General features: G+C 43.8%; 3 protein-coding genes across 6 annotated transcripts in view; 2 read left to right on the forward strand and 1 right to left on the reverse strand.

The window, feature by feature from the left end:
• The first annotated feature begins 30,595 nt into the window (after nt 1-30,595).
• RREB1 (ras responsive element binding protein 1) lies at nt 30,596-95,019 on the forward strand. Its single transcript, XM_009956100.2, has 9 exons — nt 30,596-30,739; nt 35,363-35,452; nt 36,794-36,957; nt 55,423-55,567; nt 56,710-56,849; nt 70,904-71,093; nt 72,880-75,622; nt 90,182-90,928; nt 94,045-95,019. Exons 1-9 carry the CDS (start codon nt 30,626-30,628, stop codon nt 94,563-94,565), a joined length of 4,854 nt encoding a protein of 1,617 aa, XP_009954402.2. The 5' UTR covers nt 30,596-30,625; the 3' UTR covers nt 94,566-95,019.
• A 15,045-nt stretch (nt 95,020-110,064) lies between these two features.
• Nucleotides 110,065-121,559, reverse strand: SSR1 (signal sequence receptor subunit 1). 4 transcript variants are annotated; one of them, XM_086469055.1, is made up of 9 exons: nt 121,484-121,559; nt 119,268-119,380; nt 117,656-117,743; nt 117,237-117,499; nt 116,312-116,388; nt 114,542-114,620; nt 113,491-113,584; nt 112,904-112,918; nt 110,065-110,851 (listed from the first exon to the last, which is right to left on the reverse strand). In XM_086469055.1, exons 1-9 carry the CDS (start codon nt 121,557-121,559, stop codon nt 110,784-110,786), a joined length of 873 nt encoding a protein of 290 aa, XP_086325181.1. In that variant the 3' UTR covers nt 110,065-110,783. The 4 variants fall into 4 exon arrangements, with proteins under 4 accessions (XP_086325181.1, XP_086325179.1, XP_086325182.1 ...); XM_086469053.1 differs by lacking the exon at nt 112,904-112,918; XM_086469056.1 differs by lacking the exon at nt 112,904-112,918 and having other exon boundaries at nt 117,237-117,293; nt 117,645-117,743.
• Nucleotides 121,560-137,218: 15,659 nt separating this feature from the next.
• Nucleotides 137,219-142,462, forward strand: part of RIOK1 (RIO kinase 1) — a 16,724-nt gene continuing 11,480 nt past the window's right edge. The window contains exons 1-5 of the mRNA XM_086469091.1: nt 137,219-137,334; nt 138,443-138,647; nt 139,830-139,920; nt 141,059-141,128; nt 141,832-141,874. Coding sequence (XP_086325217.1) covers nt 137,264-137,334; nt 138,443-138,647; nt 139,830-139,920; nt 141,059-141,128; nt 141,832-141,874 — 480 coding nt within the window. The 5' untranslated portion in view covers nt 137,219-137,263. The remainder of the gene's footprint in view (nt 137,335-138,442; nt 138,648-139,829; nt 139,921-141,058; nt 141,129-141,831; nt 141,875-142,462) is intronic.

Below are 142,462 nucleotides of genomic sequence, written 5' to 3' on the forward strand. Positions count from 1 at the left end.
TATAGCGTGTGATTCGGGGGTTTTTTTGTTTGATTACTGAGCTCAGTAGAACGGAGCAGGTGACTGGTATTCATTAATAAACCATGCTTCTTAATTGCCATTGAGGAGTACTTTTGCGTCGACCTGTGTGGGTGTCTCGTATTTTAGGGACAAGCAGGATTCGCCTCCAGTGATGCAGATGCCATGGGTGTTTGGGGCAGGCAGCGGTGCCCAGCATTTCAGCTGCAGGAGCCAGAGCTCCCTAGGCCAAGGGCATACTGTACAGCACACTCCGATCCTGCAGCAAGACTTGGGCACCCATAGACCTGTCTGGACTCTCTGGTGCAGGGTGCTGACCAGATGAGCCATCTAGATGGGCTACACATAAGCTGGTGGCCACAAGCCGAGCATCCCCAGTGTGAGGTGGCAGGGGGCCTGGGGAGGTGGCCTAGTGCACACCGAAGTCCCTGCTCTGCCTGGCTTAAAAGCCTGGATTGTTTCAGTCTTGCAGCTTTCATGTAGGGTCTTACATTCAAAGCACTAATGACTTCCTCGTTGGGACCCAGACTCTTTAAATTTTTATTAAAGGGATTGTCTGTGCTGATGTTTAGCTAGCACCAGATGTTGGCTTTTAGTTACCAGTGTGGAGGTGGCATAGCTAATAAAGGCAAGGGTAAGAAATTTGTGAGAAACTGCTTGTCAGATGCGGCTTTATGTACTGCGGCCTGCACGATATCTGTTGCTTCTTCATAGGCCAGCATTCTACAAGAAAGCTTTTTTCTTTCCTTTGTCTTCTTTTTCTTCTATACTCTTGACTGGCCAAGTGTTTTCCAAGAGCATGTCTTTTTCAGGTGTCCTTGCTTTTTGTTAGAGGCTAGCTAATGCAGGAAGAGTGCAAAGGTAACTCATTGGCAGATCTGGGAGTTTTTCCCTTATATTTTGGTATTTTTTCTGTACATAGCTTTCCTGTAGATCATACTTCTCCCCCTCAACCTTTTTCAGCCATACCCTCCCTCAGAAAATGTCAGCAAGCAATTGTTTCCTTTGCAGAGCTGCAAGCCCCTAGACAGAGGCTTTTCCAGTTTTATGAATGCACCGTTTGTTGCTGAGGGCACAACTGTTCGATATAACTGGCTGCATCCCACTCTGCTTGGGACCAGCATGCACTACAGCCAGGCTGTGCATAAACCAGATTTTTGTATTAAATGGCACCATTTTGTCCACAGCAGCAGTGTGTCTGTCTTTTGTGTGTGCCTGTGTGAGACTTGCAGTTTTCAGATGCAAAATATATAAAGAACAGCAGTTTTGCAGAAATACATGTTACTCAGTGAGCATACCGTGCTATTTTAAGGTTTATTTTTCTTAGGGAGTTCCTGATGAGTGATATTTCTTCATTATTTTGGGTAGGCAGGCTGAGGCAAAAGCACATTTTAAAATATTTTATAAAATGGATTCATGGTATAACATTACAGATGTAGTTGTTTTATTTGGGACATACACAGTTATAACTTAACTGAAAATACATGCAATGCTTTGAAAGTATATGCACTCATTTAAGTTTTATTGTATGTCACCAACCCACTGTATCCCCCCCTGCCTTTTCTTGTTAAGTGCCACAGGGCTGGAGACTGTATAGATGTAACCACTTAAAGATGTGCTGTGCTTTACATTTCTAACTGTGTCTAGCAAACATCATCTGATGTCAAACCTGCTGCTCTTTCTTGCTGCCTGCCCCACTTATGCGCCTTCTAAGGTCAGCACAATTCACTGGTTTCAGCCAAAACGGTGTGCACAGCTCTGGGCTGCTGCGCTGGGACGGGACGTGTTGGGGGTGGCTGGAGGGGCTGAGTGGCCATCAAATGCGGTGACTCCTATCCTAGATGAGATGCAGTATTTAATATCTCCCAGCACAGCTTTCTACAGTGGACACACACCTGCGACACCTGCTTTGCACTTAAAATAATGCAACACCATCCTTTTGGCAGACTGGGAGGTGCATGAGCAGGGGGTGGAGGTGCAGTTGGGGGTTAGTGGGTACCGTGCTGTTTGCATGCCATTTCTCTGTTGTTTCCTCCTTGGCCCTGAAAAACAGCTTTTGGAAGGTGCCGTCCCCATTCTCAGTTACATGAGTGCAGGCTGTAACACAGGGAGGTTGTATGAGGCTCTGGTCCCAGCCGCTGAATCACAGTTTAGGCTTTTAGTCCACACTACCTATCTCATTCGTCTCGATGCCGGGAGTTTCTCCTCGGAAGTTGAGTGGGCTTTTTTCCCCATCTCTCCTCTCCTCTCTCATACCTGCTGAGTCTCCCCCAGCAAATAAGAACACCTCTAAAGCAACCCCACCAGCTTAGAAATTGCCCACTTGTGCTTCAGTAAATATACTTCCCGTGCTCCATCATCATTGTGTTCAAGAAATGGGGAAAACTGGAAACACCTATAATTTTCCCTCTGTAAAGGAGGCAGTACTGAGTGGAGAAGATGAGGATTCCCCACCTCAGCCTCCTTTGGGTACCCGAACAAGTCTGAGCATCGGGCAGGCTTGCCTGAAATGTAATAATCCATCCACCAAAAAGAAATAATTTTTAAAAGTACAGCTTTGCAGCCTTTCTGTGGAAGTTTCTACACCGCCCCCCTGCCCCGCCCCGCTTCACTCTTTCACATACTCACTGCCCACATAATGTTACTCGCGGGATGAGGGTGGGAGGGGGAAGCTTGTTCTCTTTCATGTGACTGCAGCACAGTTAATAATTGTACCAGACTTTAGGCACTTGCGTGACTGAAGGGATCGATCGGATATGTAACCAGACAGAAGTTTTTCAGGCACATCTTCATGCCTCGGCATCCCAGCAGATTCAGAGAAAGAGCCAGATCTGCTTTCTCTGTGATTGCTCGTTTGTTATGAGCTAGCTAGCATATAGTGCACAGAGACAAAGGCTGCCTGGGCCTGAAAAGCCCCCAAAGAAAAGCAGTATAGTAAATACATCTGTAGAACGGTGTTCAAGTTACAGACTGCATGCGTCTCACACGCTCTCCCTCATTCTGTCTGCCCCCGCCCCCCCTTGCTGCCTTAAAAAGGGGATGGCGAAGTAGTTTGATAAAACGCATCAAGTGCTAAACTGTTGATATGATTTAAAAAAAAAAAAAAGAGAAGTCTTTGCTCAAGCATATGTTTCCAACACTTTAATCTTTTATGAACTGCATACTTGCTGTGGGAGTGGAAGGGGATGTTGCAGGCTTACTTTCAGTGTACTTAGAAATCTTTCCCACAGCATGAAAACTCCCCAGAAAACATGTGAAACAACGGGCTGGAAACCAGGAAGTTTCTGATGCCTAGCACTCATTGCTCTGAGGGATTTGCTGTGCTCTGGAGGTCATGTAATAATCTTTCTTCTTTGTTGGCTTCTCTAAGTTTATTTTACACATGACAGAGGGGTATGCACGTGTTGCTGAGGTTTTAGGGGTCCTCATTTCTGTAGCATGTTTTTGCCCTTGGTTCTTTTGTTACTGCACTCCCATGATTAATGTCTGCTACTTTAAAATGGCTACTGAACCACCACCAAATTCTTGTCACTGGTTACCAACTGCTTAACCCCTGTCAAAAACCACCCAGCACAGCTTTGAGTTGATGCTTTTGTTGTTTAGCAGGTACGTTTCTGATCTTTGGGCTGTCCGTTAACCCTGTGAATACTATACACAGGGAAGACATAAATCTGCTGTGGTGATGTACATCCTGATGCTGTGATCGCTGCTGCTGCCCCGCATCGCAATATGGTTAGATTTGCGTGGCACGCAGTCTTCTGGCTGTGTGGTTTTGAGGGCTTTTTTTTTGCTTTGTTTTCCCACCCCCCTTACCACTTTGTATAGTTTTTCGGCTTTTTTGAGGAGCTGCAGTAGTTGCTAGTGTAGTAAAGCAGCAACGAAGGCAGGAAGTCTGGTACTTGAGGACTGGTGGTCCTGGTGAGTTGCTAAGGAAGATCCAGTTCCCTACAGTAAAGAAATTGTGTGTCCAGTTTCAGTCCGTGATTGACTCGCGTTTTGTTTTCTGGCATCTCCTTTCCTATGTGTGCCTATGTTTGTGCTGAAGGGCGATGAAGCGTGAAAGGAGTTGGAGAAGGGGCTGCAGCTTGGGTCTGGTTGCCAAAAAAAATCTCCCAACAACCTGGACCAAAAGGAGAGTTAACTGGAACATACCACAAAACAGGTTAGGCAGGACGCTGAAGCCAGATATGAACCTTCTCCCGTGCTTTAAGGCATCTTCAGTACACCCTCCTCCCTCTTACCCTTTCAGGATTCCTCCCCCCCCCCGTTATGAAATAGTCCTGTGCTGACTGGGTTTGAGCATGGGGCAGGCGGATGGTTGCAGCGCTTGCTTGCCTGCTGCCAGCTGTTTCTTAAGAAATAGAGGTTGCACTTGTCCATGCCTGTCATCCCATCGCAGAGGCAGCGCTCGGCACGGCATGCGCCTGTGTGTGTGCCTTCGTGCCCTCGGCAGGGTTGCCTTGCGAACAGTCCCAGCTGGAAAGTAGCGGGGGAGGAAGAGCAGCAAGGAGACAGGGAATGCTGGCGGGTGGAGCTTGGAGGGCTGATCCTCCACATAGTTAATCATTACTTGCAGCATAACCTGTTCCTGTTTTCTAGAGGTTTCACTGGCACCCGCAACCAGAAGCATATGAGGAATATGTGACAAACTGCTTTCCGAGCAAGATGGTTTGCCTTGGAGCAGCAAGCCTAGCATCTAATACAAGACATCATTTCTTCTGTAACATGTTTATGCCTAATCGTTCAGTAAACATACCATATATAGTCCGGTTCATGCTTGCTATAACACCCTGCTGCAAGGCGACTTTGCTGGTACCGCACAGATTCCTTAGCTCCTGGTAACCAGCTGACAAATAGGATGTTGCCATATGTAACGTAAATATTCCACACAACTGGGGGTTTTTACACTCCTGCTCATAGTGCATAAAGCACATGTTTCTGATCATGACAGTCTTAAGTCTGGCACTTTGAAAAAATGGAGAGGATTATACAAAACAAGGTGGCTTATCAAAGGATGAACTGGGTCCTACTTGTGTGTTTTTGTTGCAGAATAAAGATTCCACTCTTTCTGTAAACATGAAAGCTCCTATTTGTGAACCAATGTTTCAGGGACTTTTTTTTTTCTTTCTTTTTTTCCTCTCTCCATTTCAAATGCCTGTTGCCTCCTAGGTGATGGGTCTCAAGCTGGAGCTATGATTCACTGAGAACTTTCTCTTTTCATTCTAGCATCTTTCATATCATTTCTCCCCTTCCTCTTTCTCCTCTTTTGTTTATCCCATGCTAGCAGGGTACTAAGCATGGCACAGGACCTGAAGAGCAGCACTGTGGCTGGATTCACAGCTTTCTTAATCAGCTGTTACATATTGTTTGCCTTCAGCTCCCCCCCCCCCCCCCTTGTGAAATGACTTCAGTAACACTCTGACACTTTCTCTGCTAGCAAAAGTGGTTCAGGAAAAGGGGATGAAGCCTGCCTACCTAGAGCGGGGTTGGATATTTGTGCCTTTGTGTGCCTTCTACTTCTTGCCCCATTCCTTGATGTATGAGAAGACCGTGCTGTAGTGTGGACCCCAGATAACCTTGCACAGAGCTTTCTGGGTGTCTGCTTGGTGATGGCTTTTAGTGCCTGTGTCCAGCAGTTTAGCAACTGGCAATGTATCTGTACCACCGAGACAGTTGCTTAATCAGAGAAGGTGCTGGTTAGATGCAGATCCATACAGGTGAATTTTCCTCTAGTGACTTGCTGCTTATTTAGGCAACGTTTCCAGAAGGGGAGACTTTGCAGGGGGGGAATGTTTGGGTGTTACATAAATGGACAGGACATGTATTTCTCTGGCTTGTCTCTCATTGGCCTCATCAGAGTGAATTATGTCTGACTGCTTGGCAGTTAATTGGACCATCCTTCCCATTTCCTAAGCTGATAAGCCCCTCACTGTCTGCCTCAATCAAGCTTCTTTGTTTGAGAAGTTACTAATGCTGCAGAAGAACAGAATAACTTCTTTCCTATGTACTGTAACCAAGTGACTGCTCTGATCGATAACTCTGAAGATTCACCGTATTTCTTCAGCAAAATCCTTTCACGAGGATTACTTGTGCCATAACAGTAGCAGTTGACAGGCACTGAAAAGAAGGTATAGCAGGTGTATCTAATACATGCATGGTCCCTTTTTGAAAGAATTGCATTCGTGTTTAAGTTATCCTGTGAGCAGCTTTATTCTGGCAGATCCTAGTAGCCATGCAGAGTACCACGGGTGTCTGTAGTTGTCTGTCCATCAGATTGGTTCTCAGAAATGACTCCCTTTTACCACAGAGCCTTCAGACTGGGACTGTCTGCCTAGCTTAAAGTGGGTGTTGCCAGAAGGTGAGTAATAAATGGTGATGAATCGTCTCTGAGCTATAGATGAGTTCGTATGAAAAAGCACTTGGCTAAAGGCTGTGCTTCAGCAAGCTCATCAAAGTTAACCATGCAGGAGACAGTAGCGTAGCATCCCAAAGGCCTGATTCTTCCGTCTCTTGACCAGTTTTGTTTTGGCTTCTGTGGATTTACTACATCTGATTGGTGGAGAAATATGGGTCCCTTTTTCTCCAATGTTAAATGGTATCTGTATTACAGATTGCAAATGGGCCAAGTGATAGAGAGTTGTGTGCACTAAAAGTAAACACCCTTTTGTTAGATTGCTCAGTAATCTTTTTAATGCGAAGGTGTGGTTATGAACCTTGCAGGTATGCATCCTTGTGTTTGTACCATTGAGTCTATGATACGAATGCATAGAAAAGATGCAAAGATACCAGTTCCTGTGTTAATTTTATCTTGAAGTTGAAAAGTACTTTTATTCTGCAAGAGACCACTTGTCCTTTGCTGTCAAATAAATAGTAGTAGAAAACCTAAAGCCATAGTGATTTTAAAAATAGTTTCCGTTCTGAGTTTACATGCTGATTTGAGCAACGCATTGTGTCTGCTTGATTATACAGTTATTTCTAAAACCTTTTGAAAAGTAGGATTTGTCACAGAAATCTTCCTTCTCCCCTCATCTGGCAGCTTTCAGGGCCCTAAGCACACAAAGCGAGTGTTGGAGGATTTGCCACTTGCAAAAAATTGTAAGGACTCGGCTTTTTTGTTCTTAAAAAGCTTTCCAAAATGGGGTTTGTCTTGACTTAGGCATAGAGGATGTAAAGTATGCAAAGGAAATAAATGTGCATCACATTGTGAGCTTGTATTTGTAGGTACACTCCGACCTCGGGAGGTGACGACCGGTTTATTTTTTGTTGTGCCTCTGAGTTGGTGTTGTTGAGCCCCAGGATGTCAGTAGCGTCGTGGTAGGAGCTCAGGTAAGGTGAACATGGGGCCTGGTCAGTGGGGAAAGATCTGGAAGAAAGGCTAAGGGAGGCAACCACCAGCAATGGCTGGATCGCCATCCCTTCCTCCCAACAGCTTGTCAGCAGTCATCAGACCCCAGACAGCTAGCCGATGGCCTCTTGTGCTGTGCCTTTTACTAGCGTTTTTATTGCCTGACATCCAAGGTGATGGGCAGAGAATTTGTATTTGAATTTTAAAGTTTCTAGAAGAGTATTTGTGCGCTGTATCTTGTCTGAACCTTGCCCAAGCTGGTTCAAGACCAGCCACTGATTTCAAAGGCCTTGCCATTTCCTGTGGGATCAGCAAGCTTCAGCCTTTCTGAGTGGAGGTGATTAGGAAAGAGGAGGAGGAGGAGGTGTCCGTGTCTTAAAAAAGAAAAGGAAAAACTGGAAAACAAGCAACTACTCACTATGAAGTTCTTGGAAAGAACGTAGACGTAGACGTAGCAGTTAATGTGAATTGCGCTCTGCATGCATGGTAGCACCCTTAAGTGGCTTACGGGGGAGCAACGTGGTAGAATGCAGTGGACTGTTAGCAACTGTGAATGGAGAGAAAGCAGGAGACAGTCTGGCTTTCCTGAAAGAGCTAGGAGAACATCAGAGATGGAGAAGTTTAGGAAGTGTTAAGCCTCAAAATTAGGGCAACTTGAAAATGAATTAACTGCTGGGCCTGTAGTGATCTGTGTGTTCATGTAAGTATAGAACCTTAAGCACAGAAGGGTTTGGGGTGAGTCTGGAAAGGGTCCATGTTTAAGGAATGTAGTTCTTCTGGCTTCAGAGATAGCTTTTTGTGTAGACAGCATGGAAAACGATTACAAAAACAAGTATTGCAAGACACTTAATGAGATGGGAAACTGGCAGTGCTAAGGCTGTGGCTTTTGGGCTCAAGCGATTGTGAGAGAATAGCAGGTTTTTTCTCCTTTCTTTTCCAAGCAAACACTTTCTGACTTGTGAACAACCACGAGTGGAGTTTATCCTATGGGTGTAAAAGTCGGCAGTCCCAAAAATACATTGAAAATCTCTCGTGGATTCTGGGATGTGGGGCTGTGACAGCAACTGGAGTCCAGGGAAGAAAAGGTACTTCTATTGTTTGCTGGCAGTGCCACCAATGTAGTCTGAGACTTCATCTGCTGAGATGTCAAACTGTCCACTTTCACCATTTTCGAGTGAGGGTGACTGGGACTGACCAGACCAGTTTTTAGGGAGCTTAGTCAGCTTCCTAATTTCCAAGTACACTGAGAGTCATCAAGGGACAGGAATGGTGAGAGAATGTCAGTAAGTTCCTCTGCGTGAAAGAAGCTGGGCTGCCAGGAGGATTTTCAATTGGAGATCACCAGGCAGCTTTATTACAGGCCCTGTCTTCTCTTGCATGTGACTCTACCACACTTTGACCATTTGTGCTGAAACGGTACATGTTGGGTGTCTAGCTTCAGGCCACATTTGTGTTGGTTGAAAGAAAAATAAGTAATAAAAAAAACTAATAAAAAAAAGATACTTCAGCCATTTCTAAGAATGCAGCTAAGGGAGAAGTAACTTCAGGTTTTGAATTCTTTTTCATGTCCTCTCTTTTCTTACTGGAAAGAAGAAAAAAACGTGACAAACCTAGAATCCCTAAAAAAGGGGGAGAAAGCCTGACCTGTACGTCTAGTCCTCAAAGCTGTAATGCGGGGGCATTGAGATTTGGGAAGGGCAAGGCGGGTGGGAAATTGCAGTTACAGCTATCAATTGAATAAGCTAGCTATTGGTTATCATAGCTGATAATCGTCAGCAATGATGATTTATCCAGTGCGTCCTGTTCTTAACATCTGTTGCAATGCAGATGGTAAAAAGGACTGTGCGTGACCCAGTGAAAGCCAAGCATCCTTGTGCCTCTCTCAGTCCAGACCGGAGTAAGTCGGTTCAGCTCTGTGGATGCTGAAGTTGGCAACCTGGGCCCAGTTAGCAATTTAGCAGTCTTGTATAAGTCTGTATTTGTCTGCTCTTTCATGTGCAAGAAAGGCATGGGGAATGCACAACCATTTCTTTTGCGCTGTGATGTACAGGTATAGGTATAGAATTTCTGGTTGAGGGGTTTGTCAGTGTAAGATGAAAATGTTGTGCTTATGAGTGTGCTTTACTTTGTAGGCACTTCTTTCCATATGGAGTAAGGGTAGCTTGAAAGTTGTCTGACAGGATTTGCACACCTTGCCAAACACCACTGGTCTCCTAAATAAAAACGAAGGACCAGGGGTTCATAAATACCTGTACATGTGATGTAAACAAACTTCCTCATGCAGGGGCCATATAGCCCACCCTTGCAGACCACAGCTGGCACTGGGACCTTTGTAGCTTCTGTTGAAGCTAATGGGTCTTGGCCATGTTAGTATCAATTCATTAGCAACACTGAGGCCTTGGTTTGTAATGAGCCCTGAAGTGTAATTTGCAGTAGCCTGCTGACTATCTTACTAAGCTGCTGTGGGTGCAAGAGGGAAACAGACTGAGGCTGGAGTAATATTTACCTTCGCTTCCAGTCAGGAGGAGTATCTAGAGCAAAAAGGAATGTGCCACACCTAGGATCTCCGGAGGTGGCTTTTCTGGGAACTTCAGCCACAGAGAATGAGGCACCCCTGATGCTGTGTACGCAGGGCAAAGGCAGTTGCTGTCTTTAAAAATATGCATATGAAAATGGAACTGGAAGTTACTGCAAAGCTGCGTTTGCAGGTATCATAGCAAGGAAATTTTTAGAAACCAGGCCTGAATGGTTTTAGAACAGTATCTCAGGATACTCCCTAACATTTCTCATTTGCTTTGCTGAAGTGTTAAAAGACCCATTTTCCATAGTTATGGCTAGCAATTAATCAATTACTTCAGGATTTTGTTTTGTTTTGATTATATACAGTGTATATGTATAATAAATATTTTAATGTGCATTTAAAAACTGCATCTTTGCTTGATTATGGAAAGGAAGACCATGAAAAGAGTATTTTAAGTTCTTTGACAAGACACTTGAGGTCATTTATTCATGTTAAGCACCCAGGAGCAAAATTGAATAGCTCCGTCCTCTTCTGTTTCAAGGAACTCCTCAAAGTGAAAGAAAAATCCCCCATTTTTTTATTGTTTTCCAAGAGAGAAAAAACCTGAATTTCAAAATGGGTTAAACAGTTTAGCGATTCATGTTCCATTTCTTACGAACTGCCCCCTGAGCGCAACCACTCTTCCCCTCTGCTCTTGCCCACAGAATTACCATGCAACTAATTTTAGAGCTGGGATTACACATTTGTTTTAAAAAACGCTGCAGTCTCCGTCTCTGGTAATCCACCAGGTGGAAGCAGATGTGTAGAATATCTGTAGATATATTTGTGAATCTGAGTTTGAGCAGAGGGGGTTTCTGAGAGGGCAGTGTATGTGCAAGGGCAAGGGAACCCTTGGCAGTGTAATACCATCAGTAAAACAAAAATTTGCAGTTAACCACTGGCTGGATTCGTTGGTGGTTTTTGTTCGTGTGGTGGGCCGGGTGACATTGTATTAGCCAATTCTTCTGATGGATGGTTAGAGATCGGTTGCCTGGCTGTTCTGCATCACAATAAGGAGAAGGCTATTGGGGAGGGGATGGGGAGAATAAGATAGGAAGTGGTTTCTTAGAGATGGGTGCTCTTCTTGTGCTAACAGAAGTTTTGGTCTATTAGCCTTGAGAGTGCTTTTCTGACCTACGAGCTCATTTGTAGCTTACTGATGTCTTCCTTTCTGCCTGCCTTCCCGTTAACCACCTGGCATCCCTGTACCTCTCTGCTATTGCAAAGAACAGCAGAGGAGTTGCAAGCAAGCAACTTTGAAGTTTGGGGGATATGCCTTTTGGATTCAGTCCTCACAGTGATTTTGTTTTGAGTGCATCTTCATCTGGAAATATAGTAAAAGTGTTAAAATTTTTATTGTTTGGTTGAGGGATGGGTGGTAGGTCAGGAGTCCACATGGTGTCAAACAGGTAGCTTGAGGTAGCTCCAAGTGACCTCCTGAAAGCATCCCTCCGGCCTGTGAATGCTCGTGGTCTCCTAAAGGCAGTCATTTGGAAAGGGGCTGTGCTATCCAGATTTGCACTGCCTGCTCTGCTTCATTTAACAGAAATGCCATGGCCGTGTACTGCTGCAAGTTTCTGTTCTGTCCTACAGGTTTTGTTGTTTCTCCATTGACCTGTTGCACTAAAAATCATGTCACTGCCTGACAAACTGTACTCCTACTAACTTAAGCTTTACTTATAGAGTAAAGCCTGGACAGTAAGACATGTTGAATATACATTGGCTTAAATAATTTCGTTACTGACTTGTACTCTTTGAGTTTTAACTTAATTCTGAGCATGTTACAGAAACAATGAAATTGCCTGAAAGTGAAGAGTTCCTTTCCAGCTCTACCAGTGATGATATTTGCATTTTAAATCCAGAGTTGCAAAACTTAGTCCTCTGATTGTACTTGGTGCATGTTAGGACAAAAATAAAATGGAGGAAGAGCTGAAAGAAATCGTTTGCATCACTTGAGGCCCAGTGGGAGCTTAGGGTCAGGATCACTCTGAGAATTAATCAGTTCACTAGAGAATATGATAATACAAGGAAATGATGGTATTGCAATAAGGTTTTCTTTTTTTTTTTTTTTTTTTTTTTTTGGTTAGTAGCAGAAACTTTAAAAAGAGAGCGAGAGAAAGGCTGGGAGCAGAAGTGGCCTGAAGGGGAAATGACCAAGACCAGCTTAGAAATGCAGAGAATGGTGTTTCAGGAGTGCTGCTTCACTGCATCTTTGTTTGAAACTCCTTTTTGTCTTGCGGAGGGGAGAGAGAGAGATCACAGCCCTGTGAAATCTGACTTCTTAACATTGTTTTGAATAAAGTGAAATAGTTGTGGGCCTTCTGCTTTTCTTGCGGATTGAGATTTTAAACAGGGAACGCTGGGCCTGCGGAAAAGCGGCGTGTGGCCTTTCTTGTCATTTTCAACAAGCCAAAACATTGCAGAAGTCTGCCCAGGCAAACTTTTGGTCCTGCTGTGCCCCAGTGCAATAATTATAATGCAGAAACAGCTGATGGGTCACGTCTCCAGCCCTGCACAGCGTTATGACTTGCTACCTACATTCCATGTTTAGCTTTGAGCGATCAGATGGTGTAAGCAACGTGAGCTAGCAGCGCCTGGGGACATGTAGCCCGGCAACATGTCCTTTCCCTCTGCAGCTTTGATTTCTTTTCTCCACTTCTGTCCCATCCTGTCTCCTTAAGGTGATGCATTTTACAATAAATACCGCTCTCCAGAGGGGATCAGCTGCCTGTGTGGCAGCATGTGTGCCATTCACACTGTGCTGTATGTTAAGTCCAAAGGCCCAAGGTTTGTAAATATTGTTTCTAAAGTACCTGAGGACTTCAGGTGAGCTGCTTGCCCTACTTACTGGGGACTCTGGAGCTGTGGTTGGTACATGTGGTGGCACATGGTGGCAGACTGTTTCAGCATTGTTGCTGATGTGACTTAATGAAGCATGAGTTGTATTGGAGGGGGTAAATTTTGTCTTTGTGCATGGGAGTCATTTGCAAATGCTTACAAACAAACAAGTTGAAAATTATGATAATTCAGCCATGTAAAGACTGAAGGAGGCGGGGAAGGAGGGAGGATATTTTGGACTTGCGTTTGGTTTGTGCTTTGCACTGTGCAAAAGGTACACCCAGTCCTTGATCTAGGAAAAACTAGATAGGTAAGCAAAAAGTTACTAACTCACTGCGTGGGACTCCCCTTGCTCTCTTGTTCGCCTCTTCCAGGGATGCCGTGGGAGAGGCGCGGTGCAGATGTTTTAGTTGTGGTAGTTTATTTTATTGTGAACTTATTTTCACTGGCTTTAACTGGAGAACTGAACTTCAGGTAGAATTTTAAATGATAGCAGTGTTCTTCATGGCAGAGGGGTTGCAAGCAAGCTCTGAGCTGGAGAGAAGGGAGCAAGGGGGAGTGGGAGGAGGGAGTCTGGAGATGGAGCTGGCTGTGGGTTCATTCCACTACATCTTTTCACCTTTCCCTGGTACTGCTGCACCACGGGAGTAGAGTTACCGACAACATTCTTACTCAGGTCTCTCATCCCTCACTCAAATAGAGGTGTAATTTGAGGATGTTTCAGTTCCCCTGTGTGAAGACTGTTGATGAAACTGTATGTGCATACGTTTTTAAGTGAAAAACAAAACAAAACAAAAGCCCCAAACAAATGCAAATCCCAAGCCAGATCAGTTCTGTGGTCCTGGATCACTGTGTGGTTGTTCAAATGCTAGGACTGACACGAGGACGGAGGGAGAACGTGTGGCCGGAGCTGCAGGGTGAAGTGAGGACTGGCAGTCTGTCCTTCTGAGTGACAGCTGTGGCTTACATCAGGTTAAATCAGTCTGTACGCTGCAGGCTGAGGCGAAGCAGAATGGATTAAAACCAGGTTTTTGCTTCTAGCCTTGAGTTTCCTCACAGCTGCAATTCTGTGTCAGCTTGTGGGGGTACGCGTATTTCTGCATCTCAGCTGCTGAGGAATATGAGAGACATCTTTTTACAGGACAGTTCTCACAGTCAGTATTCGCTGAAGTTTCCCTTATTTGAGCTGCTGTGTCCACAACTTTCACAAATAGATTTTGAGTCTGGATTTTTATCTTCTTCTCCATCTGTATCAGCTGTTATCGGCCACAAACAGGTTAACAGGGAGCCTGCTGGGCTGCTTTATGGTGGCCGCCAGGCACTGCCTTTGGGCTGATGCAGATCATTTCTATTGGCCAAGGTTATCTCCCTGCTGACCTTGTAGCCAGAACTCAGCCTCTCGGTGGCATGGTAATTGTGAAAAGGAGGGCTTCAGAAAGAATTTGTGAAGGCTGGAATATCCTTTCTGGTTTTGTAAAAGCCGTGTTTTATTTTCATCGCTGCTCTGAATGAGGGAAGAAAGAGCCTTGATGTTAAGTTTGCAGATTTAGAGAAGGTTGTGTTTGACGATTCTTTTCTACTAAAATCCACTGTGGAGGCTTCCCAAATTTAGCGTGGCAAGAGGCTGCTGTACCACAACTTGGTTTAAAAGCCCGTTTTTGCTACTGTACTTTCTTGGTTGTTTGCTCACTGAGCATTGATGGCTTGCTGTATGTGGTGCAAGGCATCTGATTTCTTCCTAGCTGTAGCCTTTCATACCAGAATGTCTTTTCCCTTGGTTGCAATTGGTTCGGTTTACTGGGCTAAATATGTTTGCTGCTTTTGGGATGAAGAGGGACTTCTGTTAGCTGTGTAACAGAATGAGACACAGGGATTAATGGGGGGAATGGGGAGAGAGGGAGGAGTTGGGTGGGTTTTCTGGTCTTTTTTTCTAGAGGCATTAGGCTCCTCCCATAGCAAGGGAGAGCATAGTACATCGAACCTAAAGACCTTTAAAGTACATGCTGAAATGGATGCTGGGAAGATACAGTACAGTGCTTGGGCACAACTCCAGGGCTCCCAAGGCAAGTAATATTTAAACAAGCTGAACAGCCCCTTTAGGCAAGCAGCAGGAAATCCAGAGCTGAGCTTTGTGTTGTTGCGTGGTCAGCAGAAGATAAAAGCTCAGGCTGTGCAGCTGGGGTTCCCTCCTATCACTGGATGGCAAACTGTTGAGTAAAGATAAAAGGACAGAAAAGAACAGGGGGTCGTCTTACTGAAAAGCATTCCTTCATATTTTAAGCCGTCAAAGTACTTTGAGATACATCGGGCCTGATGTAAGTCAGAAACAGCGCCATCGGCAGCTCTGGTGTGTGTTGGAGCTTTTACATCAGTTGGCAGGCGAAAGGTGAATTCGCCCCTCTGCTTTACTAGAGATAAATGTTTAACGTGAGGGAGACTGTGATACACATAGGTGCCTCACTGCGAGCCTTACAGTGGGCAGGACCTTCACAGAACTCTTTTAGGAGCAGCACGTGTAATGGTGGGGCTCCTGCTGACTGGAGGTTTCCTTCTGAAATGCACAGCCTTTCTAGGTCCCACTTTCTGCAGCTGGTCCTTGGTTAGGGACTATTTTAACAATGAGGAAGAGAATTTAAATGAATGAGATTGCTAGTTCAAGTCATCTAATCATTATTTACTGTGTTCCTCCCCTCCTTCCCTCCCTTTTTCCTGCATCACAGCACTGGTGTCTTGGGAAAGAAAATGCTTCAGAGCATTTGTTACCAATTTAGCAGCAAGTACGTGCTCAAATTTGGGATTTCTGAGATCTGTGTGTGCCATATGTAGGCAAAATGTAATATTTGCTGGTTCCAGTAGAAGGGAACAAACACAAATTTGCTGTTCTTTGGGTAGTGTTTCTTTAATCTAGTGAGACTTACATTTGTGCAGCCTTTTTGTTTTGGTAAGACGGTTAACTGTCCTCCCTAGGGTGCCTAATTGCTTATCATGAACTAATCAGTCCCCTGGGTATAGGAAGGGATGCAACACTGCCAAGATAGAGCCTGTGACTTCCCCCAGAGGTGTGATAACCCTCCCAATTACCCCACCCTTCAGGGAGCTTGCTCACTGCTATTTTAAAGACCTTGTTACTTCAAAAATTATCCATGTTTAGAGATTTTAGGAAGTTTCAAAGAAGTGTATTTGCTGAGGAGCATTTGAAATTGTCAGCTTTCATGTTTTTTATGTCAAAGCTGTATTGAATAACGTTTCAAGTTTGTGAAATACAGAATTGCTGCTGCCACTTCTGTTTATGAAAGTGCCTACCTCCGTAGCCTCCACAGCATGCCAGACCCTAACAGATGAGGAAGGGGCCAGTTTCTGTCTTCAGCTGTCAGTAAGTAGGGATGGCAAAAATTTCTAGCTTTGGAAACCCCGTTTGAAGTTTAGATGAAGGAATGAGTGAAACAATCTGGTGGTGACTCTTCTAATTTTTGGTAGAATGATAGTTGCACATTACTGTGTGTGAAATGCGTGGGTAGATTTAGAAAAGTTTTTCACCTTACAGTGAAAAATAATTTATTTAGCTGGTGGTTTTGCTTGCTTTCTCCTTTTAGTTTCTTGTTTTAATTCATTCAAATAGACGCTTGTCTGCTATACAGGCGAGACAGCTACCGATTTCTTGAATTCTTCTCTTGTATCCCTTTATTGAAAGGTTGACTCCATAAGGCGGATAAAACTTGCTACAAAACAATAATGTCTGAACTGGAAGTGGGAAATAGCTCCTGCTATTTAGTATCTGAGTGAAAGTGTATGAGTTCTGGTGTTGAGGTTTTCTTTGTCCTTCACTTTTGCTCTGAATGAACATAATTTTTGTATGAAGTTTGGAGGATGGGATCTGTCAATCGGGCAGAAATACAGTTTGTTCCTTTCAAGAGTTGTAACCTAATCAAGGAACGATATCAGATTATTTTTTTGTTTTGTGGCTCTTTTAAACACTTTAGGTCTTGTTCGTCTGTGGTGGTAGAGCACATTCTAGGTGACCTCAGCAAGATCAATGTAAATATATATATTGCCATAGTATGTACTGGCTTGAAACTGTAAAGCAAGGTGATTTCATTTTTAGAATTAAAAGAAAGTGGCTGTGTGGGTGTGTATGTATATACAACTGAGAAAATGTTCACGTGGAAACCACTCCTGAAAAGACGCATGAATTTCAATATCATGGGTCTGATTATGATATTTCAATGTCGCTTCGCTATGTGTGCATACATGAAAGTGATTAGTCAAGGTTCCACTGGCAAACTCTTACTGTCCTACTGCAGAAATTGGGGTGGGTGTGAGTGGGTGCACAAGCCACTTGATCGATTTTTTTGTCGTTGTCGTTCATTTTTCTCTATGGTAAACACTTGCAACTACTATTTTAGCCAGAATTGGGTTGAACCTATGTATAATTCATACTAGTTTGTTTCAGGCTAACATTTTGGTATGTTACATGTCAATGGGAGTCAGCAGAAGGAAACGAGTTCTCCTTTTCATATGTGAATTGTGGGAAGAATTGCCTGTATCATCTGTTTGATGGCAATGTGTGAAGCTCTAGTGGTGGAATTGTTTTTTAAGAAGAGGAGGGTGGATTTGGACTAGCAACAGACGTTTTTGGCTGGAGGAATAGCAACTTAAAACTTCACTTACTGAAGAAACTTGTTCACAATTTTGTCTGTTTTGTTTTGTTTTGTTTTCCCCAGCGTTCCTGAAATAAACTTCCTGCAATTCTTTTCAGTGTGCAGGTGTCCAGACTCCCCTTTACTCATGGTCGCCTGTGCAGCCCGTCAGGCGACTGAAGGCTGTACCTAAAATTCTGCTGGCAGTGCAACACACTGCAATGGTCTTGATATAGTTACGGTGGACACCTTGTACAGCTACAGGCTGTAGCAACCCCTCCTAGTCCGAACAACTGAGTGTTGCGTTCCAGGAGTCTACACGTGTGGAGGACTGCCTGGAATAGAAAAAGGAAAGCTGCAGAGATTGTAAGCTGCTGCTTGACCCGTGTGGCTGTTGTGCCGAGGAGCATCAAAACTTTGCTGGATGGATCCGACAGCTCGTTGCAGAGTAGAGGGTCAGTCTCGCTCATTATTTGCAGTTATTAACCTTAGTGGATTTGAGGTTTTTTTGTTTGCTTTGTTTTTATATTTTTGTCTTCATGCATAAGAGGATTGTGGCCTTGCAACCAGAATGCTCATGTTCAGGAAACTTAAGGCTGTTCCTACTGAAGGGCTTTGAAGATCAGCAGGCATTTCCTCCAGGGTTTACAGCATTGTTGGAGGAGCCAGTCGCTGCAGAAGTCTTCAGGCCTATCCACCCGACTTTGGTCATTCCTTACCTCACCAGCACGTGGATTATGCTGTTTGCAGACTGTCTAAGCTCCACGATGACCTCCGTGGATTCCTCATGAGCTTTTACAAGGCCAGGCCTGTGTACTTTGTAAAATCCTTTAGAAATGCCTGCTAGGCTTTTAAAGTCCCAGAGCAAAGGCTGTGCTGCAAGGAACTTGGAAGGTCAGCAGCTGGATGTGGTTGTGGATGAAGGGGGATGTGTGTGTGTGTGTATGCAGTTCTTGTTTTGAAAATACATCTTTTTTTCAAGTCGGATAGAGATATGTCGTTTCTCAGAAGGCTTCTTGGACTCATCTGATAAAGGTGACGGACTTTTGAATTACATAAGAGATTGTTGAACTGGATCCCTGTGCCGTTTTTTTGCATGCATATTGCAGTCTATGAAAATTAACAGATGCTGTTTCATTTTGTCAGTGTGCAGGAAGCACCTCCCACAGATTAGTTTCACTATTTTGTACTTCAAAATAGAAAGAAAACTTGTACTGAAGAATACTGTTGGCAAGTAGCACTGCTGTTTAAAATTTTCCTAGTGGCTTTCCTGTGAGGATCTGAACTTGGAGAGGCTTGCCAGCACCATCTACTGCTGCAATTAATTTACCTAACTAAATCAAGAAAGAAATTTTGTATTTCAGAATTTAGAGTTCTGCAAACAACCCAGCAGGCTGCCTGCCCAGCTGGTATAAGCCGGTGGGTGTGCTCACAGGGCTGTGGCAACTTGTTCATCAGTGAAGGGAGAGAGACACTTATTCTCAAGGCTGGGTTCTCTCTTCACCTGGAGGGAGGAAGTGATAAACTTTAGTTTGAGTGTTCTGTGGTACTCTTGACATCTGTGGCAAATACATAGCTAGAATAATCCCAGGTAAAATTAAACAGCTAGCTTGTATCTTTTAGCTCTGGTTCAAAATAACAGGAGAAAGGCAAACGACAGTTATCTGTGCTTAATAACATTGCATGGAGATGATGGAGATGATGTGTACCTGTTCCTGGTCCTTAGCAGGACCAGGAGGTGGTTGCCTCGAGACCTGTTTGTGCCTCATATGGTGTAGGGAAGGGGTTGGCTTTGGCTTGCAGGTCTGCAGAGGGTCTGCCTGGTGTGGAGATACAAGCTAGAAAGGAGTGCTACAGGTTGTCTTACTCATGAAAAAGCTGTGTAGCTGCTTTGGGTATTGCAGTCAGAGGCTGACATTACAAATGCCTCCTAGGGTGGATGGGAGAGTGAGGGTTGTACAGCATGCTTCTGAATCCCTTTGCTCCAGCACATCTCTCTTTCCTCCTCTGGCATGTGATTTCCCCTCTTAAAATTTCAAGCTAAAACTCTCTAATTAAAAAATCTATATCAGGGAGTATGTGCGTTTCTGAACATTTTAAATTGTCTTGATTATAGATTTTTCTTTGTTGTTTGAAGAGTGTGATGGGGGAATAGTTCCTGTGCTGACTAGAAACAGAAGACGGGAAGATAATGATGTTAACAAGGTGGGGGAGAAAAGGAGGTGTTTGTTTAGAAAAAGCCTAGTCACTAAAGCCTGTGGAGCAGGGGAACCCTGCTGATAACACAGATGAAATAGTCTGCCTCTTCCTCTGCCTCTTCCCTAACTTTAGAGGAGTGGAGCTTTGTAATTAATGGCTGCCATGTGGCAGCTGTCTCCCAGCTTTGTGAGCCTGGCAGTAGTTAATCCTGTCAGCAAGTCGTGCTCCTTGGAAAAGAGCAGCAAGAAGAGCTGCAAACTCTTGAATCATTCTCTGCAAAATATTTACATGTTGAATCTCTTTCTGCTTAAAATGAGTTTGGTAATTTGGTGGAGGTTCTCATCTTCAAGTAGCATTAAAGTGCAGTTGTGTTGGTTTTTAAGTAAAATGTTAGAAACGTGCTGAGATGTTGTGATTCTTTTCCCTCTTTAAAAAAGAATAAAACCATTTTAGTTTTGGCAGGTATATGTTCCAGGGTACAAAATGTGCTGTGTAAAGAAGGGACGCTCTGTGTTGCTATCCCTGTGTGTTAAGAAATTGCAGGTTGAGCATCTGAGATCGTGATTATCCTTCAAAGCTTGAGGCTTTATAAAATTAATCTGTTCAATTTGCCTTTTGTTTTTTGCTGAGCATGTAATGTCCTTCCTCCACAACCTGGAAAACAAGAACTTTGACTTAAAAAAAAAGAGTTTGAGATTTTTGTGCAGTAATCTAACACCGTCAGATTTTTACAGGGCTCATGATAAAATCATGATGGTTGACAGTGCTACCACCAGGAAATGAGTTTTAATCCATGTAATTTCTACTCTTTCTTTTCTCATGTTGTGCATCATTTTACTGCATTATCTTGTGAGGTGTGTAGTGCTTTGGCGTGCTACCTGGTATGGTGCTCCAAGCAGAGTGTGCTGGCATCTCCTGAAGACAATGCAGTCATGCTGCAAAGGATGTATTGGGGGCTCTGCTGTAGGTGCACTGATGCACTCCTCCTTGGGCTCCTGTGCAAGGAAATTTGCTAGCATGTGAAGCGCCACGTGGGACATAGCTACTCTGAAAGGAAAGAGTCTTTTCCTAGTTTAGCTGACCCTATTTCCAGAACAGTTTTTGTAAAGTTGCCTGTGCATTCAGGCCCTCTGGGAAGCTCTCTTTAAATCCATCGTGGAGGAAGAGGATCACCACCAGGGAGCCGCACAAGAAGCAGGGCACTAGCACAGGAGATCTTCTGTATCTTCCTTGGCGTGATTCATCCTGCCTCTCTAATCCTTGCCGAACCTGTCCTGCTGTGCACACACAGCTCTGGCTATGTGTGAAGAGCAAGTGTAAAGGAGTGAAACATTTGCTTGTTTCTCCCTCCACAGATTTGCTTTAAACCTTTGTCTCGAGTCCCGGGTCTGAAGCTGCCCTTGGCTGAGCTGCTTGCTGGCCATGAGGGCGAGGGACAGGCACGGGGATGCGGACAGGCATGGGGACAGGCCCTCCCTCCCTGACAGCTGCAGGCGCCAATTGCCAGCGAGCAGCCTGGCCGCATGGTTTCGTGGCTTTTCTTCCTCTTGTTGTTACTGTTCCTTCTTGTTTCCGTGATGCTGTGCGGAGGAACAACCGAATAAATTGTCTCGTCTTGGGGTAGGTGCCTGGGCATCTGCATGGCCAGTTGGTATGGCACAGGAGCCCGTGTTTATTCAGTGACACCGAGGGCTATTGATGGCAAGCTAGGGCTGTGCTGCTGCTGCACAGATGCTTGCTCTTGGCCCACCTTAAAAGGACAAGATATCCTGTGGTTTAGACTGGCCATATATTGTCAGGGATGTCAGCATCTCCGTCACAGCTACCCGGCCAAGCCCAGTGTCCCGCTTCACCCGCCCCACGTCCCTGCAGCCTCTCCTCAGTTGGAGCCGAGGGGCACTGTAATTCGGACTGTTTGGAGGGGAGGTCGCTTTTCTTCTCCATTGCTCAGGAATGTTTTCCATCTGGCTCTCCCAAGTGCAATCTGTCTAGCCACGTAGGTGATGGAACATCAACCTATAGCTTCCTCCCCCTTAGGGTTTTAAGTTAACTGGGTTTGGCAGGGCAAAGCAAAAATGAAAAAAACCCCAAACCCGCAGAGCTACATTTTAGATTGTTTCCTCATTTTGCATCCCTCGTCCCCTCTCACTTGTCTGAGGTGGCAGCATCAGCAGATGAGGTTTTGTGTCCTGGGGCTGTCACTGGGGCTCCCCTCGGGCAGGTGTGCCTCCCCTTCCTCTGCCTGTTGGGCAGGGAGACACGTGCGATGGGGGTGCCCGCTGGTCCTTGCTTCAGCTTCCCTCTGCCCCTCCACTCTCTTGCCTTGTCCTGGGCTCCTTCAGGGCCGTGTGGGCAGTGGTGATTTTGGCAGGCAGCATGATGCCACTCACTTGATCTGTTCTCACCTTTGCAAGACACCTCCATCCCACCTGCCGAGGGGAGAGCCTTCAGGGCCTGCTCCCTTCGGTCCCTGGCTCTGCTCTGGGCTCCCACTGTCCACTGTGCTGCATCCCAAGGCCATCCCCTTGCCAGGTGGGATGTGAGCCAGCCCTGGCCCAAGGGAGAGACGTGGCGGCTGGTTTGGGGAAGGCCGAGCGGTGTAGGGAGAGACCCAGAACTGTGGCCCAAGGAGTACTGCCCCACTGCGGCCGATGCCAGCCCCAGGGGGGTTGCGAAGGGACTTTCTCGGGTCGCCACTTCATCTAAGGCAAATAAACTGGAGCCAAAGCCAAGAAACACATTGACTTCCTGGAACTCTGCGAGCCGTCCTCACAGCTGTCCCCGCTCCCTGAACACATGCAAAGCAGAGCTTATAAGGACAGACAGTATTGCTTTTGTGTCCCTCCTCAGCCAGCAGGGAGGCCGCAGGGGAGGCGTTGTGCCGGGTAAGGCCTAAGGCCTAGTCTTGTCCTGTGTTTCCCCTGTTGCCGTGGTTCCCAGTCGCTGGGGGAGCCGGCGTCCCAACGGCTGCGTCCCAACGGCTGCACTGCACCAGCAGGCAAGGGTGAGGATGGCGGGGTCTTTGCAGTTGTCTGAACGGGAAGGAGTGGAGTGGTGTCTGCTTACAGCCAGTTGTTTTACTCTGCTGTGGCCCTGACTTTATTTTTTTTCGTGTTCATGGCTCCAGCTTTGTTACACTGTTACGCTTTTTGCTTGAACAAGCTCTCGAAGCTGACTGCAGTTCAGTGACAAAGGCTTCCTGGAGGGCCAGGTGCTCACCCACAAGCTGATACAAATAGGGAGGATGAGGAACAGCTCATAGATACTTCTTCGGTCGGGGGTAGAGGAGGGCTAAAGCGTTAGAAAAATCTCAAAATTCATCAGTAGCTGTTGAACCTAAATGAAGCCGCGGGTTATTGCAGCTCTTGTGATGCTGTGCATTTGATGTGGCGCTGCCATCCCCAAGAATGGCAGGGCTGGTCAGGAGCTCAGTGCAGGCTCGGAGATCTTGGTGCAGGCTTGGATAAAACCCTATGAGGTGCCTGCCGAGCATGCTGGTGGAGACCTGAGCTTTCCTCTTGGGAGCCTGGTGGCCATTGGGTTTTGCTTTCGCTCTTGATGCTGAAGCAGCATGTGCCTCGGTTCTCCTTTCTAGCCTAGCAAGACCGCAGGCTCCTGTGTGAGGGCTATTCGCACAGCACACAGCGCTTGTGAAAGGAGCAAATGTTGGTACCCTGTTCCAGTTAGCAAATTGAGCACAGGGCCAAGAAGATAGGTATGAATGCATTTTGTATTAAGGCTGCCTGATGTCTCTGTGCATTGCTGTAAACCAGTTGGACCATATAGGATAATTTCATCCAGGAAACCCCTGCTTTGCCAGTATGGCATCTCACTGTTACACTAGTATAGCTTCCTTGTTTTCAGTGTAATACATCAATATAATACCAGAGTATCATGATGATTCAGAGTTGTTGTTCACTTAAGGCATTAAGTAAGTTCAAATCCTGATATGCTTTATGAAGAGATGCTTTTGATCATTAAGCCAGTCGTGAAGACCATTAGTGGTCCATAAGTCATCAGAAAGTGATTTTCAAAACCTACGTAAAAACTAAATGCACGCATGTATCCCATTGTGCACGCAAGGAAATAAAACAGGAGGAGTAAATAATTTTGAATATTTAAAATTTAGCCTGTTAGGTGTTGTAGCAACAGTATACAAAATAATCTGGAAATCCAGGGATCGTCTCATTCTTGTTGGGTGCTTCTTCCCTGCCCTGCCACCAAAACAGAAGGTGGTCCCTAGCTCAGTTTTAAGGCATGGCCATGAGCATGTGCTTCACTTGTTTATTCTGTGTTTGGGTGTATCTGTCTGTGTACATGTTAGGTAAGAAAAGGCATATGGATGTTGTGGATTTGTAGGGTTATTTTAAGAAGCAAAGTATTATATGTGCGCTAACATAGGCAAAACAACTGTATCACTGATAGCTTAGAGTTCACAGCAGGATGAGTGGTCTGTCTTTCAGTGCTCAGAGAGTGCCCTTTAAGAAGTGTTGCTCCTTTTGGTTGTCTTTGAGGGTTTGGTTTGGTTGGTTTTGTTTTTCCCTAGAGGAAAATGTTAGTTACAGGTACAAGTTCAAAACCGTTGGGGTAACTTTCTTAGTTTTTACTGGATGCTAGGTGAAAGAACGACCACCAGATACTCCCATGCCACTGTCTTTCTTTACATGCTTGTCTTCCTTTCCCCATAGGCTGCTCTGTACTGGTGCTCCAGCAGTGGTGACAGTGAGGTGACGCTGCCAGTATAATTCTCTACCGCTGGGGTGCCGAGTCAGCACCAACACTTCAGTAGCAAGGGCAGAGTTGGTATTAAAAAGGTCAGTCGGGAAAACTTTTTTCATTTGGTTTTCCTTTGCCGTGAGGCAGTGCTTTGAATAGTGTAACCCTTTTTTCTTCCCACACGATGCCTATTCACCCTCTTTCCTTCCTGACAGCTTTGATGCAAAAATCGCGTTCAAAATGTAGTGCAGGGATGGTGTGCATCTCTTGGGGTGGGAGAGACCATTTGTGCTTGGGAGTGTCACCATGTGCTCTGGAAGTTCTGGGCATAAAATCTGCTCCTCTGTGTAGAAGCTTAGTAGGAGATCAGTACATCAGAAACAGTTTGGAGCACGGTGTAGCAATTCTTAGGTATTATAATCTCAAGGATAAATGGTAAACTTTGTTTATTCAAACGCGATATCCCTCTTTGAAGTTCTGTTCTCATCTAAATTTGTATACTAGAAGGTCTGGCCTTCATTTAAATGATCCTTGGGGTTTTTCCTACCACTTAGAAAAAAAACAGTGGGAATAAGCTAATAGCGTTGCTAAGATGAAAATGATGAAGAAGGCTCAGGATTCCTGTTTGGGCCTCACGGGAAAAAGTGGTTTGAAATGCATGCGTGGGGGGGTGCACATTCCTAAAACTATCATTTGTTTCCCCTTTTTCTCTCCCCGCCCCTCCCCACGTTCTGTACTACGCACTACGACATGTTTAATGAAACCAATAAAAGTATTTGGCTGAGAGTGTTAATCTTTCCCTGGCCCAATTAGTGCATGGCTTCTACTTTAACGTTAATGTGGATTTTTTTCGGAAGGCAGAACAATGAGCAGCTTTGTGCTACACACCAGGTTTTCCCCCTCCTTGCATGTATTGTGTGTTTCTTCCTATCTATTCCAAAGGGAGAGCTCATGTGCAAAGACAGTGGAGCAAACTGGAGCAGAGACTTGTACCAGCTCCCAGGGGCCGGGACACGCCGCTCCATGCTTGTGTAGCTGCCTCTCAACAGCAAGTCAAGTGACTGTGACTCTGAAGACTCATAATTTCTTCTCCTTTCTTCTTCCTTCCCCTGTGGCCCATGTTCTCCTTTTTGCTTCATCTGCGATGCTCTTCACCAGAAGGAGAAGCAGCTGTAACTGCTGAGAGTGGTCTTAAACCAAGAAAATTAAATACAAATAAATGCACATAAGCAAAGGGGGGGGGGAAGTAACTGTTGATGGGCTCAGCTTTAACATACAGTGGAGTCACACTTTATCCCAAAGGAGGAAATAGGTCTAGCAAGTGTCTTCCTGTACAGACTGCATGGGAAGCAACAAGGCTTTTTTTCTTTTTTTTTAGCTCTCTGCTTTCTCAGTGACTCTCCCATTAGCTGGTTATGTGGGGCATCAGGGGTGGGCCTCTGTCAGAAGCAGGAGCTAGAGGCCCCTCAGGTTTTTCTGGGGGACTGAGGTTGCCTCAGTCATGGTTTCAGCAGCATCATCAAGTGGAAGGCACACGTTCCCACAGAAGAACCAGGCCTATTGCTGTGACCGTGCAAAGAGGGCTACTGCGTTGTTTTGTTTGGTTCCCTCCCCCGCCATGTGTTAGAGCTCTCACTTGGTCGCTTGCTCTCTGCTTTTCTTCCTTTTCACAGAGGATGAGACTGTGACACTGGGGGCGTTCTTCAAAGTAGAAGATGACTTGAATGCTTGTGACCACTTCCCTGTTTCCTAGAGGCTTTGGTCTGATGTTGAACGCGACCTGAGGCTGCACTGTTTGCCAGCCTATTTCCCCTTTGTCCTCTTTCCTGGAGGTCTTTGTTTTCTTTTGGGGAGAAGGAGGAAAAAGGCTTCATCATCATGACCTCCAAGCAGGGGCATTTGGTGTGAGCTGAGGAGGCTTGCAGCACTGAAGGAAGCCTAGCATAGGGTATCCGTGCTGGTTGCTGCCTGTCTGATTCCCTGAGTTTCATAGGTGCTGTGGACAAAAAAACCACTTCCCCATCCTCAGTGGTGCATTTATTTAAACAAACAAACAAAAAAGTTGCAAACCCCCCCCCCCCCCCCAAACCCCAACCCACTGCAAGAGAAACCTCTCCGTATGTTCCTGCCTAAAGGCGCTCTGCCACGGGTTTTCCCACAGGAAGGAGTGATTTGGCCCAGTATTCTTATTGTTTCTATATCCTATTGCAAATAGAAAGTTATGCTTCTGAAATCAGTGTGTGCTGCTCGTGCAGTTGTCTTTGTTTCAGTGGTGCATTTTTGCTTCATGCAAGAGAGTGGAAAATAAACATGTAAATAAAAGCATGCAACAATAATACCTGTTTTTGCAGAAATTAAGTTGCGATCTTTGAAGTGCTTCCAAAATAGGAAATTTTTGGTACAAGGAAGACAGTTTTAAAAACAAGGTCTGTGACTATACATCTTTGTTTGTGCTAGCAAGAAGGTATTTAAATTCAGAAATAAAATAGCTGTTGGTTCATAGAAATTGTGAAAGGCTGTAATAGCATAATACATAGTTTTCCTCCTGAAAGAAGAACAGAGAGCAAGCTGGCAGGTGTTTCAGAACCAGGGGGTAGGCTTGTTAATGTGGGCATGTATGCCTGCCTCTTCTCTTTGTGATGAACATTTCACATTTTCACTATTGCTGAAAGCAGCACTAGGAATGCTGAGTCTTGTTCTCTGGGAAGCTCCTCAGCAATCTCAAAGTTACCTTGGCCAACATAGGAGTTTTCACAGTTACACAATAGATTGATGTTTTCCAGGATGAATCAGTGGTGACATTAATGTCCTAGGTATTGACTGAAAAAGGAATTAATAGGTCTACTTTGGAAGGGATAGTTGTTCTGTTTGGTTGGGTTTTGTTTAGGTTGTTTTTTTTTTTTTACTAAAGCACTGAATTGCATTGTTTTAACAGAAGTCTGTCCTAATGGTTTAAACTGGTCCTTATTTTTGGTGGTACTAAACAGAGATAGCAAACAACTTTTAGAAGATTTAGGCTGTCTCGAAAATAACTCTTTTGAGCTTATTCCATTCAAAATTAAGTCAGTTACCACATAAGTGGTTAAAAAAAGATCGAGACAGAAAAAAAAAAAGACTGTTGCTCTTGAATGAGATGGACCTTTTTTAAAAGCAAACAGATTAACAGCAAAGTTACAACAGCCAAGGACAAACAAAATAAAGACAAACAAATAAACAGATCCCATAATTACTGGAGAACATACAGAAGGATGGGTGTTTGGCCTCACCTTGAAGCAAGAAATCCCTGTGTTGCAGGGACCACTAGTGTTTTCTTAGCAGAAAAGAACAAAAATTACTAGGGAAGAGTTACCTTGAGTTGTTCAGGATACCATAAAAGTAGTCATTTTGTCTGTCTTTGAAGACACAAATTGAAAACGGTGTTTGTTAAGAAGTTGGTGTTACCCAGAGCCTTAGACATGGGGCTTACTGAGGTCCTAGGTTTTGTCTCTAGACTGCACTGGCTCGCTATGTCAAATCATCTGTGTGCCACTCCGAAGAGGGTCGGCGGTTAAACGTAGGAAGCTTCAATCTGCTGCTTTGTCTGGCATTCCGTGAAATGAGGAACTGCTTGACACAAGCTGGGCCCTTTCTCTTTGTCTGCCTTTTTTTGTGTACTCTAAAATGACAGTAGTTGGGATAACATAGTCATGTATTGTTTGCAAATGCTGTTTAAACAGCATTTGAGGATGTGTTACTTGATTGATTTGCATGTCATCCTTGAGAATTTCTTTTTAGAAGGAAGAGCTAGTGACAGTTTGAGGCTGATGGTCTCTGCTTTCTGAAAAAAGGAAAACCTATATTGTTTGCTGGATGCGATTTGGAAATCTGAGATGATGAAATGTCCACAGTGTGTTTTCATTTCCATAATGAAATAACTATTTTGCTTGTAAGATGTGTTTTGCCATTAAAAATGTATCAGTTTTGCATATTACAAATAACCTTTTCCAGAAGCTATCGCTATGGGTGCTGCGGGCAGAGAGCTCCTCTCTTTCTCATGCGTCAATCATTCCCTGTCACCTCTAAAAATTATGTTTAACTGCCCTGTCATTCTCCAGCCAGAACAGGCATCCTTCCTGAAACCCCAATGATAGCATGATAAGTTTGTGGTTTCAGAAAGCAGCGTGGAGAAATTCTGTCAGCACATATGATGGTTGCTTATGTCTTCAGCTCATCTGGAAACCTTGGGCAGTGGGTGTGAGGAATGTGCCAAGTGGTCCCAGAAACCTCAGTAGTCATTTCACCACTGCTAGAAGGAAGAAAAAGGTCACCATGAATTCGTGTATTGAAGTAAATGGTAATCCTCCAAGAAGAGAAGAGGGGAGGAGTGCATGTGTGAAACTGAATTACTTAAATTATCTAGCTGCAGAGTACTCTTCCAGCTTCTTAATCAAATGTCACAACCATCAGTGATATGCTAGCTTGCTCTCTTCTTCTCTCCCTCCTGCTTGTTTTGCTGGCTGAATATTGGGGACCAAGCTGGTAAGGGTCTTTGCCCAGGTTTTGCCACTGGCAGAGGCAGCAGCTTCTCCCACCCCAGTGCTCAGTCACATGTGGGAGTGGGTGCTTGGCTGTGCTGGCACTGTTGGTGTGCTTCTGTCGTCAGACCTACGTACCAGTCAGGGAAACCCTCAAACTAAAGGGCTGTAGTCTTGTTTTGCTAAAATGGCTTCCAGAAAAACTTAGTTTCATTCTCTTTTTTCCCTTCTCCCTCATGTAGTGCTAGAGGGTGCTGCTGAAGAAGAGGCTGAAGAGCCAGACGCTACTATACATACAACACTAAGTGAGGAGACCAGCAACCAAGAAGAGAGCCACAGTCAATCAGGGGATAAAAATGAAGGTAACTGGTTTGACTAGTTCTGTGTGACTCTGTAAATCAGGACATTGATTAAAGCTTGTAGAAACATTTCTTACCCATCCATACCCCTTATCTATGAGAAGAAACACTGGTGCATACATTTCTTTGCCCATCCCTAACCTTTATCTGTCTGAAAAGTATAAAATATATTGAGCAGAAGCATGGGCACATAAATTCTTGACTACCACTGCAGGCTTCCAAACTAAGACTTTCTTGGCTTCCAGAAACTTGGCACCACATTACTTAGCCTCAAAAAACCACCTGTTTATAATGCTCAAACTTATCTTCCAAAGGCAACATTATGCAGAGATCAAATGTTCGCAGACTTGTTCCTCCTTGTTCATCCTCACATCCTCTTGTGTTACAGTGACTTTCTCATAACACACATTAAGATTCTGTGCTCTCCACCAGAGGTGACAGAGCAATAGACTTGCACAGTGTTCGTGTTTGTTTGGGAGACTTCTTTTGGGGGAAAGGAGTGTTTAGTTTGGAAGTATTTTCCTTTTCAGATTCGTAAAGAGGAAAGTGGAAGGCCTTACCTGTGTGTTTGACATGGTATGTTGAGAAACCAGAGATGGGATTTTAGGTGTGTTTTGAATTTGGTATCTGAGACAGGAGCATTCCTGCTACGTGCAGAATGTGTTGGAGAGTCTGAATCTGAATAGCTTGAGCTGTGGCATTAGTCGTGGATGTAACACATGCACCATGGACTAATATGGCTTGATAGTCCAAAAAGAAAAAAAATGACATATATGCCAGCTGTGGCAGTAAAGAGGCACTTGAGGGGGGCATTTGGTTTTTTTGGGGTTTTGTTTTGGTTGGATTTTTGCTAATTTAGCTTATTTCATGTACAAAGCTGGCTTAAGCTATGCTAGAAAGAGAACCCTACTCTGTGTTACTAATGCCTTAATTGTGCAGTTCTGCTCAAAACACGTGCTTGCTTGAATGATTGTGCTTGCCAGAGCGTGCATTCATCAGTACTGCTCTACTAGTTCATGGTGATCACAAGGTACCATGAATACCATTTTACAGCAAGAGAGTTTAAGGTAAATCATTCTATAAGCCCCATACTGAATGAACGTTGAAAAAGAGGATAACGTGAACGTCCTATGAGAAGAAGTGTACACCTTATCCTATGTATTCCAATGTGAGAAACTTTTCCTGTTACAAGAACTCCAGTTACTGTGGGCTGTTGCCTGTGCTCTGTGATGATCCAGCAGAGTGTGATGCAAGTTACGGGCAGCTGAAAATACTGTGGCATTTGATTTTTTTTTTTTTTTTTTTAGATGGCCTAGCAACTCCTATGTGTGTTTCTGTTTTTAATTCCAGAGAAGCAGCTGGAAAGCTTAAACAGCTACAAGGTATCACCAAGTTCACCAAACAGTTTGGACGGAGCAGACTTGTCCTCCATTGATGCCATGATGTCAGCAGTGATGAATGTGGGGAAGATTGCTGAAAATGGCGGGAACTCTCAAAACGTCAAATCCCCCTCGAAGTCTCCTGCACCAAATCGGATTGGCAGGAGGAACCAGGTATGTAAACTCAAATGCAGGGAGGGCAAAGGGGAGACAAGCAGCTTCCTGGAAAGTGGTAAGACATGATTAAGTTTCTTTGATTGTTTTGCCTTTTTTTCCCTCAGCGGTATTTCTTGCCTCTGCCATTGCTCGTCTGTGTGTGTCTTCTGGTGGCTCTCTAGAACATGACTTTGAAAAACTGGGAATCAAAGGGGTCCACGTGCTTGGATTCACATGTAAAACCTTTGAGCACGAGCTCCAATGTCATGCAGTGGTGAGCTGGTCTAGCAGATCTTGCTAGCAGCGGCAAAGCCACCTAGGAATTGCTGTTTCTTCCCCACTGCATCCTTTCTCCAGGCTCATGAATTTGCCTAATCTGTTGGGGGACCAGTTCATTTCATGAAACTAAGGGAAAAGAAATAGCTCAGAGAGGAACAGCGTGGTGTAGCAGGGGGCTTGGTTCGGCCATGTGTGGGATCCCTTATGAGGTATGCAGCTGTCTCTGGGGAAGATCCAAGTGATTTAAGGTTAAAGGTGGCACTAGAATGAAACATCCATCAGGACGCTCAGCTCGCATGTGTGTAGTGTAAGGTGCCCTTACTTCATTGTTAATAAAAAACATTGCAGAATGCTTTGTACAAATCTTTCAGAGCAAATATATGTAGCTTTTATCAGTTTTTTTCCATTTACCAGTTGATGGCACCAGTTGATAGCAATATTGATCTAAACAAATGAAAGGAGACAGTCGTATCAGTTAAAGCTATGATTATTTATATCCATGTTTTTCTCCTGCTGGGACAGGCCCTACCAATGAAGGTGCTGCAGAACATCACGAAATACCCCAAATCCCTGTGTCTGTTTGACTTTAGAACTTGCGGTGAAGCACAGGGAATTTGTAAATTAATCAAGATGTAACAGGGACTGGAAAGGTTGAGAGGCATGACTCATGATGTTCCTATAGTAGTTTATTAATAGGTTGCCGAGTAGCAGCCCAGTTGACAGACGTATGACTTGTCTTGGATTTTTTTGCTTGAAAGAAGTTAAAAGCCATTAATTGTAAATGAACATTCTTAAATGAAGAGTCTGGGCAGTATATGGGCAACTGTGTTGGGGGGATTGTATTGTCTAGCACCTGGCTTTAGGGTTTATTTGCAATGTTCCCACTTAGGGGCTGCCTTGGCTCCTTGATTTCATCATGTGAGGTGAGGCACTGGAGTTCACACTGGTCTCAGTGGCAGTGCTGTTACACAGCTGTCCACTGGTACACCATGTGGTTTGGCTTCAGGGAAGTTTATTAGCGTTAGTGACCTTTATTCCACCTGATATTTCGGTGGGCATCGAATCAAAGGAAGCTTGGGAGTAAATGTGACAGGATTAAGAGGGATTCTTACAGCATAAAGATAAACAAATACATTGAAAAAACATAGTAAAGAGCCTATTTGGTTTTAGGCCGAAAGATCGTTATCACCAGAGGGGCAAATGGCTACATTACTGAGAAAATAGAAGTGAGATGTGAAATATTAAGTGGGTATCAGTCTGATTAACAACCTCTAATACAGTGAATTTCCACATTCAGTCTGGCAGAATGAAAGCACTGAATTGTTTCAGTGTATAAAAGTGCACAGATCTCAGATTCTGGTCAGAATGTGCCCCTTATTATAATTTCAAGGGTAATAACAGTTAGCTAGTTTTCTGGGTCTGACTGCTGTTTCCCAGGAGTTGGCAGCAAAACATTTTGCTCTGAACCTTTGTCCCAAAGTGTGCGGTTCTCTTTATAATACTGACTTTATCTTGGCTCTAATGTACCCATATTCTAATAAACATGTTCTCACATCACCCTGCATCCGTTTTTAACTTCTCATTTGCTTTGCTCTTGAAGAAAATAAGAAGAGTGAGAAAGGTGTTTCTTTGAGCTGGAAAAAATCAAATAGACCTAATGCACAACTCAGAAAGCATTTGCCATCAGTTGAACACAGAGCAGTGCTGCCAGGTGGACTGCTAGAGAGCAGCTAACAAATAAGCTGCCAGGTTTATCTTTCAGTTCAGGAAGTGTGCTTTCACCAGCCTGGCTTTGGTGGAGTAGCTGAGTGCTATGTTTTAAATTTGTGAGTTGGGGTGCTTTATGGTAGGGATGATAATGTTTTTTCGTCTGGATTGGGTCAGTCAACAGGATTCCTGTTGTAGCTACCCTGGATTTGCTTGAGCTGTGTTACGGTATGCAGCATGTACTCTGTATGACCACTGGAGAAAGTTTGGGTTTTAGTTAATAATAAACCCCAGATTCAATACTAATCAGCTCTGGCTGAGCTATAGTGTGTTTCTGATCTTTGCTTCAAGGTGAACCAGTAATTACTCTATCTTCTGTTAATTTGCTGATTCGAAGGGCAGGCAGTCTGGAAAGCAGGCTTTGAAACAATCAAATGCATCATGTGGAACTGCAGCACTCGTTTAAAGGGGAGGGGGCGAAAAAAAAAGTAGCAGGTTGATAATTTCACAGAAATGCCCTGGGGATTAAACAGCATCTAAACTGTCAGCACAGCTGCAGGGATTTTCCTCACGGCACAGTGTGTTTGTTCTCTGTCTTGAGCCAACTTTAGCAGGGTTGCAGTATAATTGGAGCTGAACATTGCTCCACAGACAGGTTGCATGTAGTAAAATTAAAGTTATATAAGTAGGATGGAATGAGCGTGTGCGAATTATATGCTTGTATTTAAACAATGGAGGGGGGGGCACTGGGTTAATGTATTTTAATTTTCTTGGGATGTTCAGACTTCAAAACAGCATCCTTTCTTGCTTACTTTCTAATATTTTGAGGGTAATAGTACATTAAGCCTTGGCCTGTGTGTGTGGCCTGCAGTGATTATCTTTAGGACGTAGAGCCCCAAAATACAGTTAGAAGAAGATGTACAAGAGAAACAGTAGGGAGGAGTGGGAGAACCTAATCATTGCAGTCCCGATCCTTTTAGAAGTGAAGTCACAAGTTTTGTTTACTTCAGGCAAAATGTGAAAATAGCTCTTCATCCATGTCCACAGGTCACTGAAGTTGATAGAAAATTATCATGGCCCTGTTTTTGAAAACACAGTGTTAGATTTTGATAGGACACTCTGTAGAATGGTTCCCCAAATCTATGTAGGAGGGGATATTGCATTACTGAAACTTAAAAAAACCTTTCTGTAACACTGTGTCAGCGTTTTCCCTCCTAACATACCAGAGACTTTGTCACAGAGACTTGGGTTAGTCATTCTCGGTGTTCTCCACAAATGCTTGTGTCTGACAATCTGGAAGTAGTTGCCTCTTGAGTTGATGACTTTTGAGGTGGCGATGGGGGAAGAGATTTGTGTGGAGACAGAAAATGCACAGATACACTCATACTCATCAACTCCCTCCCAACTACAGAGCTACTGAGGGCAGTTTTTCTTTTTTGCTTGTTTTCGTGGTTTTACTAATGATACTTAAAATAGCCAGCAAAGAGGTTTGGTGGAACGTATCCTTTTGGCATAAATATTATACTTCCCCACCAGTCGTGTAGAGATGCTTTTTGTACTCTCTTGTCACCAGAAGTGTAGGTAAGAGGCTGTGGATCTGTCTAGTTGGTGAAGATTTGCATCATTCTACAGAAAATTGAGGATTGATTTTCAGTGCCAGACCATCTTCCTTTTAATATGCAGGCCTTGGTGCAGAAGCTGCACCTGAGCTTCTCAGTGAGGTTGTGAAAATACCCTTTATGTCATGCAGTAGCCATCCTTGCGGATAATGCGGGCAAACGCCTTTGGTTCCTGCAAGAGTGCCATTTCATCCTTGGCTGAAAGAATGGTGGCTTTGCTCAGTGTCTCAAGGGCATACTTAAATCAGGCTGAGCTCTCCAGTCAGCTTCATTGTTTGTACTTGTGGTTTGACCATGGTTACTCCTGATTCTCACCTGGGTGGAGAATAACTGGGTTCATAATGTATTCTTTTTGAGTCACGTACACTCCTGCTTTGTCACCTCTTTCTTGCTATGATCTCATCAGATCTTGCAAGCTTGAGAAGGGTTGGGCCTGGCCAGTGTGCCTGGATGGGATGCTTCCAGGAGAAACACAGGATGCTAAGGGAAATGGTGCGGGTGATTCAGTAAATGCCACTCTTCCTTCTGACTCAGCCACGGAGCAGAACATACAGCCCCTAGAACAGGGCACCGAGCTAGTGCCTTGCCATCGAGATGGGGTGGAAAACCTGAGGTCCCAGCGACTTGTGCTTATTAAAGATCTTTTGGGAAGATTAGTGGTGTTTGCCCACATATGCTGGCAATGTTCCAGGAATTACTTTCTGCTCACCTAAATTCCTCCTGGCAGTTTGAGCTGGTCACAATAATTGCCTTCACTTCCTGTCCTAAACTGATACTACTGAGTATCTGTGTTCTGTTAAAACAGCTGCTGCACTTCTGCGATAGTTGAAATGGCCCCTATTTATAAATTCAGAAGTTTCTGAAACTTCCCTGAGGGATTTGTCAGGATTATAAATGTATATGTGCAAGTTGTTCTGTTAGCAGTGGCCTTTTGTGCTTAGGAGGGATTATATTTTTTCCATCCCCAGCAGTAATAGCTTTCAAGTTCTTTTATATTGATATTCCTTCTGATTGTTTTGTTTTGTTTTGTTCATAGGAAACAAAAGAAGAGAAGTCTTCCTATACCTGTCCTCTGTGTGAAAAGATTTGCACTACACAGCACCAGCTAACTATGCACATTCGTCAGGTATGCAGAGTACCGGCTCCTCATTTCTTGCTTTTACTAAGAGTGTCTGGTTTGCCAGGATGTGTTTTGCAGTGGCGAGAAACAATTCCATGTGCAAACCAGAAATGCTGTCGTTATAACTTTATTCAATTGTTTTACTTTTTTTTTTAGCCTTTCCCTTGTATTTTCTTAAAAAAACCCCACCCCACAAACGCAACCCCGAGGTGGGTAATTTTCCTCCCTTCCTTCCCCAACACGCCCCCTGCAGTGGCTCGAACAAGGATGTATGTCCTGTTCTGCATAGCTTAAGGTATCCCAAGGATCTGTAAAACCACTTCCATCGTGAGGCATAGGTCCTGTTTTGTTATCCTGTTTGAGAACAGATCTCTTTACTGGTCATGCAAATTAAGAAGCAGGAAGACACATTTTTTTAAATCATCTCAGTGTAGAAGAGCCTCTCACTCCTTCACAGGGTATAGCAATTTTGGGAGGCAGAATTAAAACCACACTTTTAAATGGACAATGCACTTTTTTGTCAGCTACAGGCCTCTTCTTGCTCCTCTTGAAATACATGCATGTTTTATAAGGAGGTTTGGCCTTTTCTGTGTCAGAAGGTTCTGCTTTGGATGCTAGGGTTGTGGTTCGCCACTGTGAGTCCACTAGATACTTATTACTTCAGTTTTCCCTCCTGTACTGTAGCTGTTACTTAATTTTTTTTTTCCCCTTACTCTTCTGGCGGGGTTTTTTTTTTTGGTATGTGAAGAAATCTTCACATGTCTGAATGCAAGTAAGAAAGAGTGGTACATACAGCGCAGTAGCTAGTGGCCATATTTTGGCCTTGTAATGCTTTCTTATGGCAGTAGAAGTCTGCATGTGCCCTCAGAAGCAGTTTACTTCTGTTTTCTTACTACACAGTCAGTTCAAAATTAATGTCTTTAAAGAGTATTTGTTTTTAAGTGTCTTTCTTCCACGATGAAGTTTGTAGTTACATCCTCTTTGTGTTTCCCCCCTTACCATTCATCCAACCCCAAACCACTGCACAGCTTAAAGTATCCCAAGGTACCATTTGTCACTTTCTGTCCTCTTCTGCTGCACACCCAGTAGAAATGCTGCATGTGGCAGGCACTGCAGGCTGTATGAAACAGCTACTTGTGCTGGTGCATTAAGTAGTTAAAAACGAAGGGTGGGGGTAGAGTTAAGGGGGAGGGCTGGGGAGGAGAAGTATGTACAGGGCACACCTTAATATAAGGTGTTGTGCTGAGTGGCTCTTTAAAGCTGCTTTTAAGATGTTACAGTTCTTGCTGATATTTTACTGACACTTGAGAAGGGGCATTCAATGAAAAAAATCGTTGCTTTCTCTAGCATAACACTGACACTGGAGGGACAGACCATTCCTGCAGCATCTGTGGAAAGTCTCTGAGCTCAGCGAGCTCCCTTGATCGCCACATGCTGGTGCACTCAGGTGAAAGGCCTTATAAATGTTCAGTATGTGGACAGTCCTTCACCACCAATGGAAACATGCACAGGTGAGTGCTGATCGTGACCCAGGAGTTTGGAAAGGATTACAGGATAGGGGGCTGTTTTGTGTCCTTGGAAGGACTTGCAAGCTGACTAAAGGCACTTACTTGGGCAGAAAATGTGGATTATCTGTGGTCTACAAATATGGCATGATAGACAAACTCACTACAACTACTAGGATGCTTAAGTTGTAGAAGGAAGTCAGAACTGCGAAAGGTCATCCAGCTCTCTTCACATATTATCAAGAGTTGTTACTGATATCCAGAAGTATTGGGGTTTTTTGTTTTATTATTATTAGTAGTAATAGTATTTTGACAAATGAGGTGGATTTTTCTCAGAGGACAAAAATACATAGACAAGTACAGGAGCTTCAGAGTCAGGGGTGCAAGTGGTTGTATTGGAGCATCTGTGGTGGTGCTGGATGTTATATAGTTAAGTATCCGAGTGCTGCTGTGAAGATGTCTCTTTGGAATAATTGATCTTGTTTAAATACATAACACCAGTACTTCCTTGTACTGTAGACAACTAACTGCATTGTAGATCTGGGATAGCCCAAGTTGCCAAATGTAGTTCCTGCTACATGTAGTTCATACCTTTGTAGGGTTGTCGCAATAGGTACAGTTGTCAACTGGGGAAATAAAATGTTAAATCACATGGATGTTCCTTCCCCTCTCTCATCCCCCGATTCAGTATTCATTTATTTGCATGGGTGGAACACCTCAGAGCTGATTAAGACTTTGTGAATTCCCACATAGCTTTAGTCCCCATATCAAAGAGTTCACAACCTACAAAGAAACTGCAAGACGGGTGGGGGAAAGGAATATAGCTTATAAGCAAAATGACAAGAGCGATGGTTACAGACTGGTTCCGTGTGGGAGGGAAGAGATCTTGTTTCCTTGATTATTACCAGTCGTTTTCCATACAGTGTGCTTTGGGTGGAATGAAAGGGGTGATTTTGGTGACAAAGGAAAGATAACATAATGCCGCACAAAGGAAGCAATAGCTGCTTGCAGCTTTACCTTTTCTGTATCATATTGTCCAGGTTAAACAGTTATGTGAAAACAGAGGAGAAACAGGAGGGAATGCAGTTTTCTGATTCCATGTTTATTTAACTTAACTTGATTGGAACTGGGGAGAGTTGGAGAGAGAGACATAAAATGAGAAGGGAAAGACACAAAGACATTCAGAGGAGATACTGGCTTTGGGCATTGAATAAATCACACGTGTGACTCATCTGACCAGTGGTGTTGCGAGCCACATGTTTGCCAGACTGGGTTATTACTCTGTCTGCCGTGAGGAAGGCAGGGCAGCTGCTGAGTTGCAGCTGATGCCACTGTCAGCATCCAAGGGTGAATTCCAGTGCTGGGAGTCTGGGGTGTTCAGACACTTGTGTCCAGGTCCTCAGCCCGGGCTGCTTGCTGAAGGACTGCTTGCAGGCTATGTTCGGCTTTTTACTTGCTAGACGTCTCCTTGTCCTCTCCCAGGAGCAGGAAAGGGAGGCTTTCCCTGGACTTGACTCCAGGCCTGTCAGAGGCTGTTGCAGTCACCTTTGCTTGTGCATGTTTCCCTGTACAGCAACTCTTACCATGCCTTAGTAGCAAATTTGCTGGAATTGCCAGGCTCCAGTGACTTGCCCAAAAGAAGTACAGATCAGAACCTTCTGATGAGAAAATTGTTTGGTTTTAAATTTTTCTTTTAATGAGATGTTGCTTGAAGTTGACCAGGATGGACTGCATTAAGAAAGACCTAAGTTTACGCAAGGAAAATCTTCCTGTTAAAAATTCTTCCCATCTGATAGGTTCCTGTCTGCTCTGTAAAACTCTTCTTGTGTAGGCCTGCACCGCAGCAGCTGGGTGGGACAGGCAGAAACCTGTCACTGAGCTTGGTGGCACTGCAACAAGTGACCCCAGACCCATGACAGGCAAATTCCTGAGCGCACTGGAATGGGCTAGTTTTGCTAAAGGAAGGTTGTGGTTGGCAGGACTGTGCCACCAATTTTTTGCAGTAAGTAAACTCTTCTTGTTGCTGTAACAGACTGTAATAGTGAATCCTGTTGCTGCAGTGGAAAGCATGAATGTGCAAGTAGTCAGATGAGGATAAATGCAAAGTGTTTTATTTATTAAATTTGTTATCTGGTGCTATGACACACTCACAAGGAAGAGGTTTGTTTTGCCCACCGAGTACCTCCTTCCAAAACAGGTATTTCTAGTCTAAGAAAGTGTGAAGTAAATTCTTTCATAGGCATCTCAACCTTAGCTGTAGCATGAGGTCCAATGGCCTGCCAGTGCTGAATGTCGCTCGCATCAAAACTGCTTCTGCCTCAGGATCCCGGAGCAAGGACCTGCTGGCCAGGTCTGTGCAGGCCTTGCTTGTGGTGGTACCGTGTCTGTTCTTCCATGCCAGCTGCATGATAATACAAATCCATCTTCCTCTGTTTTTGCACAGTTCTTTAATTTTTTTTGCTTTTTTTTGTGGTACAGTATCTAAGTAGTGACAGATACATGCCCAAAACAGCAAAGAATGAGATTTCTTATGTGCCCCTAGTAGCCAGCATGGTGGTATCCCTGGAGCATCGCACAGAGTGGGGGATCAGAGAGAGAAGTTGTAGGCTTAACAGAAGGTTATGAATGTGCTGTTAAAGAATCAACATAGTGTGTGAAGGTCCTGCAGGAACCTCCCCAAGTATTACTGCATCTGCATCAAAAATGCTTGGTGCATGAGAGAGAGAAGTTAGTCTAGCAGTATCTGAGCAGGGGAAAAAAATGTATAGGCACATACTACATACATCCTCTCCTCTTTCTCCCCCTCTGCCTTGTTCTGGCTCTTATTTAACTGTATTTTTTTAATCCAGACTTTAAAAAGACCTTTTGGAGGAAAAAGTCTAACGAAATGGTTTTGTCAAGGGGAATACTGTGCCATAGGAGTGCTTATTACCGTTCCAGCAGAGGATGAAATTTCTGATCCATTTTGCCACCTCGGAGCAGCCAGGTCCTTAGACATTCAGCTGAGCTGAGGAGGGAAGGAGTTTTGGTTGCTTTTTTGGGTTAGAAAATACCAACGTTGTTACACTTTCAAGTGCCCATCTTCTCCATAGAAAGTAATTTTTTGTCTCCCTCACTTTATTAAGTGAAGGGAGGAAAAGACCCTCGAGAGCTCTTATTTGCTGTTCTTTTGCATGTGGGCAAAACTTTTTGCAATAGCCAGACTTTTTGTGGAGTGGAAACACTCTTTTCTGCTCATCTCTTCTCTGGGTAAGTCTAGCTGTGCTGCCTCTACTCTTTACCTGTTAAATTGATGCTGCCCTTCCTGACTCCCACAATAAGTGCAACACTTCATTTGTAAATGAGTCATAGCCTCTCACATAAAGTCCAGTTTCTTTTTTGTTGTGCTCCTTGGCTCCTTGTCAGCAAGTCAGGTTGAATGGGCACAGCAGACAGGGGTGGAGGGGCAAGCTTCTCTTGCGCAGCACCATTCAGAAAAAGAGGTTAAAACCTGCATCCTTTTCTGACCAGGGTGACTCTTGGCCAGGATTTTCAACAGGGAACCATGAGCCTGGGGCATCTCGGAAAACTCTCTTACAGCTGCCAGACTGTTCAGGGGTGGCCTGAGCCCCCTGTGGGGACAGTTGCTGTTGCAGAGACCAAAGGTCTCTGGAGAGTGCTCTTTGTCCAACATGAAAAGCTGATTTTCTCATTCTTCCGAGTGTGCCGTCAAGCTAACTAACTGCCTCTTTATCAGTACTGCTCCTAGTGTTAGGGGAGGGTTGTTGCAATCTGGTATGATAACTGGGAGATCTGTCAGTGTCTGGTATGAGGAACAGGAATTGCTCTGGAGGAGGTGAGTTGGAGATGATGCTGAGTTTCTTACAGAGATTTCTTTTTTACTAGTGCTGGAAAGAGCAAGTCTTCTTGAAGATAGCATCAGGGACTGATTTGGGGGTTTGGGAGGTTGTTTTCTTAGGGTTTTTTAGGAATTTGGAGGAAAGACTTGGATCACAGTTATTCTGAGTTCAAAACTCCTGTAGCTGGAATGCTACTGCGATGATCAGTACATAAGAAAATCTGAGATCTAGGACATGCTAATCCTCATACTTCTACACTAGAGACACAGATACTGTGGCTTTCTCATGGTCACAGTAAATTAAAGTTGAACGTTCTCAGATCTCCAGCAGGAGCATAAACTATATGGAAGGAGTGTGTGTGTATACAGAGTTTTCTGTAGCTCTGAAAGAGCTGGGGGTTTCCAAAGTAGTGTCTCTAATCAATAGATTGCAATTACTAAAGGCTTTCCAAAGGCTTTCCATCTGTACTGTCACAGTAGCTCCCTAGGGAGTTTATCTACAAATAGTGCCAACTCTGAGGCGCCCTTTTGGGTCTCGAGTCTGCCACCAAGTAAGAGGAGGCAAGCCTGTTATTCCATCTCCACTGCTGCATCTCCCCAAAATGCAGACAGAGGAGTTAGGCTGCTACTGTGGGTTTTAGTGGTGGTGGTTGTTTGTAGGGTTTATTGAGGGACTTGAGGTAGAGAAGAGACTTTGCTTGACTTACTGTGTTGCATTCCAGTAGAACATGCATCCAGCTTCAGGGGGAAGGGTGATGCCTCCACTTGCTCCAAAAGGTTTTCCTTTGGGGGTAAGAGAGTTTACCAACAGTTCCTTTTCCATTTCTGTGACTGAGGATGGTCTGTGCCTATCACTTTAAAATCACATTTTCCTCCTTACCAAAGGCAGGCTCTTCGCACAACTTGAAAATGTTAATAGGATATAAATGCCGGAAGGGAGGTGAGAAATGACCTTCCTGCCAGTTTCCAGTGGGTAGCTATTAGAGACTCTGTGGCAAGTCTGAAAAGGCTAAAGGATTAATACATGTATTTCAGCCACAGCTTCCCCACTTTGGTAAATGAAGCTGCAGTGTCCATGGCTGATGTTTGCCAGGCTGTCCGTATTAGTGCGGTACTGCAGGCTATGGTTTCATGTGAAACCAAAACGTCACAGCTATCTACCTTCTTTCTCTCCTTCCACTCCTTACTCCATACATAGCAAACTTCTTCATAATGGCTTTTTATGTGCATCCTTCTTAGGTACTTGTATGCTGTTTATGCAGCATCTCAGGAGCAGGTCTCAAAGTTTGGGGAATTTTTTTTTTTGGCACATGCAAAACACCACATGCAACAACCACATGCAGGAGTCTTTGAAACTCAAATTGGAAGATCTGGATCGCAGAAGCTATGCTTTGAAGCATGCTTACAAAGGGTCCTATCAAAGAAGGTATTTCTTCTTTTAATTAAGAAGGCATTTTCATTCTCAATCTTATTTTCAGTGCTAGATAATTTTCTCAAACTTCTCTTTTTAATGCGCTGCAGAGAGACAAATAGCTGTTTCTGTTACTAGGGTATGGTACTATTCTGATGTTCAAATTCAGTCTTTTTTAAACAACACTTTGTGTGTGTATGTATGTTGCTGAATGAATATTTTGAGAAAAATCAAAAACACGCGTGCTGGAGGGTAACCTATGAGTTGTGATGTTTTAGCTGGCCATCTTCACTGGCAAATGAAGAGCATACGCTTGGTGAAGATTGTAACATGCTGGTTGGAAGATGAGTGTTGGATCCTGATAAAGGCACAGGGGTTGAGATGCATATGCTTTAATGATTTCCCTGCTGTCTCTAACAGGGATCTGTGTTTCTTGGGCAGGCATGTGTACAGGCTGCCTGCGACTTTGCAAATATCCGATAGGCAGAGTGTCCTCAAGATCTGGCTGAATCCATCTTCTCCCTGCATTCCACCTGCAAATTACTCCCATGTTATTTATGGCATTGGCCTGCTTCCAGTATGTTGTGTGTGCTTTGTGCAGTGCAGTGCAATAACAATGCCCAGCCTCTCAGTACAAATAGGATCTCTGCAGTCTAGCGTGTGCAGTCTGGCATTTGCTTAAGATGGGAGTTTTTGGAGGCAGAGCATAGCCAAATCTGATGGTGAGCTTTTTTTTTTCCAGAAGAGGAGAGGAACTGCCTCATTATAACATGGTTTGGTTTCTGGTGGTTTGCAAAGATGGCCAAGTGGAAATGTGGTGTTAAACGTTGAGTAGCTCTGAAAAAATGAACATACAAGATCTTGAAGCTAAAAAAAAAGTAGCCAAGGAACTTGTCACTCTGAATATGATTGACACTTCATGCATGTGAAAAGGCCCTCTTATATTGTCTTGCACAATAGAAATGTCTCTGGTCATCTCCTAAGGAGCTTTTATTTCAATGTAGTAATTGGTAGGCAGTGCTCTTAAATATGAAGAAACAGGCTGTATTACAGGCTTTCAAATCCATTCCTTATACATGGGGGATGATTTAACCACTGTCAGCATGCTAGTGAAAGATAAGCTTCAGCAAATGCAAGTGCCCTAATTCTTGAGCAGGGATAATGAACACAAAGGACTAATTTCTGCTTCTAGTAATTGATGACCGTAGTTGTAGGAGACAGGTGAGATGCGATAGCTGTTTTGGTTTTCTTTGGAATTAAAAAATTTTTCTTACATTTTCACTAATAACATTTTGTAAATAAGATTGGGCAAACAGGTGGAGGGAAGTTTTTTGGTCTCTCTCCTGCCAGCAGATAAATCCAGAGTAAATGTTTGGTATTCTGGTGGGATCCCTGTGTTTTGGAGAAGATTAAAAAAGAAAGAAAGAAAGAAAGAAAAGAAAGAAGAGATCAGACATTTTCAACAACAGTATAGCAGTAAGAATCTGTTTCTCTGTGTCTTTGATGAGAATTAGAAGACTGCAGTATTTTTAGTGGTCCCAGGCAGAAACTTCAGTCTGTCTCACTGTTGCTGAGTAGATTGGTCATCTTTTGTAAAGACTTTATATAAACTTCTATTTAATTCACATGATGCATAAATAGGGTGCTCCAAAAAACCCCTCCCTAGCTATCTTCAGTAGTAAGAGACTCTGAAGGAGCTCTTGTGCCACAGTACCTCTGTGGGCCGTCAGAGCTGAAGGGAGATGCCATGATATCAGATGTGTTTCATGCTGCTTGTAGCCTTGGACAGTATCCCCCTTCAGTTATCATTAAAGAGCAGCAAAGGAAGTTAACACAAAAACACGAATGCCGAGATCTGATTAGAATCAAGTGAAGCAAGGAAGTGCAGAGTTAAGATTTATATGCAGACCTTAATTAGCTCCATTGTTCTTGAGAACTGAAGTGTACACAGTGAGGAACATTATACTTGCATCTCCAAAGCTCTTCAGTACCTAAACTTAAGAAAAAACTTCAGTGTGCTTTTCAGTCCTAGATTTTGTGTGTCTTGCCTTTAAGTAGTAGCTAAGTCTGATCTTGTGCATTGTAAGGTTGTGGATTTTTATGTTTTGGTTTTCTGCAAGAGAAGGGGACACACTGCTTTCATTAAGTTTAGGTTTCTGGTGCAACTGGTGCCAAGGGGAAGGTGGTCTGATGTAGCAGAGAAATACCACCCTCCTCATGGGCAATAACATAAATCTCTGTATAACAGAGCATATTGAGCGTAGCTTAGTGCTGCTTTGTCGCCCGTGTCACAGTTCAAATGAGCACAAGCCACTTGACAGATTAGGCTCTAGTCACAGAGCACATGGCAGCGCGAGACCTTGATCTTTCCGCATAAATACCCTTTCAGGAACATCACCTCCTCTGAAGGTCTAGTATTCTCAGGGATGTTACCTCCCCTTCTCACCTTGAAGAGCTAAAAAATAAATACAAGCCTTAACTTAGCAAGCACTAGAAAATCCAGGCGATCTTTGTGGGAAGTTGAGGTGCTTTTAGTCCTTTGTCATAAGCCTGAAATTAACACGATTCTTGCAGAGATGTTAGCTCTCAAGGTTAACAAGTAACATATTTTGTTGGCATTTCGGTTGGTGGTTTGTCTTCTAGCTTGTACTTCGGTTGGGTGATTCAGTGTAGAAAATGCTGGTGGTGAGAAAGTTTGCTGGGAAAGTTTCTATGTTAAGGTAATCTTTGCTCAGCCTGTTGTGCGTGCATGTCAGAAATACTTGCATCGCTTCTGTAATGAATGTGTGTTCACTCTGTTCCTTCTGTTGTCTGAAAAGACTCCTGGGCCAAGTACTGATGAGAATGAGGAAAAAGTCTATCTTGAACTGCAGTTGTGGTTGCTGTCGTTCCACCTTTAATGTATGTCTTCCAGCTTTACCTTTTCTCCCCCCAGTATCTAACCTGCTCAACCTGTTCTAGTTCAGCATGCTGGAACCAGCAAACTGCAGAAAGTACCCCCTCTCAGGGTCAGCAGGTTTTTTTCCTCCCCTCTTTTAAAAATAGGCTATTTGTTAACAATAGATTGTCAGCATTTGGGGAGACTTCTCTAGCTGTAAAAAAAAAAAAAAAAAACGGTGAGGGGAATCTTGGCATTTGGGCTTAGCCAAGGCCTTTCACTCAGGTTTTTGAGCCATGATGCTCACCTACATGATACAGACGGCTTAGGCAAAGACACAGTCTATAAAGTAGTAGTGCCATTATACAACTGGTAAATAGCACACAATATGCAAACGCTGCTTTCTGTTTCTTGAAGGCATCTACAGATATGCTGAGTTTTTCAGGCTGCTTTCTTAGCTGAAGTTTTCTAAACACTCTCAACGATTTTTTTGGTACATCCTTGGAATCAGCTCTCCAGTGCTTCACGTGGAAAGATGTACATCTCCTCTGTTTTACGACAACTTCTGTGTGGCTCATTTTTGACATCAAGCCACCTCAATGTGTAGTCTTTCTTGACAGTTTCAAACTGAGGGTTTGAAAGAGATTAAGGCAATCCATACTGCTCATGGACTGCACCGAAATTATTTTCTCTTGCGAGCGAAAGTTCCCAAACTCCTGTAAAGTAGCACAAGTCATGCAGGGACTTCTGTTACCAGCTACTGTGCTTGACTAAACAGACACGTAACAAGACGTGAAGCCTTTTCGTAGTGCTTCTCAGCTCAGCGGGGGAATGCTGTGAGATCACTGCTGGTGAGGAAGGAGGACCACATGTTCAGGAACAGGAGAGGAAATGGGCTGAGCACGTGAAACCTCTTTTGCTAGGATGCCGTCCTCAGCACTAGGAAAAGTTTGCACAACCTTGTGTGTGTCCAGTGATAACCTCTTACTTCCTTGCCCCTCGAGTTACTTGGTGACTGCTGATATCGGAGTGATGCAGAGACCCTGCTTTAACGGAGATGTGCTTCTCTTATCTTGTGCAGCTTCCTTGCTTGCTTGCATGCGTTCGTGTGTGTGTGTGTGTGTGTGCTAGGGGGAGGTACTCGGCTCCATCTGCCCAGCGTCCCCAGCATTGCTGTGGCTGTCTATTTTTTCCTCCTTGAGCTGTGTGACGCAGCGAGTTGTTCTGTGCTGGGTGCCATCAGGATTGCTCAACAGTGGAGTGTGAGAAGGAAGCAACTAAGCAACTGCATGAGGGCTTTGCCTGGTTCTGAGAAGTAGTTGGGGCTTATGTTTGCTTGGTTGGTAAAGGGGTGCGGTTTTGGGGGTGAGACAGGACATACCCGTACCTTGTTTGCTCTCAAGGATAAAAGTTTTCCCCCTTCTGGCATCCTTTCTCGAATTCTCTGGAATTCCCTGATGCTAAAATTTGATGTTGGAAACATGAAGTTTCCTGAAAGATCAGCAATGAAGTAATTGACTATGGTTATATACCATGGTAACTAAAGGATGTGCCTAAAACCTACAAATTTCCAAAAAGATGAAAGAAAACAGCAGTTCACAATGTCCCAGGCCAGGTTTTTGGTACACTTTTGAAAATCTTATTCCTGCTTAATTTTATTGTTATTCGTAAACTTTTGTCTCCATGCTTAAGGCAGTACAGGGGCCTCAGAAGGATCTCGTTTAATACTATTCCTTATGAAAGAGTTTGTTACGGCTTGGAAGCCTCCTTGCAGTATTTGGCACAGTTAATTTAGGTCTGCTCTGAATTGAATGCAGGCTGAATGCAGGCAGTTTGGTGAAGTGATACTGGGAAGCTCACGCTGCATTTCCCTCCTCTTCTGCTCTCCCTTATGCAAGGGTTGATGCGAACTGCAAATGAATGCTTTCTTCTGCTATCCTTTGGGAAGCTTCTTGCTTTGGAGGCATGGTTTGAATCACTTCCCTGTCACAGCATCATAAGGCAAATATTTGTCTCCCTTTTTTCCTTTGAGGTGTTCTGACAACGCGGCTGGTTGGGAACAGGAGTAACTTTGAGCCAAGCTGGGAATGCAGTTGTATCAATCTCAGCCTGTTTGAACTTGCTGATTCTGTGTAGCAAGTAGTTGCTTAAATGAGAATACAGCGTAATTATTCAGAAATGGTACCCCCCACCTTTGGATTTGTAGATCAGTATCTTTCCTCTCACTCGTGCTTACAACTTGCCTTTATTCACAGCAAAGCAAAATTTCACTCTTGGATAAAAATACAAAATGCTTTGTGTGCATGTGTGTGTATCATATATCCTCAGGTATCATGTACTGGCAGCTGCATGGCACTGGTTAACTTTGCAGACTGTCCTGGTAGCACTGAAAAGGGATTTCTAATCCGGCATTCGAACGTAATCACGGGTGGCTTTTGCAGCCTTAGTGCACCCAGCTAGTCTTGGTGGATCTAAATAACCATGCTCATATTGTCCTAATGATGCTATCTGCTGCCCTGCTGTAAGGCTATTTTTGCTTTGCTAGGAGGACCTCGTTGTGCAGGGAGATAGACCATGCTGCAGCCCGCACTGAACTTGAGGGGGACGCTTACGGCACGTCTGTGCAGAGCTTTGGGCTGCAGCAATTGCCAGGGGGATGCTGAGGGGTCTGGTACCACATGCTGCCACATGCTGCTATGCAGTGAGGCTCGCTGGGGCCCTGTTAGCCCTGACAGACAGAGCTAACGAGCCATGCCGCTTCACCGGCAAGATTGCAGCGCCTGGGTGCCGTGGGGAGCACTATCTGGAGGATCTCCTGCTGTGCCTGGTTGCAGACATGCAGCTAAAATGAATCAGTGCTTCCAGTCTGATCTTCCTGGGACCCCTTCACCCCACTCTGCTCTTTCACTGCATCTGTTGCAATGGCTTTCTTACTAGCATAGCCATGTCGATTTCTTGCAGTTCAGCTTAATTTTGTTTATCCCGTGCTAGTGTTCAACACTGGTTACCACTAGAATATTTGGTGGTACTTGAAATTTGTTTTGAGATTGCTCCGCAGTTGTAAGAGGGCATTTCCCAAATGATTGGGGTTTTCGTATTCGAATGTCTCTCAGCTTGCTATGTGTGAAGCGTGCATGTGTGTCTGGGGGCTTTTTAGGTCATTTTTGAGGTTTTTTGAGGCTACATATAGCAAACAAGCCAAGAAGAGAAGACAAACAGAAATAGTCCAAGTACAGATTATGTCTGATTTGCAAAATTACCTGCACCTTTCTGGTTCTTGTGATTACACTGGCAAGGGCTGAGTGGGTTGCTCTCCTAAGTGGGTAAAGTTGATAATTAGCACTGGAAACATATTGTCAATACAGATTTTCTACATGTTTTAACAAACAAACAACTGACTAAACTCTAACCGAAGGGTATAATGTTACTGCACTTTTGTTATAGGACTTAAATTCCAGTCATATTCACAAGACTCTTAAGGAGGGGGTTAACAGCAGTATATTAAGTAATTGCTCCTAAAAATGCTGCTGCTTCACTTTGTTTGTTTAGGATTTACTTCCCATGCATGTCAAATGGCAGAAGCTTTGAAGAGGAGTTCCCTGTATTTTCCTACATTTCTAGACAATTTGGGCTGAAGTAACATTTGTTAAGCAGAATGAAACAAAACCAGTGACTAAGATGATGTGACATAGAAATCCTTAAAAAGACATGTTATCAGTGTCATTTTGAAGGCTGTCTTCTACTTTGTGAGCCATCTTTCATTCCATGGGGCCTGAAGAATGTCATGGTCCAAATTTCAACCTGTCTTGAACAAGTCCTGCACTCGTGTTGGTTCTGATATCGTGGCACAAATTTGAAGCTTAGATAAAGCAGACTTTTTTTTTTTTTTTTTTTCCCAACAGAGATGTTTGGTCATGTTTCTTTACTGTAAATTATTGAAATCACGGTGGGGGGGTGTGTGTTATTCCTCGGAGATTATTTACTGTTACTTGAAGGTAGCAATGTAAGAGAAAGATCTCGGGGAAGAAAACAGTAGAAGAGGTAAAGCAGTTGTATCAGCTAAATTGTACTTAGGGCATCTGAGCAGCTCAGTCCTTCCCAGACTAGCTTGGTCAACTTGTAACTCTTTATGTTGGAGGAGAAAAAAAAGATATATTTTAAATAAGGTGAAGGATGGAAAGCACTGATTTTTATTCTTAGTCTCAGAATGGTTGGATGTGCGCCTCCCTTGTCTTTAAATAAGTATCAGATGTATGAGGATTACCCCCTTGATTTTGATATCAAACTGCTTGGAAATCATGAGGGAGATGAGGAACAGCCATGTGCAATACCATAGAGTTCAGGGTACATCTAGTGGTAAAGTGGAGAAACTTAGAATAACGTGGGATATGAAGCCAGAACCTGAACTTGATAATGTCAAATGATCTCTCTGGGCTGATAATGCCTGGATTCATTGGCCTCCCCACTGCGTTTCCACAGGCGTGGAGACGTGAGGGAGGAGGAGGGTGTTTATACATGCACTGGATCCTGCACTCAAAAATTAATCTTGATTTAGATGCTGGGACTTTCCCAACCAGGCCTCAGTGAAATTGCTTGCTGCTCCCCCTCTGGACATGCTGCTCCTTCTAATCAGACCTACCTGGCATAAACCTCTCTTGACTGAAAGCCAGAAATGCTTGTGCTGCCATAGTTATAAGGGAGAGGCTTAACCCTGGACCCTGCTCAGAGGCTGCAGATACACCCTTTTGTTCCACGCCTTCCTTTTGCCTGGGCCTCCAAGCCAAGCAGGCCCTTTCTCTTAGGGGTGTGGAGCACATCCGCAGCCGTGGAAACACAAGGTGCAGCTATGGTGTGGTTGTTCTCCCCAGAGTTAAGAGGTGAGGGATTCCCATGCGTGCTGAGGGATGCTTCCTCCCTGAGAGCCAAAGTGGCGCTGATCAGGTTATCTGCATGCAAAGCAGGAGCTCCTGGTTTTGTTCATAATTCAGTGGGACCCGAAGCTGGGAGCAGCTGCATCTTGTAGTTGCCTCTTTCAGGATGCTTTGACTCCTCGTTCTAGCCTTGAGCCAGCCAGTCAAAACCTGCCCACGTTCCGTTTTTGGCATTGAAGCTGTAAGCTGCCCTGTTTTGAGACCTCCAGAAAGCTTATATGATCAACATGCAAATCCTATCGGCATTAAGAAAATACAGCAGCCCTTTTTGGAGATGCAGCTAAGACTGGGATGTGACCGGCTGGAGCTGCATGTCACTTCATTAGGACATGTACACCTTTCCCCGCCCCCCATGAGTCACCTCCCTCAGGCACTGATCCAACAGCAGGGGGGGGGGGGGGGGGCGCGCGGGGAAAGGAGTAAGGCTCTTGAGTTCTGCATTTGTTTATTATTACAAAAGTCTCTTCTTCAGTGAAAAGTAGCAAAGTATTCACTTGATGCTGTTCTGGTGGAATAGCCACCCTTCTGAAATCATGCTCTGCGTTACAGTGTGGGGCTGAAAACCTTTACTTCCAAGTTGTTTAAAAAAAGAAAAAGAAAAAAAAAAAGGAAAGAAGCTGGGGAATTCCTGTGCAGTATCATTTTAGTCATCCTGTTCACGTGACCCTTAGGGGGAGAGGAAAGTTGTGGCAGAAGAGGGGAAGCGGAAGGTGATTCTCACAGGAGGATGGAATGAAAGGCAGTCAGGCACTTGAAATGCGATTTTGTCAAGAGGGCTGACTGGCACCCAGTCGTAGGACAGCTGGATCCTCCTGGTTCACCTGTGAAATTCCTTGTGTGAAGGGGAGGGAAGAGATTACAAGAAGAGCTTTTTCACGTACAGCTGTGCTGCGAAAAGCATAGTGTGTAGCAAGTTACCTGCATTTTTTGCATAGCAGTTCTTAAATGTTAAAGAGTTTAGTTCAGAGATGGATCAGACCTTGTTTGGAAAAGACTTAATTTCCTCTTTCCGTTTCAGGATTATTCTTTGCACATTCTTCCAGCTCTCTGCTCTGATTTTAAATACAGTTCCACCACTTTCTCTGAGAGGTTAATCAAGATTAGCTAGCATGTAGTGCAAGGGAGTCCTCCCTAGTATTAAGCTCAAATTTTTATCTCCTTCCTTTCATCCTGTGTATCATGGTTGCATTTTAGCATTCCACCCTCAGAGGTGTCCAAGTGTGTGTGTACTTGCATGCGTGCTGTGGAGACTAATAGCCACAGTATGAAGTGCAGGTTTTAGGGCTCTGTACCTTCCCAAGCTTGTCTGCTGTTCTTGGGTTGCTCTGTAGGATGGCTCAGAGCCACAATTAATTGATTTAAATTAGAAAAAAGCGCCAAGTTTCATCCACTGTGGCTCTGGCTTTCATCTGAGCTACAGTAGTGGTCACCAAGAGCTGCTGGCACATGCTACTCTAAGTGTGGCTGAATATGAGCATTTCTGTGCGTGTCCTTATTTTGCGCTTCTTTTTTCTGCACTACATTCGCACTTACAGTGTTGAGTCCTTATCTTTATTTTTTTGGAACTGATGAATGTCATATCATTTTCCTTTATCATTGTAAGATGCTGAAAGCTAGGCTGACTTATGAGCCTGGCTTTCGTATTCAAAGTGTGCCAGTGTTGTCAGGCCAAAATGTGTTGTTAGTCACAATGGGAAAATAACTTATAAGCACAGCTTTGTTCCTGTTCTACTTGTATCTTGGCAGGCTAAACAGTGAGGTCGAGCATTTTCAGCATTACATGTAAGATCTAATCAAGTCAAACTCTTCTAAAGGAGGATAAGGCAACACAAATACTTCCCCCCCCTCCCAATTATAGTCAGGAAACTTTTTAAGTAACAGAACTCTTGTGAAGGGAGTGTTTTAACTTTAAAAGAAAGGTTGTGGATGTGACTTGGCATCTGCTGCAGTTCAGCCCAAGTTGGGTGATAAATGTTTTCTCGAGGCAGAATAACATCCATGTTGCAAAGTAAAAGAGAGAGATGAAGATTGTGTCTATCCTTTGTACTGCTCTGCTTTATCTTCCCGCTTATCTTGGGCTGTAGCTCTAGTAATCTTTTTCCTCCCCACCCTTTACTTGATGTAGTGAAACTTGATTAACCTGCCAAAGGAACAAACCTGCTGGCCTGTAATGTGGACAGGTTACGACTCAACTTGAGAACTCTGGAACCTGCTGCTTTGATTTCAGATTTTTCTTTTTTCCTTAATGTTCACATGCAGAGAGCTATCACAGCACCCATGATATTTGACCTACACGTAAGAGTCAAAGGTGCAGTCAGGGTGTCTTCCTGTTTATAGCTCAATAGCTTGGGCTGCTTCCTTTCAAATATACAAAACTAAAACATGAAGGGATTGCCACATTCCTTGCTGTGGGTATGGATTCTTCTCTTGCTTTTAGGGCATGACAAAAGCATGCATGTTACAGGAAGGAGAACTGCAAGTTGGGGGCAGCCAATGACTGACACCAGACGTAGCAAAGCCCTGTTGCTGTGGTGCTACACCCATGTTAGCAAGCCCTGCCTTAGTAGCCTACGTGATACTGCAAACACGGCTGAACTGCTTTGAGGACTTGCTGGAGCCAGTGTGTTTGCATGTATTAGGTCATGCCAGGCAGATGTACCAGGTTGAATTGGCACCAACCTGGAGGTCTCAACAGTTTCTCCTGTTAGTACGCTGTGGATGTGTCATCGCAGCTCTCTCAAGTGGGAGCAGCTCCATTGAAACAGGCAGAGTTCAACAGGTGGACAAACAGCAGGAGGAAAGAACTTAGCCTTAAGGAAGCTGTTTTGCATAGGTAGCTGCTAAACAGGAGCATACTTTTACAGCAAACTGCATACTTGTTATTGGCAGAAAAGAGACTTTAAAAGAAAATGGGAACAAAAAGTCCCACGTTTAATGCATAGCGGGTTCTTTTGTTGTTTGTTTTCTGGGTGAATGTGATTTAGCTTGACTACTTTTCCTTTCTATCTGAAAAGTAACTGGCCAAGTAATATTAGCTATGCACCAGGCAAGCTGCCAGAAGGGTAAGCATGCAGGCCGTGTGTGTGCATCTGGGGTGGGGGGACAGACAGGCACATGCAAAAGCCTCCGTCTCATTTGCAAGAGCTCAATGAAACTGGAAAGCGGTCTTTACCAAAAAGAAAAAAAAAAAAGGTCAACAAACCACCTTCCAGGTTTGACTTTACCTGTGCGATTGGATACTATTGATGCTTTTTGAGTTTTATCCTCAATCATTGTGGACAGAAACCCTTTGAACAAATTAACTGGTTTCTTCTCCCTTGTTCTTGCATGAATACAGACAACGCTCCTCACACTGTTGATTTATCACCCATAAGAAGCTCAATGAGGCAGTACAGTACCTGTAGATGCCTTCCCTTCAGATTTTGTGAGACCAGGTAGCACTGGATTCATGCAGATAACATCAGTTAGCTTTGGTGCCTGTGGTGGCAGGGCTGCCAGAGGGCTGAGGCAGAGGAGTGCACTGCACTCAGGAGGCTGTGTCAGGGCTCCGACTTCTCCATGGGTCCTGTCAAACCTGCAGAGAACCAAACTCTCAGAGCTTCAGCCGTCCTTCTGCTCCCAGTTGGGCAACTGGTGGGGAGAGGAGTCAGACAAATTTCAGCAATGTGGTGCTGTGCCCAGCGTGCTGGGCACATCTGCACATGGATGTCTCCTCCTTGAACCTCCCATTTTGTGACTGGCAGGTGTCAGCAATGTCCATCCACCATTTCTGTGTGACTGGTGAGGGTCACTGGGGAGCCAGAGAAGCCACATTTTTCCTCATGTGGACCTGGTCCTCTGAGCAGCCACAGTCTTGCCAGGTGTTGAAAGCAGTCAGTAGCTGAACAGCCATTTTAATCTTGCATCAGTTCTGGTACGTGTGGTTCGTTTGGCTTGAGGCTGTTCCTGCCTAATGCCCTCAGAAGCTTTGCTGTAGTTTGAGATGGTAATTTAGATGCCTTTTTTTTTTTTTTGTAAAAAAAAAAAGGTTCCGAGATTTTGAAAGGAAACAGTAAAAAAAGCACTGTGTGAGGAGACAGTCCTCCCAGCAGCTCCAGTGGAATCTGCCCGTGGGTCAGTTTGGTCCAGTGTGTTATCTTGAAGCATCATGCCCTTGGCATCCAAAACTAAAACAGATTTTATGTCATAACACCGAAGCAGTTATGAGGACATACGAGACTCATCTAGGTTACAACATTCTCTCATGTTTAAACATGATAGCGTGCAGTGAAGTTAAATGGCACAGTCCTGAGCTGAGTTGTGAGTGTGACTTCTGAAGGATGTGCCCAAATGCCATTAACGTTGTCTCCCTCGTGCTGCTTTGAAGTCAGGCATGTGGACACTCTTGCACTCCCATTTCTAGCTATTAGAAGCAGAAATTTCCATTGCATGCAGGGGCTTAAGTTTCTTTCTTTTTTTTCAAAAGCACTGTAACTTCGAAGCAAGGCTAAAGGCCCTGCATTTTTTTAAAAAAAAGAAAATACACAATTTGAGCTTTGAGTACTCAGAAAAAGAAACATGGGAGCCATACCTTTCATCTAACTGAAGGAAACTAGATGACAGTGTCTTCCTCAGGTTCCAAATAGGGAAAACCAAGAGACAAGTGGGTCAGGTACAGAGATAACTGATGAGATTGCTTCCTAAGCCATTTTGTCCCTCTCCCCTTTCCAGTGTCTTCATGACAAGAAGTAGTTGTTTTTCTGGGGAAGCACATTTGTGAGCATGCTTTGGCAATACAGAGTTTTGCAAGCCATACCTGGTACAGTTTTAACAGTGTGACCAGATGTATCTTGACTTCAGAGTTGCAGTGGAAATGTGATATTGGGATGCATCAGTGTGTTAAGGATGAGAAGGAAATAAATGTATTTAAGAAATGTTGCTCTGACGTTGGCATATATAGATCCATTTGTCTGAAACTATAAAAGGAGAGCCAGCTGAAGATGGGGTGCTTCTTTTGCACCAAGAGAACTGGATGCTAAGCTGCAGCCTTTTACTTACTAGCCCACCACAAGAATGGGAGTCTGGGCATGTAGACTACTGTGCAGTATCAGGCAGAAGCAGGGCCTCTTGGATGATGGGGGACAGGCACGATGCTCATGGGGCTAGATTGTAGCGGGACAGGTGCTGTACTGTGGGTTGGGGTGTGGGGGAGAGCTGCCGGGCTCCGTGCAGCAGCCCCACACGGTCCTGGGCGCTGCCAAGGGCCTGTGCTGGATCATGCCCCAGCTGTTTTACAAAAATTCAGTCCGGTCTATGGGATCTCTGCTGGTATCCTTTAAAGGCATACCTTAGAAGTGGCATTGGCATTAAAATTTATGTGGACTTTCTGCCTCGAAATGCTTGCTGACAGTGTCGTGTTCTCCCCCCTGCTCAGGCACATGAAGATTCATGAGAAGGATCCGAACAGCATCGCGAGCACAACTCCCCCATCGCCGCTGAAGCGCAGGCGGTTGTCTTCGAAACGGAAGTTTAGTCATGATGCTGAGATGGACAGAGAGGAGAGGACACCTGCAAAAAAGGTTCTTTACAGGGCATGAAGCAGAAGATGTTCCTGGCTACCTCCTAAACTGTCAGCTGTTGAGTTCATGCAGTCTGCATAGAATTATTAAAATGTGGTTCTGTTACAGCCCTGTATATATTTTAAGATGCCATGCTTTTCCCGTGTAGCCAACACTGTTGCCTGAGATTGAAAATTAATTTCTAACTTCAGAGATGAAAGAATTCAAATTTTGTAATTCTTTATTTTTTAAATTTTTGGGTTTGCTTATGATTTATATTAGATAATTGATGTTGGACAACAAGAGGATTAACTGTTGTTTTGCTACTGCAGCTTTTTTCCTATTTTTTTGTTCCTCCCATTTAATTCATAGTAGTTGTGCAGGATAGTGATTGGAACTTCTAAAAAAACAGCGTTTGCTTCTGGTTTTGTCTTGATCTGGAGAAAAAAAAATTTGTAGTACATTTCCCTTTCACAGTAGCATAATGCATTATTGGAGTTGCAAGAGCAACCAGAAAATATTTATTTAAAGGCTAGATATTTCCATTAGAGTTTTGTTTATGAAATATTTTGGTGCATTTCAGTCCATACAAAATGTACAGTGGCTGCCAAACTTAACTCGACTGTTTCCACTTACAGACTCTAAATGGCAAGCTAGTAGCAGTTCCATTTAGCTCAGTATCCCTTGTTCTGTGCATGCTTTTCTTCCTGTAATCAGAAGAGGGCTATAGAAAACATGCAGAAGTTCATTGCTTTTCACTGGACCACTTGAGTTAGCAGTTGGCAGCATCTCAGTGGCATAAATAATTTAGGCTGACAGCTCAGCTGGCTTTCTGAAGGGCGAGGAATGCTAGTTCAGTGGTATATAAACATATGGGTTTATAAGTTGTTCAGATCACTTTTTCTTGTTAGATCTGATATATCCATGACTTAGCTGCACACTTTAGCTCCTACTGAGCCTCCTTTTCTGTCATGCATGTTCTCACACACGTGCTCCATCGCTTACCCTCTTTCTGTTGCCGAAATGAGTCATTTATGGTTGCCTGCAGCAAAGTTACAGATGAAACCACTACTTCATTTTTACGAGGACTTTGAATGGATTGCATGTATGGTTTGTTGGTTAAAATTTGGTCTAGTGAGGTTTTTTTTCCCCTCTCTCTGAAGGTTGTCGAGGATGGTCACTCTGGTGAAGGGGATAAGAAGGCTGAGGAGGACGTTTATCATTGTCCAGTGTGTTTCAAAGAGTTTTTTTGCAAGTATGGGCTGGAGTCCCACATGGAGACACATCCAGATAATTCGCTGAGGTAAGAAATAGTCCAGAGAGTGTTTCTGGTCACCAGATGGCCTGAGGGAGCCTGCTGGGGAGGGACAGGAGCCATTCAGACCCCTACACTGCTAACTGCCCCCTCTTTGTGTTTTTTTTTAATGTTTCTGCCTTATCTTGTGTCACCAGGGTGCTGTACAGCTTAATTTTATTATTTTTTGCAAATACAGTAAATCTTGCCAGTTAATAGCTGGGAATGTTTTTAGAAGAAATTAAAGCACTGCTTCCTCCCCTCCAAACCCATCAGTGTTGTTACATAAAACTGTAAAATGCCAACATTGCAAAATTTTGACAAGTTAAACTCAAGTATTCAGGTACCAAGCTATGAGATTGTTCTATCCAGAAGACGACAGCTGGATATAAAGGTCTTGTTGTCTGTCATGAAGGTTCTTCAAGTGAAGATAGATGAGTTTCTGGTTCCAGACTTTCAGTAAAATGTGTTAATGCTTTTCTGCGTGTTGAGGTTAGGGAATGATTTGGATTTTGGCCTAAATCAGCTTCTCTTAACAAGGAAAAAATAGTTATTAATTGTTTCGGAAGGTGCTTGGGTGTTGTGTTTTGGTTCACGTAATTGCCCCTGGGACTCCTGATACTTTTTATTTCCTGGGGTTTTTTTACCCTAGAAAAATGTAGAGCCAGATACATGAAGATATAAAAGAGATATTCCAAGTCTAGTTTAAACATATAGAAAAGCTGCTATTTTGGAAAAGGAGATGGTCCATTTGCAGAAGCTTGCCAGTGTTTGAAGCTTTATTTTGAGACATTTGACTCTAATGATCTTTTCAGAAGAGTTCAGAATTCAGCATCTTGAAGTGTCAACACTCTCTCCTGAATACAGTTTCTTCATAGAATGGCATGGAGTAGAGCCATCCCATTCTATTAAATGGGATTAATGCTATTAAATTTTTCAGTGTTTTTAATTAGAAAACCTTGGTAAATATGTGTAAAACCATTTTAAAAGCATATATTACTGTTATTGGGGAAGGGAGCTGGAAAGCTCTTTCTTAAACTTGATCCAGCAAATAGTAGTTAAGTAAATGGAGTTTGCTGTTTCTGAAGTAAATGAAGTACATTTTCATTATAGAGCAAAACCAAAACAGTTGTTCTCTGATAAGAGCTCTGCAACCCCCACAAAAGGGAGTCCGAAATAATTTTGCCATACACTTTACGCTTTAGAGAAAGCAGCTGTCATGTTAGGCTTATCCTGGCAAGCTGAGTGGAGAGGTGGATTCTTTTGCTTTGAGTGATGGTTAAGAGGTAACAGAATAGACACCCTTCTAGCTTGGCAGCTTTGCAGTCTGCTGTGGCAAGGCAGAAAGACACACTGGCTGTGCAAACACACTGTTCCTCTTCATGAAACTCTTTCTCTAGGATTAGAAGACTTGCTTTTGGATAATATTCTATTGAAATGGATTTTACTACCCTTGATTGTGTTAAGCAACAAAGACTAAAACGTGTCCCTAAATCAAAGCCACAATTGTCCAGCTCTGTGGGTGTGAGTTAGGGGTGGTGCTGGGATGTTGGTCTTTATGGATTTCTGTAGATGATGGTAAGGGAGTTTTTGTCAAATATTTGCTTTAGCAATTGAAGACATGTCAGTGGAGATAGGACAGGACAGGGAAGCTGTGGTTCTCCTTGGCCAGTTAACATATTCGAGTGCAACTTGCCCTGCCTGTCTGGTTGAAAACACAACTTTTGTCCTAGTCAAATGGCAACATCTGCTTGGCCCAACCTAACAGAAAATCCTCTGGTAAGCAGAGCAGTCTGGGCTGCTCTTACGGTGAGTCTTTTATCCCAAATGAAATGGGTTAAAATCTTTGGCAGACAGGGACTGTAGTCGCCTGGTTCCCAGGGTTCTGCAGGACTGTTTGTAAGATTCAACAAGATACGCTGAATGTAGCACGCCATTCTCAGTCATGCATTCGTGTGACTGAAATGATTCCTTTTGGTGAGGCTTGGGGATAGTTTCTTTGAGTGAAAGAGATGAAGAGAAGAGAATGTTTTGCTAGAGTATCGGAGCAGGAGGCACAGGTGTATGGGTGTGCTCGTGGCAGGGGAGCAAACAGCAAAATGTTAGAAGGCATTCATCAAATCCTGGTGTTGGCTTCTTGTAGAAGACGAGGAAGAACTCTCCTTAAAGTTCAAACAAACAAAAAAAGCATAGCAGCTATGCTATGAGCAAAGGGCAGGGAGCAGAACACCCTCAGTCTCTTTTTATTGCCAATATTGTAAAAGTAGTCACTTGATCAGGACTTCTGTGAGGCAGGTATCAGATGGTGTGCACCCCAGAGCCAGATGCTCTGGGCCTGGCAGTCGGTTTGGAGCTGCCAAAGGTAGCCCAGCACAGACTGTTTCATCGTGACCAAAACTAAGTCTGCCAAGCCGGCCTTTCTTTGTAAACCACAGGGAAAACATCCGACTCCTTTTTGCTTCCCCGGTAGTTAGTGTAAAAACGATTGCGGACATGGGCTCTGGAGGGGTGCACCAGCATGCATTGCCTTGATGGTGGTACCAGCTTCCCTTCAGGGATACATCCCCAGCAGCAGCAAAGTGTCGGGGTGGGCAGGAGCTTCTGCCTGGCTTCCTTGTGGTCCTTTAATCCTGCCATTGTGGTGCTGTTGTGTAAATACAGCCTCTTGCCCCAGAGCTGTCTGAGTCTGTCTGTCCTGGCCCCCCTCTGCTAAGTAGCAGGAAAGGTAGGGCTGTCTGGCAGCCCCCGATCACTATGTGAGCAGCTAATTTACAGGGTGGGCCATTACCCTTCCAGATACTGTCAGATGAACAACTTGAAATCACAGGGTTAGCTGTTCAAAGTCAGATGAAAAGACACCCTGCATTGTCTTCCCCAGTACTGCTTTTTCATATAAAGCCCCGAGTGGGGAGCACCTCATTGTTTAATTGCGGCAGAATAAACAATACTTAATCCACTGATTGTGTGAGAGGGGCTCCCGCTTGGGAGAGTATCTCTTGATTATGTAAAATCCTAAATCGTGCATCTTTGTCTCCTAATTACGGTAAGAACTGCCCTGCTCTTGGGAGCCATAATAGGGCCCTTTGTCCCTCTGACAATGGGCAGTGGCACTGCATCTCCTTCTTGGCATTACCCCCCCCCCCCCCCCCCCGCGGTCAGTCTCTGTCCCTTTGAAGCCCTGGGACCTGCACCCTAATTAGTGACATGAGCTGGTCCCAGCGAGGTTGTCTGCAGTCCCCATTAGGACTGGGAGGTGGCCCAGGGGGTCTTTCTGACCCCCTTGGCCTCTCTACCTGGATTATTTGAAGAAGTCGTCTGTTCCCCTGCAGCTGGGGCCTCAGGACACAGTCTATTTTGGTGAGTTTGTATCTGAGTGTTGATATAATTAGCAGAGCACTGAAATGCTGTGCAGCCAATAGGGAAAATGAGAAACCTCGTGGAGCAGGGTAACTTCTCTGGAAGCTTTTGTTCCTGAGGGTTGCTGTCAAACATGGTAATGTGCTTGTAAAGGTCGCCTGACAGACAGCTCTGAGCAGCATCAGCAGTGCAAGCAAAGGAGACATGAGGATTTCCTGGGGAGAAGCCTTTCGAGGCACTACGTAAGGTTTCTCCTCTTTCCTTTGGCAAGTACAATGGAACAGGCTTAAAGTAAAACGTGTGGCTTTTAAAAAAAGTGCGTGCACTATAAAATTCCTCTGTTGGCTCTCACTGTAACCAAAGCATACCTTTTATATTTCCTCTCCTTCTCTTCCAGGAGGCTTCTTACAGTACTCTCCGTACTAATAGCTAAAGTGTTTTTAATTTCTCCTTCCTTGCAGCAGCAAGGAGACATTTATGCTGCCGTGCATCTTCCTGAGGAGAGGAGGAGGGAGGTGGGTGATGGCCTTGCTGTTGCCTCCTTTCTTAGAGACGTTTCAGCATCAGTTCTCAGCAAGGATAGTTGTGCAGTTTGAGCGTGGTAGAAGCCTGGATCGTAATGAGTGTTATGAGGACTTTCTGATCACATTTGGTTAAGTGCGGCATTGCCTTCAGTTATGGGATTTGGTTTTGCTAATTTTTTATAGGAGACAAGAAACACATACATTGCAGAGTGTGAAAGACACTGCCTGCCTCAGTCACTGAGCTGACCTGGTGACCAGAACCAGTAGATGCCTGTTGCCGTGAATGGATTCAGGGTAGATTAAGTTTTTTGACCTTTTACAGAGCATGTCCAAACAGTGATATATTATATTAAGCTTTGTAACTTGCCAAATCCCAGGCATATTTTCACAAGGACAGCAAAAGCAGTTCTCTTGCCCCAGGGTAGTGTGCTTCTGTAGAACTTCCAAACAAAGGAAACCAAAAGCCATTCACAGATACCTTGTTCTTCAAAACAGCCTACCCAAGTTTTGCTGAAACTTGTAGCCAAATTGGCTAGAGGTTGAGTGCCAGCGTGGAAAGCTGTTGTTTTGAACAGTTAGATCGGTAACAGCCGTAGCAACAGAAGAGCTCAGGTCCTGGAACGGAAAGTGTCAGGACATCCTGACCATAGGTGTCATCTGCCCTCCAGTTTTGCCAGGGCAACCACTATGAGCTCTTGTTTCTGAAAACACTCCCAGGTGGAAAATGCTGTCTTGGTGTTACCTGGCTTCACTCAGAAGGAGTGGACAACTTAAATGCCCGAGGAGTGGTCTCCTGGACTTTGTGGGTAAATTGTTTCACAAGATGTCGCGTGCAGCTTGCAGTTCAGTCGGGCTGGTTACCAGGCTTCCCCCTTTGCCAGCACATCCCCATTCTTCAGTGCATAGTGTCAGGTAGGAGCATGCTGCAAGGCACCTGGACCCATGTCCCAACATTAAATCATTTTAGCCAATGCACATGAGCAGCCTCATTGAATCAAGACAAAAGGAAGTGGGGTTTGAGTCAAAGTGATTCCAGCTACTTAGAATATTACATGTTTATTGCTCAGTTACTGCTCTTCAGGGCAGTTCTGCACATTGGCTTTGGGGAGATGACATCGCAAAGAAAATAATTTAATGTAAATTTAAAGTGTACGAATATGATTTCAATTATTAGCACCAGGAGAAAGACTAGTACAAGACTAAGTTGTGTACAGAGCAGCAATGTGACTTGAGTAAAAGTACATTGTATGGAATGTAAAAGAAAAAAACAACAACAAAAAAACCAAACAACAGAAAAAGCCCCATAGGTTTCATTCCTGTTTTTGCTGATGGTTACTTAAGCAACTATAGGAATTCACTTCCTATCTCTTCTGTCCTTATATAGTAGGGAATAATCCTGCTTACTTAATTTTTGTGAAGCATGTTGCTTTCGACACGTGGTCAGCCTTTTGTGGGAAGATTGTGTTAATGGCATTGCAAACTTGCGAGAGTGAATGTGTTTGAAAACTAAACGTTGTTTGCATTTTGTACTGCTTTTGAGACAAAACTGTGTGTTCATGGTGAGGAAAGGAAGTTTTTTCCTAGTACGTGACACTACTGTTACTGGAAGCAGCTTGAAGCATGAATGACAGTAGTCTTCATGCACCATTGTGAAATTTCATCTTTCTTTTCCATCTCTGTCACAGCTGTTGGTGTGCATGTAGTTAAGCCTTATTCCTTGTTAGCACTTCAAAATATGAAACATTGTGCTCTTTTAATGCAGCTGGATAATTCTGAGGTTGTTTTATCCTACACGATTGTTGAGTACCAAGAGAGATGGAGAGCACTTCAGCCTGGACATATGTGTTCATGGACCTCCTTGATCTTTGGTTTTGGCACATTGTGTTTTGGCCCAGATACTTCCCTTCTTAGTCATTGTTGGATTGTACCAGCAAGGATAGTTTAGGTAGGAACTGCTGCTAGAGTTACTAACAGAGCCAATTCAACAAGATCTGGTACAGCCAAGGATGGAGGCACAGAAGGGTCAGTAGTGTGGCATTGCCGATTTGTCTGACTCTTCTGCTCTGCTCTGCTCTGCAAGCTGCTTGCTCGGTGTCTTACTGATAGGAGTTAGGAACCTAATCCTGATCTCTGTGGGCAGCATTTTCAGTGCAGGAGCAATTCCATGAGCCAGCTGGTGACAATGAAATCCAGTTCCGGTAAATGCTAGGACCAAAAATATGCCATGGTACAATGCAACTCTTAGTGTTTATAAGGCAGAGGAGAGGGTATGCAAGCAAGCTGGTGAATGCATCCTTTTACTGACCAAATGGAGAAGTAAAATCGGTGGGTTGAGCATCTGTCTGTATGCTGGCTTGCAAAAGCAGACCAGATCTGCATTTTAAGCGCTTTCTGAAGTTTCTGTTCAGGAAAGAGAGATGGGAAATATCTGAAGAGCAGCGCGACTCCAGCACTGGCCTAGAAGTAGTCGGCTCACATCAGGGAGCTCATTGTGCGAGGAATCCAGAGCAGCCGGGTGAAAATACCAGCTAGTGAATGGACACAGGGAGTGACACTCTCATGTGAAACTGTGCGGTGTGTCACATGGTGTTGAGTATCTTAGCTCAGTTGCAAGAATAGAAAGTGGGTAAAATTCAAAGCCGACTGTAGAGGAAAGCTTCTTGTAAATGGGAATTCAGGAGGGAAAGAGGGCTGAGCCAAAATAGGTTATTAGCATGCCTTCCTGATCCTGATGACCAGGGTTTGTTTATATGCAGGCTCTCTCAAAGTGCTGGCTGCTGCTTATTGTGTTAGCAGTCACGTCTGCATGCTGAGCATAGCTTACCTGAGAATGTAGGAAAGGGCAAGGGTGTTCAGTCCAGATTTGGCTGCACCTATTTGTGAGCCCTGTTGTCATCAGTGGATGGTTATAGGATAGACGAGTGCCTGTAGATGTGTTTCTTCTAATGTTACTTGTGAAAAGTGGTGTTGCTTTTTTAACATCATAGACACATAGATTTATTTTTTTTTAGCTCTTGCCATTAATTTAAAAAATACACAAGTGCTTGACTTCCGTATTTGAAAGGTGTGTTAGAAGGAAGGAAGAGCTTTCCTTTTCTTATCCCGAAAGAATACCAGAAGCTCCACTTAAGTTTGTGTGCACAAATAATGACTTCTGTTCTGGATGCTGTGCAGCTTCCAATTTTAGTAGCTGTAGAGGACTATACTGGTGATGGGCTTTTTTTTTTTCCCCCAGGTATGCTTGCCCTAGTTATTAAACCCTTCGTTGTTATTTATGCTGATCTTCAGCTCTTGCTCCTTGATTCTATCCAGCCAGGTTTTTGACACTTCTAGTTTTTAAAGCTTTGACCTTTATTAAGTAAAAAGAAAATGAACAACTTTGTGCAAATATCTGCAGGCCATCTGCCATTTTCCCTTTGTTTGTTCTTAGTTCTGTGTTAATTGTGTTGAAGTAAATGGTAGAGTAAGGTACCGTTCCACTGGGGCGGAGGTACTTAAATCTAGCACTGTCGAAGTGCTGCTGGTGCATGCCTTTTATTACAGAATTGGGAAGAAATGAAAACTTTTTTCGTGATTTTTCTTGCTGACACACAAAGTTAAAAGATGGTAGAGGATAGCTTGTGCTTTTTTGTTAAACCTTCTGGTGGTTAACTTCATTTGTGTTACTCTGTGGGAGTCACCATGCACTGGTACAGACACTGGCTCCACGGCATGCCAACAAGTTTCTGAAGCACGACATCACCCTGGTTTATATCAGATCTGCCCTGGCTCCTACATGATACTTTTCTTGCCTGGACCACAGCGCGGCTGTAGGAATGCACATAGCATTGTGCATCCTTCTATTAATAGAAGGGCTGGCACAGTGGTTTCAGCCTTTGCTGCACCCAAGGGTGGCTTCTTTGAGGGAGATGATTAAAGGGAGCGATGGGACACAGTAACAAAGTCAGACAGTGAGTGGGGAGGTGGAAGGGAGGAAAAGTTAAAAGGAAAGTCCTGCTTTTGCTGAGGAGGTAAAGCAGTGTGCACTGAACTTCTGGGGAGCTATGTCCGTCGTCTCCCTACATGCTGGGAAAGGGGAGGGGAGCCTCTCCAGCCTGGCAGGGAGTTACCTCCCGGTGCTACTGTGCAGCCTGCAGTTTCAGCACTGACCCATAGCATTAGGCGAGGTGGAAATGGGAGAGCAGCAGGTCCTTTGGGGTCAGACACGCTCTGATGCTGCGGGGGAAGGAGGCAGGAATGGTCATGGCAGGACAGTGGGAGGACCCACAGGGATCCCCGGCAAGGAGGTGGGAACGACGTTTGCAGCACTGCTGCTTTTCCATCACTCATCTGCAGCAAGTGGGAGAGATTAGTGCAGCTGTTGGATGTTATTTCCCAGGGCCCTGGGTGTGGAGGCCAGGAACCTTTTTTTTATCCAAAAGGAGATGAGTATCTGGACCTGGGTGGGTTTGCACGGGAGAAGAAACTAAGTTGCTCTCTCTCTCATGACCCTGCCTTTGCCTTGCCCCAAAAGATGTGAGAGAAGCAAAGGAGTCCTTTCCTGAAGGGGAATATGCCTGTAACCTGCTAGTTTTTCTTTCGTAGGTGGTGAAAGCCCTTATGTTCAAAGCCATCCTTTTTCCATCTCCCCCTTCGTGTCAGCCTCCTCTGCAGCCCACGTTCCCGGTGCAGAGGCTGGGAGCCTGCTCCTGTCCCTGGTGCGGACATGAGTGAATGGCAGTGAATCGCCCATCTTTCCCTTCTGCCCAGTTGTATGATTTTTAGGTCAGCATAGGATTTTCTTTGCTCATAAGGAGAGCTGTATTAATTCTGCAGATAATACGAGACAGAAAGGAGAATAGTAATGACAAAGGTAGAAATTTATATTCGGTACGTATTGGGGATCTCAGTGGGAGGAGTTAGATGACTTAATAACATAACTGTATATTAATGACTTCTGTCTCAGGATATGTTTCATTCTTGCTTTGTTTTCCTTGCTTCAGTTTGTGGCAGTTGGTAAAGAGCACAAAGGAGCTAAAGTTGCTAAAGAGGAAAGGAACAAAAATATACCAAGCTTTTTATTTTAGATAAGGCCTAGATTGGCACTGTTTTTATTTGTTGACATCCACAACATGGGCAACATAGTGTTAGTGAGCTGCATGGGTGAAAACTTCAGGTTTTGGTGTACTCTTGTGTGGTTTCAGAAGTCTAAGTAGAAGAATGCTAAATGTCACTTTCCTTTTCCCACCACCAGTCTCAGGTAATGCAGACCATAGTGTTTGTTTAATTTCTTGGCAACAGAATGATGGCTATAAATATTTGGCATTTGTATCTTGACTACTGAAATAAAAGATTTAGAAGGATTGAATGTTTGACTCTATTACCCTTAATCAAAATAAAGACTGATTAATTTTGCTTAAAAATTGGCCATGCATTTCCGTTCTAAAATGTCTTTCCTTTTTTTTAAAGAAAAAAAAGCTACTTCCATTGCTGACAAATTGGAATTGGCTCAGAGGAGAGTGTAATGTAAGGCAACAGGCATCGCTTATGTAAACTTTTCTTGCTTAGGTGCCGCTTGTCATGAGTGTAGCAAATCCTGGCTTGCCTCTTGTACAAGCTGAACAAAGCATTGACTATTTCTTAAAGCCTGTTAAAATGCTTTTATATCTTAATTAGCATTACAGATTTCAAGAATACTAACTTGTTTTAGCAGAAAGCTTTTTAGTGGTGTGTTTTGACACTGAGACCTTGTCTGCATTTGAAAAAAAAGAAAAGAAAAAGAAAAAGGTGCACTGGTGTAGCAGTAATTAAACAGACTCGCCTGGTGTGATATGTGGCCTGAACACCAAGGTCAGCCTGGTCATTGCACTGTTGTCACGTGGTTGTGTTTTGGTTGTGCTTTTGTGTTTTAGCAGTTCTGTTTGCTCACCTACTTGCTTTGTACACCTCTGCCAGCGAGCCAGGGCCCTAGTATTATGTTTGCATTGTACAGGTATGAATGACTCCAAAATGAAAATGTGATTGAGAATGAAGCCATTTTAAAGCAGTTTTAGCTACTAAAAGCAGTTTTTTCCTTTTCACTTATAACTGAATCTCTGTGCTCAGAACTGAACAGCTTTCTTCTCTCTGCTCTGTAATCGTATTTATAGAAAAGTGGAAAACTGTGGCCAAGACTAGCAATCACATGATAACACAGCAGCTGTTATTTGGTACATCTGGAAACTTACCTTGCAAGTAGAATGCTTTTATCTCTGCTCAGGTGTTGAGCCATTGCTCTGCCTGTTCTGCTGGCAACCTCAGAACCTGTTCCCATCTCAGTTCTCTGCAGCCATACCATCCGTGTTTGACTTGGCATTACATACACATGAGAAGACTTGTGAAATTGTAAGGGGGGTGTGCTGGTGTTTTGTTTTGTGGGGTTTTTTTTTTTGAAGTTCGTCATGAGCAAAGTATTACCATATGTTTCCGATGCTTGATTTGATATGCTGGACTTTTCAGACTTTCCACAATTATTTTACTTTTTTTAAAAAGCAATTTAAGCAAGATGAAAAAATGCTCATATCGCCTAAGATTCCTTTCTTTTACCTTTATTAGACCATGGGTTTAGATTTAAGAATACTGTAGGCATTGACAGTACCTAAAGATGGAAAATAATACCAATGGCAAAACAGAGAAAGTAATCGTTAGGCTTCCTTAAAAAAAAATCAATGCTTCCAGTTAATACATTGTTAGGCATGGCAGCTTACTGAATTTTGAATTAGCACAAGCCTTCATCAGTGCAGCATGATGCTTGCCTCAACTAGTTAGGTTTTGAAGCTGAGTACCTGTAAGTTTTTTTTGGAGGTGGTACATGTCCATATCTACATCTGCATTGCAAATTGTATTCAAAGCTCAAATCATGTCACTTTCCTACTTGAGGTGGGGAGGGAACTCCACAAAAACACATGCAAAAAAAGGTTGTGCATGCTCTTGGGCAAAACGGGCCACGTATTTTAAGTAGCTTGCACCCATAACGAAGACTGACAAGCCCAAGTGAGGTCTGCAGAGCCTGAGAGACCTCCCGAGCTGGCAGTGCAGTGGCACCTCTCAGCACCAGGAGCGGCTTTACAATGACCTCCCGTGTCCTTGGCGAGCAGCACGGGTGCAAGGTGCCAGGGCAGTCGCTGGAGCCCTCTGGGCCGCCTGCTTGCCTGGGCAACCTGCCCCGGAGAGGCTGCTCCACACGTCTCTCAGGGAGGGCTTTTCTCTGTGTTTATCCCAGCTCTCCAAGCTGCGGCTGCCTTTACAGGTGTGCCTGGGCTGCGGAGGAAGAGAGGGCATCCAGGGTCCCACCCATGCTCCATCTCCCATGTAATCCTGTAAACTGTGACACTAGGGGAAGGTGCTGAGCCAAGGCACGGCACCTTTGTATGCCCTGAAGTGCCTGCATCTTGAGATGAGAGGCATGATTTATCTGGATGTTTCTTTTTTCAGCCAGGAGCTTCTTTTTTAACCAAGTGGAAAACAAGCTTTTCCCAACTTCTCTTTTTGCTTGCTACTTCTTCACTGACAGCAAGGAAAATAAAAGACAAGACTAAGGAAGAAAGAGAAGAATACAGAGGGGTGTTTAATTCTGTGTCTTATGAAAGAGAGAAAGTACATATTCCTTTTTAAAGATGTATTACTTTTGTTTTAGGGGAGGGGAGGCGGTTCCCTTTGCATGGAAAACACCATTTTTAAATTGCAAATTTTTTGCTGTCCTGAGGCATAGTAGTTGATACAGGTGTACTGTGAAGGACTTTCACACGGGTCTCTGATGTGAAAGATTTACTCTCATGTGCAGCTTTTGATGGGAACCCTAAATAAACCAGTGCTTAAAATCAGTGTGTAGAACAGACTATGGAGGTAAGGGAGTGTAAGATGGACAAGGTGCACCTCCCTGCTGCATGTGGGGGCTGGCTGCTCGCCCAGGAGCACTGGCTGCTGCTCACCCAAATCCTGGGGGTACCGTGGCAGGTGCCAGCTCTCCCAGTAGCTCTGTGGTCCCATCAGTGGTAGCAGTGCCTGCCCTGTCACACATGAAGGGATACGGCCGCTGCATTGGCTTGCTGGTCTGGGGGAGGCCAGGCACATCGGGGACCCCGGAGCTGCCTCAGGATGCCCTGAGGTGAGGGTCTGCATCCCTCTGGAGAACATCTGGCCCCACAGACCGTTGGCGATGCTCCTGGTGGTGCAGAAGCGTTGCTTGCAAGCCCTTGTTGTCTGTACGCTGATATACCAGGAGGAGCATGCCAGAAGTACTCCTTGCTTTCACGTGAGGTGTTTTCATCACCTCTAAAAAAGAATTTATTCCAGTAGCCTGCAAGTTCTTCAGGTGACTGCTCTAACCCTTTAATGCCCTCCTTCCCCCAGCAGTTTTGCTGTTTGCGTGGTTTTGTTTTTGCTGAAGATGAAAGCTTTGCATCACGGAATAGGTACTGTGAAGCGAGATGGAGGAGAGCCGTAGATCCTGACACTACAGGAGCACTACGTGTTGGCATTCACACACCATACTGCCCCCCCGCCACCACCAGAGATTGTTGTCACATTTAGCAGACCTCTTAAGTAAACGTTTTCTTTGTAAATGGCATTGGTTTGGTATTTAATGGAAAGCAGGGGGCTGTGCTGGCAATAATTGTAAAGGTAGGATGCAAGTGAATTGACAGGGGAGATAAAAGAGATTAAACCTCCAGCGCATAATATTTATGTCCCAGCCTTCTGGGTACCGTGATAACAAAGGCCGTGTTACATATACTTCACACTTGCTTCTTTCACCACTCAGAAACTATGAGTCCAATTGCTTTGTGGGTGACTTGATTATCTCTTCATTTTTCAGGGAATAAAAAAGGTCGGTGGAAGTTTATGTAGTGATAAAAGAACAACAATGGGAGTTTGTTAGGGACAGGACAGGGAGGGGATGCTTTCAGGATTTTGTCAGAAGTCATTTCTAGTTGCAGGATGTTTTTTTAATGAGTAGGCACATGTCCTTTTCCTTGATGTGGAGGGCGAAGACAGTATGGGGAGAACTAAGGCAGGGGGAGACAAGTGAAAAACTTGTGCCATATAATAGTCTCACTGACAAAATCTGACTGCTTCGCATTCACTAGTGGATGCTTCTGTGAAACCCGTGCTTTGGTTGCAAGCTGGAACTGCAACCACAAGGAGCCATGTTGAGTGAAACTGTGTGTCAGTTGTTGAATGCAGAGTGGACATGACCTGTCATGCTGCAGAGCTGAAATCCCAGATATTTAAAAGGCAATAACTTCTTTGTTGACATGTTGCCCAAATGTTGCTGCGTAGTCCTTACTGCCTGCAGCATAGCTGCATTTCCAATACCTTTGATTGTTTAACCCAAGTCTGCTTTATTTGAGAAACTTCTGTTTAGCTGAATTGGGGATTTGAGAACTTAAGAAAAGCATGAAATCATAGCAATCAAGTGTAGGTAGGAAAAGAGATTGCTTCTGCATTTTTCTTTGTCTTTGGGGCACACTGGCAGTGAAGGAGATGTGTGAGTGTCAGAAGTGTTGAACGTTTTTCACATCTTCCTCCTCTGACCCTTTTCCCCTTCAAGGACCATTAGTTTTCCTTTTAAAACAGTATATTTCTCATCACAGCTTTGAGAAAAATCAGTGAAAGTTTATGGAGAGGCAGTGCGGAGAAAATTCGTACGCAGGTATTTGAGCAGTGTGCAGTAGCACATTTTAAGCAGTAGTTAAGAAAGGTACTATTTATACATTTGCACCTGCTTGCTATTTAGGTCTGATTTAGCCTCTCTTTGTCACTGATCTTTTTAAAATGTCTTTTATTTTAGTAGTACTTCTTAGTAAAAATGAAATGGTGTAAAGCCATTGAAATATTTATGTGGGACAATGGGAAGGATGTCAGAAGGCTGTGATCTCAGCTGCCGCTTTGCCTTCTGCCCACATGGGACACTCAGTTCTCACGTGCTATATTCTTTAAACTTCCAGTGAACTTAATAGCCAGAAACTGGTAGAAAGTGACTGTGATTGAAATGGCCTTTCTGTGCTGATAGGTTTTTGACATGCTGTGGCTTTGTTTTGCATTTAGCAGGTTCTTAGTATCATGGGGCGAGAGGACAGAGGCCATCCTAATGCAGGAAGATTGATACTTCTTTAGCTTGCAGCAGTCAGTAAGTCATTTCTGGTTTATTCCTTTCGTTTCCAGGTGTGACATCTGTTGCATTACTTTTCGTACTCATCGGGGCTTACTGCGCCATAATGCAGTTATCCACAAGCAGCTTCCCAGAGATCCCATGGGAAAGCCTTTCATTCAGAACAACCCTTCAATTCCAGCAGGCTTCCACGACTTGGGATTCACGGACTTCTCCTGTAGGAAGTTCCCCCGCATTTCTCAGGTAATTTCTGGTCTTCATACTTTAAGATGGCAGCTGATACAGTGCATAACTTCTGAATCCATTGAAAGACTCGTCCTTGTTGAGGCAGAGACGAGGTGTAGAATATTTGGTGGAAAGCATGTTACCACTATCTGTGGAGGCTTCAAACACTTTCTGCCTTTCCTTTTTCTTTTTACATCTGAAGAATATTTGGATTGGGTTTTTTCAGCGTTCCAGTGGATAACTACTGCTGTAAAGATTTATAAAAATATTTTAAAGGAAAACTTTGCTGACAGGAGATCCCTGCCCCTTCCAACCTGCCCATTAGTTCTGTCCTTCCCCAAACCACCCCACGCCTAAAATCAATAGGGAGGACACACGGTGAGGAAGACATTATTTATTTTATTTACTGTAACAAGGATGTAGTTGTGGTGTGAAAGACTTTATCACAAAAAAATTTGGGAAGTCACCTTACTTACTGAATGGTGCCATCTTCAGTGATTTCTTCACAACACACTCCCAGGCACCTTTCCACTATGTTCCTTACGTGAGGTCTGAAGATTTTGCACCTTTGAGGGACGTTGGTTGAGGAAAGGCAGGTAGGTAGTCTAAATATTTTTCCGAGAGCCATAAAGCTTTCTCTTGGGTGGTATTACTGCTCCCTCTGTCAAACCTTGCCTGCCTTAGTTAGTTTGGGTCTAGATGAAGCTGCTTTTCTATTTAAAAAAAAACAAAACAAAACAAAACCCAGCGCAATCCAGCAGGACCATGCTTATTCAGTATCTGCACTTCTCGTATTCTGCTTGGGTTAAAGCATTGATTTCCAGCTCTTCTGGCTGCAAGGTGGTAGAATTGAAATTTGCTGCTGGTCCAGGGGAGCATGTAGGTCATTCTGTAACTAGGAATGTTTTGGTGTGGAAGTTACAAAATCAGGAGAAAAGAACTTGCTTTTATTCCTTTTGTAGTTAATGACAGACATTTAAAGTTACTAAGTGATTTAAATGTTGGCACTTTCCTCTTGTAATGATTTTGCTTGCACTGTTAGGGAGGACATATGAAGTAGCTGCCCAGAGTGTGTAACTGTAAAGAATGTAAAGATCTGGCCAGCCTTCTACTTAATTTATCAGTTGTGCTCTTCTTTGATGTGGAACCTCTGCAACATGTGAGCTATCTGGGTAGTATTTAAATACTTTGTTTGTATTCATGATTGCTTTCAGGGGTAGGTATAAAATCCATTTGTGAGCTTAGTATTTTTCTTGGGAGAATAAATGTATTCAGACTTCCCTAACCAAAAGCCTTTCCACTTTGGGCTCTGCATTTCATTTATTTGCCTTTGGGGGATATTATTTTGGTTGGTTTATGTTGTTTTGCCTTCTTGGATGCCTTTTTCTTTTCTCCTCTCCTTCTAGTTTCTTTGTAGTAATAAAGCTAAAGGAGGTAGTCTTACTGCTTAGTGTACTGAAGTTCGCTGTATAGTCTACTGAGGCTCCCGTCCTGTCAGTGAAGTGAGAGAGGTTTCTGGAGGGGGGAGTTCAGAATGGAAAAGTATTTGAGAGTCTGAATTGCCCTCTGAAGGAGTTTGCCTTTACAGAAGGGAACTTTTGGAGAATCAGCCCCTAATTCAAATACACCACTTAGGTGACTAAAGGCTGCGGAGCAGCAATATCTCCATGCCAGGTAGGTGGTGGCTGCTCTAAACTCCTTAACTTGGGCAGTGGAAGAGACAGTGAACTATTTTTTGGTTTGCAGCATGTGATGCCTTTCCGGTTTGAGTTGGCTACTCCAAATATTTTTGCATGTCTTGCAGGTCTGGTGTGAAACGAATTTGCGAAGGTGCATCAGTGACTTCCATCGATTTATTTGTGAGACATGTAACAAGGCATTCCCCATGCTTTCAGCGCTCAAACTGCACACAGAAACTCACGTGGTGGATCAGGGAAAAGACAAGCACAAACCACAGTCCATGACCCCACCCGGCGAGAACCCAGACCAGAAAGCCTTCATGGCATCCTTGGGCCTACAGTACACCAAAGACATCAAGCCTGTCAAGCAGGAGGACAATACACAAGATGAGGTCCAAGAAATGCGGCTCAGAGCACTGAAGAGTAACCTACCTCAGGAACCCAGCAGCACCAGTCTGCTCAGCCTCTCTTCCCTGGAAGCTGCCTCTATGGGAGGGTCATTTTCAGTCCTTCCCCCTACAAAAGAGAACATAAAGCTCCTCTCGCTGCAGCCTTTCCAGAAGGGTTTTATCATCCAGCCTGACAGCAGTATTGTGGTAAAACCCATCTCCAATGAATCTGCTATTGAGCTGGCAGACATTCAGCAGATCTTGAAGATGGCTTCTTCTGCTCCTCCTCAAATCAGTCTTCCTCCACTTTCTAAGGCACCTTCTGTCCCTGTGCAGTCCATTTTCAAACATATGCCGCCGCTGAAGCCAAAGCCTTTGGTAACACCGCGAACAGTCGTCGCAACCTCTACGCCTCCTCCTCTTATCAGTGCCCAGCAAGCCTCCCCTGGCTGCATCAGCCCAAGCCTCCCACCTCCCCCTCTGAGGCTGATCAAGAACTCGGTAGAGTCCTCCTCCAACTCTCACCTTCCCCAGCCAGGAGCCAAATTGAGTCCTTCCTCACAGTTGCTCCTCCAACCCAAAGTAGAGCCTTTAACTCAGCACGAGATGAAGACACAACTGGAGCAGGACAGCATCATTGAAGCTCTCCTGCCTCTGAGTATGGAAGCCAAGATCAAGCAAGAGGTCACAGAAGGAGACCTCAAAGCCATCATCGCAGGGGCAGCGAACAAGAAAGCCCCAACCATGAGGAAAGTTTTGTACCCCTGCCGTTTCTGTGACCAGGTGTTTGCCTTCTCTGGTGTCCTGAGAGCTCACATCCGTTCTCACTTGGGTATTTCCCCATACCAGTGTAACATTTGTGACTACATCGCAGCTGACAAGGCAGCGCTGATCCGGCACCTGCGGACGCACAGCGGGGAGAGGCCTTACATCTGTAAAATCTGCCACTACCCATTCACAGTGAAAGCCAATTGTGAGAGGCACCTGCGAAAGAAGCACCTCAAAGTGACCAGGAAGGATATAGAGAAAAACATCGAATATGTCACTAGCAATGCTGCAGAGATGGTGGATGCCTTCTGCTCCCCCGACACTGTGTGCAAGCTGTGTGGCGAGGACCTGAAGCATTACCGGGCCCTCCGCATTCACATGAGGACGCACAGTGGCTGCCAGAAGAAGAAGCCATTTGAGTGCAAGGAGTGTGGCACAGCCTTTTCAGCCAAGAGAAACTGCATTCACCATATCCTCAAGCAGCACTTGCATGTGCAAGAAAGGGAGATTGAGAATTACATCTTAGCGGTGGACTGCAGTGCCCAGGAAAGCCAGACAGACCCTCCTTTATTGGAGGACAGCACTTATATGGACCACAAGCCCATGACACCTTTCCTGGAGCCACAAAACGGCTTCTTGCTTGGGACGTCATCTCACGTTCCCGTCAAACTTGAACCTACCGGCAACTTCCCGATGGATTTTGACGAGCCGTTGGATTTCTCTCAGAAGAACAAAAACCTGAGTGCTGTGCAAGTGAAGCAGGAGAACCCGTTTGGCTCTTCTCCCCTGTCCCTCTATGACTGTTCCATGGAGCCTATTGACCTGTCCATCCCCAAAGTCCTGAAGAAGGATAAAGATGATGTCCCATATGAAGCCAGGAATCAAGAGTTGGCTGCTTCTGGGAACAGTGATAAAGCCTATAACTGTCTGCAGTGTCCTTTGGTTTTTAGTACCAATGGGAACTCAGAGGCAAACAGGGCTGTCAAACATCCCCAGCCACTGAAAGGTTCATTGCATTTGACTGTCCCAATCATTTCCCCGGCTCTCCTTGGCAATTCTGCCTTGCTGAGACCCTTGAGGCCTAAGCCACCACCACCACCTCTCTTGCCAAAGCCTCCAGTAACTAAAGAGCTGCCACCGTTGGCTTCCATTGCACAGATCATTTCATCTGTTTCATCTGCTCCTGCTCTGCTGAAAACGGAGGCTGCAGATGCCAGTCCCAGAGCAGTGAGCAGCTCCACTGGGTGTGACAAATCAGGGAACGCCAAAGCAAAAGTGACAATCGTGACCACCGTTCAGAGAGACTCCAGCCTGCCCGGTGACCTGACTCAGGCACGTGATCCAGAGCAGTCTCCCGTTGTTGATGCTGGGTTGACTAAGAAAAGAGGTAGAAAGAAAGGAACGAAAAATAAGCCTAAACTTAGCAGTGGTGTGGATCTGGAGTCAAGTGGGGAGTTTGCCAGCATAGAGAAGATGCTGGCTACCACAGACACTAATAAATTTAGCCCGTTTCTGCAGTCCACTGACAATTTCAAGGAAGAATGCGGCAGAAATGGAACAAGTGAGGACGAGAAGGAAACTGCTGAAGATAAGCTGCTGAGAGGGAAGAGGAATGCTTACTCAGACTGCCTGCAAAATATCCCCTGTCCTTACTGTCCTCGAGTCTTTCCATGGGCAAACTCCCTGCAGCGGCACATGCTCACTCACACAGGTAAGAGCGAGCGCCTTGTGCTCACAGTGGATTGTAGACCCTGAGGATGTTCCTCATGGAAGGGCTTCCTGTGGAGGGATCTTCCTTTCTTGTCCTCTCTCTGATGTCTGAATTGTATTCTTTGTTATTTTGCAAATCCTTAGCCGTTGCTGTTGTGTGGTGGTGGTGGTAAATTTCTCAGTGCCTTTGAGTATCGGGGGGCCAATTAAACTGCTAAAAGCCATTTGACTTCAGTGGCATAAGTTGGTGTCTCTGGGAAAAGATTCTGGTTTCAAGTGTTCTGTTATTATTGTCTTGTCTCGAAGGCAAACGTGTGTGTTGAATATATTCGTTGTGCCTTATGTGGTTTGTTTGGCCGCTTCCAGTGGTTGTTTGTCTGCATCAGTAATGATAAAAAGATCCATAAAAATGACAGCAAATAAATGGAGAATTGTGGCAGGAAAATAAAAATAATATAGAGTTTATCATTTTTGTTCTTGCGGTGGCTTTTATTTGACGGATCAAAGAAGGAGGATGCGAGAAACATCATCCTGAGCATTATGTAGTAGCTTGCCTCTAGGAAATGTTTCTTCTCAGTGCTAGACAACTAAAGGTGGGCTTATGCCCGAAGGCGTGGCAATGTGTATGGAATCTTTAGTATCGTGCTACTGTGTAAGTAACCACAAACCTGGTGTAAACAAAAAGAGGAATTGGGGAGGGGAGATTAATTCTAGGTGTGGGGTTATTTTTCATTCTTCGCTATAAAGGAAATACTGTGTTGAATAGTGTGCTAGCTAGCAAAAGTTCACTCCTTTTTCCACCCACACTGTAATAAGGTAATTAGCAGATTCTCATCCTGCTAGGAGAGAGAGAGGACAGAGCTCTACTTGCTCCCTTTTAAGTCGGTCACAGTTATTGATATTATTTGCTTCATTATGCAATCTCAGCTCCCGACGTAAAGAGTAAAAGGGATATTTGTAAGACATGTCGGGGAATTGGGTAGAGCTTCCTAAAAGGTAACTTCATTTTTTTGAAGGAATCGAGGTTTCCTGGAGCAACTGATTCATGTCTGTGCTAAAGAGGGAAACCTGAAGAGGTAAAAGAGGATAGCTAAGAGGTTTAAAGGGAATCTGAGCTGTGAAGCAGTCCCTATTACAGTTTGCTTTGGGTGACGCAGGGACATAACTTGCAAGGTGTCAGTGCAACAGTGAGGGTATTGTTTTCTGGCCCACAGAGACAAAATTATTTCATCTTATTAAGCATACAGTTTACTTTCCATGGTGAAGGAGAGCTCTTTATTCGTATCAATTGTTTTCTAACACCCTGCTCTCCAAAAAAATATATATAGTTATGAAGAACCGTTCGTGAGACAGAAGACAATAGAGAGGCTTTTCCCAGACTAAGGGGTTTGACCTGCTTATTGATGGCAGACTTCCAAGGTAGCAGCACTCATGTAAACCCTTAATGAAGACAGGAAAATGCACTCGGCCATGAGTTATACTGGTAAAACTGGTCTCCCCTACCACCACCAGGCTTCGAAGGAGACACTGTCCTTTCAGAAAGCCTGTGCTGCAATCCTCGTGAGGAAGGCAAGCAACTGCAGCTGTAGGAGGGCTGGATCCTCAGTACAGATACAAGATTTCTGGTGATACTATGGCAGTGGCAATAATCAAGATTCTGGTTGGTGCGCTCTGGCAGTGATAATATTGAGCTCTTTTCTAATCATCGTCATCAGAGCAGTGTTGAGGGAGACTTGTGCTGGAGGACCACCCCACAGCAAGCTTTGACTGGCCTTGGGACATCTCCTTCCAGGTGACACTAGTACTCTGTTTCTAAACTGGGAGTTCACAGCAGCTCCCCTGTGGCAGCACTGTAGATGAGACTTACTGGAGGGGCGAGGGAAAGGTAAGCTGGGAAGGTAGAGGAGATTCAGGCCAGGGAGGTGGTGCCAAAGCAAGTGCTAGGATGCATTCAGGTGGACCGAGACCAGTATTTTTGTGGTGAGTGTCAGGTGCTGGTGGCATGGGAGGAGTTTGGCAGCTGCATGATAGATACAGCAGTTTGTTGAGTTGTTGTTCTGGTGGAGACATTTACAGTGTCGTAGTGCAATGCACCGTTTCTGTCACCACCTACTGTGCAGGCAGTGGCTTGTTAGGTAGCTCTGTTTTTTAAAAGGAGTTAAGAAAAAGTTCTAGTCACTAATCTTACTGTAAAGAGAAAAGGGGAATTTTATTGTCTGAGCTTGATAGCTGCTCCCAGACCCGGGGAAAGAAGGGGCCAAGAGGCTGATGTGAATGGGACAGATGAGAGTCCTGGTGATCTGCTTCCACACTGCATGTGTTGGGTATCTGCTCCATAGGGAGTCACTGCAGGAAAGCTGGTCCATACTCCTAGATTTCTGTAGTACGCTATCAGGAAAACAAGGCAGTCATTTGAGCTAAGAAGTGGCAACTAGCTCTTCTCCATCCATTTGTAGGAAAGTTGTTATTGGAGTAGTTTATAATTAATAGTGGGAGAACATGGTTGAGGAAAAGGTATATAATTTTGAGCATTTAAGTAGTATCTGTATATTACCAGCTTTAAACTACTGTGTTTATACAGACATGAAAAGATTTTTGCAAGTGTGTCTCATGTTCAGTAAGATTTCGACATGGAGGACTCCTTCCACGTGGTGTCAAGATTGTATTTACCTTTTGTGAAAGTGCAAAAATGCACATGCTACCAGTAACCCACATCCCTTGCTCAACCAAAAGTCTCTCTCATGAAAGTTTTTGCCCTTCTTATTCTTGCCTCAGCACCACTGTGTGTTTTTTAGTTCAAAAGCATTTCCCTGAAGAAGCATACACCTTCCTCACTGGTTTTTGTTTTAATGCAAACCTCACAAGTGGGGCACTGGGAATTTGGCATAGTTTGGTTTTATAGAGTGTTTAACACAGTACCTGTGTTTTGTTTGAACATGCTTAAACACTTGCTTTTGATACTTTCTTTCTCTTGATGTCTTTGTTGTTTAATTTACTCTTCTATGTTAAGTTGGTTTGCCTTTCTTTTTTGCTTTTCTCTCCTGCTCTTGACGTTTTTCATTCTCAGAGCAGCAAGTAAGATGTGCCCTGCAGGTGGTGCAGTTAATTTTGCTCCTTTTATGGCATGTGCATCAGACTACGTTCAATGTAAAATTAAAATAGTAGTCTTTTTTTGGCCATTAGTTTGTTATAGATAACCTAAATCTGTTCGCATAGAATCACTTAAGGATATTTTCAGAGTGATACTGCCAAATCTTATTTGGCCCAAGCTTATTTTTTGTAGAAAGTGAGACTGAATGGCAGAGGAGGGCTTTTTGGGTTTTGGGTTTGTGTTGTTTTGCTGTTACAACAGGAATTAACTGGATAAGGAAAAAATCCATAAATAAAGTAATAAAAAAATAGAATACAGCCCATGAGCTTGAATGTTTCCTGTTGATTGGAGGACACAAGTCATCAAAAAAAAAAAAAAAGGACCGGAGGCATTTTTATTCTTTGCTTTTATGACTTAAGTCAAAGTGGAATTGTAGACGTCTTTAGTTTGTGACGTTTGACTTTACCATGGCCGTAATGTGTTTCCAATAGGGCAACAGTGGCAGGAAGTATCTTAATTAAGGAATGCCCTTCTTACATGCCATGATTATTTCGATGACCCTTTATATTGAAAAAGACTCATTTCAGATGACTTGCTTCCACTAAGTGTCCAGCCACGACTAGTCCTGCTGTGCTGCTAACGAAATTTTACAGTCAGTTCTGAGTCAATATGTAGGCACAGACCATTCTTACGGAACAAGTTAATAAAAAATCAAGTCACATTGCAATTAGACTGCCTGTTTAGGTTACCCTCCAGTGAGTAATCACATTTTATCAGAAGAGCAGTTGCCTTTAAGGGACAGTACAGGAAGCAGAGAATACTGCTTTTTTGAATCATCTTTTTTGAGCATTTAAAGGTGACATTTTTGGAAAGCAATCTTGTTGCCATTTGGGGATAAGACCGTAACTTGGAGTGGGAGGATTGGAGTTTTGGATTCAGTAAGCAGGATTTTTGTTTGGGTTTTGAGGACATTTGTGTGGAAAGAAGAGTGTCTTACCTGTTGTAAGTGTTGGTCTGTATGACAAATATTTGGTTGATAACAAAAGTTTTAAAGGCTGAAAATATGAGAAAATTGTGACCCGGGATGCCGGTTGAGTTTCAAGTAATTAATCCGCAGCTAATCCTGTCATTGCATGCTTGAAAGGAAATGTGGAAAGGAATTGGACTATCATGAAGCAAAAGGATTTCTGCTCAGCTTTGAAGTTCTGTTTTGTATTTGCGTTGTGAATGAAGGCAAATAAAAGTGCAGAAAGTGGTGATATTCATAACCATAAATTTATGGTTGACTTAGGAGGCATCTAAAAAGAAGGAGTGACTTGAAAGCCTACAAAAAGTGGTGCCTTGATGCTTCTACAGAGTTGTGTTGACACTGGAAGGAAAGACACAGCGCCTGAGATGTCTGCAAGATAAGGGGAATCCCTTGGTACAGGTTGAGATGTTAATTAGAACAGAACCAACTTGCAGAAGATTAAAGAGAGCAACATACCCACAGAGTTGTATCAAAGAGGCTGCTGGCTGGGGGGTGGGGGGTGGGGGTGGAAGGTATGACAAGAGGTGATCTCCTTTTGCAAGTAACTATCTTCACAATCTCTCTCTTCGTCATGAAGATGTCTTGCAGGACTACTTACCTCTTTGCACTGCATGATCTTGGCTTTTCTTTCAACTCTTCCTGCACTCAGTCCCTTCCCTTGTTCTAGTCATTTAAATGAATTACAGATATGAAAAGCTCTCTCCTATGGGGAGGTGATTGATTGCTTATTCAACATACAGGGCTTGATTCTGCTGAAGTCAATGGAAAGATGCCCCATGGCTTTGATGGAAGTTATGTCAGATTCACATGGGTGATAAACGTCTCAAGAGAGAGCCTGCTATTGGGGAGCTTGCAGTCAGGATGTTGTAGTTGGTCACCAAGCAGTACAGGAGAAAAAGGAAAAAAAAAACCCAAGCCAGATAGATGTACTTTTTTCTTGTGTCAGGCCAGAAGCCCTGCCCCTGTCAAAAGTGCGGTGTTGTCTTTTCTACCAAATCTAAAAGAATTTGCACAAATCTGGAGTTGCCAGCTGGTACCTGAGGAGAAATGTGCTTATCCCCCAGTCTGAGGAAGAGGATGCTGGATCTCAGTGGCACATGCAGTTTTTCCTGGCTGTTCAGATTAACAAGCCCAAGTTGTGTTTGGTTGGACTGAACGCTGCAGGTGAGTGAAGCATAAGGACGTGAGAAGTGCCCTGCTGCGTTAGAGTAGTGGTACATGAGCCAAGTACTCGTGTCGCCAGTGCAGCGGTAGGATGTGCTATTTAGGGTGAGCAAGTGGGCCTGGCCACTTCCTGCAGTCTGTTCCTCTTAATGCTGCTATCAGCATCCACAACAGCTGCATTGGGATTGCGTGTTAGAGGGCACATCCCTGCCTGCTCACTTTGCTCCCTGTTTGTGGACCTGCTATCTGCAAGCCTCTCCGATAGCTTTCTGAACCCGCTGATGCTGTCTGCTTCCAACCTCATCTGGTGTCAAGCTCCAGAAGTTCGCTACCTGCTGTGTAAGGAACTATTTTTTAATCTGTTTTCAGCTGATCCCCTGCTAGTTTTGGAGAGCCCTCCTTAGTTCCAGTATTGCAGGATTTGGTAAATTGCAGTTCTCTCTTTGTGCACTCTCAGCTGCCTTCACAATCTGTAAATCCCAATCATAACACCCGCTTCTTTCCTTCAAAATGAGAAGCCTGAGCCTTTCTGGTGTCTTTTTACAGGGCAGCAGCCCCATTGCTTGGATTGGGTTTGCTGGGTGCTATCTGCAACACGATTATCTCCTTCCGCCAGCATGGAGACCAGAAGTGGTACACACACCACCTGAAACAACGGCACATCAGGGCTTTATGCATCAGCGAAGGGACACCTTTGCTTCTGGTACACCATGTTTCTTGGCTTTAGTTTGGCTGCTGCTGTAGGCCAAGCCAGTGATCCTGGAGCCTCCTGCCTGAATGTGCCTGCCGGTACCACATTCGGCATCACAAGGCATATTTTAGATTATTTTTCCAGAGTTGTTTCACCTTATGTTCCTCTGCATTGAAGCTCACCTGCCATCATATTGCCCTCTCTGTTTTGAGAGTTTAGCAGTGAAGGAGATTTATTGCCAGCTCACACAAGGCTTTGTTGCAGGCAGGCAAGTGGCATTTAGTCAGAAGGACAATCTGACACAAACCAAGGGTGAGCGCAGTCACTCAGGGTTTTTCTGTGCTGACCAAATGGGATGGTTGCAAAAAGAAAGCTCAGCAGATGGTGGTACATGTCCCTTGCCTGAAAAAGTGTTTGCATTAAGGGAACTGTGGCTGTAAAATGTTCACACCTCCAGGAGAGACAGGGTCACTGTGTGTCACTCTGAGTGGGTTTCCTGGGAGAGTTGTTGAAGTAACCAACCTAAAAGCAGCAAGAAGTTGGCTCTGTGTGTCAGGGCAGTTAAAATTACAAATGAGTTGTTACTCTCGACCTCAGGGTAGCTGCTGATCAGATTGCACAAAAGTGTGCACAGGATTTTCCTCTTACATTTCCAAGCTCTGGTTTGTTTGGGAAAGTCTGCTGTCTTCCCAGCCTCCCTCATCCTTTCTTCTTCTTCTTTTAATATGGCAGGTTGCCTTGCAGTGATTCAAATGTAGTAATACAGGTCTCAGTACTAGTCTGGCATTAAAATCTGCCATGCTGGGGACATGTTACAACGTGATTTGATCTTGCCTGTCATGAAGAGACTAAGTTGCCTTGTTACCATGCTAACAGCCTGTAACTTCACAGGGCTGTAGCACGGTATCTGGGGTGTCACGTGGGCTCATCCTGCCTGTGCAGACAACAGATGGCTATAGCGTGAGAGAGGAAGACTCATGTTATAACATGATCCCCTCACAGAACAGAAGTCTGCAGAAAGGCCTCTGAAAGTGCTCGCCTCTGAGGATCTTCATGGCAGAATGAAACTAAAATGCCCTACATCAGTCTGTGGAAAACTTTCTTTGTAGTCAGAGAGATCCTAATGCAGCTGAGCTGGTCGGTGGGGTGAGGAGGCAAACGTTTCTAAAGCCGCTCAGATGAGCGCTGCGTGGCACGTAGGATGGGTAGGACTTTGGTGGAACGTAGATGTTGTTCTTAGCAGCCGGCACCGGGCTGGTCAGAGTGGTTCGACCTGCCCCTGGCAGACAGAGCCTTGGGCCACGGTTGGATAACACAAAGCGCTTCTTGGACATACTGGCTCAACCTGTTCCCAACCATTCATCCCTACAGCTGTAGCTGACCCAGCTGCCCAAAAAAATGAAAAGGGCAAGGGGAGGGACCGGCAGTTGTGAGATCAGTTCCCGGATCTGGCTGGCGGTACGGCCCTAAAAGAGCACATTGATGCAGCTGAGGTGTGGAGTTGGCAGCATCTCCTGGGAGTTGCTGGGGATAGATGCTGTTGAAATTGGCTTTGCTGTCAAATGCTTTGTGTCTTCAAATAGCAGCTTTAGACAACAAGGAAGGAGCCCAGATCCTATACTGTTATAGTTACCGCGTGCACTTTGCAGCACAGCTTAGTGTTTATAACTGGCTTTGCCAAGTGGTGTTTAATCATGTTCCAAAATCGTTCAACAGCTTTGGACTTGTGGGCTCCCTCCATTGTCCAAGAAAAACGTATTTCAAAATCAGTGGAAGTAAATTAGCCATTTAAAATTGTGGCTTAGTTTAAAATGGGGTTGTTTCTCTTTTTGTGCTTGTTTTAAACAGTGGATGAGTAGCGTGCTTGGGGCTCACATGCAGAGCCCATGCAGGGGCTGTACTTGGAAGTGAGTAAATCATCCAGATTTCACTGTATGCAGGAAGGAAAGGGAATGAAGGGAGATGCTTGGATGGTGTTTGGTCAGCCATAAACGAAGCGAAGCTTTAAGATGAGGTGTAAGACAGGAAGTGCAATTCAATAGAGTGTCACTGGGAACAAGTTTATAGAGGGTTTCTTTTGGTCTTGTTTTAAACCAAAACAAAACCAGGATGGTGGTTTTGAATAGGATTCAGAGATGAGGAGGCTGTGTAAGTAATGGCGCTTGTGCATGTCCTTGCTGCATGGAAAGGAAGGGAATGGTCTGAAGCACCTAAAGCAAACTGAGGACATCTCACCTGGATTGCAGCCATCTTGCATCTGCCCCAGTCAGACCTGGGGAGGGGACCTGTACCGGCGGAGAGGCATACAATGAAACTGTGGAGCAACTTCATGAATCGCCCAGTTTCATCATGTTAAAGCCACCCTGTCTTTGCCTCCTTGGGGCTTTCTGAATGCTCCCTTCTTGCAACAAAATACAGTTGACAGAGGAGAGATGTGGGATGGGAACGGGGTAAGGGATTATCTCTTATGTAATACAGAGACTTTGCTAAGGAAAGATCCATTTCTTAAAGAGGCTTGCCCCTCATGTGAGAGGGTCGAACACAACTGTTCTGTGCTAACCAGGCAAATATTGACAAAGTAAGTATACTCAAGCAGTGAATTTTCCGATTAGCATTTAGAGTTCATCTTTGCTCTAGATAGCTGCCACTCTGTGATCCCTCCAGAAATCATGTGAGCTGTGGGTATAGCAGGGGACTTTTTGTTTTTCCAAACTGTTCTAGCTGCTTGTACCTCTGAACTACATTTGTGGGTATTTCCTAGAGGACAAAGGGCTTGAAACTATGTTTTCAGTGTCAGGCAAAGTTTTAACAGCCGCTCCAGAGCCACAGCTCAGGGTAAAGCAAGAGTTGCTTGCTGCTGGGGGTAGGCCTGAGTGCTAGAGCTGTTGTCTGAAAGATACTGAGGAGATGGTATATATGCTGATTGTATTGCTGGCTCTGCAGCAAACTGTCCTTCTGCTAAATGGTGGAATTTGCTATAAGCTGAAAGTCTGGGATTCCCCCCCTGCCACTTAAATGCAGATTTCCACTTGATAGGTGTGGTCAGACCTAGTCCGGAACACTTTTCTTTGTGTCAGTGACTTTACCTGCTCTCTTGAAGGTACTGGGGGATCATACCTTGTGTCAAAGGCAAGAAGTGGAGTTTTTTCCAGAACTGATTTTCTCCTTTTCCCCCAGATATATTCAGTTCCATTTACTGTCAATAGTCCTTTTCTGTCTCGAATGTTTTCATTTCAAAAGGCATGCAGATACGGCCAAAGCTCCCTCAACTGTGGGCTAATTAAATACTTAACTTGTGTATGTGCATGTGATGTAATGAAGGTAGCTAAATTTTAGTGTTTAGTGTGTTTACAGTAAAAACGGGCAAAGGTAACCCACAAAATTTTGCAAGTTGACTCCACAGGTTGGAAAGATGTTCTCCGGTTTGTGGGTGGAAGTAGAAGAAGCATTGTGTGAGTGGGTCCAAAAAAATCCCAAATTTACTAGACTGCCACCACCTAGTGGTGGCTGCGTCTATTGTAAAATATAAGACTAGCTGGGATTATTTCAGTTAATGTAGGGAAAATAGTAAATCATCAGCTCATATGACTGATAATACCAACTGCTTGTACAACGTCCATTTCCAGTGCTCTGTCTGTTCCAGTTTTGAGCATTGTTTATGTGATGGGTTTTCTAATGCTTCTCTTGGGATGTCAGCGATGTTTGGCAATAAACAACACTTGCTTTAAAGTCACAAAATACTTTACATTACAACACCCTGTTTTATCTAATAACTCCTTAGCATCTCAAGCTCTACTCTCTGTTCCACCTTAGTTCCAGGAAAAAAGAAAACCATGGGAAAACAATCAAACCAGCACCTCCCCACCTTGATCTGTATCTGCTCTTTTATCTGAAACTTTCCACATTTGGTGTCTCTCTTGGTAATTTGGTCTGTGTATGCAGGAAAGCAGTTTACTCCTTTCTCTTTCTTTCTTGCCACCTATAAAAGATTAAGCAGAGTCTTCTGACTGGGCTGACTGAAAATTGCAACTTGAATTGTAAATAGACTTGAGCAAAACAGTCCTTTCCACAGTTCGAAGAAAAAAATATTTTGGCTACAAATATATAGTGGTTTCTTTCATGCAAGCGGAAAAGTTTTTGGATTCTCAGATGGAGTCCTTGAGGTTTTGCTTATGAATATATCTCCTGAGAAGTTTGTTTTTTCCTGGGAGCTGACGAGGCAGCAGCTGAGGTACCAGTGGTTGCTTCATGTTGCTTTCCTGCGTATGTCCCTACCTCCCTGCTCATCTCCTCTCTCTCCATTACCTTGCCCATGTTCTTTGACTCTGATGTCAGAATTGACATGAAATAGTGTCACCTTCTTGCCTTCACTTCGGAGGGGTGACACAAACTCTCATTGTCTCTCATGGCAAGGTAATGTATTCTGCTCCCACGGTTGCTGGAGAAGTGGTGGTGGGTGGGAGCCTTGGCAAGCGAATCCCTCCACTCTCGTCCTCTTGACTCGCCGAGTGTAAATGCCTGTGGGATAACAAATGGACTGGAAAGCATTTTACAACCTGAGTAAATGAAAGATGGGAAAGGGGTGAAAGAAATGGCCAGCCTTTCCTGTGAACGCTGCTTTCCTCACCACCTGGATGCAAGCGACTGCTATGCCCCGTAAATCAGCAAAATTCTGGAAATGAATTACCCATTTGAGAGGAGCTCAGCCTCATTGGAGTCGTGTTTGCCTGGATCTGAAGGCTCAGTCAAAGTCCTCCTCCTTGTATAAGGTACAAGCCTGCTGGAGTTGTATGGCCAGCAAGGTTTCTGTTGCTGCAGACAGACATGTAAGCAGGGAAAAAACAGTAGTCTAGGCCAAGCCTAACCTCTGCTGGAGTGGATGGAGCAGCTGCCAGTGCAAGACTACCCTTGCAGCCATCCTTTGCACTGCAGGAGAAATCCCACATCGGACCTGACACGGCCATGGTGTTTCCCACACACCTTTTAGCTCCCCTGCTGCTCTTCCAGTTCGGCTGCAGCAGAGCTGGGCTGATTTTCACCCATCCCGATCAGGCAGGATTTGTGCAAAGCAGCTCGCTTTTTCACCAGCTGCAAAACCAACTGCGCAGGTGGGGGGTAACCAGAGCAGCTTGACTAGTTGGGAACTGCTGCTTTACGATATGCATGAAGTTTCATAAGAGGACTGTGCAACTCCTTTTCGACAAAGAAAATGGCGGTAAGAAGGAAGAGCACTTACCCAAGCACATACGTGTGTCAGAAGGTTCCCAGCTACATCCCTACCTGAGTTTCGAATGTGTTCATTCACGGGTGGTGAGCGGGCTTCGGAAGAGGAAGCCTGTGTGCATCTGTACTCCTGGGGTCTGAAGTGGTCTTTGCCCTTCGTGAAGGCATGTTGTTTAAATTTTGCATTTGTTTTTCTTGATGTCGACCTCATCTGTTTGCCGGTGCTAGTAGGGCCATGTCACTTACCTGTGCAGCACCTATCCCTTGGAGCGTATCTCTCGTGTACGGGAAAATGTAATTGTGGGCCAGCCATGCAAGAACAGAGTAACAGCTGGGAAGGGGCCCAGGGCACAGAGGAGAGGAAAAAAGGAGATAGAGTTTGGGTATGATTCATTGAACGATGATTACTGTAAGAAAAAATACATGGTTTTGGAAATACTGGAAGCGGAAGAAGAAAAAGTTAGGGAAAATTAGGGGAAAATCAGAAAATCGTGCGTGATATATAACGTGTTGAACATAGAAGTTAGGTAGGACTTCTGCATTGGTGAGTTTAAAGACATTCTGGTTTTGGCTTGCTCTTACTTGAGTGCTACCAGCGTGTATTTCCCTTGTTCACTTTGCTCCTGATATTTCCTGTTGGAAAGCCAACTTACTCTCTGTCTGCTGTCTTGTATTTGGTTAGCGGAGAGTTACAAAACATCTCTTGGTATGACAAAAGAGGAGCTCTTTCCACCTCAGCCTCCTGGTGCTGTTCACCCCTCTCTATCCTAACAGAGCTCACATGGTTTCCTGACGTCACTGGGGATGGGACAGGGTGGCCCATGCCTCCCAGGACATGCCCCCCACCTTGCTGAGGGTAAGCACCAATGGCAAGGGTACAGCAGCCATTGTAGGTGCTTTCTGTTGGTGTCACTTCAAGGTCTTTGCACCTTAGACCCTCTTTGTCACTGTTTTTGTCTCCGTCCATCATCCTCAGATACGTCTTCATGATGGTAGCAACCAAGGGCGGCTGGGGAGGAAACTCCTCTTCCCTGTTGTTTCCCTCCCTCCCTAAAGGGAGCGGTGATTACAGGGTCGCTTCAGTCCCAACATAAACCTGTGCTCTGGTCAGAAAGACCCTGTGTGACGGTGAGGGCCATGCAAGGGCTGGGGCGGGAGCGGGTAGCCTAGGAAGGACAAGGAACCTTCCAGCAGCAGCAGGGAGTCACATCGGTTGCCATTAATCCTTCTGTTCCTCCCTGCGCTTGGGCCAAGGGGAGGAGCTGCCAATGAGAGCCAGATGTGCTTGTCCTGCCCCCGAATGCAGTGTGTGGAGGGGGGCAGCAGGCAGGAACCCACAGCCGTGCTTCCATTCTAGACATCTTCCCTGTGTAGGTACAGCCTGGGTTTGGCTTCTGGGCTCGCTCCCTTGCCTGTGCCAGCAGCTGTGAGACCCGACTACCTGTGTGTAAGCAGGAGCACCGTGCGTGGGCCCGGCTTCTCACACTTGCCTGGCTCCCATTTCTCTGGGTTGTGGAGTGGTGCTTCCCTTTAATTATTACGCATTGGCATTTCAGCCTGATTTTTAGAAGTGAGCTCTTTTTGTTTATAGCAGCTTGCTTTTTTTCTTCTTTTTTTTTGCCTTAATACAGCCAAGAGACAATCAATGAGTCAAAACAGAATTCAAATGCGGATTTGTAGGGCACTTGTAGGTGACCTTTGTTTTCAGATGCCCACATCCTCAGATTCTCTAGCATTATACACAGATTATGGCTCAGTTGCGTGTTTTAATGGGCAGATAATGAGATGAGCAATGAACTTTGTGGAAAGCTTTTGTGTCATCCACTGTCTGTGTAAACGGATCTGTTTTGATTAAAAGGTGAGATTATTTTTTTTGACAGGTCACTTCTACCCCTTCCACCCCCTCAAGGAAAAGCATATTGAGGATTATGCTCTATTAAGTGATCATTCACAATTACTGGAAATGCTGCTAAGCTTTGACATTTGTTTAATGGCCATTTGTTGTCACTTGTGCGAGGAGGACATGGGGTCATTGCAAGTCATGTTGCAAGATGACATTCAAACTACTAAGTGCCTGAGAACTATCTTCTTACCTTCTGTCATTGCTCCTTGCTTGTGAAAGAAGCCTTCAATAGGAAATCTAGGCAATTTGGAGACAAGCACATGTTGTACTGTGTCAAATGGAGAACTTAAACTGCTCTACTAGAGTTTCTAAATCCCTTTAGTTACTCAGCAGCTATCAGGCTTGCAGATGGATGCCGAAATGCCTGGTAGGTTGTATGCTCCCATGGCTGCATGCTGTTAACCAGAAGGAGGCAGGGTGCAGGACTTAAAGCAAGGAAAGTTTCAACTTGCAGAAAGCGCAACTTGCAAAGTTTGTGTCCTGGAACAGTTGCTGGGAAGTGGCACTGGGGATGCAGTTACATGTGTCATCATCAGCTTTGGCCTCCAGATCCAGTCCAGCTTATTTCCTATTGACAGGTACACTATTTGTATAGAGCTTGGAAGGGGTACAGCTCCAGCCCTTTGTTCTTCTTGAGCACCTTATCTGGTTTAGTATTTTGGACACGTGTTACATCTTCAGCAAAATTAGTTCTACAAACTGGTAAGGAAACAGAGGAGGTCATTAAGGTGGACATCTTAGGTGGTTTTGCCTTCTTGTTGGAGTAACCGTGAAACAGCGAAGGGTGCTGCCTCTTACTGCATCTTGGCTTTATGTTTTGGTTCCAGGATGTGTGTCAAAGAGTGTGCGTCAAAGACCCACATGTGGATGAACTTCTGCATTTTTTGCTTCTATGATGTATACCCAACTTTTTAACTTGACCTCTGTGTTGTTGTTGGTGCTAACCTTTAACATTTAATTGCACCAGTTGGTTGCCTGAGGCCTTCACATGTCCTTTGAAAAGCATTTCCTGCTACTTACAAATTAGTTTGATTAATATGTGGACGTATATTGCTTCGATCTATGTCCATATTGTTCATACATGAAATAATACATCCATATGTCTCTGTAACAGTGTGTTTGTAGTAGTAGTGACCTCAACTCTGGTGTCTCAGCATTTTGTGTTCTGTGATAAAAGTGATTATATTAAAAATTACTTCAAGAAACTGCCAAGAATATGAATGTGTTTTAGAAAAGAAAGCATTTTGTTACAGTTTTTTTAATCATCTTGTTAATTGGGTTCTGTGGTGTTTTGATCTCTTTTCTGCTGTAATTTATTGGCCTGGGTCACAGATTGGAGAAGCAGAAGTTGGGACACTTGATCAGAAGCAATGCTCGTGGGTCCCTGTGCAGCCTTACCACTGGTAGCTGTGAGTTAGCAGAGAGCATCCCACTGAAAGTTTCTCTGTTTACTTGCAGACAGCCAGTCTGATGCAGAGCCACTAGCGGCAGGAAACGAAGTCTTGGACCTGACCTCCTGCGAGAAGGAACAGCCAGAGGAAATAACAGACCTACCAGAGAGTGAGTGCGGCCGCATGGAGGAGCAAAAGGCTGACTCCCTTCTGGCAGAAGAGGATGCTGAAGAAAAAGGAAATGGATATGAAGAGGGTCCTGAGGAAGATTCTGTAAGTAACAAAAGTCTTGACCTCGATTTTGCCAGCAAATTAATGGACTTCAAGCTGGCAGAGAGTGACCAGAGTGCAGGCAGCAGCTCTCAGACTGAAAGGAAGCATGCCTGTGACATTTGTGGCAAAACCTTCAAGTTTGCTGGCACTCTTAGCCGTCACAAAAAGGCCCACACTCGTGAGGACAGAAAGGATGAAAGGAGCAGTGAGGATGAAAGCAAAAGCATTCAGGATGATGCAGGAGCTCCCTCGATGCAGGACTCTGGTCTTGAGCAGGAAGAGTCTCCGATGGACTTGAAGGTAGTGGAGTCTCCTGTGGACTGTGAGGCAACAGGAAAGGAGAATGAAGAGAGCGAAAGCATCTCTGAGGGGGAAGGCACAGAGAGAAAGGCCACTGAGAAGAGCAGTGATGACAGAAAACCAAAGACTGATGGGGCTAAGAGTACTGCAAAAGCAGACAAAAGAAAGAAAGTCTGTACTGTGTGCAACAAGCGTTTCTGGTCTCTGCAAGATCTGACACGACATATGCGGTCTCATACAGGTAAGAGAAGGCTTGAGAGCAGAACAGATTACAAGCAGGTCTGCCACCAGACTGAGGCTCTGCTCTGTAGGTGCACGATGGCTGCTAGCACTTGAGGTTGGAGACACTGCTTTTAGTCCTACGGGTGTCTGCAAGGTGTCTTCTCTGCCCCAGTCCCCCATGCTGCGTACAAAGCCTGTTGAGGGAGTGGGAATTGTCACCACTGCCTTACCTTCAATTCCCAAACTGTTTTTCCCCATGTTTGTTTGCAGAGTTTAGAGGTGAGGGCAAGTGTAGAGATCCCCAGGCAGTTATTCACTCCAGCTTTTGACTCCCTTCTTGCGTTGTGCATGTGGCTCTACCTCTTCCCAGTATGCTGATGAGCAGTGGAGAAACCTGGCAGTATATGATAAGACTTCATCTCTGAGTGAACGTTTAGAGAAAGAGTGTCTGGTTTTGTCTGATTATCTGAGCCTCGTATGGGTAATGTCCTGGTGATCTGTGTGACTTGCTGCTTAGGTGAAAGGCAAAGCTACAGTGGATACCCTGCTCTTCATTCAGACTTGGGCAGGGAAGGTGCAACACAGGTAGTAAAAAGTTTATCCGATGACTTGAGTCAACAGTTAAAATACGTGGGGTTGCATGATGCGATACAGAGTTTGCGGCAGTGCCTTGCAAATGAGATGAAGCCATGAGCCAGCTCAAAGGTAAATTAATCATTCATCCTTATCAGTGATGCATTTTACCTGTCAGTGAGCTGCTCTGGCATGGGAAGACTGGTGAAGTTTGACAATTTGTATCTTTTGAAGGTGCTCTCTGCTGGAGACAAGATCTTTGCGATTAACAAAATATTTGTGCTGTAATTGACAGTGGTGTTTAGTAAATGACACCAAAGACGAGTGCCTTAACCAGACCTTTTACCCTTCTAAATCATATCGAGTGCAAAATTGACCTGTTTTCTTCTGGCATTGAGCCACAAGTGAAACAGGAGACAGATCCTATTCTTGTGCCTATTTTCATACTAATTCAGAAGCTTTGGGAAGATGCTGATATCTAAAGTACTGAGCTTTACCCCCAAATGATGTGTGCCCCTGGAGATTCCCATACTGTATGTTTTAATTGTTTTCATTGCGTGCTGAGCTATGTGGGCCTTGTCGGTATGTTTTTTTTCCCATTTGTTTCTCTTTCTTCTTTGACACTGAAGGATGTTTTAACATAGAATAGGTGTTGAATAGGAACCTGGGACAGTGCTTTCTTCGGATTTGATAAATGTAAATACCACCTACCCCCACTGCTAAATCAGCATGTTTTCAACTTAGGATTTTGCCTCAGTACTGTGGGTTGACTCTCCTCCTCCTTCTCTCCTTCCCACTTGCTCAGGTGTATTGACAAAATACCATCAGGTTGTCATATTCCTTATACTTCAGTTTTAATGTGTGGGTTTTTTTAAAGATAGCTCGTAAGGTTTTGGAATTTCTTTACTCAGAAGAGGAACGTCTGGGACATGAGGAAGCATGCGAGGAACCTCTGCCTGCCTGCTGAATGGCAGTTGGGCTGGAAATTATTTGTTCCCCCAGTGCAGGCTGCTTCCCAGCACGTAGCTGTGGGGTGCTCTGGTGCTCACCCAAGTGCAGGGTGAGCCACAGTGCTGCATCAGCCACAGCCAACTGCCAGATGGGCAAAGGCTGTTGGCCAAAAATGCTCCTGGGGAGCTGTGCCCTCCCTTCATAGCAGATGCCCGAGCAGGACACTGGAGAGAAACTTTTCTAAGAAGCGTCAGGCTTTGCAGAGACAGCAGGACCTACCTGCACATTTCAGCCAGCCGTCTCAAGATTGTGATTGGTTTTCTTTTAATGATCCCAAGCGTTATTACAGGTGAGAAATGAGCCGTGAGCGTCTTGTTCTGTATGCTCATTAGCACACGATGGTGTGTTGATGGAATTGCAGCACTGAAAAATCTTTAATAGGTGCAATTGGAAACAGAGAATGAAGCGGTCAGGGTGGGACCTTCGGTTCTCCAGGGCAGACAGCACCTTGAGGCACTGGCTTGGTTGGGACTTTGGGGGGAATTTTGTCTGTGGGGCTGTGGTTGCTTTGTTTTCTGGTGCGCTCGTGCTTAGGAAAGTATTTGAGCATTTCAGGTGCAGAAAGCAACTCTGAGATCGGAGCAGACTGACGGTTACAGCAGAGGATGGCTGCAGCTGCTCTGCAGTTTAAGATTGCAAAATAAGAGGAAGAATTTTGTTCTCCGAGCAGCATTTCTGGAATGGCCATGAAGAGGTTTTTGTGGGGCTTTCAATGTTGCTCCTATCCTAAAGCACCAGCGGGCTGAGGAGCGCCAGCAGCTCTGTAGATAATATCCAGAGGCAGGCATTCTTCACTCGGTCAGTAGATTTTGATCACCTGTAGCAGACACCTTCCATGTCCCATGAATGCCTGACAAGTCTAGGTCCTTTCACAGCTCTGTGTCTGTTTTGGAACATGGCGATACTGTCTTCTGCTTCGCAAAAAGAGGAGGGGCTGCTGTGGCAAGGGTAATTCCTGACAGCTTCTCTTCAACTTCAGGGAGGAACGTGCACATTTTATCCTTAGTCAGCAGCTAAGAGAGGGAGATGTTTTATCATGTACGGTTTGGTTCAGGTTTTGAGCGCTGTTGATCCCGCTTACCTGGGCAGTATCCTCATCCTTCCATCTCAAGCCCTCTCCGTGTGTGTTGGGGCTGACCTGTAGCAGGGAGCCCCTGTGGTGGGCTGGTTTCACAAAGGCTTTTTGAGCTCCAGAGGACAACTGCAAACTTTTTCCAGAAAAGTTGCTTGCTAAATTAGACAGGATGCTAACGAGCACCTGAGGCTGATGGTCTTCCTCCCTCCTTAGTGCAGGGCCATACCAAGCTTGTAGAAATCTCAAGATGCTTAGTTTTATTTTTCATTTGTGCCTTGGGGGTTTTATCTGTATTCCTCCTCGCATGCCATCAGCTAGTTTGCTAGTATAGGAGCAAAAAATCTGCATAAATGTGATATCCACATTTGATGTGGATGCTGAATTTCCACAGTGTAGAGCGTCTTAACGCTGCTTGAAACAAGAGGGAGGCGTGTTTGTGACCTTATGGCTGACTTTGTATTTTAATTCTTTTCTAGGTGAGAGACCTTACAAGTGTCAAACCTGCGAACGGACCTTCACTCTGAAACACAGCCTGGTTCGTCACCAGCGCATACACCAGAAAGTCAAAAATGCCCGAAACCATGGGAAGGAGAGCGACAAGGAGGAGACCCAGTCGAGGTGTGGAGAAGACAGCGAAAATGAGTCTAGCCACAGCGGCACCAACCCCATCTCAGAAAACGAATGCGACTCCGCGGGGGGCGTCAGTAGCCATACATCCCTTGTGGGAAGCCGAAAAGAGTCCCTGGCCGGCACGGTCAAGTACTCTCCCTGCAGAGAGGAGAGGCTGAGCGGGCAAGGAGCCGGAACCTGCCTCGCGGAGCCCACCAGGAGCGCACAGAAACAGACCGCAATAGACCAGGAACCTCGGGGTAGCTCTGAGCACGAGAGGCCCTCAGGTTTCATTCCAGACTTGCTGGAGATGCACAACAAAAAGTCTCCCGTGAATCACATCCTTGCCCCTGCAGACAGTGCACCTCAGCTCTTGGGGGTTGAATGACTGGCTAGGAGGTTGGACCTGTCCCAGCACGTAAACTGAAGCCAGCAGAGCGAGGTTTCTGGAGTCTTGTTTTGGAAGAGCGACCTATAGCTGTGGCAGACTGGACGCAGTGCCATATGCCTTTCAGTATAATAATGCAAGAGACTACAGTATATACTGATTTGAGTGCCTTACTACTTTATTAGATCTTTTGGTATCATAGATTTTTTCAAAAATGATTTTTTTTAATATTTTAATGAATTATTTGGAGAGGACCTTTTTCATTTAAGCATTAATGTTACCTTTTGTATTGGTGTGCGTGAGCTTGTTCTTGTATATCTGTGATAGTCGCTGTGTTTGTTCTCTGAGCTGGAAATGGGGGCAGTGGGGTGGGAGGCCCTTGGATACCACAGCCAATAACTGGAAGAAAAAATATGTGAATTTCATATGAAATAGTCAGAGGAGATGCAGACGAGATGTTGAGTTTTTGTTTTTTTTCTCAGTAGATGTTCTTGCATTTGCCACATGGTGGAGCGTTAAGCCTGTTCCAGGCCTGAACAACGTGGCGGTTGAAGGTGTTCAAAGTGGTTCAAGCCAAAAGCAGGAAACACGATGAATTTCAACCTCACACTTATTTCCACTTTTCAGCATTAGACATGGTCTTCTGAATCCTAGGGGGATTTTCTGGCCATCACGGACTGAGCGTGTGTACAGAGAAGAGTTACATAGCAACGTAACCTATGGAAATTACGCACCCGCTGTTATATATGTTTGATTTGCTTCAGTATATTATTATTATTATTATTATTTTATTATTATTTTATAAATCCATCAGTTCGCTTGTCTCTGCAGTCAGCAGAAACCAATGGGCAATATTTGCCCACGCAGCTTGGATCCCCTCTCAAAATGGTTTTGACTTAACGCTTTCACCAGCTCCTCTTCCTATGTTGCAGCTCTTCTACTGTACTTTAAGTGAAACCCTTCCTCTGACCGGAGAGTCAAATGGAGGCCAGCGAGTATCATCACACCTGTACGGGGGAACATCTCACTCGTGGTGGGGTGCGAGTGCGTGTGTGGGTGCATGTGCATGCGTGTGTGTTGGGGGAAAAAGCATGCGAGAACAAGGGGGCTGGATAAGGCCCCTCCAAGCGCATGAGAAAGGCACTGCGAGTGCTAGATTAGTCTTGTTGCAATCGCAGCGGTGACAGCGTGTGTTACTTAAAGAGCAAAGTTATTCCGTCTTCCAGTTGAAAGCAAGCAAGAGAGAAATGCGAGCCTTACCCTCGTCTTGCTACTGTCGTGTTCTAGAGCAAGAAAATACTACTGGTAATAAAGCTACAGATATAAGTCATGTTAAAAATAAATAAAATAAATAATAATAAAAAATTCTTCCTGAGATTTTGGGGTTGATGCTTGAAGACTTGAGGTGTGTGTCTAAATTTCCTATCAATAGTTTAACCCCTTTAATGCTGGCAGCTGGATTTTCTCCATATGGCTCCTGTTGCCGGCAACAGGTGACATTCCAGCCACCAGTATTGGAGGGGTTAAGCGAAATGTATCCTACTGTAGCTGCGCATTTCTAGGAGTGCCCAGCGTTTTTGTTGTCCTTGTCCTTGTTGTCCTTGTTTGTTAATTGTCCTTCAGTCATGACCTCTGGGACAGACAGAGCCATAATAGCATTGCCGGAGCCTCACTGTGCTATTCCACCACTGCAGCCCCAGCCCAGCCCGCACTGTGACCCTCCCTCCCTCCCCCCGCAGAATCGCTTGTCCTGCTCTCACCAGACGTGGAGGAAGTGGGCCTCGGACCCAGCCTATATTATATAATATATATATATATATATCTATATATATCTATATCTATATTAAAAATTCTCCAAAAATTTCTGGAGACTGAAATCTCACTGTCCAGAATTCAAAGGAAGAGAAACGTTCTCGAGTAATATTCTAGCGAATAGAATAAGAAAGAATGGTTGAGGTATATGTGATTTCTATTTTTTTGTGTGTGGTTCGTTTGTTTTGTTTTGTTTTTTTAAAATAGGGATGTTTGAACCAGTTCAGAAAAGAAGCTGACACCAGATGTAGATAAATCAGTCACAACCAATGATTCATTTGAAGCTCTACCCGGGTGCATTCTACTTAATTAAAACCAGTTCACGCATCCCTTAAATTGTTATTACTATTATAATTATAATAATTATTATTATTATTATTTTGGGTATTTTTTGGTTTTTGTCATTTGTTTTGGTTTTGTTTTGGTTTGGTTTTGCAACTCTCCACACTAAACTGCGCAATACTGTGGGGGAGAAGCCATTACTAAACTATATGCTGCAGAACGATGTAGCAAGTAATTAATTCCCAGCAGCCTGCCGGGACATCTGCTAGCAATAATCACTATTGATTTAAAGCTTTATTTAGCCTTTATCTATATCCTAGTAGAGTATAAGGTCTTGCCACATTTTATTGACATTTTTATTAGTTGAGTTTGACTGAGAACCGTTGCTGTTGTTGGGTTTTTTTTGTTTCCCCTCCTCCCCCAATATTAAACTGTGAAATTTATAATGTGTTTAAACTATGGGTGAATCTTAGGCTTTAGTTTGCATGTTCAGCTAATTTGTCTCTACGATTTTTGTTTGAATCTTTTTATTTTTTTTTTCCTCTCTCAGGGCTTTTACAAAAAACAAAAAAACACAAACAAAAAAAGGATCTTCTGAAATTCTTTTGCCTGAGTTGCAATGGACTTAACATTGAGATAATTCAATCACTACATTAAGCACTTGACTGTGAAAGCGCAAAAAAAAAAAAAAAAAAAAAAAAAAAAACAAAGGAAAAAGAAAAAAAAAAGAAAAGAAAGAACCTTGTTTGAGGCTGTTGTGAAATAACTTTTGGGGGCTATGTGACAGTCTGATTCCATTTTCAGAATGATTCATCATCTTCTCTCTCCTCTCTGTGTGTCTCCTTTCTCTCCTGTCTCTCTCCACGAAGGAAGTTTAATCCTAGTGATTTCATCCCATGCAGGAAACAGTAATAAATGTGTAGAATTCATATTTTTCTAAAGGGAACTTAAACTGCTGCTACGAATTGTGTACAAGACTGGTTTATGCCACATGAACAGAGAATCACACTTTTGTTTTGGTACTTCTATTCCTCTTTTTATTCAGTTGTACAGTACTTCCAAATTCAAAATAAAAAGTAAAAGTTGTTCTGTATCAAACCATCTAAGCAATAAAATGTTATATTTAAAAATTACAGGTTACAAAATGGACGTGGCTCTTGTGCGTTTGTTGTTGTTTTCAGACTTCTCTGCTAGAGGACAACGTACAAGCCGGAGCTTGTCTGTGCAAATAGCATCGGTGTTTCTCTTCCTTCAGTCGAACTGAGTTTGAACTGGAGATGGTTGCAGCGCTCTGAAAATTAATTTTGGCCACCGTTTTCCGGTAGCCAGGCCCCTTTGACACGGTGCTTTTCTCTTGGTGCTGATTTTCCTGCACAGGTGTTGGGTCAGGGCTCTCTTTTTATTAATTGTAACCTCATGATCACGTAAGTGAGCGTCCTTCCAGCATGTTGTGGTGATTTAACAGTGTATCGGTCGTTTTCTGTACAAATTAGGTTTCTGCCAACATAGTTTTCTTCTTGCATAAATGTGTATGGCTGTGGAATCTTCAGGATGTATTCAAAAGCCATGTGCATGTTTCAAAAAAGAGAAATCCTTTGTTTTAGCTTGTTGGAGCCGCCTTAGCTGCATTTTATATGCTTTCCTGTAAATAAAACGCATTTCACAGGATGGTGAGCCAAAGAATCAGGTATCTGAGTTGCTTATCCAGCTCTGGAGGCCAGGGAACTGCAGTGAAGCTGAAGCATCCACATCTTCCTAAGTCCTGGTGGGATGGTTCTTTCTGGTAGAGAAGGGAACCGGCTTCAGCATCGGAGACACCCAGGGGGTGTAAACTGCTGCTGCTCTCCTCCCGCACCTTCACAGAGGTGAAAATTCCCCACAGGCGCTGGACCTGGCCCCTCGCCGCTGAACAGGGACAGGTTAAAAGCAAAGCAGACAGACAGACAGCTCTGCCCCAAGCTGCAGATACCTGATGAAGCAGGGCTCTCTGAACTATCTCTGGGTGAGCTGAAGGGTGGAAATGAGATTGCTGAGGGAGGAAACCTGCAGAAAATCACTTTCTTCCCTCTCCCATCCACTGACCTGAGAAATCTCCCCTCCTCTCGTGAGAGTGATGGGAAACTCACGTCTGAAGGGACCTGCCATGAGGTGTAAAGTGAAATGGGATGAGATTAAGTGGCTAGGAAGTGATTGTGACTGATTACTTATGAAAGAGGTGACTTAGAAAGCACTTGGTTCCTGGCCATGGAAGGGTACAAGTGGTGTGCCCAGCCCTTTTCTCCTTCTATCTGAATTTGACTGTGACCATTCCTGAGTTGGGAATTTCCCTGCTCACCCTGCAGGCCAGCTGAACTTCGCTGCTTGCTGGCATTCCCCTCTCCCTCCTCCTGCCTCCGCTCTCCTGCCTCCGCTCCTCCCCGCACTAACAACTCTGGAGGCAGCGGTAGCTAGAGCTGGCCTGGGGCTTATCAGAGGGATGGGGAGGTGGTGATGGCGTCTCCGCGTGTCTCCTCCAACTTACTGCTTCCTTGCCTCACTCCCTCAAGCTTTTTCCCCCCCTATTTAAAAGGTGAAGCTGCAGGTTAATTCTTTACATGGGTGGAGAGAGGGGCACAGCCCCTGTGTTGTGGATCTATCTCAGCAGCGCCTCAGGCACAGAGTCCATGCGCTCAGCCTACAGCATCAAGGTTTGAGGAAGACCCAAGTCCTCTGCCAGCATGGGGATGCCATGGCAGCGAGGGGCACCAGGAGAGTGGTTTTTTCCAGGTATGCAGTATGAACCTGTGGGCTGCAGGTCATGGGGATGGGCAGGAGGGCTGGTTTGAGATAGGAGGCTTGGGTGAAAACTGGCAGGATGCGGAGCCCAGTTGGAGCATCTTTGCATTTTTACTGCTGCTGAAATGCAAACTGGTAAAAGAGAAAGGAATAAAAGTATTTGTTTTCCATTATCCAGCTGTCACAAAGTACCCAGCATTTGAGGGATGGGAGGGCTGCATACCTACACCTAGATCTTCAGAAAGTGAGTACAATGAGAAATTATTTGCTGTTGATACTATTAACACAGTGTTTTGCCCTGTTGTGTTGAAAGAAGTCTGTCTCAAAATTAGTCACAATTCAACTAGCAAAGGTGGCAAGGGGCATACGTTTACCTTTCCTTGTTCAAAAGCCTCTTGGTTCGGGGAATCACCCATGCCTTTTTCTTTAGGCATTTCTGTAGAGTTATGATAGGATTGAAAATGCCACTTTAGGAAACCCCGAGGCTTAGGACTATCTACAAAAAGTTGCCGCAAGACCCCAGCACAGAATAACTGGCACTTTCTGTATGTCAAACAGTCTAAGAATCACCATCTTTTATCAGCCACTCTGATAACGCAGGAAAAGAAAAGGACGGAGAAATGCATCGGACTGTTCAATCAGGACAGCTCTAATTGCTGGACTGTGGAAAAATGAGTCACACTGGCATTTCCCAGAACTTGGGTACCCAAGCAGCCAACATCAGGGAGGAAAGTGAGTAAAACCTGTACAACGCACCAGTATCTTCTGGTGATGTGGGTCACTCAAGCTCTCCAGCCTAGGAGCTAGGTAAAGTACTTTTCCCCTCTATCCCCTTTCCTTGGCAGTAATTGCAATCCCTGGCGCAGGGGAGAGGCTTCCTGCACCTCTGCTGCAACAGCGACTCGGGCAGGAAGGAAGATGCCGGGTTTTGCTCTCCAGCCTTTTTAAATAAGGGAACAGCCACATTTTGACTTGGGGGATTTTGAAAACGTCCTTCATGTCAGAGAGAAGCTGAATGTTATGAAAATGGTCCAAGGTTTGGGGAAGGGGGAAGAAAGTGTGTGTGTGTGGAAAGGCATGTATCTCGCCTGCTGGTGGGATGACATGATTTGACTAGTGGCTGACCTGGGGAGATGACCGGTTTCCTGGCTGTGTATGTACTGCAGGCTGGTAGTATCATGTCACTGTGGTGACCCCTGGACATTGAGTCCTGGGTGCGCTCTGGAGTTTGGGTTTGGCCTCCAGCCCCGCACCAGAGCTGCCCTCCTTGCTCCGTGTGCTCACATGCACACGCAGGGAACAGGGGAAACAAATGACCAGAAGCATATTGTTGTCACTGTCTGCAAGTCAGTGACCGCTGGCATGGGCAGATTTGCTGGCAGATCGCAGTATTTCCCTAGTCTTGGGCAATTAGTGCCATGCTGGATTACAGAAAGTGGAAATAGCCCTAAAATGACAGGAGGTTCAGCACAGCTGGGATTCCTGAGCCAGCAGCTCTGCTGAGGGGGTACGCGGTTGCAGTCTGTTCCTCTGGTTTTGAAGAACATTAGCAGGAAAAGTGTTTTGCTCACGCAGCCCCCTCCAGAGCCTAAGGCGTGTCCTCCAGATGCACTGACTTGCGCTCAGCAAGTTTGAAGCTCTTGGCTTTTCTCAGCATGGCCACGCTGATGTCTTTCCTAGTCACCTCAGCTGAGGACTGTGTTATTGGGAAGGCAGTCTGAGTTGATTTAACCCCTTCTCACCAGTCCTGAAAGGACAATTTATACCATGTAAGCACAAGGTGTTTCTCCTACTTGTTGAGTGGGTGTAGACACCGGTGCTGTGTGCCCTTGGCCCTCATTTGTCCTGTGGTGAGCACGTGTTTGCTTGGGACTTCAGAGGACTGGGGCAGCGGGGGGCACACCACAAAGAGGAGTGCTCTGGGGCAGTTATTTGGTGGTTTAGGATCTCTCACCAGCTGCGACAATTCCAGGTGCAATGGCTTCAAGGGCATCCCTGTGTGCTGCCAGGGCTCATCAGTGGCTTCAGCTGGGCAGTGAGAACTGTTTAAAGCAAGGGGTGGGATGAAGAAGTAGGAGTAGTGCTGTATTTGTGTGGTGCTGAAGCAGTAGTGGTTCTGTATTGTAAAAAGATATCTATGGAATTCTTTTTCCAGTAAAGTAGGTAGGTTGGTTTGGTTGGTTTTTCCCAAAGAAATTATGTGGATTAAGACCTGAGAGAAAGATAGCGGAGAGAGAGGCAGAGGGAAGTTGGCCTCCTCAAAGGCAGCAGTGAAGACACAGGCTGATGGCAAGTTACTGCATGGAATGTGATGCATAACGGACACAGGGACATCCACCTGGCTGTGTGTCACCTCAGGTAAGTGACATGTAACCTGCACATGTGTCACAGTGTTAATGGGATGCCTGACAGGGAAAGTTGGTTGAGTTCTCTAGGGGAAGGGGCCAAGCTGCCTTCATTTCAGAATCCATCTGAAAGTGATTGAAACTAAGTAAAGATGGAGTTGAGAAGCCTTGCTGAGGTTTTCCAAAATTCCTAGTATTGCCTCCTACTTCCAGTTCTGAAGACCCCTCTCAACCTAAAAAAAAATTATCCCATTCAAAGGAAGCAGGAGATTTTTGTATGTAAAATACTAGTAAGGGGGAAGACTTCTCTGGCTCATGGAACCTCACTGTGTAGTGCGGTAGAAAACCTCGTAGCAATTCTCTGAGTAGTAGGAACTGAAAATAGTTTTCTCTTTTGCTGTGCTTGTTTATTTCTCCTGCGTCAGATTTGCCTCTTGTTTGGCAGGGAAAGCTGCCCGGAGTGTATGCGGAAACTCTGGACGATGGGTGTTTGGAATAGTCTGTTGTGGAAGCATTTGAACTTCTCTAGGGCCTTTCAGCAAAGGGTTAAGAAGCAGTTTACGAACATCAGTTAATAGGAGGCTGTAAATAAGAGAAGTTTGCTGGAGAAAAGGCTTTTCATCATGAAAGGCCTGATCTGTTTTCAGAGTCTCAGAGGTTAACGCAGTAAAGGCTAGCTCTGCTGTGGGAGGACTTTCTATCAGTATGTTTTAGCCTGTAACTGCACAGGGAGCGTGGCTGTGCTACTCATAAAAATGTGTGAAAGTTCGGGCAAAATGTCAGCCAGAAGAGTCGCTGGCTCTACTGTGATGTGTGATTGAGCGGCTGGGATACGAGGAGCAGCAAGACGTGCCTCCAGTGACTATGCAAAGAAATGGTCCTGTGTGAGGATGGGGGGGTGGGGTGGGGGGGTTGCACAGGGCTGGCAGCCCTTGCCCTCGGACAAGGAGTGGGCACAGGAACGAGTTCAGTTACATTTGGGTAACTATCAATGTATTAACCTTTCCTCCCATCTCCTGTTATCTGATTGTGCAGAGAACGATGACAGCTTAGATTCGCAACTAGATTTGTTGTTTTAAATGAGCAGCAGCTGACTTAATGAATCTGCACCCAAAACAAATATTTGTATTGCGTTGGGGTGATGGCAGTGCCAGCTGTGAGACGTAGGCTTGCTTTGACCAGTAAATATTCCTCCCAAGTGTTTGCAACTCAAGCTTTACCATGTGACCTGTGCTTGGGAATGAAGTGACTGGGTAAAACCTGGCTGTAAACAAAAAAGTGTAACCTTGTTCACTGCTGCCTTCCTCTGTTTCTACTGACGAGTAGCCCTGGGACCACGTGTCCTCCTATCTTCTACCTCCTCCCCAACCGCTGTCTCGCACGCTGCTGCGGAGTGAGGTACAATACTTGCACACTGGCTCACTTTGCTAGTAAATACCTATTTGGTGGTAAGATACTTGACACAGTTTCACTTGTTGCCTTGACGTTTCTATGACTGAAGCTTTACAGGCTTCAAGGCTACACACATCGGGTCCATTATACTCCCCCCGTTGGAGAAAATCAAACTATCAAGCTGCCTGTGTATACCCAGCAATCTGTGAACAGTTTGCATCACAACACAGTGAGTTTGATTTTTTTTTTTTTTAATTTCCTGTCTAGATCGTTATCTGCCAGTATCTTTTGGAGTTGAAACCACAGAGGCCTTCTAGTGCAGCCACCTGAAACCCAGAGGCAGCGCTGAGCTGGTTCGAAAAGCTTGCCAGGGTGGTGGGTAAGGGAAAGGAAGGGATCTGGAGAACTGAGCAACCTGTGCACCTTGTGGTAATGTGTTTTGGCACACGCTACAGAGCCATGTGCTGCTTTTAATGCATTTGGTTATTACTTTTTTGGTGAATGCACCTCTCAAACAGTTTTAAAGTTTTTCCTCATCCAAAATATTCTCTTTGGCAGCTGTAAAACACCTGCTTAAAAATGGAGGTACTTAATTTGAACACCACTTAATTACAAGCGATGGCAGCTCCTCCCAGGGGTCCTGGTGGCAGTGTTTTGCCCAACTGCAGCTGCGGGATGTTTTGCAGTTTGTCACCAGATCCTTCGTGGCCTGTACTTATTACCGCTGCAGTGAATCAGTGACATCTGTTTTGGTGCAAGTCTACAAATTCAGCAAAACAGCACTGATGGAGTGATGGCCCTTGGGGATTGTCACTAAAGGGGAACTGGAGTAACCACAAAGTGCTGCACCTAACCAAAGGACCAGTAAATGACACCCAGTGAGATGCTTTTCACAGAAGCAGAGGGAGTTCAGCCTCAATGGGATGTTGGAGGAACACCTTGCCCTGTGTGAGCAGGGACTAATGCCACTGAGCGAAGCAGCCGTCGTTCTGGCTGCAGCTGGTGCATTGTGCTTCATCCTCGTCGTACCATGTACCTGGGGGTGCTGGTAACAGGGCGCTGCGGTACCACAACCTGCCAGACTACTAATACATTGGAAAGGAGGTGGTCCCTGCGTAGTGTGGTTTTTAAAACAGAAGCTAAATCCTATTTCAGTTAGTTTTGTTCTGGAAGACTGCCTTTCCTGTGGTGCCCAACAGGGAGATGTGCTCCCTGGTTTTCAGGCAGCTTGTAACAGCAACCTGTCAGGGTAGGTGGGGCAAGGTGTTGCTTCCAGCTGTGAGAAATAACTCTGCTTTCCTTGAATGAACCACTATTACAAACAGCCAAGCATTAACTAAGTCTTAAATACTGGCTCTAAAGAAAACATAATGCACTTCATAATTGAGTCTGTTAGGGTATTTACACTCGCTTCTAATTATAACCTGCTATTTTGGTGACCACGTTTGCCAGACGGTATGCAACAGTCAACAGACACTATTTTAACTTCCAGCTTTCCTTTTCCAATGGAAACCTGCAATAGGGTATTTTAAGACTTTCCTCCTTTTTGTGTAGACTCCTGCTAAAGAAAAGAGTTTGTTCTTCCTTTCTGTCTCTTGGAAACTTACTGGAAGATGATGCCAGCTGAGGGTGGCATCAAGCATGGTATGGTCCTGTGCAGTGCTGGCTTCTGTAGTGCTGTGGATCCAGGCTCGTGCAGGGGAGTACAGGTCATTGTCCTGGATGGACTGGATGCTGATTCAGCTTTCACGGAAAAAAATACTCCAGCTGAAGACAGAATGTGGACCTATTTGTGATTAAACACTGCTGAGGTGCACATGGAGTTAAAAGGCCCAATTAGCCAACTGCAATCACAGGAAGCCTTGAGGGGACCAGGAAACCAGATGACAGAGGCTGCGTGTGTGCAGCATCACTATTATCCCTCAGCCTGACCCTCTGGGTGGCTACAGCCCTGACTCTTTTTGGGAAGCAAATGCAAGACACCACTTAGGTTTCACATGGTCAGTCATCTTAAAAGCAGAGAGAAGGGCAGTGCTCAGACTGACTTTGGTGACCAAACTATAGCAAGGGATGATTAAGAACAGCCAGGCAGTTCTCTAGCCCCTCCCTTCAGATGCTGCTCTTTGAGAAGGGACCAAAGCGCTTGTGCCTGTCTGTTTGAAGAAGCAGTGGCCACTGGCTTGGCAGATCCCCCAGCTGGCAGCTTCTGGCTACAACCCGGTATTGTATGTTACCTTCAGGGCAAATGCTTTTAATCACACCTGGTCCACCCTGTAGCTTCACCTGAATGAAAACCAGACTGCCCAGCTCCCCCCAGGGCTGCAGCTGCTCTACTAGAATATGCACTACGGTTATCCTGAAAATGTCTCTTGTTCAGGCACTCCTGTGGCTACATACATGAACTCCAAGTATTCTCTTCACTACATGAGAGCGCTAGCTCTTCAGTTAGTTTCATTAGGGGAATTTCAGTGGCACAGGGAGAACTTGGTTAAGGCAGGACAAGCTGTGGTTTCCATGACAGCTGAACAGACCAGCAGTGATGAGGCAAGACAGTTAAGTTTCAGTTTTCCCTCACCAGGCAAGGGACTGGAATGTCAATGCTGAAATCTTACTGCATCTTGGTTAATATAAACTTATCAAGGTGACTAACGTGAGGGGACAGAAAGACAGCCTACTGAAATTAAGGCTGCAATGACTGGCTTAAAGAATGGAGACCAATACAAAGTCTCAAAAATCTGTCTGAATCTTTTCAGGGAAAGATAAGGCAGACTTCAAATTTGAGTTATTTTCATGTTTTCCAGGAGCTAAAAATACATCTTAACACATCTGCTTTTAGGTTTTCTCTTATTTATCCACAGACGTAGTTCACAAATACAGGACTCTCAGCGTCCTTTATTTTTAAGCTGCTTTTCTTAGCTTTTTTTACAGTAAGTAAGTCTTACCTTCCTGTGTTTCGATGCAGTACACCTGCCTGAACTGGTAATTCCAGTATTACTGCCTGCAATATTACTGTTTCCTTGGTCAGACAGCAGCATGTACCTTAAAGCTGTATGGATTTAGCCTTGTTATCCCACCTTATGCTTCAGCAGCCTTTAAGCACCTTAACAGACCCGTTTCATGCTGCCTGCAGTTTAATGATAAGTTATTCTTTCTGGAAGTGCAGGGGGCTATGGGTGTTTCAACAGATTGGGATTCAAGAATGTTGCTGAATGTTTTCCCAGGGCCCTCGCTTATTCTTAGAAAGATTTTAACCTTAATATTAGTCCATTGTCCAAAACAGCACAGAACACTTCCTTGCTATTACTCCCATTCCAACTACACTTGTAGAAAAGCAGCTATTTTAAGACTAGTGTGTTTTCACTCTTTGCATAGTTGCTGCTACAGGTTGCTTATCAAGGAAAAGAGCACCAGCATACCACTCAGGCTTTTTGGTGGCATACTCATGCTTTATTTAAAAAAAAAAAGCTACAGAATGCTAAGGAAAAAAATCAAGTTTACTTTACAAAAAACCTGCAGCCATTTTCAAGAGATCTGATCTCACTTATAAATGAAAGTCAGCAGGTAAGAAAGTAAATGTTAATTTAACATTTCATTTGCAGTACATCATCTGAACTTAATCACCCAAAACAACCAGTCATTCTTAAACTGACTGTTGATTGTATCTACACAAACAATCATCTATATATCACTTGATTAAAAAAAACTGGGAAAATTTAGATATAAGTGGCAAAATGTCAGAAGAATGTTATTTAGCCCACCTAAATGCTCTTGCAGAAACAGAAAGTTCTTTCTGGCTTTGCTCTCCTCCAAGTTAATTGCAATTCCTTTGTGTATTTAAGAAAGGCCTTAGTGTAAGGCTGCTGAATTCTGTTCAGTGAGGGGATTAAACTGCTGTAACACCAATCTATGTAGTTACCACCAAGTTACACTAGTGCTATGTCTTACTGTCTCAACGGAAGTGTGTTGTACAAGTTTCAAGTAACTTCAAAATGCTCCTGAAAAAGCCCTTGTGTCACTCTTGTGAGGTAGGTACTATCCTTCCTTTGGAGAAGAGAACAGACTCTCAACTGCTGCCCAGTACACCAGGCACACTGAAAAACAGGACAACCAGCCTACACTAGTATGACTTTACTGCTAAGCCCCTGAATTCAGAGCTTTCAACTGCAACGCTTTGTTTAGCACCACACTTTCCAGGAAGGAACAGTGAACGATGCTTTTGATTCTATCCACTCCACGGCAAGGAAGATGTTCAGCATAACTGCCTTGGAACCAGCAGAAGCACTGCCATGATTAGTCTGCTCCATTCATCTCCATGGACTACAACTTAATTATCACTGTTATTCTTCATGATCAAAAGACCTCATCCCTCAGTCTGACAGCAGCCACTCTTCTTTCTCAGATTAAATGATACTGGGAAAAAACAAACTACTGTCACAGACTGTCTAGAGGGGGCTACACGTATCAAATGCAGTTCAAGTGTAGCTAAACTAGGGCCTTGCTACCACTGCAGACATGAACTCTAAAGCAGTTTTTCTTACCCCAAGTATAGACTCATCAAGTCTTCACAATGTTATTGAACTGATTAATGAGCTGTGAAAAAGGACTGAACAGTGGTCCTTCCCATTAAGGCCACAGTCTATTGTGGTCTAAAGCTATTTTAGTATCTCTTACTAATAGGGAAGAAACCCTAGTCCACATCATCTTTCAGAGTCCTTGCTCCTCATGACCTTGCACGAGCAGTTGTGTGGCAGTGCAGTAAGCTTGCTGAAAACTAGGCTGGTAGGAATCCTGGATAATACAAATGCTTGTGCTACCATGTGAAAAGGGGTGGCATAGGGACAGGCAGAATTGCTATTTTCACTGTCTTAAAGTCAATGAAACTATAGCCTACATAATGACTTCCACTAACATACCTGTGACACTAAGCTATCTGTTTGCATTTAAAAACTGAGTAGAAAATTCAAGTACCAAAATAAAAGTTAAGCAACAGGATAATGCAACAACTGTGTTCTCCCATTTGAAGAAATCTGACTGTAGCTTATTCACTAGACTGACTGGCTTATTCACTAGAAATAACGTAAGAGATGCCCAAGTTCAGTTACCCTCCCAGACTAGAATGTTATTGCTAAACTTAAACTACAGCAAACTAACAAGAAACCAGGAATTCAAAACTGTTACATCATTTATCACGAGCAGTAGTGGACTGCTGGCCACTACTCTTATGAACTGCTTCTGGGGGAGAAAGTTGCTATGAACCACCCACAGTGAAAGCCAAGTTGTATGATCAGAAAGACTGTCTCACTACAGCTGGACTTTCCCATTGCCAGTTCCTATGCAAGTTCCTAAACTGTCTCTGATTTCAAAAGGCCTAACTTGCTCCAAAACCCAGTAAGTAAGGGATAAACTGCTTCTCTGAACAAATAAAACTAGATATTACAAATTAGTATCCTCTGTTCTGATCTGTTGTCTTTTTTTCCTGGAGTACCACTGTCTTGAGAGCAGCTCTATTGCCCCCTCAAGAGAAGGCCTTCCTATGTTGGGAAGAATGACAAATGTATAGCTTAAGGTTACCTATTACCAGAAGGTGAAAAAAAAAATTCTCTTGACTTCATGTTAGAGACATAATCCAAGAGAGGGAACTCAGAAGTTCAGTAGATCAGGTGCTGCAATAGCTACAGGGCTTTAGTATACAAAGCATTTAATATATAAAAACTTTGTTGAGTCAAGGCAAGCTTGAATATAAGCCCATAACCCTACCACAGAACCAGCCAGATTACATCACTAAAGACAAAGTTGTTCTAGACCATTTGAGTGGAGATACCTCTTATGAAGGTAACATTCAGCTGTTAAGGGATCTGTATGACAATTCCACAATCTTAAACTATTAAAAATATTCTGCCTGGGCTAGCTGTATTATCAGGAAGTTGAACAAAGCACCTTTGGCATTGCTTTTCCTATTCTTTATCTTTTCCATAGCAAGATAAGTCAAGAACATCTTCACAGTTCATTCTGGCAAAGTGTACAGTAAAATAGTACCAGTACAGGTAGTTTCAGAGCTTAGCTGCTCCAAACACACCATGACGTGATGTGCAAGTATTGCTCCGGGTTCACTGGCTCCGAAGCTCAGGCCCTGTAGAGCAACTGTAGGTCTGGAACTGAGCACCGTCACATGTGGGGATCAGGAAGGGGAGGGAAAGAAGAAAACAGAGGTCTATAATGAATGCCTCTTCCTGAACTCAACAAGCTTCCAGAGGGCCTTCAGACACAGGAAGAGATGCAGTTGAGATGCAAACAATTCAAGCCTTGTCCAAGTGCCTGAGTGGCAGCAAACTGACAGCCTGCATCATCTGCTTTTTACTGTCAGTTAAATTCCTGAATGCAACAGATGTGGATCAATACCTCAGTACTGGTGATCACGTAAGCTGTGCCTGCCATGAAGAATCCCATTTTGATTGCGTATAGCTCTTCTGCTTTAGTACTGAACTAACAGGTAGGTAATGATGGATGTGCATCTGTGGTACTAGTAGGAAAGACAAGGTGATAAAAAACCCCTCAGACCAATGTACTGACCCATGGAAAGAAGCTTGAGATTTAAAAACTGCAGAGGGTGAATTTCAATAGTTTGCCATTTAAAAAGATTATTTGAAGCCAACAGGTTTTCAAATTCAGTTTCAAGTGTGTACAGTAAATGCAAGGTCCTTGCCCCATGTAAAGCTTTACGAAACATCCAAATTTTGATACATCTGACATTCTAGATTTTGTGAAGGAACCAAGAACTTACTGAAAAGTTGTTCTGGCCTATTCAATAATTTCTTGCATAAACATCGCAGAGCTACCACTACAATCAGAATACCTAAGCTGCTGGCACGACTCAATAACTAACCATTTAACAAGACGGGTATAAAAAAAATTTATGTAGTAATACCAATTCAGCACACAAATTCCATGCTTCACAAGTTCTGCTGCTGTGTAAGAGTCTTCCTAACATCTATGCAGGTAAGTTCAGATTTTTAGGTCACTGCATGCCCAGATCAAAACAGCAGCAAAATATCTACCACTATGAGCAGCTATACCCAATTGTGCCTTTAGAATGCAAACTATGCAGAAATCTAGATGATCAGTGTCTCGCCACTGAAATGGGACCACACACACAAACTTCAGTGTGTGCACGCTGTAGAGAATAAAGTTACTTACTGAAAAAGAAAAATGCATACAGGTTCTCATACAGACATGACACAATCAAGACAGATTAAGTCACTAGACATTCAGATTAGGGGGAGGAGAAAAATGCTTCCAAGACAGTGTACGGGTGACAAGCCAGCATTACAGAGAACTCTAAAGGCACATTTCAGGTAACTTAGTTCTGTTAAGACCAACTGCTTACACACGCAGGCACAAATCTTGATGGCTGCTTCCCCTCCCACAATTTAAAAAAAAAAAAAAAAAAGAGAAGTGCATTTTCAGTAATATTAACACCATTCAGTTAATCTGTTCAGTCCAAATGTTTAGCAGTATTTTCCTTATGGTGATATGGATTCTCTGCACTACTCCAATCCAAAAGAACCAAACAGGCAGGATTAGTAAAGGTTCAACTGTTGCACTAGTTTAACATTTACTCATCAGAGCCCGCTGATCTCTTCTGTGCCCTCTTGTAGGGCAACCTCCTTGGTGAAGCTTTATCTAGATAAAAAAAAGATAGTTCCATCAGTTGCTAAGCTATGTCACATGTTTCATGACCATGTATTTCTCTCCCAAACAAAGCCAAACTGTTCTTCTAGTGCAATGCATCACCACAGAGAAGCCAGATCAAACAATTTAAGGCTTTTTAAGCTATTTGTTACCTAAAAAGAAGGTAACAACAACAACAAAAAATGTTCCTATTCTGTAACATGCAACTCCAGGCTATGGGTTGTTCAATTTGCCAGTTACTAAAATGCAAAAAAACCCACCACCCCAACAAAAAAACAATCATCCCAAAAAACCAAACCCCACACCATCTCCTGATGAAACCGCATGCTCTGCTGTTTAAAGGAGTTTCATGTTCAATAATTACACTTTTAAAAAGTTAATGAATTGTTTTGGTCATTACTGGTTTGAGTTTACCTGCCTAAAGAATATGGGATTGACTCTCCTTTAGACAGCTTTGTCTTGCATGAAGTATTTCCACATTCATACAAATTACAGCAGATATATACAGCAGAAGTGTTTTGGTTGTGGGGAAAAAACCCCACTTTTCCAGGAAGCATCCACACTTGACTATGAAGATGTCACTTTGTAATCAGGTATCTCATACAGGGAAGCCACCTGGCTTTAGCTGTATGACCACTGGATGCCAGAAGCATCATCCTAAGTTTAAGACTTTGACAGGCCTGTAAGTGTCCTCTACAATGATGGTCCTTATGTAGGTAGAATTCCAATCCTTGTGATATGGTACAGAAGCTACAATACTTTGCATGAAGAGCCAAAGTGACTGCTAAGTGTATCTGCTGACTTAAAAAGTGCATTTTCTTAAACAGAACCATCTCCAATAATTTCACTGTTGTGCAAACACAAGGAGCAGCCACCATGCCATTACGAGCCAATCAGTACAGTATGAAGTGTCTTTCAACAATAAAACAGTCAAGAACCTCTGAAGCCAAAGGATTCTAGTGTAGAGTTCCAATTAAAACTAACCTGGAGCTAAAGAAAACCACAATTAAGAACAACTTTAACATTGGTTTTTCCTAGACTTCAGGTATTAAGATATGAATACCTCTTTAGCTTAAGGGATGTGGGACAGGACTCAAACATTGCCAGAATTTGAACCCATTTAAAGACAGCTTGCTCTTTGGAAAAAATTAGCATTTAGAGCTTCAGTCTTTCTTGCTAGATTGAGGCTTTTCAAATTCCTGTGTCTAGATTCTATACTATCATTCTTGTGTCTCACAAGACGGCGCACAAGAAAGCTACATTTTCAAAAGTAAAACAGCAGTCCTTACACCTATGTAATACACATACAGTTAAAAAGGGTGAAGGAATCAAAAAAGTGAAGTCATCAACTCCTGGCATAACTTCATGTCAGAGCTAAGGCCTCTAGCCCTTCTACACTGAAAAAAGCTCAGAATATGCTTATTTCATCAAAACAGGAGTCTTTTTCAAGTAAAGGTAATTTACTTGAAAACCTCTGCAGGATTTTCAAAGCACCCCTCTTGTCTAGGATGGACTTTGTTTTACGTGAGTCTATCTCACCTCACACCAGCTAATGCTACCGGTGATAGGAGCTCACCTGGGATAAGGAAGATAAACCTGATATTAAACTATTATACCCACGGCTGAAGTTTGTTTCTCACTGAAAGATGATGCACTCAGCCATTGGTCATGATCAGTCCTCCACCTCCCTTGTGTAACATCAGCTTGACACTACCAATGGTAGCATGGGAGAGAAAATGCACACCTGCATTTTAGATAAAGGGTTCTGGGAACTGTTAGAGGAGACAACAGTACTTCAGCAATGTTCTACCAAAACTGTGTTACCACACTATAACCAGAAGTAACATAAACACATATTTATAATATATGAAAATACAAACTTATATGTCTATAAAATATGTTTGCGTGCATCTTTGTCTTTTACTGCTCATGCTGCATCACCAATCACTGCATGCAGGAAGCTGTACTTCTATCCGTGCCTAATTATCACATGGACAACACATTAAGCACTTTCACTCTTTAGATCACCAGAGTTTGCCTCACCTCTTCTACTCTGCACTGAAGCCATGGGAAAGCACAACAGAAGAAAACAGCAAGAGAAGTTAGAAATATCCACAAACACACAAGTGGTCTAAAGAAATCAAATAACTGGATTTATCGTTGGCATGTCAGACATCAAGTAGAACTCAGTAATCTTGGACTTGAGAAGGACATTAATACCAAGTCTTAGTGTGGCTTTAGTCAATATACACTTCTAATGATTATGGAAAACTTTGGTCTATCGGCAGCTTCCAAACCACGTACAGAGACTTTGAGATGACAGACATTTACTCTGATTTAAACTTCCTTTGTGATCCAGGTTTCGGGTAGAGATTTTATACTGTTGAAAAAGAGTCTACAGAACAAGTTGTAAGAGTCACCAAGCGTCGTTATTGTATCAACCAGTGAAGTTTGTTCTATACAAGACCAGTCTGCTAATGGAATAGTCTAATCATTAAGCACAGTGCCTTGGACAATCTTTTATTCCCTAGAAGAGGTTTATGCTGTTCTGAGAAATTGCTATCAGCTACTTACTCAGTTACAACTAATTGACTGTTAACACTCCAGTTTGTGGAAGGCAGACTACTTACTTATTTGATTTAAAGTTTCTTGGGGAATCCAGCTCATATCAACATCATTCTGATTTGATGTTCCCATCTCTACTTTCTGTACTGGTCTTTTCCTCTGAGAAAAATCAAGAAAGAAAAAAGATTTTTTCTTTCCACAAAGTTTTGACAGTCAAAGTATTAGAAGTAACTAATAATGCTATATTTAATGAATTGCAGTTATTTCACTAAGAGACAAACTTAAGGCTAGTCAATGTACGAAGCTGTCTTTGTAGCTTAGCTTTAACTCTCTTTACTGTTAGCAATGGCATTTATTCCACAGAAAGATATCAAGATTTTGTGCACACCTGGGCAAGTTCATTATACCTGTTATGAAAAATGGCTGACTTAAACTTTGTGGTGACCTGTTTCTTCATACTTTCTCAGATTAGCAAAATACCCTCTTAAGGCACCTTGCAAAAGAGATTTTAAAGCACAATAATCTTTCCATACTTCTTCCCAAGGGAAGCTACTTCAAAAGTATTGTAAGCCAGACTACATGAAGACATAACCTATGCATTACATGGAGATGAGAATTAAGCTTTCAACAGCTTTTACTTGCCAGACCACTTACACAGACAAACCCTTAGCTGCTACAGCATTATAAATGGAATCCAGAAGGCCCTAATCAACATTATGGCAAAGCACTGACAAGAACTAAATGAAGGACTAGACAGCTTTTTTCCCCAAAGTTTGACCTAGATTAAACTAACAGATAGGAAAAGAGAGCATGGGGAAAGTCTACCCAGTTAAGTATTGAATTAGTAGCTGCACACATCAGAGACTGGAAGGCATCAAAGCTTCCAATTCAACCACTTCAGTGTGGTGCCAAAGAGCAAACCAAAAAAGCATTAGGTAAGCAACCTAAATATCTCCAATTACAAGTATTTTTAAAAAGCTCTCTAGTTTTCCCAAAAATCTTTAAGGTGTTAGTTCTAAAAGTCGATCTTCTGAAGTTCCACCTGTACCATCATGTGCCAGAAGCAATTACTGAATTGCATTCTTTTCATATCAGTAAGGTCTTGCATAAACTCACCTTCCTAGATTCTAGTAACTGATGTAGGCCAACAACGACAAGTAGACCAAGACCAGCAAGGAACATGTACATGAAGATCCTTTAAAAAGCAGTTTAAGAAACCATTAACAACAACAACAAAAAAATCTTAAGTGTTTAAAACAGTTTACAAAGAGGCACAGAAATTAAGCCTAGCTTTGGCCACATGCCCACTTAATCTTACCCAAGAACTTTTGCAGGGGGCGGTGGGGAAACAAACCAATGAATCTGAAACTGAAGTGCTAACAAATATTGAGAAATTATTCTGACTTCAATTTCAGAAACTCTCATCCTAGGTTTAATTCTGAAGAACAGAACATTTGAAAAATGCTGTATAGATTGAGAAACTGTTACAAATTACTGTTACAAATTAGTAACTGCAAGAACTCTTTTGCAGTATCATATTTCAAGACATTGGGTCACAGCTAATATTTATGTTTGTGACATCATTAACCACGTACAAAACCCTTAAAAATCTCTTACATGCTTTTAGTACACTACTGCAAAGCAGGTACTGCTGGGATCCTAATTTACTGGCAACAGAGCTCTGAAAGGCCTTGCTTATCTTGCTCTGTGTTCCACAGAATTCTACAAGTGCAAACAATTTTTTAAATCTGTGCATTCTGGTTTGTTTTGAAGATTTCTACCTGAAATACCTGTTGATATTTAGCAAGAGATGAACCAAAAATTATACCTAAAATTAATTTGTGGAGCAGGCAGGAGTTTACAGGTAAAGAACCTAGTCCAAGTTGAACATCTTAACTCAGATGTATGCCAAAGGAGATCATGGAGTTAAAGTACAAAAGAGAAATAATTGAACATCTCTGTTTTATGGTAATTTGCTATTCACAGGACATTAACTCAAACTGGTTCTAATAATCTGAGCTCTTTTGAAAGCTCCTTTATCAGAGTATCACACATTTTCATGTGACCAATTGTTCTTTCATTGATGCTATTCTATTTGACAAATACTAATTCATTCAACAGCCATTTCTTTTGGTTGACCTTTTTTAAAGGGAAGCTTGCTCAGTAGGCAATTTCTACCTGTGCCAGGAGAATTCAAGTATTCAGCACCGTCTCCAACTATTTCTGAGGAATTTTTTTTTTTTTTTTTTTTAATTCACAGGTTCTCTTAAAATTCCACTCTTGTGTTAGACCACTTAAAAGCATATCAGCACAGCATATGCTTGCAACATACAAGGTATGTCAGATGTACTTAAGTGTAAGACAGAACAAAATACTCCTGGAAGATACCTGCTACAGACAGGGGTTAGAGGAACTTGCACTCATTCTTTGTTGTGCTATCTCATACTAGAAATACATCTTTCAGTTTATATAATCTTGGATTGTACTGGAGTGCTCCAGAAGCAAGTTATTCCAGTCATTACTATAGACTCTCTGCATCTTGTAACTCTTACGAAAAAGCAGAGTAGCTAACAAAAGCTTAACAGCTTTGAATTGCTATGTAGTTGTATAACATCAGGTCCTATTCCAGGCTTAAGCAGGTGTGTAAACTGCTCATTGACACAGTACCAATCCTGAAGACCCCTAGTATTAACAAAGATTTTAAGTTGGGGGAAAAGCTCGTATTTTCAGTCTATCAATGTTGTGCAAGTCAATTGCCTGCTACACCATCAGCAAAACACAGCAGACCTAATATTCAATAAAGTGAGGACACGAACTATTCTCATTAGCTCCATCAATAACCTGTTCTACCAGTATACCAACTAAATGGCTCTCCAGCCTCCTTACGTTTCTCCATCCAGCCCATCCTCTTTTTCAATAATTGTAACGGTTTGATTGAAGACAGCATCTTGAAACGCATTGCCCTATAAAAAAGTTTCCACATAACATTTTAAACCCATTTCTTGAACACATACACAAATGCTTCTCTCTTCCATGTTCTTGGAAAAACTCTAGAAAGCAGTAATTCCTGCATGAGACTCACTTAAATTTATAAGCAGCGCAAGTTTGACTCAACCTATAAAAGCACAAACTTTTTGGTGCAAGTACAAAGAACAGTCTTGGTATTAGGAAGAAAGTCATATCTAGCCTTCATGAAGTCACTTCCTATAGCATGAGATACTACATACAAAGGGCTCTTATTGGAACGATCAAAACACAAAGGTACAGAAGACTGTCAAACTTTGACCTGCACCAAAAGAGAAAAGAATCCCCTGTTTTAATCCCCATTTATGCTTTTAGATATTCTTTCCTCAGATTGCAACTACCGGTCAGTTATTTGCTCGAAGTCAAGTTTGCAGATACGATTCAGGCTGATAATTAAGTTTGTTAGCAAAGCCCAATTTGAAAAGCATAGTGAAATTTAAGTTACCCTAAAAAAAAAAAAAAAAAGCTTTAAGCATATTTTTTTCCCCCTTTGGTGGGTTTGTTTTTTTTTTTTTCAAAATGAGTACAGCCCACTACTACACAGTTCTAAGGCACTGTAGCTTCCACTGCTGACTTAACTTCAAGTCTAACATGTACTGAACTAAGTGTACACAGGGGGCTATTGTGAAACACGTAGGGAGCTACTTATTGTGCTTCTGCATCTACTGGTTTGCTTAAAAACCACAAAGGCGTTCACTGACTGAAGAGGCAGTAACTTCACAAAGCAGTTCCTTCCTGACATTTCCACATCAACCAGAAAGAATAAAATTAATTACATCAGGCTTACATTTACATCTCTGTAGTTGAGATTGATAACTAGTCCAAAAGGACGACCACCCATGGGCTCAGCGGGGATGAAAGAGTACTCAAACGTGGCTTGTCTCTGTGGTGGAACTACAGTATTCAGAGGGAGAGCTGTGAAGTTCTGGATATAAAACTGGTAGTCTTGAGGATACCGGAAAGAGGCATCGAGAGACTCGACAATGAAATCCTCTGTACCCTTATTGGTGAAGCCGACCAGGAATTTTACAATGTTGTTCGCTGGAAAGTCTAAAACAGAAAAATTGGTCAACCATTAGAAACTTTGTACACCACAAAGGGTGTCTGTAACAGATTCCAGTTTTTTAGAGCTTCACTGTTCTATGCACACATTGACATAGGCTAAGCAACAATAAAGAAGATGGTAGATTAGCACAGGACTCTTACCTTCACCTTTCACAAATAAGATGGTTGTATCAGCACTAGGTGAGGCTTTAGGTTCTCCCGACAAGTCTTCTTCCTCTTTTTCTTCTGTCTAAGACAAGAGACATTTTTGAAAAATCCTATAACGAACAGTGAAGCAAAGACCATGCTTGTTTCATGAGAACCCCACATGTCAAAGCATGTAACAATGGCAAGCATTAGTATCAATTCCTGCTGTTGCAGGATTAGCACATAGTCTGTTCTCCCTCTAGATCTGATTAACATAATTTTCAGCATTTATCCTTCTACTTGTTATATTTGACTAATCTCAACTGCATTTAACTATATTGAAAGGCTTCTTATCAGAAAGCAACAGTAAGGTCTCTGTTTGGGGGTGCAATGAAAATAATAGAATCTAAATGTTAAGTGTTCACATATAAACTATTTCTATTTAGAAAAGAAGCATTTCCAAAATTACACACAAGCATTAAGGCAAATTACAGTTACTTTCACTACAGAGAGAGTGTTTATAGAGGCCTACTATTCAGATTTAATTAGTTAAGTGTTACACTTACCTGGAAATGGTTAGACTGTTGGAACTAAGTATCTCCATGGGTTCAATTGTTTAAGCTCACCTTTGTGATGATTCACTTTTTAATTTGGCAAATGCAAGCATTAAGGGCTTATTTTCCACATGGGGATCATGGGATCACCACCTCCCCCACCAGATAAAAACAAGGCTGACCCCACTTTGAACTGTCTGAACTAATTGCTTGCAAGTTAGATAATTTGATTTCACTGCTTAAACAACCACTTGAAGCAGTGGATAGCCTCCTGGATGAGTCCTACACGTACCCTCATCTAGGGAAACCACAAACCAGAGCTGAGCACCTGGCATCTTGATTTCAAGATGCTATACAAAACTGTATCTTACATTTCAGTGACAAATAAAAAACTGCCTAAAAAGTATACTGTTTTGTACCAGAGTAACAGACTTTATTAAAAAGCAAATTACATCCAAAGGGCTATTTAATAGTATTCTGCCAGTACTGAATACCTAGCATACCTTCTACCACTTAGCAAAGCTGGTCGACCATAAGCTCAAAAACTTACCAACACCAGCAAAAATCTAATAGACTTAAAGAACAGTTTACCAGGTCTCCATTTTTATTACACATGTCTTCTCCCAATAATGGCCCAAACTTTCTTCTTTTACACCAGAAATTTGAGAAATTTTGGTACCAATTTCAGTACACTGCCTAGCAAGCCTAGTACCCTACTGCTACAAGCAGATCATATAACTATGTAAGGTACTTCACTTTGTCACGATGACGCAAGCGACCCCGAACAGCAATATGGCCACTGGTATATACAACAGGCATAACCTGCATCAAATGCCAGAGAATAGGAATGTATTAAGTGAAAACAGGCTGCAAATCAACGTGTTTGGAATTAATACTGAGCTTAACTAAGAACTAAGATTCTGTTGCCCCTTGAAAACAGATACCAAGAAGCCAGAATGAAGCTGTCCTATACCCCAGTGTCCTTGTCAGTTTACAGAGACACAGCTTAATCTGGAAAAGAACTACCAGGGGCTCCTATGAGAATCTGGTTCTCTCATTTGGAGTACAATTACCAAGTCTGTTGGCTCATCTTCTTCAACTTCAGCTTCATCATCTTCATCTTCAACTACAGTATCTTCCACAGCTTCCTCATCTTCTGTAGCATCTTGAGCTGCAACTAATAAACCTGAACCTACCAAAACAAAACGCAAGAAAGCCTTTTCAATGTCTAGTTAATCAACAGAAAACTGACATTGTAGTACTATTTTCAAACTACTGTTTGAAGAATTTTAACTTCCTGAACTACTCATTTATGTGCCAGTAAGTCCAAAACCAAAAAATTTACAGCTGGATAACAAGAAGTTCAGCATTCACACAGCAATGCTTAAATTTACAGAGGGCAAACAACTTGCCTTAAAAGCTATGGTTTATTTTTTAACATGTCACCGTATTAAAACATTTTAATTTTATTTTCTCATTACAAATGTGAAAATAAAAAGACATTACTATTGCCAGGAAATTAACGTAGTGCAAGTATTGTTTCTTCTAAGACTAATAAGGTTAATAAATGATTAGCATGTCTTCTTCATTGGCTGGTATCAGAACACTACGCTTTCACAGGTAGTTAGAAAGTTACTGGTTTTGCACTTATTTTCACTCACGTGTCAAAATATAAAAAAGTCCCTTTTCATATGACCTCCTCAGTATCACCCGCTACTACAACCGTATGTTCAACAGAACAACCACACTAGGCAGAAAAGAAACCAGATCTACAGCATGGCTCTAGAGCAAGGCTCCAAGACCAGTGCAGTCAGATACTTCATTGCCTCTTTGCCTTTACGGAGCCCAGTCTCATACATTCAAACACTGGACAGATACGATTAATACAAATACTGGCCACAGGACAAAGCTCTGTCTGTTTGCTGTTTAGAGCACGTGCAGGCTAGGCTAAGAATTTTTAAAACATATACACAAAGCTACAGATTATTTTTTTTTAAACCTAACATATTAAAAAAAAAAAGAGGAGAAATGAATGGATGATTGATTTACACAAGCCTGAAAAAGATCTAATTGATATGAGTGCACATTTAAAATAAATATTTTAAAACTTTTAGGGGAAATAAGAATCCTTAAGCAGGACAAGTATATCCAAGGACCTCTGGATTGTCAGTCATAGCTAGAAAATGCGAATGCAACCCCTCCCTCAAGTGTCTTTAGAAGGCACGCTCAAGGACTTTTGCTCAACCACGTGCAACACTTAATCTAAGACTTAACAACAGCGATTTTATTTGCTGAAGGTTTAAACTTGTCAGTCTACAAAAAAGATTTCCGAAATTAAACCCTTCGTATCTGAACAGCCCACAGGTAAGCTACAGGCACTCTTCACAAGCAACTGCGCCAACACATTCCCTCAGACCTCTAATTTACGGTCTTCCCAAAGGATGTTAGGAGAGCTGATGATGTGGCAGTAGCAGGAAGGGAGAGCTGCCGGCTGCGGGAAGGACCGAGCGCACCACGTGTGCTGCAGCCCGCTGGGAGAGCGGGCGAGACGGCTGCCCTGCTGTCTCTGCAGCCTTCGCAGCAGGGAGGCGACTTTCAGACCATGACTCCGGTACGGCCGCAGTGTAAGCAGGGATCAGCGCCGGGCGATGCGAAGGACGCTTGGGGGGTGGAGAGAGGCGAGGCGGGAAGGCAGGCTGGCAGCCAGCGCATCTGCGAACCGCCCGCTGTCGGAACCGGCGCCACCCGAGAGCGGGAGCGGAGGAAGGAGACAAACCCGTTGCTACAACCCCAGTGGGTTTCCAGCGGGACAGCCGCTCCCACGTTGCTCTCGGAGGCCCACTACACGGCCGGGCCCGGCACCGGCTCCCCCAGCAGCAGCGCCCTGCCCGACAATGCAAAGCGCGGTTCCCTCTGACGGAGCGGCCACAAGCCGGTCCTGCCCGGAGAAGCGCCCTCGAACAGGGCCGCCGCCCACCCCCCCCCTCCGAGTGCGGCCACCACCCGATCTCCACGGGAACAGGACCCGGCACCGGAGCCCTGTCCCTGGGTGGCGGGCAGCCGCGGCACCGGCCCACGTGTACGGGGAGGCCTGCACCCGGCGGCCATGGGCGAGCAGCGCCCGCCGCCCCCGTTCTTCCAGCACGAGTGCCAAGAAGGCGGCGCTGGGCTCCTCGGGCCCGGCGGGAGCGGATCGCCACGGGGAGCCCGCCGTGGGCTGCCACTACCGTTCTCCTCCTCCTCCTGCTCCTCCAGGCAGCGGCCCTTCCCCTCACCCGCCCGCTCTCACCTGGGCCGCCGCCGAGCAGCAGGGTGGCGGGGAAGGCAAGGAGGGCGAGCAGCAGCAGCTGCGACAGGCGCCTCATGACGACGGTGGCAGCGGCGGTAACGCGGACCCAGCACCCCCCACGGGCCCCGCGCCTGCCGCTACGGGCTGTCTAAATGGCGGCCGCCTCCATCCGGGGCCGCTCCCGCTCGCGTCCCGGCCACGCCCCCCGCGCCGCAGCGGACGTGGCTGCGCCGGGAAGGAGGCAGGGCGGTCACGTGGGCTGTAATACACGTCTCCCCCCCGCTGGCCCTCCCCGCGCATGCACCGCCCCTTCCGTTTCCAGGTCGGGGCCGGACTTCCCTTCCTCCTTCAAACAGGCGGGGGCGGGGTGTGAGCCGTGTCCTTCGCCGCATAGTGCGCGTGCGCGGGGTTTCCCGCCCGCTTTCACGGGGTGCAGGCGGTGGCGCCGGTGGTCCGGGCCCGGGAGCCTCGCAGTCCCGCACCGGTGGGTGCCCTGCCTGAGGTGACCCATGGATAGGTAGCCCGGCCTAGGGCGTGGCGGCTGCTGGGAAAGGACTGGTGATGGCCCCGGGAGGTCGCGGTGGGGCTGGGGGGCTCCCGCCGAAGGTGTGGCCTGGCTTCCCTCAGCGCCCTGGGCAGGGGGGGGTGCGCGTCGCGCCGCCTGTGCAGAACGTGGCAGGGCGGCTCTAATCTCCCCGTGTGGGGTGGCTGGCGGGGCGGTCGTGGCCACAAGAGGTGGGCGACGGCGGGGTGGGTGTGGGAGGGCAGGGCCGCTTCTCTGCCGGCCGAACTGCGGCACCGGGCAGCGGGAGGGGCCGTGCCCTGGGCCTCGGCCGCTTGTCGTGCAGGGAGTGCCGGTGGTGTTTGTCAGTACCGAGACGGGAGGAGACAAGTCCGACGGATGGGGGTTTCTTCTGTGGAACAGGGTAACGTACAGCTCTATAAAGAGCAAGGATAAAGTGTGTTACTGAAACAGACATTTATCAAAAATCTCACAGCTCTGCATTGCTTTGGAAGAACTGGTTCCCAATCATATATTTGATGGTTTCATTGAAAAAGTTTCCCAAACCGTGATAAGTAACGTAAATGAAAGTAATATGTTACCTTTATCTTAGTTAGATGAAATGTAAGGTGTATTAAGATGGAAAGCCTTCCTAAATCCCACAATCAAAACATTCAGTGAAAATACCAAGGTCAAAGCCCCTGAAGCTTTCTCTTTTCTCCCGGAGTTCATTAAGGGATTTGCATACAGGGTACAATGAAATGTAAGTAGCATTAAGTCACATTCTATATTTTGGGGCAACTTTAGTTTGTTGCTTGTGCATATGCAGTTTGCAGTGATGGCAGTGGTAAATTAAGTCTTGAGTCTTTTGTCTTTCATTTTCCACATTATTTTCATTCATTTGATTTTGAACCTGCAAACTACACGAAAACCCCCAAACATTTACCTTATAGCGAAGTCTTATCTTAATCATATTTTAACGTGCTGAAAATGTTACTGAAATTCTGTTACGTATTGACTGAAGATGAAGCGTGATTATGAAAACTGAAGAACATCTATTGCTACTGATAAAAGTATTTCTAGTCAGATAATATCCACCCAATGCTATAATGCTACTTTTTCAGCAAAGGTCTTTAAATTTGATGAATATAATAAGTTTTGGCCAAACATGTTTGAATTAACCTTGTCATTGTTTGATTGTTTTGTGATTTTCTTTTTTTGGTTGTTGGTTTGGTTTGGTTTTTTTTGAAAAGTAGCCAAATATTTTTCCTTGGGGGAAATAAAAGAACGCTAGCATGCTGTAGGAGGTTGTCTATTTAGCACTGCAGGATCTGAAACATTCTGTGTCTTCTAAGCAGTGACCATGTACTTCATGAACTGCTTTTCCATCTGAGTTAACTGATGCTGATGTTTCTAATTAATTAGCCCGTGAGGCACTCTTAGTGCATTTGCATGTGGCGGAGGCACAGAAAGGTGTTAATTAGAAGTGTGTATGGAAATAATTAAGATACTTGACTAACTTTAGCAAAGCACTGAGCCCAGACTGACTGCGATGTACAGCTGTGCCTAAAAGCCTATTAGGCTGCTGTTCATTTGTGCTAAGTACTCTACCTGTATTGAACAACTTATAAACTGAAAGGAAAGACTATGAATAAGTGAAGCAAGCTGCAGAGATATTTTTTTTTGCATGACTGCTCTGTCTGTGTATTCACAGACATAACAAAATAAATGTTACAGTTGCCATTGCTATAACTTCTAGATTTGACATCTCTTGTGTTGGATCTGAGTTCTGAGAAAACTGGAGTTCACTGGGAGTTCATGTTGCCCACAGGAATTGTGTATGTGGTCGCAGTTATGTACAAGCATTGTATTCTTGCACTTTAAAAAAAAGCTTTTCAGTTAGAAATTACAAGTGAAAATGTTATTAGGAAAAATGCCTTTGGTTTCATAACATGCATTAAAAGTTGAGCATTCTTAAGGTCTGTGGACTATAAATAAAGTTTATCTTTTGTTTCCATTTTGAAGTTCTTAAATGATCCTACCAGATGTGTGTTCCTTTTTTGAAGATATCAACAAAAGCAAAATACTTGTTTATCTACATATAGAGAGACTTCTTATTTCTGCATTGATACTTGCTATTGGCATGGTGAAGTGTTGTAAGAGGCAGTGCTGGACTGCCTCTTCAGCATTTACTCAGCGGTTTCTATGAGAAATGGATTCAGCGAAGCACTGTTAGGAGCAATGTCATACGTACTGCCCTAACCTGTTGTCTCTTCCAGTTTCTGAGGCTTGGATGGCATACTGGGATGTCTCAGAAAAAAGCTGGCCGAAATGTAATCTGACTGGGACAAGCATTTTTTTTGTAATGTAGAGGGGAATTTTGTTGGTGAAATCAGGAGGTTCACTTTTTCCCTTGCTTCCGAGTTTTCCTGGAATTTTACATAGTAGTAAAATGATTTTTTTTTTTTTTCCTCAGTTGTTTTTCCCTGGACTAGCTCTAGCTGTCCGTGCCTTTCAGTGTCACCATATGCCAAGAACTGCACTACTTCCCAGTTCTCTTCAGGTTCAGGTCAATGCGATGGTTTTGATGAGTAACACCCCTAATCCAGTACACACCAAGAAACAACTCATTGACTTTTCATGGACTCACAGATAAGACCAGTTTTTCTCCTTTTCAGAAAGTGTCAAAGGCTGTAAAATTTTCTTCTAATAGTTGGTGATTTCCTGCCTTCTATATTTTATAGTGGCTGCTGAAATCAGAAGAGGTAATCCTATGCTTCAAGAGAATTGTATCAAGGATTCTCTTAATTACTTTTTGTAGTTTAGGGAAGTAATTCTGTGGCTATGGAATTATGAGAATTTTTCCTATTAATTTCTGTAGTACTTTTCAAAATTACTAACAGTTACTCTATGTGGCAGTTGTTAATGATTCCCGTGAGAATCTCCCACTTGAACCTGTCAAGCAGTTGTTCTCTCACCACTGATTATAACTCTGGGGAATCAACTTCTTTGCAATGGATGTGAGCAGAAAGTACTTCTATCGCAAGCCTCAGTCCTGAGAGTCCTGTCGGCTGCTCCTGACTGGGTGGTAGTACAGGCGGCAAAACAGCGTCCACAGGAGCTCTTAATCAGGTCTGCTAGATTTTAGCCTGAATTGTGGGGGTTCTTTGAAGGTCATTGCTTTCCCAGTTTTTTTTCCAGGAAGGAATTTTCATAACTCTGTTGCAGAAAAATTGTCTCAAAGACACACAGATTCCTTATCTGAAAAACAGAGATACCTCTCTGGAAATCTATCCAATAACAAATATGTGGAGAAATTGTGTTCCATCAGTGTGACTAATTAATCAGGTGTTTTTCTGAGAAACAGAAGGAATCAGCTGAAAAATCTAACAATCTAGATAAATGTCATTGCTAACTAGGCTTGCTTAAGCAGATTTATGAATTCTTTATGCTCCTTTGATGGCAACAGGAAAGGAACTTGAGAGCTCCCTTTGATCTAGTTCAAGGTTGTCCAGCTTAAGATTCTTTATAACACTTTGGTTAAAGGTTGGCATGATGGTTTTGCAATATATACAGCTTAAAGCATACAGATTATTTTTAGCCAGCACACTTTTGATCTTATCTTTGCGTGAAGAGCAGAAACAAAGTTGTTGACACCAAAAGATAAAAAGCTCTTTTTATTCTGTAGAATAAATTAATTATTGCTACTAATTTAGTGGTAGTCTGGTTATTTATGTTATTGTGGACATGGAATTCATAAGTCTAGACTTTCTTAACAAGAATTCAGAATTCTAGATTTTCTCACCAAAGAGAAGGGTGCTACACTGTGAGATCAGGAAAGCACAAAGTTGGAGAGAGTCCTGACTTCGGAAGCGTTCCCCAGTTGCATCTAAGCGTACTAGTTGTGAGACCCTAGTAAAGAGAGAACCCAATAGACTATCCTGAGTCTATCTATCTTTAAGTAAAATATCAAATCTTTTGTTAAACAGGTAAATTACTCTATATAAAGAATAAATGGTATGTGCCACATATTTAAATTCTGCAAGAAAATTTAGCCTGAGAGTCAAAGTGGGTTTGTCGTTTTGGTGGTGCCACACTAAATAGTCATCATGTCCATTTAATTATGTTTATCTTCTAATTTTGTGTGTTGGTTGAAACCTAGCTGGAAATGCCAGAGGGGTCAGCATCAAGACTACGAATTAAATTCACATTTATCATTGCAAAACAAACAAATTGGTAGGCGTGAGAGTTTGCTTGTATTAGAGCCTAGACGACGTAGTGGCTTAAGGTACCAGCGTTCCCTTTTCACTTAATTTGGACTTGTACTGTGTAAGAGTTTAGGAGTGGAAATGAGTCTGGTGATGCATATGTAACTGGCATGGTTCAGAACTGCTGACAGTTTCTTCTGCAGGGGCTTGGGGCTTACACAGACATGGATGTTGTTCACTAGTGGCAAGCTCTGAGGTGAAAGGCTGCAACCACCTTCCCACAGTTTAGCAAGAGATCCCATATGTTTTACTCGCACCAGAAGTAAAATGGGACAAACGTCCACTGGTATTTTTTCTTTTGGCTAGCGTTCCAAGTTCCTCGATGCACTCTACTTTTATTGATTGTACTACATTACAGACCTGATAGATAGCAGGGATGTCTGGTTGCTGCAAAGAAAACTAGTTCCGTTCTGAACGCTGTCATGTCTATACAGTTTGTCTTCTCTAATAATAATAATAGGTGTGGTGTTCATGAAGCATAAGCCTTTGAAGTGGGCGAGGAAGAGGGAACGAGGACACCTCTGTAGAGAAGTTACCAGGCTCATGAGATCTGAAGTGCTGATAGCAGTGTTCAGCTGTCCTGTAGCACTTCAGTGCAACCCTATCCTGTCCTGTTTGCATGACAAGGTTTAGGGCAGCATAGACGCATTTTACTGGCTGTGTGTGCTCATGCATCTCTCCCAAAGGAGCTCGGGTAGCTGTCTAGCCAGGATCTAGTAGCAAGTACTCAACTAACAAGCTGAGGAGGCCTGCACCTCTTGTATTATATTTATTCCTAGGACATTAGTGCACTGCAGAGCCCTCATCAGCTTCCAGACTCCATTGTATAAACTCTAAATGAACAGGGAATAACAAGGAGCAAGAGGGGAAAGGGGCACAGTACACAGTCATATTTGTTAGCAGTGCTTAGTACATGCAGACAACCTGTCATTTTTATCATTGTGAATAATGAACTCACCTCAGTTAACTTGGTCTTGGAAAGTTTTCATTTCATTAATTAACTGTCTTGTGATTGCTGAGTTTTTCATGTACTTTGTAAGTCAACATTCATGGTAATAAATTTTGAGACTTGACTGTAATTTACGTAAACCTTGTCTACTAATTGCAATAGCAATTTTTAAGAACAGAATGTCAGTGATAAACCCCAAGCCGGAAATAATGCTTTATATGTTCTATGTGTAGCCTCTCTAGTATGTCTTTTTCAACATTCTTTTAGCTATAGAATCACAGCTATCAGATGTAACTAGCTGTTCAGGTCTTTGTATCATGCCCTTCATTCTGTACATTCAGTTATCTTCAACTAGCTTGGGCTTTTCTCTGTTAAATTTTATCCAGTTGGCCTGAGAGATAAGTTATGCAGCAACTAAACCTTTTTACTAGATGCTCTCTCCCTTTGTAGGAGGTAAGGAACATCAGGCACTGGGCCTGCCTGGACAAGGTAAAGCCTGCAGAGTAAAGGAGCTGTAGGTTCAGTTCACATAATTACTCACGGTTCCCTCTTTGGGTGGAAGTATCTCCTAAAGGATTGGTATACATTCTGACACTGCAGGCAGAGTACTGTACATCCTCGGGCACGTGCTTCTCATATTCATTTGAATCGCTGAAAGCATTTCTTGACTCCATTCTTGATTATCTTCCAATTAAGTGTATGTTACTGAGTGTAATAAGTAACATGTTGTGCTTTGTTCATTAAACCTGTATGGGAGGGTATGGATGAAAGATTTATGTGCTCACAAGAAGGCTTGATAGCTCAACCGAAGGACATTCGGCAAAGTAAACAAGACCCGTGGCTGAAGGGGTTGAATAATCACATTCTTGCATAAGTTCACCCACAGGGCAACGAGGAAGACCCTCAGCCTTCATCCTTACGACCACCAGGAGGTAGAAAAAGACCCCCTAGCAACAGAAGGAGTATGCGCAGAGTATCGCCCTGATTGCGACATCACCCTGATTGTGACGTCGCGAATACAGAAAATGAGACTGTATATAATGTGCTTACACGAGGCGGGAAGTTGCGAGCCGTTGGCGGAGCGCAGACTCCCCGGCTGCCCAGCGCTGCTTTTGCTCTTGTTCGCTTGCTAATATAATAAAATTCGCATTGGATTTTGACACTTTAAATTGTCCGTGTCTCTACCTATCACACTGAGTAGATAGTGCAAATAATTTGACTGGTTTTGGTTTACGCTGTAATGAAAACCTTCAAGTTGTTTTGGAAGTGACTAATTTAATGAAAGAACATAACACCTGGTGTCATAGGTAAAGGGTGCTTTTTTCCAAGTCACTTCCAAAGTGACCTAGAAATCTGATCATTAAATCTCAATAGGCATTATAATGATAGAAGGCTAATATGATATTATGTGTAATACTGGGCATAATTATGTGTTTACTGGACATAATCAAAACAAATAAGCAATAATTTGAAGAGTAAACTTCCTTTACTGGGAGGCACATGGAAAGTGTGATGAAAACACTGTGAATCAAATAGTTTTCATAATCAGTCCAATAAAAAGGATTACTAAGATTTCTGTGTTCTTGTACTACAGAAACTTTCTTAACCACCTGGACAGAACCATTTGTACACTCCTTAAGCATTCAGAAAAGATCTACCTTTTTCTCAAGGTTTTCTTTTCAAGGGTGAGGTTCTTTGCTTTTTCTTGCAGTTCAGTAGCAGTTTCATTCTTCCTGTTAATGTTCAGTGTTAGAAGGATGTTCTGTGTCCTGGTGAGTGCAACAGTGGAGGAAAACTAACAGGTTTTGAACAGATGGAGAACCAAAATTTATCTCAGGGTTCATCACTGCTGTTCCTTAGAGTTAACTGAAGGATAACTGTAGTGTCTTGTCCAAGACAGCTATAACAAATGGGAAAGAGAATTACTAGGAACATCCTGAGCACATAAGCTACTGATAGGTAATTAAGATTGTATGTATTTCATATTTTTGATATTTGAGTATTAAAATACGGAATATATTATGAAACCTAACATAGTGTGTGTGTTTGAGGCCTTCTGAGCCACTATTAAGATGTGTTTAGTCATGTTAGTAAGAGAAAAGAATCTAAGAGGAGGCCAGTGCCATGTCATTCATGGTGAAAGAACTATTATATTCTAAGCCTAAAGTCTGTAGAATAGGGAAATAAAATATAACCAGCAAGAGAACATGTACATGTAATTATATGTGGACTAATCAATAAACAAGAAAGCCATCCAAGGCTATGGTAGAGTTGTCCATGTTAAAGAAAGGAGAGGGGAAAAAAAAAAAAAGCGGGAAACTGAAGATTCAGTTAATTCCTAGGCATTATACTATGGGAAATGAACAAAGCAGAGCCATGTTCTTTGTTGGATGACTTTATGCGCTGTTACTGGTACATTCAAATTTGAACATTATGTTCTGGGTCTGAACACAGTTGTCTTTCCCTCTTTCCCTGCTTAGTGAAGAAGGAGCAAACCTCTTTCAACAAGGAAAACAGTTTCTTTTACCTATAAGAGTCAAGCACTTTTTTTGTTACCTATCCAGTTTTGCAACCAAACCTGACCATGCTATGTTTCACTCTGTTTTTTTATTTTGTCATGGCTCTATTTTTCACACAATTTGTGTAAAATATTTAGCATATCAATTCAGTAAGTTATCTAATATATGACGTGGTAAAATTACATATATCTAACCTTTGTCAGATGCACCAGGAGTGTTATCAAACATTATGAAACAAAGATTCAAGGATCATCAGCTGGAAGAGATGCTGACTTTTCAGAGGCTAAGATCTTTTAAGAGTCGCTGGGACTTCTGGCAGAACTTGTCCCTGTCACCATCTCACTCAGGTACTGTGGTTCGGTGCCATGGTTGGTGGGTCACTGTCCGTGCTGGGGTCACCCTCAGCTTCTGGCCCATTTTCCCTGATGGACCGGCCCCATTCCTGCTGCATGCTCCCTGATGGTTAGCTTGGGCTTTCTTGAGCCCTCAGCTGAGTATTATGGGATCTTGCCCCCAGGGTTCCCTGACAGTTCCTGGTAAATCTCCAGATTCTTGCTGAAGACTGCAGCCAGGCTACAAAAGCAGATCATAGCCCTACAGGCTTCTGCATCCTACATGACCCCTGCCCCCAGGTCCCTCAGCTCTTTAATGGGGAATGGGTGAGGGGTTGGGAGTTTATTAATCAGAATTGGATAACCTCTGTTGTCTAGCCAACAGTCATTCTCAGTTCAGCAGTAATCTGCTGGCTCTCAGGAGCCTCTTACTCTACCTGGATGCCAGTAACAAGGGGAATACTGCAGAGGTCTGTTACAGGACCTGTCCAATTTAATATTTTTATCAATGATTTGGAGGGGGCAAAAGCCCTTAAAAGGTTTGCTGAGCCCAATCAGGTGGTGGTTAGGCCTAGCGGATATGCTGGAGTGCAGGGCTGCCACCCAGAGGCAGGGTGCAGGAATGAGCCAACAGGAGAATTTGCTGTGAAATTCAGAGGCAGAATCCGGCACAAGGAAAGGAACAGCCCCATCAACGGAACAGGCTGGAGAGAAGCTTCTGCTGAGGAGGACCTGGGTGGGCCCTTGCAGATGTGAAGCTGCGTGAGCCAGCAGTGTACCCTGGCAATAGAAAGGCCAGGAGCATCGTGGGCTACATCAGGAGGGGCATGGCCAGTGGATCAAGGTGACCGTTACCTCTCTAATCAGTGTTAGAGTGTGTCTAGAATGCTGTGTCCAGTCTTGAACCTCCCCAACTCGGGGAGGATATAGAACAAAGTGATCTTCCAGCCCAAACTGTGCTGTCATTCTGTGAAAACTGTATCTAGAAGCTTCTGCAAAGTTAAAGACAGGCATATGGTGTCAAACTTTGGATCATTTACATTCCGATCCTTCTGTTCCTTTTCACCTTGAAGAACTGAAAAAAAGGCCACTACTGTAACATTTTATTCCCTTGTTTATTTCAAAGAATAAATGGCAAATTGTTTGATCGCTACTTGAAATTACATGATTGCATAAATATCTATATAAGACAGAATTCCACACTGGGACTCAAGCCCAATAAAGGACTTAAGAGAAGGAATGCTATCTTAACTTTAATGTTCTTGGAGAGAAACACAAGTTTATATACTTTCCTGGTTCTCAACTTGGTCAGAAACCTCAGCTTGAGTCAGTGGGAGTTTGTCCTAAGAAGGGAAGGGGAACTGCTGCACATGGCAGCTAGGAACTCTATCCATTACAGGTACTCGCGATGCTTGCAGTGTCTTATCAGAGTTATACCTTAGCTGTCTGTCATTCTCTGACTCGTATCATATCTCTTGTTTTCCATCTGGCAGTTTCAAGCTGCAGGATGTGGTTTTGTTCTTGGTCTTTCACTTTCTGTTGCTGCAGTTTTTGGTCCTCTCTTCTGAGCTCACAAATCAGCTGTTGCATTTTCTTCATCTCAGCTTGTTCACTTTCGAATTCTGCTTGCAGGGTTCAAAGCTGAGCAGCCAGTGTGTTATATTTGGATCGCAGCTGTTGACTTTCTGCCAACCTCCCATCTTTTTCTTCCTGGAATTTTGTTTGCAAGGATTGGAGCCATTTCTGTGTATTCTCCTTTTCCTCCCTTAGCACATTCAGGGCTGAAGTTACAGTCTTGGCCTCATGTTGCTGCATTTTTCTGAGATGCTGCAGTTCCCATATATTTTTGTCTTTCTTGCGTATGGTCTGATCTATCTCCAAACACTGTTTCCTAAACCTTCTGCCTCATGCTTCACTTGAAGGAGATAATATGCAGATTTAAGTTCTTCCACAGGTTTCAGAAGGGCTTTTTTCAGTCTCACCATGCTCAAGACATTTGGTAGCACTGAATAAAGTTTCCTGCATAACTGTCAGCTGACTCTCAGCCTCATTTTCTCCTTTGATTTTGCATTTTGTTTCACTGCAGTCTTCAGTATCCTTCTTTAACTTGTTTACAGTTTTTTTTCCCCAAATGCTATTGCTGGACAGTTTTTAACTCTTTAAAGCTGGTCTTCAGAGATGGTTTCATAGTAAGAATCAATAATCTATGTTGTCCGGTTCTTCTGATTCTACTTCATCCTCCTAGTCACATCATCTAGACCTATATGCCCTTCATTAAGCAGTAGTTTTCCCCGTCTTTAACCTTCTCCAAAGCCGTATCATCACACTGAAGTTCCATGATTTGGGTTTGTTCTTGCTGAGCCTGCTCTAGCTCCTTGATGAGCCCTCTAAAGTTCATGGCAGTCTCCCAAAATGATAATTTTTCCAAATGGTAATTGGAATATTTTGTTCCACGCATATCTGAGGAAGCTTCGTAAGGACTTGGGCAGGGGCTTCCTGTTCTATAAGTGGAGAGAATCCTGTTACTGCTTCTGTCTCCTTGCTTATATTCTTGGGAGCAAGTGAGATCTCAGAATGCTGGAATAAAAAGTCCTTATTGGCTTTCGGCATTTCCTAGGAGGACAACCACATTGTCATCAACTAATTAGAAAAACGAGATGTCACACAGCTTGACAGTGATCTATTCAGAGAAGGCAGAAAGGCAGCTGAGGATAAATTTGAGTAAGCTTCACCCATACTGTTACAGTACTAGTATAGTGGAGTTGTGTCATTCTCCTATGGCAAAACAAGAGGAGACATCCTCTGTTCAGTTTATGCAAACTATTTTGTCACTGACTTCAGTGGAAATTTTCCATCTGTGTAGATAAGTCAATGTGGGCCAGCATTTCGAAGTGATGAAACTGAAGGAGCCCACCCTTCTGCAATGCCTACAGCCCTTGCACCTGCATCAAGCTCCAGTGGAGTGAAAAGTCTACAGAGTGTCATTGTCAGATTTTGACCTAACCTACAGTCGTCTTTGGCGTTAAAGCAAGAATTTAAAACACCAAGAAATCTAAATTAGACTTGGCCAATTTGATTATAGAAAATGGAGAAAAAGAAATTGAAGGAATAAGAAATAAAAGTCTTCAAATGCTCTCTGCATTTCTTTACTGAATTTTGAGAAGACTGATAAATGGAATATTTTACTTAATGAAGATAGAGGTAGAAAGCAAGAAATCATGCTTGAAATGCTGTTGAAAGGAGTGGGACAGTCAGAATATCCTATAGTACCTTATGTAATAGGCCATACAATCTTCTTACTGAATTTCCTAGGTACTATAATACAACTAATAATAAACAGGAGTAGAGTTTGATCCACCATTTTTAAATGTTTGGGTTTAATTTTTTTTCTTACGCACTCTGTAACTCAAAAAGATAGAAAAGTATAAATAGGAAAAAGCATCTTAGAGATTCTGGTGGAAACTCTCTCTCAGTACTTCCTCTGTTGTACTGTATTACACTGTTCTTTATGCCTCTTCTTTCTGCTTGACTGTATTGGACCTGGTGATTACGCTATGTTCTCATGCAGAGAATCAGATTATATAGTAGTGTTGCTCCTACTCTACAGTTTTTTTGGAGGGTAAATCTGTTGACCAGTGGCTGCCTACCAAAAGAGTGCGTTTTGTAACCGGCAGTAATTTGTGACAATTATAATTAAACATAATTTAAAATTAATTAAAATTTAAAAAAAATAATAATTTGTAATTGGAATGAGAACTTCCATGAAAGTGCACTGCCCCCTATGTTGGCTACTCAGTTAATTCAAGGCGTGACTCCAGCACCTGCATTTGACGTTCTTAGCACTTCTCTTTAATAGAATACATCTGGGAGACCCAGCACTCGCATATAAAACATTGCAATATGCTTGTTATTTAAAGCACTACTACTACCTTTATCAGAGAAAGGTCTTTTCACTATTGAAGCCCCCATTCCAGTAGCGTGAAATCTTGCCATGACTTCTACTGGACTGGGAGTTTTGCTAGCGAAGTTCAAATTATTTTCTTCAGAAAACTGTTTCTCCAAACCCTGGATATGTCTTGAATAGAGTGCCATGGGTTTGACTGAGAATATAAGACACATCTTTTGTGGGAGATACTTTTAATAATGCAATCCAGTAGCAATTCCTCAATTTCTACAAATGGCTCTTCATGAGAAACTGCAAGGGGCTTATCTGATAACTGTTCTGGCAGTGAAACCTCTTCTTTCCTAGATTCCTGCAATTCTTTTTTAATAGTGTCTTTTCCACTGCTGTTTTCTTCTTGGCAGCCCAGCATTCTCCTTTGATGTGCTGGTTCTTCCTCTGGGAAAAACATTGTGTCCACACTTGAAGACTCCTTCCAGTTGGCTATGCAGAAAGGTGTGCTGCTTCTACGGCAAGTGTTTCTATGACTTAGTGACTTATTTTCTGAGAGAAATTTATTGAAAATTTATATAGAATAAAAAAAAGAATTTATATAGAATCAAAAAAAGAATTGTTTCTTAAAATGGCTTCAAAGAATAGTCATGGAAATAATATAGCTGTGGAGTAGAGGTACTTTGCTTGGAACGTTAACCCATGAATCATTTGCCTCCTCAGCATGTACCGTTTTCGATCAGGAGCCACCTAGGTAAAACGGGGTGCAACTACATGAATGTTCACAGCAGCACTGAAGTACTGTATTACCTAATTTCTATTTCCTATATCTGTGTGCCTCTTCCATTTAGACCATTGTATGTATAAAGTTGGAATATAACCTGCAATATTGGAATATCAAGCATACTGCACAAGTTGGAGGAGATCTTGGCTTCCTGCTGTGCTGCTGTACAAAGAGAGTCAAAGTAAAGGGACTGCAAAAAGCAGCGCAGGATTTCTCTTAACATCCAAGACAGAATGAAGAGGTGTTTCTGGCAGTCGAGTGAACTCGCTCACAATCAGTCTTTGATATAAGTTATTGTAGTTGCAGTGAAGTTGGAGAGCCTGAGGTCAGCTGGCCCAGCTGAGGCTGTATCTCAAGAAAAGGCCATCTGCCTTGATGGGGTGCGTGTCGCTCCTCACACCTATTTGTGCTTTGTGTATTGTGACAGCTTACTGTGATCGTGGGCAAGAGAGAGGGACTCATAGCTTGGAAGAAGGTGGAAGGACTCAGCTGCTAGGGAACTACTTCACTCCTCTTTACAGTGGCAGAGTAAAAGGGGGATGTATCAGCAGCAGCTTACTTCTAAAGCTACATGTAAGTGAACTGCATGCTGACCTTAAATTTCTTCTCTGTATGATCACTGTTCAGGATGTAGATGCTGTTTTCTATTTTCGGGTAGCTTTTTATGTGAATCATCTAGTTTTAACATTTCCTTGACCATATGTTTTTTTCTTTGCCCCTCCTGTGTCTCTCCATGCTCTGTACAGTCCGTGTTGTTTCTGTCCTTCACTCACACCATGCCAGTAAGGTATAAGCGGCTAACATCAAAATCTGATGAAGTCTGTTCATTTCACCAGCTGTGAGACAGCACTGTCTGTGAACTACAAAGTACTGCCCTGGCATATTTTGGTAGGGGAGGGGTGTGCAGTAGGTAAAATGTCGTTATAACTCATCCTAGCACATGGCAGTTGAAGTCCCTTTCATGTTTAACATCACCAACAGGAACATACCGCTTGTCAAATTTTCCAAGGCATGCTCAGAAACAGGTTCATTCGCAAAGCTGGCAGTCAGTGTCTTTTCTTCCCTTTGGGTTCTACATTTCACCCTGCAAATATAAAGGGAATTGTTAGTGATCGTCTCAAGTTGCTTTTCCCAGGAAGGAGCAAGACCTCCAGAGATTCTGCACATGGTCTCTGTACCCAGTTTCCCAGCTGCAGTGTGAACCGGAATATATCCCTGTCTTACATAACATGCAGTGTTAAGTGCACACTTGGTGCATCTCCAACTGAGCAAACACTGTGACTCTAATTTTCGGGAAACAGTGTGGTCATAGGCAGAGTGAGGGTGGCAGAGTAAGGGAAGCAACAGTTTTCCAAGGACAGTCTTGTGTGAGGAGGAACACGGAGCTACAGCGGTCCAAGCTGAGCACATAGGCTGATAGAGGTCTGTACTCCCAGGGGTTAGGGGTGCTGACTGGTAAACCTCTGTCACCTCTTTTCACATGCCCTGTCACATGGTGGCTGGCACATGAAACAGTAATGCTGCTTCTCCCCTTCTGCCCTGCTAACTCATGCAGTGATCAGTAAGGAGAAAGGGGTGTTTAGGTTCCAGATGCTCTAGTGTCGGAAGCTGAAGTGGCAGAACCTGAGGACAGCCTGAAGTAAAGCTGTAGCTTCAGAAGGGTCAGAAACTGGCTTGTTGCTGTCTGTGTTCAGAGACTCTCAATGGGCCAGCTGTACAGGAGTGTTGCGGGTGGAGATGACACTTATTGCATTCATTCTTTTTTTAAATGCTTCTCAGTACGAGCATCCCTATTTTCTGCACAATTGCAGATTTTCGATAGCTCTCACATATACGACTTGGATAATGGGAAACCTCTACAAAAAAGACTGTTTTAAAATGTTACCATTATGTACCAGCTAGCAAAAGCGGAGCACTCACTTTTATTTCCTCAATGCTGCATTATGTTGGTAAATAAACAGACTAGCACATCGTTCTGTGTAAGGGGCATTACAGTGACCTAGGATGCTTCTAGCGACGCTTGAAAATGTGGAATTCCTTTGGCTTGAGTTAGAGCTTTATTTTAATAAGGATTGGAGTTTAGTATTTCAGAGTATATTAGATGAAACTCTGTCAATCTCTTACAGATCATCAGTAATGTTTTAGGGAAAACTGTGATGAAGCTGTGGCAAACCTGGTGCAGAGGGCTTGAAGACACCCCATTTTTTAGGGCTGGATTACTCAATATTGGACAGATGAGCGCTCGCCCCCCCGCCTGTCAGAGACCCCCACAGGAAGGCTGTGGCTGCCGGTGTGCCCTCGTCGCCCTTGCCAGGGCCTCGCGGCGTGCCGCCGGCTCGGGCGGGCACAGCGCCGCCCCGCCGCCGGGCCGAACCCGGCGGGAAGATGGCGTCAGGCGCTCCCAGCCGATCCCCGCGCCGGAGCCTGAGAAGGGGGCGGGGCGGGCACCGCCCTCCCTAGTCGTACGGCCGCGCTCGGTGCGTTTCGTCCCTCTGCCGGCGCCGTAGAGGCCGCCCCGGCTGCCTGTCGCTGTCATGGATTACCGGGCGGTGGCCATGAGCCAGGCTGTGCCCGGGCAGTTTGATGATGCAGAGAGCTCCGACGGGTAGGAGGCGGCGAGGGGCCGGGGGTGGGCCGCTCGTGGTGCCCTGCGCCGGCGTGAGGCGAGGCCGGGCGGGCCTGGGGCAGGTGTGGGGCGGTCCAGAGAGCTTCCCGCAGGCCTCGTCGGCGTGGGGCGGGTGGTTCGGGTGTGGGGCGCGGGCCTGCAGGCCGCCCGGCAGCGGGGAAGGAGGCCCGGCGCGGGGGGCGGGTGTGCTGCCCGAGTTAGGACGGTACGTGTGAGGAAAGGCTGCGTGCGCGCTCTCGGCTTTGTAATTCTTGTGATACCTGCTGCACCACTAAAACGGGCAGGCCCGCCTGCAGGCGCGGGGTAGAGGCTATTTCACCGTGGTGTTGATTGTAACTGACTGTGTGAAACCTTACGAGAGACCAGTGAGTTGCTGAGGGCAGCAAATCACTTTGATTCGTTTGGAATTAAAGCACGTTTTCCCTTGGACTAAAGCCTAGCGCTTTTTATACTTAGTGTGGGGCGAATAAGGAACTGTCTTGTGTTATGGGTTCAAGCCATTTTATTTCCCGTTTACCCTTCATTTAATTAAATGTCAAATGCCAGCAGAGAATCTGCTTTGGGACATACTTGTTCTGGCAGAAAAGTGCTGCGAACTATGGACGTTAAGATATAAGTAAGTCAAAGGAGTTAATTTCTCCCACAAATAATTCCTTAGGTCTAACTTTTTTCACAGAGGTTGTGCTGGTGCTCTGAGTTACCAGCAGGTTGGCTGTCTGCACCTGGTGAGGTTTGGTGTGATACCTTGTCGGAGGGAAATCTGCTGTGGCAGCAAGCAGAGTGGTTTATCTCTGGTGAAGGAGCCAGCTGGCCCAATCTGATTGGAGTCAAAGGGATCCAAATAGGTGTAACTGCAGAACAAGTTAGAAGGCAGCACTGATGTGGTGAAGAAGATAAATGTAGTCGACCCTTTAAAGGCAGGGACATCCTCATGTATGCTTACTTCAAGAAAGGTGAAGTGAGAAGCGTCTCATTGAGAGCTAACCTTGTGAAATCATTTGCTGGGATAAATGTATTGAATTATCGATGGCTGTAACAATCCTTTGTAGTTATATGCAAATATATATATATTTGTATTTGTTTGAAGTGAGTTTACGCAAGACACAGAAACAGCCGAAGAAGGTGAGGTCACTGAGAACTGCCAGTCATGCATGCGCAAAGAAGTTAACACTGTGGAAAGAGATGGTGATGATGACAATGATGATGAAGAGGAGGATGAAGACTGGGACTGGGATGATGAGCTGGGGAGACTCATGAAGCGCCACAACGCTGCTGGCGGATGCAACCCACAGGTATGTTGAAGGCTATTTTGTGAACGTCAGGGGTGCCCAAGAGCAAATGGGGCTAACTTGCAGGCTTTGTTCTCTGTTAGTATTATGTTGAGCACAAATGCAAATGAAAATTTTTCCTTGAGAAAATCCCCTTCCTTTGATCTGTTCCTCTGCCATGCCATGTGTGTATGTGTCTCGTAGCCAGAGCTCCACTTGATTTCTTTGTCTCAAACTCTATTGCTGGATTCTCTTTGTGTAGTTTTCCTTCTGTTCCTTGCCTTTTTCTGTAACGTTTTTGTTTGCGCATCCTGATCTCTACTGATGTTGCTCACTTTTTGGTATTTGTCCTCTGTGTTTTTGAGCATCTTCCCCATACTTTCTATTTAATTTTAAGACTATACCTGCTTGTCACACCCAGGGTGGAACAGGTTATGTTTTGGACTAACAGTAAAGGAGGCAAAAGAAAGCATAGGAAATGGAGGGAGGTGCCAGAAGTGGATTAATTTAGAGTGTATGCTGTTGACTTAGAAACTCTGGCATTGTGCAGAATGAAAAGCACACGTGATATAAGAACTAGCATCCTCTTACCCTCAACTTGGACACTGGAGGTTCAAAACATCTTTTTTCTTATTTATACCAACGTGGTAGAATAGTTGAGATAAATTAGAATGGTGCTGATCATGGCATATTATGTCTGACTCACAGCACTTGGCCTGGGTGATTTATTCTTGCCTTTAATTAGAGGCTTATGCTGCCCAGTGTTGGTGAAATCATGTTCAGATATTCATTGTGTTTGGAAAAGGCTACCTGTAAGAAAAGATAGCGTTTTGGAAAGTTTTCTCTGTTAATTACCTTCTCTTTTTTTTTTTTTTCCTCATTTTTCTCCTTGTTTCTGTCTGCTATTTCCTTTCCTTTTAACAATAGAAAAACTGTTGATATGAGAGACTGGCAGCTCAATTCACAGACTAAAAATAACCTTGAATTGGGGCACTTTTTGGAATTGTAACTGATTTGTCATCTCTACTTTCCTTTCTTGAATTATGTAAAATCTAATGTTAATCTATGTCCATTTTCTCGCCCTTTCTGATTTTATTTTTGTAGCTCTAGGCATAGGTGTTTGAGCTGACTTTTTGAATGATACTGTCTGTATTTCAAAGGGCTATTTAGAGAAAAGAACTTGTATTAATAAATCCTTTGTTTCAGGCTAATAGACAGACCCATAGTTGCTATTCAGCAAAAATGTCTACCCCTACAGACAAGGCTTTAAGGAAATTTGAACATAAAATTAATTTAGGTGAGTATAATTACATTGTCTTCTTTTATGAAAACAGATACTACTCTGTGATATTCTCAGACTAATTCTGCTTACTTCAAGCCAGAACTCACTGGAATGAGTGAGTTGACCATTGCCAGGCAGATTAAAAAATGGCTTTTGTGTGCTTGAAGTTGCCTTTAGTCTTCATTAACCAGCTGTTGTACCCCTTTCTCCCCCCCTTCAGTGCCACAAGGCTGTTTTGTTGTTTTGCGTTTGGGGTTTGTTTTTTTTTTGTTTTTTTTTGTTTTTTTTTCTTCCCCTTGACTTTTCCAGTCCTCAAAGTATTTCTTCCCTGGCTTCTCTGTAGGAGCAAGCTGTTTGGCTGGAGGGAGGGTATCAACTCTGTTGGATGATGTTGGTCATTCTCAAAGCTGCTGCCACAGCTAAATTTTCTAGATGATGGCAGTCCCCTGTAGTATTAGGGTGGTACGTTATGCAACAGTTATCTCACGGGGGTAGAGTTTCTGTGGTAAGCGAAGAGGCTGCTGTCCTAGCTGGCATAGTTTGATGTTTAATGGCTGCTCAGCTCAGCCTGTTAGGGCTAGATGTAGCTATGATTTGGGCCTTTTGACAGGGTAGTAAACAGAGGTTGTGTTTTCCTTTATAACAAAGTGGTTCTAAAATGAAGATTCAGAAGAACGGTGCTGGTATATGTAGCCAAATACAGCAGCATTTATACATTAAGCAATTAATCAAACACCATTTTAAATACATCATGGGGAGAGAATCCTGGAGGCTGTTGCTTATTCTGTTCAGAAAAATGTCATTCGGTTGTGCTAAGAGAAGGGCAGACAAATTTAATGGTGAGGTATTATTCAAAAGGCATTAGTTCTGGATGGCATTGCATCTCCAAGTCTATGGGACTGTCTCACTCAGCTGGTAACAGTGTTGTTACCTTATAGTCCTACTTTGAAATGTATCCAGAATGGAGAGCTGGGTTAGCTCTAGTAGGGAGCTAAGCTGCTGCGCTTGTTACAGAGAGCTCCAGCTCTGCCTCTGCTTTAACAGTGTGTTGTGGCGTATCGGCTGGCAGCAGAATTGCAGGGGCAATTCCGGACATAGAAAACTTCTTTGAGTTTTGAGGGGTTTTTTTCATTTCTTCTTATGTGTTTTTCAGATAAGCTAAATTTTGATGACTCTGTTATAAACAGAGTCACAGAAAAGTCTAGACAGAAGGAAGCAGACATGTAAGTATTACTCGTGGTTCTGTTTTCATTTAGATAATTTGAACCCAGAAGGGTAGTTTTTATTTCCTAGTGTGATCCTGAGTTTTGAATAAATTTTTTAAGAAAAAAAAAATCTGTAAGTAGTCTGCATGGAGTTTGCCTTTTGGTCTTAAACTTTTTGGTTTCCAGATCAGCTGCCTAAATCATTCCAAAGTTTTGATTCTTCTTTCCCTGCTGCTGGTGGCACATCTGATTGTGTTGGTGTAGTGAGACAGAAGTAATGGGTGTCATTCCACTAGAAAAGACTGTTTTGTCTCTGATACTCTTTTTTCTAAACAGAAGTCCTTAAGCAGTTCGGCTAAAAAGGTATTTGGAGCCTTTTGAAGGTTCCTTGTGATGATGTGGTGAGAGAAAGGCAAGGTACTTGAAAAATTTTTTTTTTTAATCCTGCACCTTATAGCCTTAAGTTAAGACAGATACTGTTTTCTCCTGAATGAGCATAACTCAGCGGAGGCAAGAAGATATCTGTAAAAGTGAAGGGCACTGATGTTTATGGTTTTGTTTGTTTTGCTTGCCTGCAGGAGAAACCTTTGCTTTTGTGTGAACTGAAAGCCTTACTTCTTGAGGCTGTCATCTTATCTTTGATACAGAATGTCATGTTTTACTCTGTCAGAGTACTGAGTCCATATATGGGATTATATAATTTAATTTTCACTTCTTCTAGGTACCGAGTCAAAGACAAGTCAGACAGGGCCACAGTAGAACAGGTAAGTTCTTAATTCATCAAATTTTGCTTTTGACTGGAACAAGCAATGTGGAATTTTGGAAACAATGATAAAACAGATACTGTAGGAACAGAGTTCTGCCTTGGAATTCTGTTTCCCTTGTTATCCTGAAAAGACCTGTTGTTCCTTGGTTTCTTCTTGTATGAAGGTTGTCCTTGCTTCCATAAACATTTTGGAGCTTGTTTTTGTTGTTAGCATTGTGATTTGATCATATATGCAATGCAGAATTCCATCTTAAGCTTTTACTAAATTCCAAAAACAATAAAAACCTGCTAGCTTTGCTGTTTTCTTTTTTTCCTTCTTTGGCAAGACTGAACTGTACTGGCCCAAGGCTATATAGCTGCTCTATTTCAGTTGCAATAGTTGTATCTCAGGAGAAACATTATTGTAACACATTTAATGCAGCTCTGGATGGGAAGTCACTCTTATGTCTCTTCGAGAGCTAGCTCAAGGACATATACTTAGCTTAAAAAAAAAGTAATCACGTTGAACTTAAAAGTGAAGTATCATTTTTAAATCGTTGCAGAATTCTGAGTGGCTGCTGTTCGGATTATCGTTTGATCCTTAAGA

Source organism: Leptosomus discolor, chromosome 8 (assembly GCF_034619465.1).
Source record: "Leptosomus discolor isolate bLepDis1 chromosome 8, bLepDis1.hap2, whole genome shotgun sequence".
Lineage (NCBI taxonomy): Eukaryota > Metazoa > Chordata > Aves > Leptosomiformes > Leptosomidae > Leptosomus > Leptosomus discolor.

Bases quoted from the DNA above. Each gene is read 5' to 3' on its own strand.
- RREB1 (XM_009956100.2), top strand. From the start codon at position 30,626: ATGATGTCAGCAGTGATGAATGTGGGGAAGATTGCTGAAAATGGCGGG. The intron at 30,740-35,362 runs GTATGTAAACTC...TTTTGTTCATAG, and splicing joins GGATTGGCAGGAGGAACCAG to GAAACAAAAGAAGAGAAGTC. The intron at 56,850-70,903 runs GTAAGAAATAGT...TTTCGTTTCCAG, and splicing joins CATCCAGATAATTCGCTGAG to GTGTGACATCTGTTGCATTA.
- SSR1 (XM_086469055.1), bottom strand. From the start codon at position 121,559: ATGAGGCGCCTGTCGCAGCTGCTGCTGCTCGCCCTCCTTGCCTTCCCC. The intron at 117,744-119,267 runs GTAATTGTACTC...CTCTTGTCTTAG, and splicing joins AAGATGAGCCAACAGACTTG to ACAGAAGAAAAAGAGGAAGA. The intron at 114,621-116,311 runs GTAAGGAGGCTG...TGCTTTTTAAAG, and splicing joins GATGGGCTGGATGGAGAAAC to GATCTTCATGTACATGTTCC.